The sequence below is a fragment of the Clupea harengus genome, chromosome 22 (assembly GCF_900700415.2).
Source record: "Clupea harengus chromosome 22, Ch_v2.0.2, whole genome shotgun sequence".
Classification (NCBI taxonomy): domain Eukaryota; kingdom Metazoa; phylum Chordata; class Actinopteri; order Clupeiformes; family Clupeidae; genus Clupea; species Clupea harengus.
The window spans coordinates 7,961,863-8,091,388 of record NC_045173.1 but is presented as its reverse complement, the minus strand read 5'-3'; the positions used below and the strand labels follow the sequence as shown (position 1 = coordinate 8,091,388).

At 42.0% G+C, this 129,526-nt stretch overlaps 14 protein-coding genes, 3 long non-coding RNA genes and 1 other non-coding gene across 33 annotated transcripts; 5 read left to right on the top strand and 13 right to left on the bottom strand.

Annotated features, from left to right (window-relative positions):
* Positions 1-3,114: 3,114 nt before the first annotated feature.
* Positions 3,115-8,934, bottom strand: tcea1 (transcription elongation factor A (SII), 1). 2 transcript variants are annotated; one of them, XM_012837050.3, is made up of 10 exons: positions 8,731-8,934; positions 7,723-7,785; positions 7,530-7,635; positions 7,326-7,425; positions 7,014-7,156; positions 6,020-6,076; positions 5,773-5,927; positions 4,042-4,188; positions 3,705-3,776; positions 3,115-3,500 (listed from the first exon to the last, which is right to left on the bottom strand). In XM_012837050.3, exons 1-10 carry the CDS (start codon positions 8,803-8,805, stop codon positions 3,492-3,494), a joined length of 927 nt encoding a protein of 308 aa, XP_012692504.1. In that variant the 5' UTR covers positions 8,806-8,934; the 3' UTR covers positions 3,115-3,491. The 2 variants fall into 2 exon arrangements, with proteins under 2 accessions (XP_012692504.1, XP_031416328.1); XM_031560468.2 differs by having other exon boundaries at positions 7,014-7,159; positions 8,731-8,931.
* A 5,454-nt stretch (positions 8,935-14,388) lies between these two features.
* On the top strand, positions 14,389-27,816 carry LOC105908399 (oxygen-regulated protein 1). Of its 2 annotated transcripts, none has more exons than XM_012836900.3 (4): positions 14,389-14,568; positions 15,152-15,875; positions 16,663-16,816; positions 17,317-27,816. In XM_012836900.3, the coding sequence occupies exons 2-4, from the start codon at positions 15,168-15,170 to the stop codon at positions 26,544-26,546; spliced, it is 10,092 nt and encodes a 3,363-aa protein (XP_012692354.2). In that variant the 5' UTR covers positions 14,389-14,568; positions 15,152-15,167; the 3' UTR covers positions 26,547-27,816. The 2 variants fall into 2 exon arrangements, with proteins under 2 accessions (XP_012692354.2, XP_031416315.1); XM_031560455.2 differs by having other exon boundaries at positions 14,389-14,578.
* A 4,661-nt stretch (positions 27,817-32,477) lies between these two features.
* LOC105908415 (protein transport protein Sec61 subunit gamma-like) lies at positions 32,478-34,647 on the bottom strand. The gene is made up of 4 exons (XM_012836915.3): positions 34,523-34,647; positions 33,133-33,235; positions 32,741-32,843; positions 32,478-32,626 (listed from the first exon to the last, which is right to left on the bottom strand). Exons 2-4 carry the CDS (start codon positions 33,224-33,226, stop codon positions 32,617-32,619), a joined length of 207 nt encoding a protein of 68 aa, XP_012692369.1. The 5' UTR covers positions 33,227-33,235; positions 34,523-34,647; the 3' UTR covers positions 32,478-32,616.
* Positions 33,699-37,827, top strand: LOC116218511. Of its 2 annotated transcripts, XR_004162902.1 has the most exons (4): positions 33,699-33,854; positions 35,556-35,664; positions 35,786-35,958; positions 36,832-37,827. It is a non-coding gene; the product is annotated as an uncharacterized LOC116218511 (long non-coding RNA). The 2 variants fall into 2 exon arrangements; XR_006151551.1 differs by lacking the exons at positions 33,699-33,854; positions 35,556-35,664; positions 35,786-35,958 and adding an exon at positions 36,214-36,315.
* On the bottom strand, positions 35,106-38,123 carry si:dkey-94e7.2 (uncharacterized protein LOC100141353 homolog). The gene is made up of 7 exons (XM_012836916.3): positions 37,842-38,123; positions 37,084-37,199; positions 36,726-36,881; positions 36,463-36,567; positions 36,122-36,331; positions 35,757-35,949; positions 35,106-35,648 (listed from the first exon to the last, which is right to left on the bottom strand). Exons 1-7 carry the CDS (start codon positions 37,862-37,864, stop codon positions 35,546-35,548), a joined length of 906 nt encoding a protein of 301 aa, XP_012692370.2. The 5' UTR covers positions 37,865-38,123; the 3' UTR covers positions 35,106-35,545.
* Positions 38,124-38,656: 533 nt separating this feature from the next.
* Positions 38,657-39,975, top strand: LOC116218510. Its single transcript, XR_004162900.2, has 4 exons — positions 38,657-38,841; positions 38,914-38,985; positions 39,075-39,153; positions 39,392-39,975. It is a non-coding gene; the product is annotated as an uncharacterized LOC116218510 (long non-coding RNA).
* Positions 39,976-41,652: 1,677 nt separating this feature from the next.
* On the top strand, positions 41,653-48,046 carry LOC105908400 (probable G-protein coupled receptor 141). The gene is made up of 3 exons (XM_012836901.2): positions 41,653-42,021; positions 45,785-45,844; positions 46,362-48,046. Exons 1-3 carry the CDS (start codon positions 41,858-41,860, stop codon positions 47,272-47,274), a joined length of 1,137 nt encoding a protein of 378 aa, XP_012692355.2. The 5' UTR covers positions 41,653-41,857; the 3' UTR covers positions 47,275-48,046.
* Positions 48,047-54,127: 6,081 nt separating this feature from the next.
* LOC116218512 lies at positions 54,128-56,972 on the bottom strand. Its single transcript, XR_006151552.1, has 3 exons — positions 56,757-56,972; positions 55,305-56,157; positions 54,128-55,218 (listed from the first exon to the last, which is right to left on the bottom strand). It is a non-coding gene; the product is annotated as an uncharacterized LOC116218512 (long non-coding RNA).
* Positions 56,973-57,057: 85 nt separating this feature from the next.
* On the bottom strand, positions 57,058-64,073 carry tmem132a (transmembrane protein 132A). The gene is made up of 11 exons (XM_042703110.1): positions 62,869-64,073; positions 62,530-62,744; positions 62,076-62,285; positions 61,295-61,803; positions 61,058-61,210; positions 60,589-60,784; positions 60,188-60,331; positions 59,845-60,047; positions 59,369-59,594; positions 59,048-59,239; positions 57,058-58,917 (listed from the first exon to the last, which is right to left on the bottom strand). Exons 1-11 carry the CDS (start codon positions 63,083-63,085, stop codon positions 58,048-58,050), a joined length of 3,135 nt encoding a protein of 1,044 aa, XP_042559044.1. The 5' UTR covers positions 63,086-64,073; the 3' UTR covers positions 57,058-58,047.
* trnae-cuc lies at positions 57,141-57,212 on the bottom strand. The gene has a single exon. It is a non-coding gene; the product is annotated as a tRNA-Glu (tRNA).
* A 1,647-nt stretch (positions 64,074-65,720) lies between the features above and the next one.
* Positions 65,721-71,909, bottom strand: LOC116218509. Of its 3 annotated transcripts, none has more exons than XM_031560469.2 (7): positions 68,413-71,909; positions 66,865-67,275; positions 66,718-66,753; positions 66,467-66,586; positions 66,290-66,340; positions 66,080-66,151; positions 65,721-65,988 (listed from the first exon to the last, which is right to left on the bottom strand). In XM_031560469.2, the coding sequence occupies exons 1-7, from the start codon at positions 68,465-68,467 to the stop codon at positions 65,912-65,914; spliced, it is 822 nt and encodes a 273-aa protein (XP_031416329.1). In that variant the 5' UTR covers positions 68,468-71,909; the 3' UTR covers positions 65,721-65,911. The 3 variants fall into 3 exon arrangements, with proteins under 3 accessions (XP_031416329.1, XP_031416331.1, XP_031416330.1); XM_031560471.2 differs by having other exon boundaries at positions 65,721-65,985; XM_031560470.2 differs by having other exon boundaries at positions 66,467-66,583.
* vps37c (VPS37C subunit of ESCRT-I) lies at positions 71,905-76,702 on the bottom strand. The gene is made up of 5 exons (XM_012837073.3): positions 75,924-76,702; positions 75,310-75,418; positions 74,289-74,460; positions 72,940-73,022; positions 71,905-72,756 (listed from the first exon to the last, which is right to left on the bottom strand). The coding sequence occupies exons 2-5, from the start codon at positions 75,400-75,402 to the stop codon at positions 72,070-72,072; spliced, it is 1,035 nt and encodes a 344-aa protein (XP_012692527.1). The 5' UTR covers positions 75,403-75,418; positions 75,924-76,702; the 3' UTR covers positions 71,905-72,069.
* Positions 76,703-76,947: 245 nt separating this feature from the next.
* si:dkey-9i23.16 (uncharacterized protein LOC571915 homolog) lies at positions 76,948-82,427 on the bottom strand. Of its 2 annotated transcripts, none has more exons than XM_042703111.1 (6): positions 82,345-82,427; positions 81,292-81,388; positions 80,628-80,735; positions 80,375-80,431; positions 80,051-80,224; positions 76,948-77,290 (listed from the first exon to the last, which is right to left on the bottom strand). In XM_042703111.1, exons 1-6 carry the CDS (start codon positions 82,383-82,385, stop codon positions 77,177-77,179), a joined length of 591 nt encoding a protein of 196 aa, XP_042559045.1. In that variant the 5' UTR covers positions 82,386-82,427; the 3' UTR covers positions 76,948-77,176. The 2 variants fall into 2 exon arrangements, with proteins under 2 accessions (XP_042559045.1, XP_042559046.1); XM_042703112.1 differs by lacking the exon at positions 82,345-82,427 and adding an exon at positions 82,186-82,260.
* Positions 82,316-85,423, top strand: tmem176 (transmembrane protein 176). 4 transcript variants are annotated; one of them, XM_031560475.2, is made up of 7 exons: positions 82,316-82,428; positions 82,639-82,796; positions 83,156-83,266; positions 83,464-83,523; positions 83,626-83,775; positions 84,064-84,180; positions 85,319-85,423. In XM_031560475.2, exons 2-7 carry the CDS (start codon positions 82,674-82,676, stop codon positions 85,331-85,333), a joined length of 576 nt encoding a protein of 191 aa, XP_031416335.1. In that variant the 5' UTR covers positions 82,316-82,428; positions 82,639-82,673; the 3' UTR covers positions 85,334-85,423. The 4 variants fall into 4 exon arrangements, with proteins under 4 accessions (XP_031416335.1, XP_031416334.1, XP_012692529.1 ...); XM_031560474.2 differs by having other exon boundaries at positions 82,317-82,428; positions 82,664-82,796; XM_012837075.3 differs by lacking the exon at positions 82,316-82,428 and having other exon boundaries at positions 82,569-82,796; positions 83,467-83,523.
* A 6,199-nt stretch (positions 85,424-91,622) lies between these two features.
* zgc:66472 (uncharacterized protein LOC327494 homolog) lies at positions 91,623-100,942 on the bottom strand. Of its 6 annotated transcripts, none has more exons than XM_031560460.2 (9): positions 100,100-100,942; positions 99,268-99,707; positions 95,756-96,106; positions 95,574-95,652; positions 94,735-95,178; positions 93,608-94,240; positions 93,327-93,397; positions 93,166-93,209; positions 91,623-92,199 (listed from the first exon to the last, which is right to left on the bottom strand). In XM_031560460.2, exons 1-9 carry the CDS (start codon positions 100,275-100,277, stop codon positions 92,163-92,165), a joined length of 2,277 nt encoding a protein of 758 aa, XP_031416320.1. In that variant the 5' UTR covers positions 100,278-100,942; the 3' UTR covers positions 91,623-92,162. The 6 variants fall into 6 exon arrangements, with proteins under 6 accessions (XP_031416320.1, XP_012692356.2, XP_031416323.2 ...); XM_012836902.3 differs by having other exon boundaries at positions 93,608-94,276; positions 100,100-100,941; XM_031560463.2 differs by lacking the exons at positions 99,268-99,707; positions 100,100-100,942 and adding an exon at positions 98,401-99,258 and having other exon boundaries at positions 93,608-94,276.
* A 12,495-nt stretch (positions 100,943-113,437) lies between these two features.
* On the bottom strand, positions 113,438-117,704 carry si:ch73-109d9.1 (zinc finger protein Gfi-1b). 2 transcript variants are annotated; one of them, XM_012837031.3, is made up of 7 exons: positions 117,544-117,695; positions 116,927-117,267; positions 116,190-116,782; positions 114,350-114,427; positions 114,124-114,213; positions 113,912-114,016; positions 113,438-113,697 (listed from the first exon to the last, which is right to left on the bottom strand). In XM_012837031.3, the coding sequence occupies exons 2-7, from the start codon at positions 117,204-117,206 to the stop codon at positions 113,623-113,625; spliced, it is 1,221 nt and encodes a 406-aa protein (XP_012692485.1). In that variant the 5' UTR covers positions 117,207-117,267; positions 117,544-117,695; the 3' UTR covers positions 113,438-113,622. The 2 variants fall into 2 exon arrangements, with proteins under 2 accessions (XP_012692485.1, XP_012692484.1); XM_012837030.3 differs by lacking the exons at positions 113,438-113,697; positions 113,912-114,016; positions 114,124-114,213; positions 114,350-114,427 and having other exon boundaries at positions 115,101-116,782; positions 117,544-117,704.
* Positions 117,705-118,018: 314 nt separating this feature from the next.
* On the bottom strand, positions 118,019-122,660 carry si:ch73-109d9.3 (histone-lysine N-methyltransferase PRDM9). The gene is made up of 3 exons (XM_012837032.3): positions 121,585-122,660; positions 121,179-121,303; positions 118,019-121,083 (listed from the first exon to the last, which is right to left on the bottom strand). Exons 1-3 carry the CDS (start codon positions 121,850-121,852, stop codon positions 120,004-120,006), a joined length of 1,473 nt encoding a protein of 490 aa, XP_012692486.2. The 5' UTR covers positions 121,853-122,660; the 3' UTR covers positions 118,019-120,003.
* Positions 122,661-123,348: 688 nt separating this feature from the next.
* Positions 123,349-128,992, bottom strand: si:ch73-109d9.2 (C2H2-type zinc finger protein). Its single transcript, XM_031560466.1, has 4 exons — positions 128,166-128,992; positions 127,959-128,083; positions 127,594-127,693; positions 123,349-127,184 (listed from the first exon to the last, which is right to left on the bottom strand). Exons 1-4 carry the CDS (start codon positions 128,443-128,445, stop codon positions 126,019-126,021), a joined length of 1,671 nt encoding a protein of 556 aa, XP_031416326.1. The 5' UTR covers positions 128,446-128,992; the 3' UTR covers positions 123,349-126,018.
* Between the last annotated feature and the right edge of the window lie 534 nt (positions 128,993-129,526).

The window sequence follows — 129,526 nt, the reverse complement described above, 5'->3', positions numbered from 1 at the left end:
ACACACTGATTTCACATGTAATTATAGCTGCAAACAGCATAATCTTAAACCTTTAAAATTTGAAAAGTTGGACAATGAGCTCCAGGTGTTCCAGGTACCTGGAAACATAATGCCTTGTAACAGCCCACAGTATGATGACAGCTTGTGGAATAGCGTGTATGATCTTTGAGATAGGGTCTGAATACAATATTGTATTGGCATTGTCGGACAGAGATGAGCCTTTATGACATTCTGCAAAAGGACAGAAACATTGGTTGGTTTGGCCAACTATGCACTGTATTGTATTGTGCATTGTATTGTATCTACGTCACTTTGGAGGTCTCAAGGCTGACCTGACAGCCATGGATTTCACATCTTTCAGTCGCTATTGCAAAGGGCTGTTTTTAAAAAGAGCTATTTCAGCTATTGCATTTCTGAAATGGCAAGGCTTATAGAGTACAGCAGTAGTGAATGTCTACTGATAGTGAACCAAGAGGGACGAATCCCAAACCAGCAACTGGCTCGTGAGAAACTCAAGGCTCATTTACAGGTGAGGTCTACGAAAGCTAGTCGGCCTGGTCCAGGTCAACGAAAGGGATACTGTGGCAATAGTTGTAGAACATTCGAATGATGGGATATGTCACAACACACAGTGAATCAAACCTTGATGCATACAAGGCTATACATAGACCCAGTGCGGTCTAACCATTCTGACCCTTGTGCACCATCAAAAATTGCCTGCAATGAGCAGTCAGGAATCAGAACTGGACCTCGGAGCTATGGAAGAAGGTTGCCTGGTCCAATGAGAACCTTTACACTTACACTCTAAAATGTGCTGGTTTGTTTTTTCAACTCAAACACTGGGTTGAGGCTGTTGGGTCATTTTGTTGGTTATTTGAACTCATTCTGGGTTGTTTTCTGTAACCCAGCTGGGTTAGTGGTTGAAGGCAGTGCCTCCTCTCCTCCACCACATGTACTCTACCCAGCGGCTGGGTCATTTTAACTCAGTTGTTTTTTTATTATTTGAGCTGTAACAATTAAAACAAAATAACAGTCGTTACCCTTCCAACCGTCGTGTCCAGCAGTTTCAACATGTACTGGAAAACGGGTTGAGCCTCTATATCTAGTCAATGGTCCAAATCACGAGAGCTTCTCTAACCATTCCTAATGTAAATAATGACTGATGCACGTCTATTTTGTTTGATTTACAGGTCTAACATTACACCAAAAACTGATGGAACAATGGAATTCCCCCTCATGGTGGAAAGTAACCTAACACTTGCCTTTTAAAACTGTATTGTCTGAAGTCTTTCTGCCTAATTTGTTTTATTTTACTGTAGGCTACCTGTCATTTTAATATTAGCCTAGATAATTGATATTAGGCTACATTGGCATAGAAATTGAGCTGTTAGGAGAAGAAATTACTTTCAACTTAGTGAAATCTTTAGTTTGCAAAGTATTTTTGTTTTAAATTTGACTAGCATCTGGGTTACCTAGGAAACCAACCATTCATTTGGGCATCAATTTCACGAATGCCACCTAACCATCGTTGCAGACCAACGACAACCCTTGATGGGCTACACCCTGTCAGGACCAGTTTTAACTGTATGCATGAGAAGATGAAAATAGTTGATGGTTGCATAAATGGTCACAAGTTGACAGTTCTTAACAAGAGGAACTAGACACAATTCCAGTATGTTGGTACTAGCACCACCTGGCAGTCTGCAGGCAGGGAAATACTACAAACATAATTCTGGAATAGTATGATCCCTATTGCTGTCAGACTGCATATCATTAGCATAACCTCATATCAAGCACAGAGAAATCTTGTGGTATGATCGTCACAGTTGATCTGTGACATATCCTTTATGGGGACACAGGGGCATCGCAGCTGCTGTGCAGTCTTTCTAAGCACGACTCCCATGTATCTCCAAACCACAGCAGAATGGCACTGCTTGTGTTTGGCAATGGCAATTGCTCTGTTTGTGTGCATCTACATTAGAGCAAACAGATACAAAACATGTATACGACAGCTCTTAAAGCAGGTGCTGAAAAGGGAGTATTGCATTCTCTGCTCATGTTCCCGACTTGAGGTTATCATACAATAAAACATCTCAGAATTGGAAATAAGGGTTCCCTTCTTTGGTTCTACAGCCCACTTGATGCAAAGTGATCTTTACACCTTTTATCAGCCTGTATCTCATTTGAACATCAAACGCAGTGTGGTCCTATTCATGTCAGCTTTATTCAGTCCTTGTCCACATGCAAATACTCCTGGGCAAAGCTTCTCACCATCTGCGAGAGGCCCGGCATCTTAAATCTAAACGCATGATTCTGCCATAGTGCTGACTATTAATAATACACATAATAGCTACGAGACCTGAACTTCTCAGTAAAATATGATGGCTGAGCACAGAACTCCATTAACTGTCGACATGGAGCTTTACTGCATGTTGCTTTTGTGTGGTCCACAGCTGCAGCCACTTCAACCGGGAAGTGGAGAGGCACATCCTCTTCGCATGCTCCTTCAGCCAAAACACAGCAGGGCTTCATCCCACTGTCTGCCCATGGCCATAACCAGCCAGGACCTTGAATTCTTTATTTCTTTTTTTTTCCGAAGAAAACCAATTGAAGCTACAGCTCCTTTGAGTGTATGCGTTCATAATGGTTTAAAACAGGTTTTCGTTGTATTTAGTGTCCGTTGTTTGTGAAAGAGGGCCTGGGGTGCAGCTCCGCTCAGCTTTTATTGAAGTAGAAATACAACATATGGCAAGTGATAAATCAGGCTCTTAAGAAAACAAATAAATAAAAGAAAAAAACTGCAGAAAGCATACACACAAGAGACAAAGATGATAGATGGATCTTATTCACAAGTACAGCAATGTCTGTCTCAATCAATCTCGGGTTCATATAGCGCATAAAAATGGGTTAAGTTTGTAGGTTCCATTTTGAGGAAATTCTTGACACCAGATCTTGCTAATATTCAAACCCTGATTATGGCCCGTCTCTGCCAGCCTCTTCTGATAGTACCACAACTCTGCCACTTCATGAAAAGAGCTTACACCCCTGGAATTTTGGAAGGCATGTTAATGGCAATTACTATACTGGCCGGACAAGAGAGACAGACACGACATGGAACGTTTATAATTTTTTATTTATTTCAAGGAACATTTCATTCCCATTTTAAATTAATGTGACGAGTCCTCATTAGAGCAACACAAAAAAAAAGGTAAATGTGATCAACGTTGTCAAAAAGTTAAAACTACATATAAAAAGTGATGGTAGATAAACGGAGAGACGCAACAACATTGAGTCTGAGAGCTGAGCCGATTTTCAGGTCAAGATAAAAACATGGGAAAGTTCTGTGACCAAAGGAAAAGAACATTCAGTGTTTTTGGGGCAATATTTGTGCACCAGGTACCACCGATGTAGTAGTTCCTATCTGTAACCGATTCAGACTCCTGGTCTGGGAATTAAGCTACCTCTGCAAGCTGAAGACATTCCTCCAATCTTCAGCAAAACTGCAGGAAAAATAAAGGAAGAAAAATAAACATTGAGAAGTTAGTTGGAGCTCAATGCCCTTTAAATTTCACAACAATTAGATGTTTACAAATTCTAACCGCAATATACATGAGATCATTGTATTTGGGTAAGAACAAATTGTAATCGGTAAAATGAGATCAGGCAACAGTCCATGCAATACGGTGCAAAAGACATATCCTTACCTTCCACCTATTTCCGCACGCATTGCAGAAGACAAATGTGGTCATTGGCTCATCAGCACTGCGAGTCTGAACCTGATGGATATTTAGGAGAACATATTAGTAGAGGAAAAATCTGGTGCTCGGTCTGTCACATTACACATTACACTGAACTAAAAAGTTCAGCTGGTTTTCCACTGTGAAGTCACACAGCCTTTACCAACTGTCTTTCCCATTCAAATTAGTAACTGGAACACCCATGTGACAAGTGATTTGCAAGTTTGAGTGACTATAACATGCAGTCCCCATGCCAATTTAGCATGAGTAAAATCAATGCAGTAGGAAACCACAGTAGACTTACCTGTGTGTAGGTGCAGCACTTCTTTTTGCACTTCCCACAGGTGAACAGGTCAGTTTCGGTGCCGCCAGTCTGGGCTATTTGGTGGTCCCTGATGGCCTCTTTGGTCAGGTTCTTGCGCATCTCCCTCAGCTCATCGCTTGCCATTTCCTGGACAAAGGAACATGAATAGACAGCCCATTAATATATAGCACTGAATTCCAAACCTACAGCAGCCAGTTGAGAGCCCTGTGCATCTATAGAGCTAAATCTAGATAAGAGAATTTCCGATATTTTTTTTACTCAAAACACTTAGTTATTGATTTGAATAAGATAAACACCCACATACTAAAAATTATATAAATAAAGATTAAGCAATTGTATTAGTACTTTAGTACAGAATATACTATAAATTATAGTATAATCTAAGCATAGTGAATAGTCAGAATCAGAATCAGAATCAGGTTTTATTGGCCAAGTAAGTTTGCACAAACAAGGAATTTGACTTGGTAAAGTGACTCTCAGTGTGCTTACACAAAATATACAACACAATACAATACAATACAAACAAACAAACAAACAAACAAACAGTGCAATGGACTAAGGAGTTTAAAAAAGTATGTACAAGGCGGAATGGCTATATACAGTAGCTGTGAAATGTTGCGCAACAGTAGTGCAAAGAAGAAGTGGAGAGTGCGAGAAGTGCAGGGATAAATATATAAATATAAATATATATGCTACAGTGGGTTAGTTGTTCAGTATTGAGACGGCGAGGGGGAAGAAACTGTTTTTGTGCCTGGAGGTTTTGGCGAACAGTGATCTGTAGCGTCTACCAGAGGGGAGGAGTTTGAATAATTTGTGTCCGGGGTGTGAGGGGTCTGCAGTGATTTTTCCTGCCCGTTTCCTGACTCTGGAGGTGTACAGGTCCTGGATGGTGGGCAGGTTGGCACCAATGATCTTTTCTGCAGACCTGACTGACCGTTGGAGTCTGTTCTTGTCCAGTTTGGTGGCCGATCCAAACCAGACAGTGATTGAAGTGCACAGAACAGACTCTATGACTGCGGTGTAGAACATGCTCAGCAGATCCTGAGGCAGGTTGTACTTCCTAAGCTGGCGCAGGAAGTACATCCTCTGCTGGGCCTTCTTGATGATGGTGTTCAATATTCTTGGCTTTGCAGTAACATTTAGTTGACTTAGCAAATAATAATAATAATAATAATAATAACAACCAGTCATTTTGTAGTATTTGAGTAGAGGCATTTCAGTTTTCATTGGTAGTTAATTTGCTGATGAAATTAATCCAAATTTCACACAAAACAACAACCACCACCTTCCCTCTAACCAATGCACCAAACTCTTTAGAGTTTAGACTTTAGAGTCCTCTGACCTGCACTCTAATCCTTACACAAAGAGTTCTGAACACAATGCAATACTGTATTTGCTGCTGCTGCAGATGTGCTGGTCAAACACACGTTTAGTAGTTCTTCCAGCATCTAACGACAGACATTTTTTGCCAGGATAGTGCCCTCTATTTTTGAAATTAAGAAAAGATGGCAAAAGGCATGTCCGTTACAGTTATTTCAAAAGCTAAAACCTGACCGGAACATTCAGACAGCTCCCCAAGGTAAAAAAGAAGGAAAACAAAAAACTGTCACACAGGATGACCCAAATTTAACCACAGGCCACCTCAATAGAGTGGTGCTCAGGTGACTTGGAGAGAAATGAAAAGTGAGCAGCGCTCTGCACTGTCCTTACCTCAGCAGTCATCTTTGCCATGCGCTCCGGTGACACGTTCCCACACAGCACATTCCTCCGCAGGTTGGGATTCTTGGTGTCCTTCAGGTTTGCAATTCGGCTCCGAATACGGTTCTTGTATTTCGGATCTGTGTGTTTAAACTCTAAAAAGATGCGTGCCAGCTTGTTAAGGAACACACTCGTTTTGCTAATTAAAAGCCATAAATGTAAAAACAACAGAACACCTCTATGTGCCTTCAAAGGATATTTTCCTCAATCTGGGCTCCAAGCTCATCACAGTCTGCGCCAATGGCAATGTGATCATCTGATGGGAGACATAAAACACACATGTAACCTCTAGCTAAAAGTGGTAACTGTTTCAGTATTTTCTGAATTGACAAATGTCAGCAATGAATAGCTATTCTCGTGGGTTGATAACTTTCAACAACTTTGTCATAACATATACTAAGGCTGGGCGGTATATAAATGTTTTGAGGTATATCAATGGCTGGTATGTTTCCATGAATGTAAAGAGTTGTAAACCATATTCAGGACTTATATTTACACACCTAAAGAAATAAATCTCTGGCACTTGCTGTGGTGTTTATTGTAGGCAACTAGCGATCGCATAATATCTTCAGAAATGTACTTAACTTACTGCCGATTGCAGTGCTGACCTTATAATTACCTTACAGCAAGTTTGCCGGTGGTAAGGTGAATAAAGGTTTTATGTGTTTGATGGCGCATTATAATCACACAGGTTTATAATTGCATAGCTTTTTAACGGTATACTATGTCACTTTTCTCTGCTCTCTCGTGACCACGTTCATAGCCTGGGCTTGCTTCTGATACTTCAAGAATAGTGTGGTAGATTGTTAATCATATTATGCATATAATGTCAATGCCGATAAAATTTCCATTGTTTTTTCAAATCAAAACATTAATGCACTATTCATGCAGTTAAATCACGCCAAACCGCTAAAAATTCCCAGGAATTAACAGCAGTGATCTAAAGCTTCACTTGGGTCTTGTGACACCTAATATGTGGCTTTGACTCACAACTGAACATTTAGCAAACTTAGTAGGAGATACCAATATATACATTGTGCATCGCCGTTCAGCCTAAAAAGACAGAGATATGATTTCCGCCCAGCCCGAATATATACCATGTACTTGGCCTGCATATTTGGGACTAAATTATAATCGCTTTACTGAGTTTGATCTATGTATGTCAAGTGCAGTGTAAGCGTTGAGAGGCTTGCCTCCTGTCTGCAGGGCAGTGGACATCAGCTCCCTGCACTTGAGGCGGACTGAGTCAGAGGTGACAGGCGCTCGTGGGAAGGTGGCAATAAGCGTGTTGGGGGTGGCCTCAGCAAGATCACTCTTGCTGGAATTACTGCTCGAGCTTCTGACACAGACAGAGAATAAAAGAAAAAAATATAGGGAAGAGCCATATTAGAATATATAAGGACACTGTATACAAACACATATACATCATGTACTGTATATGCAGGCACATAAGGAGAGAATAACAGCTAAAAGACAAAACAGGAAAGAAATCGTTGCTTTAATACCTCTCTTCGTGGGGCTCAGGGCTGCCCTGTGATGTGACTGTGGGTGTTGTGGGCTCCTTCCGTTTCTCATCAGATGACTTGTCACCACCACCGGGTTCATCTGTGGAATCACACCACCTTGATTAGTAGTTGAAATAACTTATGAGCATCCTGGGCGAGAGACTTGCCTGAAAACTCTTCAAATAGGACGTCACTGTAGCTTACCCAAGAGTTTCTTCCAGGATTTGATGAGGGATTTGGCGAGCGATGTCACTTCATCGTCGGTGCTCTGTTTGCGAATTGCATTAACGGACATTCCAATTCGGGTCGACTGCAGGAAAAAAACAGACGGCTGCTTACCGGTTGCCAGACCACAGACAACCAAATGTTGGAACATGATAACCAGGCCTAACATTACCTGAAGTAACTCCAGCGTCATGGCGATGCTTTTCAACTCCTTCAGGAGATCCAATGCACCAGACTGAAGAAAACAAAGCATTTTAAAAGTTAGGGTACGTTTTGTGATAAAAGCAAGCTTCAGTACACAACCTCGATCAATGGAGGATGCGTGTGATTGCACATTACCATTCAGTTAACGCTGCGAGAATTAAGACACGAGACAACTTCAGAACTTACTTTGATAGCCACATTGCTTGAACGAGGTAATTTTCATAGAGATCGGTCTACATTTCGTATGATCTTATAACCTTATTTGTTTTAATGTACACCAGCACTCGCTTGGCAGGTCTAGCACTTGTAGTAGGGTGCATGTCCAGCAATCTTCGCGTCTCTCGCCAGGTAACAAAACCTCTCGCGCCAGAAGACTATCCTAGCCATCTAACTGGATGGTGGTTGTAAACGGAGGCTATTCTAACAACACTGCTAACTAGCTAGCATGTGATGGCTAAGATTTGCTAACGGGGACAGCCTACTTGAGTGTTCTAAAAGTAGACGTGGAACACGGTTAACATTTGAAGACATTTACAAACGTGTAATGACCAACGGTATACTGCCCAAAACATGTGAATTCGCGGGAAAGGGCCATCTAACCCAGCCATCATAATGGCTTCAGTGACTGGCTAACGCAAGTGGCTAGCAATGTGGATTGTCCACACGTTTTCTCCAAGAACAGCTGGCTGCGAACATTCCCGCTAGTTTTTTTAGCAGCTTATTCCGTTTCTGTAATGCGACTGATTATAAGAGCCAAACAGACGATGGTATATTTTGCTCAGTTGCTAGATCTTTTGTCAACAATCCTGCATAGCTAGCATGTTAGCAATCTCTTTACGTGTAGTAGATACATGTTATGCTACACCCAACATCACAGGGTTAGCGTTCGATAACTATGCAACGATAGCCAATGTTAGCATTCTGCCTTGTCTGGGACAGAGTAGACACATTCATTCAATCATGTCAAAAACCTCACCACACTTTTCTTCTGCGCCATTTTATCAATCTTCTTCGCAATCCTAACTATGTCATCTTCTTCCTTTTTACCCATTGTGTATGTTAATCAGGGCGCAAATTAAAACAGAGTAAACGACGATGGTGTCGCGCTCCCACACAACAAACCACCGGCGGGCTGCCGAAAGCTAAGCTGCAGCGCATGACGTACACTAATTTATCAGACCAGTCTAATCGCTTACCGAACAGAATAATACATCGATGTAGTAGCTCTACCACTCACTGCCTGGCTAGTCAACAAACAGATACCTTCTTAAAATATGTTTAAGATGTGGTGTGTCTCCGAATGGAGTGTGCTGTGCCCTTGACAAAATGAAATGCAATGGACTTATAATGCATTTTATAATGCAATTATAAACGTATAATGCTATTATTTCCGCTGATGGTGGCCACATTAGCTAGCCACGCCTCATTCTGCCAAGGTCACGTGATGATTGATTTGTCATTTCAGGCCATTTGGTCATGGCTGCAGACCAGGTGTTGGGTTGACAATCAGGCAACTTTTTCAAAAAGAGGGGAATCGGTTGTGTGCAACAATTTGCCGCTTTCCCACTAGCTGCTAGACTATGCACTATAGTTTTGTGATAGCTCTGGCAACACCCTGCGAGAATGTAAGCAGAGCTTTCACAGCTCGACAACTCGGCTGTTGGTGGTGTTTGCAAGGTTTTTGCTTTAAGAACTTTTATTCAAGACACATTATTAAGAAGCATAAAATAGTTTATGATGAATGTTCAGGTGATGAGAGGGCCTGGATACAAGCATTTAAACCATGCAGCACTAACTTCAGTACACCAACTGGTTTTATTTATTTATTTATTTAGTTAGTTGTTGTTTCTATTCTCTTTCTTTCTTTTATTCTTTCTCTTCTTATAACTGTTGAACGATTTTAGTAACTTTGGTAATTTGTTATTGTCCAGTCCGGTTCCCTGTGCCTAAGCATAACCTACCAAGGTACTGCTTGCACTAGCTACTAGCTTCCACTAGAGGGAGCAGGAGTATTCTTGTTCATTTAGACTATGCAAGAGGCCTTGTTTTAAAGTGGCATTATGCAGTAATTGTACATCAGGATTAGGGTTAGGATAAGCATTTTTCCCTTAAAATAACAGCTTTAAAAAAATTGGGGCGCTACAATGACTTTTAATATGGATAATCGCCTCCGTGCCATTGCCATACGAGGGTCCGTAGGCATATTACTGCTATGTAATTGCCTGAAGCCGCCCGTTTTCTACTGTCTGCCGAACTAGTAAGTAGCTTATTTGCCGTCTTGCTTTGTCTTGTGTGTTGCACTTGCTTGATGTTTGACTGTGTTAGGACAGTTGTTGACTAACTAGTTTGTCATAATGTCAAAGTCAGCACATTTCTAGAGATTTCGTTAGTTTTAGCCGCTAGCATATCGTTAGCGATTAGCAATTGTTCCGTTATGCTACTTTAACGTACTAAACCTAAATACTAGCCTGACGATGTCATACTCATAATTCTAGTCAGAATATGAGTCTGATACTGTGTCGCTACACGATGGTAGTCCTTTGGGGGATAGTAGTCCCTCACATTGCGCATGCTCAGACACAAACGGTTTACGGCATAAGGCTCAACATAATCGCGCATGCTCAGTCAACAAAACGGTTTACAGCATAAGGCTCAACATCAACATCAACATATCTGGCTTGTCTTAACGCATAATGTAGGTTTATTTAACGTAATATTTAATAATGTTGTAAACGGTTTAAACGTCAACATATGGGGCTTGTCTTAACGCATAATGTGGGTATATTTAATGTTATATTTAATTATGTTGTAAACGGCTAACAGCATAAGGCTCTTTGTCAACATATGAAACAAAACTGGGGAGAGACTTTTTGATCCTCCACCTCATCTGTTTTGTCCACTGTGACAACATCTTCTTTGTTTTTAAATAAATGGGCATGTTTTTAAAAAAACTGGCTTTCGTCGCTTTTCTCCATGATTGAAAACGGATCTGTCGTTGTGACGCATGCGCGGCTTCGCTGTCGACAGCAGTCGACAGTGTCGCAAAATGACGCATGCGCAATGTGAGGGACTACTATCCCCCAAAGGACTACCATCGTGTAGCGACATACTGCTCCATTTGGGCTGTGGCGTGTTTCAACCGAACCAGGAAAAAAATGCCTCTTCGCTCAATTGGATAGACCTACAACCAATCAGAGCAACGTAGTCGTCATCAGGGCCAGCTGATAAATTAAACTTTTACCGAATCCCGTAGGAAGGACGGCAAAAACATATTTTCGATCGACAAATGCCTTGATTGCCTTTCTCTGTTCCTCTTTCAAAATTAATGCGCTGTCGATATCTTCTAAAACATCTCTATCTACACATCTACATCTCAGCTCTCCAGCGGCAGCCCTGTTTGTTGAAAACGAATTCAACCCAAATGCTCTTTGGTGACGTGGTTGATTACGTTACAGTTGATCATCTGTCCATCATCGTATAAAGCCCGCCCTGACAATTTGGTAACGTTTTTGGTCGGGCATATTTTCTCCCCAACGGAGCAATGCCAGACCGAACTTCCAGACCTCAAATGTTGTGGGCGGGGCTAAGTTCGTCTGTTACCCAGGCTACCAAAATACAGGGCCTGGACAAAAACAACTCTGGGAAATTGTCAAAATATGAAATATTTCATCCTATTCATTTGTATTTGATTAGCAGCATATGTCTGTTTAAAAGAGGGTTAGGTATCCCAAGCAAGATGAGGTACAAACAGAGTGCCAAAGGGACCAAATGGTTGCCTAAATTTCCGTTATTTTAGTGACAAAAATGTCAAGGGGAACAGTGTCAAAAATATGACTGAATAAGACCAACACCAAAATACAGCAACCACAAAAATGAAGAAAAGCCAGAGTTATTACAGATGGACACTTGGTTGAATGGTTGTTAATAACCAATGGACTAGAGGTCTAAGAATCAGTCCATATCTTACTCAAAACAACCTTGGGATCTTCACAAAGCTTGTATTTCTCTCGGGGCCACCAGTTAGAAACTAGTTTACCAGGTCCAGGACACCCTACGGTGCAAATGTTAGTCCCCCATGAAGTCTCCATATTCCAATGTAATAATGCCCCAGACACATTGCTAAAACAATGGTAATGACTCCTTGAACACAAAGATCAAAATCAAATGCCTTTTTTAATCACCAGGTCTAAATATAACTGAACCTTTATGGGGAGTTCTGGACCACCTCCTTTATCCTTTAAAGAACTGCTAAGAAAATGCTTCAACATTTATACAAATATTTGGGGCCTATTTGTAATCAGATATACCAGCTATTTATTTTCTATAGATGCTTCCAATGTTTTGTCTTCCCCATATATGATATAGTAGATGCAGAGACATTTAGGGACAGACACAGCTGTCTAATATTTAGTATAGTGTAAGTAGAATTATATTATATTGTATTGTGTATATACAGTGTAAATTCTGTTTATATGTGTACGTACAGAAATGTATCAAGTAGTATGAATACTAAAAGCACCAAAGTACTGTGCTCAGTATAGTCATTGATGTTGTTGTGAGATAGCGTGGAAGATTGTGCAGCAAGACAGAGCTCTGAGTTTTCTAGGCAGCTTCTGTTGTTCAAACACTGCACGACTCCAGAAGTACGCCGTTTACCAGCTGAACTAATATCACAAGTAGTAGTAGTCTCACACACAAAACGGGAGGACAGGAGAGCAGGTCTTACTTTGCATAACGATTACAATAACAGTGGACCACTACATTAAACTAACACAGGGATAAATTGACACAAGATAAAACCAAATTATGGACATCCTGAACACTAATGCCAAAACAACAACAACAACAACAACAACACATCAGTCCAACACCCAAGGCATGCTGGGACACATCCACAGTAAAGGCGCAGAGTGACGTCATTATCTGTATCTGTATCTGATCTGTATTTGGGTAGAAAACAGGAAGTCACATTCAATTATTATAATTGTAATAATTATTACATTATCCATTGCTACTGTGCTTTCACAGTATTTAGCCTTTAATTAATAGTGAAATATATTTCCACATCCTCAGACTGTACTTTTCATTTAATTTAATTTCGGGGGGGGGGGGGGGGTCAAATTACACACACAAACATAAATGAAAAATGTTTTATACAATTCCCTTTACTCCAGATGCTGTACCAGGTTACTGTTTTGAAAGTTTGTTACTGATAATGGCATGATGATCATTGTTTTCTCTTGCCGAAGTGGATGGTGCCAGTTTACACACAAGTCACCAGCTGCTGCCATCTGATAATGTAAGGGGCTGCGCTCGCGCCCTTTCTAAAAACTCTACCGCAGACACTGAATAACTAAATAATAAGTGTAAACTGAATTAAGCATGTACTCGTCTGACACATGCACACGACTGAGAGGAACTAAACGTATTTCTTTCTGTTTAAATAACCATGAAATACTTGGTAGCGTGTTAGTTGACGCTAAGTCAACATTCTATAAAGCCTATAGTTGACATCTTAAACGGATGAATACTGACTGAAAAAGCCTACACGGTAAAACTTTTTTTTTTTTAATGGAGGAAATGAACAGACATCATATTATCTGTGCTTTCCCCTTGAGCACGGTACAATATTTTATCTGCAAATCTATTTAGTCTTAAAATGCAGAAGCTGTTAAAGGAATACTCTCTTGCCTCTCTCTTTCAGTGCCCTTTCTGTGAACTGTGCCCTTGTCTCACACCTAAATGCTTCCATGAACGATAATCCTTTTACAACCATAAAAGGACAACCTCATTACAGCTGCATTACTTTCAGACACATCATGGGAAGAAGCAGGTCAACATTTCTGCATACCACCAAACATGAGTTTTTTTTTTTAATAATAACCTTCTGTCCTCTTACAAATAAAGAAATAAAATCAAATGTAATACTGCTGAGCGTATCTTTTGCATGCCTCTAGGAATCCAGTAGCATTCTTTCCAGACATCTAAGCTGTGACTGGGAGCCAATAGGAGGCAGCACCACATCTTACTGAGAGATGATTGGCTTTATATGTGTGCTATCACACAGCCTTCATCCCCTGTTCTGTGCTCAGAGGAACTGTGATGTCTGTACTGTGACTCTGTGGCCACCAACATGTACTGGCACTGACCCAGGGATGTGTCTCTGTTCCCTCCTGCCGAGAAGCAGATGCTTCCCCCCCAGTAAACTTCCCTTTCCCTCACTGTCAGTCATGGGGTAAAACCTCTCATCTAATCCCTATTAGCCAAAGACTCTTTAAACCTACTTACATCTCTGCTAGAAAATTAGAATCTGTTTTAACCACCGTGATGTCACACGGTTGCACGAAAGCAGGAAGAAAAGCCAGCCTTTAGGTTTGAGAAAACAATAAATGTATCTGATTCACTAAGTGAGTTTCGAAAATATACAACATGCCATGGAGGTGCTGATAACAGAATAATCCCTCTCTGCTCCACCCCCCACCCACACACACACACACTTGGCTCCACCTTCTCTCTTCTCAAAGACAGTTTATTTCCTGTAAAAGATTAGAATAATGGTTATGTCATATGTCTGAGTGAAGACAAACTGGTCCAAAATATAGTCTGTTTTGTCTGTTAATTTCTCTATACAATAACACACTATGAAATGCTGATTAACCACGACCATAGATTATGCAAATTGACTCTGACGCTGTCCATCCCAAAATAGCCCTGCATTCATTGTTGATCAGCTTTTCACTAGCTTGGCTATGGGAATCAGCCGTGCTATTTAACCTTATTCGAAGAAACTGCCCTCTTCATAATGTGAAATCAGGTATGATAAGGTATTTATTTTAGACATTTGGTTTAAACATCTGTTTTTATTTACTGTTAAACTGAGCTGTATTCAACAAGAATAGCTGTTACTTCAAGACTGCTATGTATGAAGTTGCTACATGGCAACATGAAATACAGTGGCTAAACTAAATGCTGGACTGACTTAAAACAGACGAGCCATTTTTAGGACTTGAGTTTCGGAAGTGTAAAGTTCTGCTCTTTTTCTGAAATGGTGATGTGACAGTGATTGTCTTGAGACGACAGTTACAGTTGCTCATGGCATTGTTTAATAGGGATTCTCTTCAGGGGTTTGAATGCATGGTGTCATTTTTTAAACATTAAAACACCTTTGAAAGTAGACTATTTGTATCATACTTTCTGTCTTTCAGTTAAGCTGTCAAAAAATGTATGATAGGTGACACATTTTTTTAGAGTGGTAAAAACAAACAAACTTTTAACCTTATGTCCTCAACAAGTGATCAAATCTCTGTTTAGGAGGACTGATACCGTGAGCTTCCATAGCTGTCGGTTTCAGACATGTTCCTTATCTTCTCAGTAAACTCTACCTTTCTGCCTCCTAGCAAACCACCAGGCACCATGAGCACCACTCCCCACCCAGACCTGCTGCAGGCGGGGGTGTCCCCGGGGAGTGTGCCCCACCCAGACCTACTGCAGGCGGGGGTGTCCCCGGGGAGTGTGCAGACGCTGGCCTCCCGGCTATGGCCACCCCCCACCTCCAACCCCTTGACTTCTAAACGGGTCTGCTTCTACAAGAGCGGAGACCCACAGTTCGGTGGCCTGCGCATGGTAATCAATGGACGCACATTTAAAACCTTTGATGCCCTGCTGGATGGCCTCTCCAAGAAAGTGCCTCTGCCATTTGGGGTGCGCACTATCACCACACCAAGGGGGACCAACTCTATTCGTGCCTTGGAGGAACTTCAGGATGGGGGCTCCTATGTGTGCACAGACCAGAAGCGAGTCAAACCTCTGAACCTCGAGAAGGCCAACCAGAGACAGGTCCCCTGGAATACCACCAGACCCATCAGTGCTAAACGTAGAGGAAACATGAGACAAATACCCAGGAGGACTGATTTTGGCATCAGGGCAGAAAGAATGATTAATAGAACAGTTGCAGTGCGGACACCAAAAAGACTAGTAGTTTACAAGAATAAGGATCCGACTGTGAAACGCATAGTGGTGTTGCAAAGGAGAACTGCCCCATCTTTTGATGCACTTTTGGATTATCTTTCTCAGGTTATGCAGTTTCCAGTTGTGAAGCTGTTCAGTGCAGATGGGAGACGGGTAAAAAATTGAAACAATTTCTAAATCAAAGAGTTCATCATATTAACATCAAAACTTCTTTATTAACATTGTCATTACATCTGTTTGCAAAAACGTACATTAGACTTAAAAAGTTGAACACTAGTAATGTTCGTAATGTCATATGTTATCATAATGTGCATGCCCAATATTTGTAGTCTTGTCAGTAGAAGTTTGTGTCATATCTTTAGCAGCCAGCAGTATGCAGGACATCAGAATAGTGCTGTTCACATTTCTGATGTTGAGCTCTTTCCTTTCTGTCATACAGTCACGCACACCTATGTGGCACTAAGTACACTGAGATTAATATAGTCACCATCTGCCTTGCTTTGGCACAGGACTGTGGGCACAGGATCCATGCACGTGTCAGGGTTTAATACTGGATTTGAAATCAAATGAATCAAACTTCAAACTTAAAAATCAATCATCATTTTCAGTGCATTTCCCATTTCCAGTAGTTTTGTTAAAAAAATATATATATACAGTATATATATGTATGTTTCTGGACTACAAAATAATTGGCATGGTAACAACACACTTGTCAGAATATTCCTGTGTGTTATCTGAAACCTGACCACATTTCTCTCTCCCTAACAACTTACATTAATACATATAAATACCCTAAAGAAAGATTGCACACAATACTGGTAAATATTGTAAAATGCTATTGTTCCTATTCCTATGTTTTCCCTTCAAAACTAAAGTTTTGTGTTCGTGTTCAATGTTCATTACCATAAGGAGACACTTCTGTCCTTTTTTCATCCAACAGGTTGAGGGCCTTGCTGGCCTCATACTGTGCTCTGGTGTTGTTGTAGCTGCTGGTAACGAACCCTTCAAGCTATCAAGCTTCAACTTCCAAGGAGGTCCACCACCGACTCAGTCAGGCTTGCCAACGGAGCGGACCAGAACCCCACCTCAAATATGTAAGGATGCAGTCTATAAGGATGCAGTCCATCTTACCATTTAAAGATAAGGATCTTTAAGAATCCTTTATCTTACCATTTAAAGATACCAATATGTAAGGATGCAGTCTATCTTACCATTTAAAGATACTAAATATTTTTTACTGTGTTGTCACATACTCAGCCGAATCATATTTTGCATATTTGCAATAGAATCACAGTTCTAGTGCAAATAATGAATACAATGCTAATGTCAATATACATAGCATAATCAGCCAATATATAATACATTCATTCATCTTGCACATGCTATTGAAAATCAGCAATACCAAATACTATATTGTAGACTTTATTGATCCTGCAAAACAAATTTGCACATAGGATCCATCAATTGATTTGTAATTTGTGTTGGATTCATATTTTTATTTTAAAACATCTTTGCTTCTATTCTCTTGCCTTTTTGCCGTCCTCTATGTCCGGGCATTGGGCTGCATGGGCCAACATTCAACTAATACATCAAGATAAACACAAATCTCCCAGCAGCAGCACAGGATCAAGGAAATTCTCACTGTCATCAGAAAGATACTTTGTGAGTCAGATAAAGAAGTCCCTCAGTGAAAGTTTGTCTGAGCATGAAAGTCACCACTCCGGATCTTTAGAGACTGAGCTAAACCCACCTTCAGAATCTGTTGACATGGAGCCCTGTGACAACCTGGCAGGTGTTGCTGGAAGGCATTGTCCAACAATGCCAACAGAGGATGACATAGAAAAATCCTTTCGTGTAAACCAGGATGGCAGCATGACAGTTGAAATGAAAGTACGGCTCACATTAAAACAGGAGGAGATGATACACTGGACTACTACACTAAGCCGCTCAAGTGTCACCGGCCAACACATGGAAGTGTGTGCCTCGCAGCCCATGTCAGGTCCTAACTCTCCATATGTCAACGACGATTCATCCAAAAATGCTGGAGGCCGCAGCGCAGAAAGGGCACCCGAAAGGAGACACCATCGCACCTCAGCTGAGAGGACAGTTGCTTTCAAGGAGCGGGGAGGGGGTAACTGCAGCAGCACCATGGCTGAGACCAGTCGACGGACCCCAACACCAGGACCGACACATGTGAAAAGCAAGAGCGCGTCGGTGGAGAGCGCAACTACAGTAACTGAGACAGAGGTTCAGGAGAGCACTGTTGGTACATACTCCTACATGGAGCGCACATCAGAGGGAGAAGTTACTGAAGGGTACTGTGTCGTCAGTCGGAGCAGTTCCAGCAACATCAGACCTGTACCAAAACCCAGAAAAACGGGATCTGCAGAAGGCAAGAAAAGCACATTACATTCTTCACTCAAAGCTTCAGGAGTTGCAGAGGTCCTCCAGATCGAGAATAGCGGTCTTGAGGTCACAGAGACTGTCATGCATATATATGAGTCCCAACCACAGGGTAGCTACGACAACTATCTTGCAAGTCCTCAGCATGTCTCACAAAACACACCCAGTCGTATTAATTCACCACGGACACATAGTAAAATAGGTTCCACAGATTCAGGGCCTTGTTCGTCAAATAATGACTGTGATGTAGATTTTACTCGAATATCGACAGCATCAGAATCTCTCAATGGGAAGAAAGATGAGATGTTCTCACTGTCATCAGAAAGCACGTCTCCTCAAAGAAAATCTAGTTCCAAACTAGCAACAGGCAGTAGTGGGAACACTGCACATGAATCCTCATCTGCAAACGAGAACACTAGGAATAAAAGTCCTGGCAGAAAGAAAAAGAGAACAGTCATGTCTAGAACAAAGCAAAATGCATCTCTTCTGTCTTCTGGGTCAGACAAAGGACAAAGGACTATATTGACAGAATCCTCAAAGACCATCAAAATAATGAATTCATCTGACAATCAGGAAAAAACGGGGAGTTCAGCAGAAAGTGCTCTAAGTAAAAAAATGGGCAGAGTAAAAAAGAGTGATGAGGATAATGGAAGGAAAGTATCTGCCAGTAAAACCAGCATCTCAGCATTATCCGCAGAGCACGAGCTAAATTCAGATGAGAGTGCAGTCAGAGACTTATCTCATAATCTGAACAATCCTGAATCTGAGAAGCCAAAGAAAATACACAGAAAAAATGTCCAGAATGTCTTAGCGTCTCTCTCTCCAGGTCGCACCAAAAACACAATTCTAAAGCAAAAGTCCATGAGTGATGAGGGTCTTAAATTACCTAAAGAAAATAGGGAACTGAGTGAGAGTATTTCAATGCCTTTGCTTTGCTCCCCTCCTTCTGTTGAACAGTACGTGGAGACCTGGCTTCAACAAATATCAGACTCAGCTCCCTACATGGAGGAGTTGAACCTTACAGAGACTGAGGAGGCTATGTTGCAAGTGGGTAATGATTTATCAAAAGGGTCTGAGGAAAAGAGTACTTCAGAAATACTTAGTGAGGAAGAGGAGAATTTGCCTGAAGAAGATACATCTGTGGAAAGGTTAGTGCAACAACAACCTATTCAGGTCCGATGTGAGGGGGAGCTGATTGATGACGAACCACAAGAAAGACGAGGCTTTTGTAGATCGATGCCAAGTGTTCGTATCAACCCTGCTGATCAAGATTGGCAAACCAGAATGCATAAATCAACTGAAGTTCTTTTCCCACTTGACAGTCAGCCATCACAGGATATTGAGACAAACTCCAAGGGAGGCATGAGGCCAGTTTTAGAGCAGCTATGTTTATCCCTGCGGTCCATAAGACGGGTGGTTATCCCGACACATACTGAGACATTGGAGAGAGCCCAGAGCCTCCCTGACTTCTCTGACCAGGTGGCCTCTGTTTTTGGTGCTTCTTCTACCAAACTCCTCTCCTTCCTGTCTGTCATGACACTGAAGGATGGCTCATCCAGCCAAGGATCACAGCTTTCACTAATGGGTGGGAGAAGCAGCTCCCCAGAGGCCCTAAAGGTGATGCAATCTCTTGAAAAGCTTACTAACACAGAGGATGAGAAAGAGCTCAAGGCCAGTCTTTCAGATCTACGTAACTCTACATCTCCTACATTCCAGGAGAATTGGAGAGATTTCCAAGAGAAGTATGACATCGATGATAATCCCCTACCATCACCAAAGACTTCAGAGCAAGAATTTATACTGGATGTATATTCAGAGGCAGGTGACCAAAGCAAAGATCATCCATTTGGGATTGAACAGCTGATGGAGGAGCTGAGCATGTCTGAAGAGTTGAGACAGGAGCTATCATCTCTAGCTGAGGGAGAGATGATGTATCATGATGCAACAGACTTACTGAAAGGTGGCACTGAGGAAGCTTCAAGCCCAGAGACTGCAGACGCAAGCACAATTATTAGGGCCAATGTTATAGAGGACAGTGAGGTAGTGGAAATTATGTCTATAGCTAATATGAAAGAAGGAGATAACGTGAATTATCAGGGCAAGGAGCACCCATTAGAGGAGGAGAACAAAGGAAGCCATCCAGGGGAGGAGTGCAGCTTAGCTGGTGATTATGATTCTACAGAGATCCAAGAGACAACTAGAGAAATTAGTTATTGTGAAACCACAGAAGTAAAGTCAGAGCATTCCAAAGAAAGTATTAAGTCTCCTAGAGGAAGCCCTGCGGAGGAAGGTTCACAACTAAAAGAAGACGAGTCTGTGACTACACAAGCTGCGTCACCTTCTGCAAACTCACCTGATCTTAAGACCAGTGATGTGGCAAATGATGACTCTGTGTGCAGCGTTCCCAATTCAGAACAGGAGAGGGTGGCTACCACACATGAAGATGGAAGCCCCACAAACGATCCACACAGTTCATCTGCTGATGAGGAATGCAACAGTGGGGGGGAGCTCCCAAGCCACGACACAGAGAGAGAAGAACGGCTTAGTTTAGCTGATCGGGAGGATCGCAATTGTGCAGAGGGCCTGCCAAGCCGAAGTGAAGAGGGAGATGGAGAAGTTGTTCCTCATGACACAGATTCTTCATGTCATCAGAGTCTAGTTTCAGAATCTAAGATTAAGGAGTCAGTGCAGGAAGAATCTGAGTTTTGCAATTGCCAGGACCTCGACCTGGAAAGTGGGGCTCAGACAAAGGAAGCAGCTAGCTCTTGTGGTGTTATTTCTGAAAAAATTAGTTCGGCAGAGAGTGCTAAGAGTCAGAAGACAAACAAATCAAAGACTGAAAGAAAGGGCAACAGAAGTAAAAAGTCTTCTATTAAAAGCAGCACATCTTCAAACACTGGGATAAGGAAAGTTTCATCATCTATTGAGGCACTCCATTTGGGAGTGGCCACATCCAGAAACTCATCGCCTAAAGTAAAAACTACAGATTCACAGGGATCTATGCCTCAAGTGAGGAAGCCACTGACACCAATGACTCCAGGTGGAATCAAAAAAGTTACGACAAAGTCAAAGTCTGTGAGTGGGGACAGACTTAAATCCCCCGAACAAAACCTAAATGAAAGTGCTTCAACGCCTTTCCTCTGTGCTCCTCCCTCTAATATCCATCAGTATGTAGGTAGTTGGCTTGAAAATACGCACCCTGAGTCAGATCCCTATATGGAGGAGATAACCCATCTTGACCCACCAGAGACAAGGGCAGTGTTTCAAATAGGCACTTCCTCATCAGAGGGGTCTGAGGAAATGAGGGCTTTGGGAAATGTTTATCCTGAGGAAGAGGATTTGTCTGTTGAGGAAAATGCTGATGAAAGACAACGACCTGCACCACTCATACGGATAAAATGTGATAGAGAGCTGGTTGAAGACAGAACACAAAGAATGAGAAACTTTTGTAGATCAATGCCAACTGTTCGGATCCAACCTGCTGATCAGGACTGGCACACAAAAACGCACAAGTCAACTGAAGCCCTTTTTCCTCTTGATAGTCGGCCATCACAGGATATTGACTCAAACTCTAAGGGAGGTATGAAGCCAATTTTACACCAGCTATGTTTATCTCTGAAATCCATCAGGCAGGCTGTTAGCCCTACACGGCCCGTCCCCTTGGAGAAAACCCGCAGCCTCCCTGACTTCTCTGACCAGGTGGCCTCTGTTTTTGGTGCTTCTTCTACTAAACTCCTCTCCTTCCTGTCTGTCATGACACTGAAGGATGGCTCATCAGGCCAAGGATCACAGCTTTCAATAATGGGTGGGAGAAGCAGCTCCCCAGAGGCCCTAAAGGTGATGCAGTCTCTTGAAAAGCTTACTAACACAGAGGATGAGAAAGAGCTCAAGGCCAGTCTTTCAGATCTACGTAACTCTACATCTCCCACATTCCAGGAGAGTTGGAGAGATTTCCAAGAGAAGTATGACATCGATGATAATCCCCTACCATCACCAAAGACTTCAGAGCAGGAATTTTTATTGGATGTATATTCAGAGGCAGGTGACCAAAGCAAATATCATCCATTTGGGATTGAACAGCTGATGGAGGAGCTGAGCATGTCTGAAGAGTTGAGACAGGAGCTATCATCTCTAGCTGAGGGAGAGATGATGTATCATGATGCAACAGACTTACTGAAAGGTGGCACTGAGGAAGCTTCAAGCCCAGAGACTGCAGACGCAAGCACAATTATTAGGGCCAATGTTATAGAGGACAGTGAGGTAGTGGAAATTATGTCTATAGCTAATATGAAAGAAGGAGATAACGTGAATTATCAGGGCAAGGAGCACCCATTAGAGGAGGAGAACAAAGGAAGCCATCCAGGGGAGGAGTGCAGCTTAGCTGGTGATTATGATTCTACAGAGATCCAAAAGACAACTAGAGAAATTAGTTATTGTGAAACCACAGAAGTAAAGTCAGAGCATTCCGAAGAAAATATTAAGTCTCCTAGAGGAAGCCCTGCGGAGGAAGGTTCACAACTAAAAGAAGACGAGTCTGTGACTACACAAGCTGCGTCACCTTCTGCAAACTCACCTGATCTTAAGACCAGTGATGTGGCAAATGATGACTCTGTGTGCAGCGTTCCCAATTCAGAACAAGAGGGAGTGGCTACCACACATGAAGATGGAAGCCCCACAAACGATCCACACAGTTCATCTGCTGATGAGGAATGCAACAGTGGGGGGGAACTCCCAAGCCACGACACAGAGAGAGAAGAACGGCTTAGTTTAGCTGATCGGGAGGATCGCAATTGTGCAGAGGGCCTGCCAAGCCGAAGTGAAGAGGGAGATGGAGAAGTTGTTCCTCATGACACAGATTCTTCATGTCATCAGAGTCTAGTTTCAGAATCTAAGATTAAGGAGTCAGTGCAGGAAGAATCTGAGTTTTGCAATTGCCAGGACCTCGACCTGGAAAGTGGGGCTCAGACAAAGGAAGCAGCTAGCTCTTGTGGTGTTATTTCTGAAAAAATTAGTTCGGCAGAGAGTGCTAAGAGTCAGAAGACAAACAAATCAAAGACTGAAAGAAAGGGCAACAGAAGTAAAAAGTCTTCTATTAAAAGCAGCACATCTTCAAACACTGGGATAAGGAAAGTTTTATCATCTATTGAGGCACTCCATTTGGGAGTGGCCACATCCAGAAACTCATCGCCTAAAGTAAAAACTACAGATTCACAGGGATCTATGCCTCAAGTGAGGAAGCCACTGACACCAATAACTCCAGGTGGAATAAAAAAAGTTACGACAAAGTCAAAGTCTGTGAATGGGGACAGACTTAAATCCCCCGAACAAAACCTAATTGAAAGTGCTTCAATGCCTTTCCTCTGTGCTCCTCCTTCAGATGTCCATCAGTATGTAGGTAGTTGGCTTGAAAATACGCACCCTGAGTCAGATCCCTATATGGAGGAGATAACCCATCTTGACCCACCAGCGACAAGGGCAGTGTTTCAAATAGGCACTTCATCATCAGAGGGGTCTGAGGAAATGAGGGCTTTGGGAAATGTTTATCCTGAGGAAGAGGATTTGTCTGTCGAGGAAGATGCTGATGAAAGACAACGACCTGCACCACCCATACTGATCAAATGTGATAGAGAGCTGGTTGAAGACAGAACACAAAGAATGAGAAGCTTTTGTAGATCTATGCCAACTGTTCGGATCCAACCTGCTGATCAGGAGTGGCACACAAAAACGCACAAGTCAACTGAAGCCCTTTTTCCTCTTGATAGTCGGCCATCACAGGATATTGACTCAAACTCTAAGGGAGGTATGAAGCCAATTTTACACCAGCTATGTTTATCTCTGAAATCCATCAGACAGGCTGTTAGCCCTACACGGCCCGTCCCCTTGGAGAAAACCCGCAGCCTTACTGACTTCTCTGGCCAGGTGGCCTCTGTTTTTGGTGCTTCTTCTACTAAACTCCTCTCCTTCCTGTCGGTCATGACACTGAAGGATGGCTCATCAGGCCAAGGATCACAGCTTTCAATAATGGGTGGGAGAAGCAGCTCCCCAGAGGCCCTAAAGGTGATGCAGTCTCTTGAAAAGCTTACTAACACAGAGGATGAGAAAGAGCTCAAGGCCAGTCTTTCAGATCTACGTAACTCTACATCTCCCACATTCCAGGAGAGTTGGAGAGATTTCCAAGAGAAATATGACATCGATGATGATCCCCTACCATCACCAAAGAATTTGGAGCAGGAGTACGGACTAGATGTACATTCAGAGGCAGGTGACCAAAACAAAGATCATCCATTTGGGATTGAACAGCTGATGGAGGAGCTGAGCATGTCTGAAGAATTGCGACAGGAGATAGCATCTCTTGTTGAGGAGGAGATTACCTATCATGATGCAGCAGAACTACCCACAAGGACCACTGAAGAAGCTTCACGTCTAGAGACTACAGACACAAGCACTATTATTAGGGCTGATGATGTGGAGGACAGTGAAGAGGTGGAAATGATGCCTGAAGCGTACACTGAAGATGAAGAAAAGGCAAATGCCATGGATGAAGATAACTTACAGGAGCTTAACAATATTCAGGGGGGAAAAGAGACTATCAATTCAATAGAAGAAGAAATAAGTCTTGCTGGTAGTAATGAAGCAGGAAGTATTAAATGTGAAGAAACAGGATCCCGAACAGCAGAATCAGAAGATATGGATTCTGAACGGTTTCTCACACCTGTGACAGAGTCTGAGCCGAAAGACATGGACAGGGACTCAGAGTCTTGGAAAAGTCACGACACAGACCATCAGTTAGAGTCCTGGAAAGGTCATGACACAGACCATCAGTCAGAGTCCTGGAAAGGTCACGACACAGACCATCAGTCCGACTCTGGGAAAGGTCACGACACAGACCATCAGTCAGAGTCTTGTAAAGATCACGACACAGACCATCAGTCAGAAGAAGCCAAATGTGAAAGTATTCATGAAGACGTTGCCACAGAGGAGGAAGGTAACCATGTGGATAGTCATGCTGGAGAGGAAGGTGGATATGCGCAACAGTCGGATGACCTTGGTAAAGCAGAAGATGTCCATGGAAACGGCCTTGCAGAAGAAGAAATCTGTCATGAAGAGCAGGCTGATATCCTTGCACACGTGGTTGCCTTTGTGGAAGGACAGAAAGACTCACTTAAGGGTTCTGGTTCATGTGAGGGTCAGGATACTCATAGTGAAAATAGCATCCATCCTGATGAGATGGAGGACGAACAACCAGATACACAAGGCTACCGTAGTCTGCACCAACCTGTGGAGTTATCTCAGGAGCTGCTGGACTTTGTCAACAACGCTCTGCTCTCATCCTCTTTGACATTCACGTATGACTCCAATGGTAATTTGAAAATACAGCCAATAGATGAAGCAAATTCTGTTAGAGAAATATTTCCAGGTAAAACAATCATAGAGAGTCAGTATGGTCTAAAACGCCTGCCAAGCCCAAACACCTCAGACGTGACTGACTACAGACCTGACACAGCAGACAGTGGGGAACGTAGGTCACAGGTGTCTTTTAACATTTCTACAGATGTGGGAGAGGAAGAGGCAGACAGGGTGTCAACCTCACAAAGTCATGTAGATCAAAAAAGTGAAATGTCATATGGCAAAAACAGTGCCATTACTGAGAATGGATCTGTAACATCTCCCTATGGTAAAAAATCTAATTTTTCCCCAAAGTCTGATTTTAAGAGCATGTGTAGCCTTTACTCTAATCAAGACACTATATCTAGAGCCTCACCCCAGGATAGTGCACACTTAAACACGTCAGGTTCATTTAACGGAGATTCGGAATCTGTGCAGTGCTTATCTTTTTATTCTCAAGCGGATCTCCGTGAAGGTGTGCTAATTGACAAAGGCAGGTGGCTGCTGAAGGAAAACCACCTAATTCGAAAATCGCCTCCATTGTCCATGGGGATGTATGGTCAAATGGACACGTCCTCTGCAGACTCAGGTCAGGACATCATAAGTGAATATGCATCTTCCTCACAATATCTGAACCATCAGCCCTCGCTCGCTGTCATCTCTTCATCAGAGCTCGAGGAGATGGCAAAACCACCAACACCCAAATGCACATATTTCACCATACCACACAGTAGTGACTCAGACCCCTTCCGAGACGACCAGAGCAGCAATGGAAATAGGCAAGGAGACATCATGAGGGGGAACAGGGTCTCTCCACAAGAAGAACCTTCAAAAACATGGGCACGAAAGCACAGCAGTTTCTCCTCATTTGCCTCAGTGGAGTTCAAGCTTCCAGATGGAAAGATTCATCCAGAAGGGGGCGGTGCAGTGGAGCGACCAGCTCGGTCTCGGAGCATTGGAGGTAGAACCCTGCGGGAAGAGGACTCCACAGAGTCACTGCAGCTTAGGTGTGGGCAGAATTGCCCCATACTGTGAGCTGCATGAGGTGATCAAACTTGTGCATTATTCGCCACTTCCTTCTGCAGAACTAATAGAATTCTACCCTTAAGAAACCCATTTGGAATTTTGGAGGTTGTGATACAATACAATACTATACAAATGAATTCAGGTCAAGGTGAAAGTATTGCATAAGTTGCATTGGAAAGGATACTCTCATGTAACATGTCATCATGGGAATATGTTGTTTAAAATGTTGGTGCCTGTGCTGGGATTTGGATTAAGAATCCTTCAAAAATATATCTTGAGTGCTTTTAAGCATATTTTTCTGCACAGCAAGGGAGCTTGATACATCCCATGTTAAAGTACTTGAACATACCAAACGTCCTAAGTGGTATTTGTTGTAAAATATTAAGTAAGTCAACTGTAGTAAGTTTTTGCTACAAATATGTATTTCATACAGAGGCTTATATTAGGACTTAAAGTGATTAAAAAGGAACTTAAAGGTAATTATGGCAATGTTAAATGATCCAAGATACTAAACAGCTACACTTCCAAGTCGTCAAGCTTACATCAGGCTGTGGCAGTCACAAGGACAAACACATTGTGTTATTCACTGATTACTCATGTCTGGGAAAAGCAGCTCCATGTAAGGGGATAGGCCTATAACAACTGGATAGTTCTCTGTTATTACTATGTACCTCACACCATTAGTGTCTATTGTTCAATATCCGTAATAGTAAGATGATGTATAAATACCCAGATATCAACAAGTGTTTTATACATTTAATTACATTTTATGCCCATTATAAAGCACTGACTGATAACATCTTGAGATTTGGGATAACAGATGTGTCCTGCTACACCGTGGAGATGTTGAAAGATGTTTTGATTTGCAATGTTATAGTGCCATCTTTTTGACTGAATGCACGTTACGCATCTATAAAGCTAGATGTGTGAGATCATGGCGGGAACACTGACTAATATTGTAAAATATTTTTTATCTGTGTTTCTGTCACTGTCAGTCTGTGCTCTGAGCTCAAATACAGTACAGTTGCACAACCTTAAAAGGTATAACATGCTATCCTGCTTCTTTTCAAACAAGTACAAATAGAACACATATCTGTCTGGTTATACATGAGATACAGTGTTTAATTTCAATATATTGTGTATTACATTCTTTTGGATTGTGACATCTCAATCAGAGTGCAGTGAGATATAGAAAAAGGCAGCTAGTACCATACTGTTTTTAAAAGTGGGTTGATACATTGTATTTTTCTGTGTATAATAAAATCACATTTTAAAACTTGTTTGTCTTGAAATGTTGTTATCATACAGGATGTTCATGGAGGTCACCATGTATCAACTGTCACATGTTAAGAGGTGACATTTTGAGACTACTAAAGGCATTCAATGGATCAAAACAGAAACTCTGATAAAAATGCATACTGGAATGTAGCTTAAGTGTTCTCCATAAAGGGAATGCATTTTATTATAGATACCTAATGAACTACGTCCACAGTGTATTAGCAATATAGCAGTAATAGCAATGTTCACTTAAAGTTTTGATTCCTGCTGTTTCAGTTGATAACCCCAAAGTAAATACACAGAGAGATTATAAACAACAAATCTATGTTTTAATTGCACGATAATGTAGAAGTTGCGTTTTGTTGCACATACATGTTTCATGAGAGGAGTTCCCTAAAGAAGTTGACGATTCATAACATTTTTATAGAACTTCTTCCACTCCTCAAACAACAACATCAATAACAGAAACAGGCAGGAGTGCCATGACGTCCAGAATGAAAAAAAGACAAGTGAATACAAATTAATTCATCATCCAACACAACCGTCTATATGTAGTACAACAGTACCAGAACAGCTCATACAAAAGCATTTTTCACAGAAATTGACATACTGTACTTGCTGCCACATGTATGACTATCAACACATGAAACAACATTTGTTGATAATAACATTACCTCATTGAACGACACTGTGTTCTCCTAATCTAACTATATTTCTCAATCGGTTCAGTATCAGCAACTTAAATTCCAGCCATTTGTCTTACCAATGTTTTCTACTAGTTGTTTTGTCCTCCCTCTGTTAGACTAGGGTGTCCCTTGGCTCCTCTGTTAGACTAGGGTTTGGCTCCTCTGTTAGACTAGGGTGTCACACAACAATGACCTCTCACATTCACATCCCTTCTGATGAAAATGTACAAGAAGGGATCCATCATGGGATTCAGCTGAACAAGAAGACTTGCAAAATACATGGGAATAAAGAAAAAACGTTTAACAATGTAAATGTAAAAACTTAGGATGCACAGTGGTAAGAAAAGCACTCCATATGTTCCCACAACCATTCCCAACAAGTTTAAAATCCGTTTCTTCTCCTCGTCAGGTAGAGATTGAACAGACCTTACTGCTCTCTGTGTTCTTAAATAGCAAATAACAAGACACACAAACAGCAGGAGGGAGAAGACAGCATTCATAAAATACACTCTGATATTCAACTGTTGTGGAAACATGAGAAATTCATTCAGCAAAGTTATAGTCAGCGTCAAAATCCATACAACAAGACAGATCAGGATAGAGCATTTGATTGTGTGTCTTTGCTGGTACCAAAGAGGACGTGCCACTGCCACATATCTCTCTACTGTGATGCACAGCATGAATCCAATGCTTCCAAACACTCCCAAGAGAAACACAAAATGTCTGGCACTGAGATTATTGTCTTTTCTCTCCAGGACACGTTTTATGAGCAGGGGTCTGATCAAGAGCTGAAGAAAGTCTGATACAAGGAGGTTGATGACATAGACAGGGGTGGTATGATCAACCCTGACTAATCGTATTATGGTGTAACATGCCAAGCTCACCGCAGGCATACCTATGGAAAATATGAGACTTTGCACAATAATGTCTGCCTTTCTTAGAGCTTCCATTGTAGTGTTAGAGACCGCATCAGACATGTTGGAAGTCATGGTGGTGGGAGTCAAAGGCTTTGTATTCGGCAGGTCCCCAGATGGGTCACTTAAAGATTAGAGTGGCCCGTCAAAGGCATGGAGATGTTGTTTGCATTCGGCTGAACCTAAAAAAGGACACAGGAGTAACACAACTTCCTCAGCACACCCTGACACTATATAGAGTATTTACCTCCATCACTGCCAGTGTGATCATTATCACTACTGTAAACTAATATTTAAATGTAGAATTGCATGCATTCAGCATTGTTGCTGGACCACAGGTTAAGAAGAGAGAAGAGTTTGTCTTACCTTCATTGACTCACAGACTCAAAAGTGATTCTAGCACAGATCGGCAGTTCAGTATCGCAGCACAAAGGTATCACTTTCAGGAAATCAGACATGAAGTAGGCAGTCACCGCTTACTCTCAGACATTTCCAGTCAATATAGACACACTCAGTGAGGTGTGACTTAACAGTAGAAGGTGTCAGTGATAAAACATCAACTCTCTCAGTTCTTTCCCGGAAAAGGTTGAGGTTCTTAGTACGAAAGAGATAAAGTTATGTAAAGTAACAAATGCTGTAAGTGTGCTTGGAACTCATTGATATGTCTGTTTCACCAAATATATTTCTGCATTTTACATTCAGATCTGCATATATTTTGTGTTAGGCGCCAGCTGGCACACACCAGTCAGCTGGTGAATAGGTATTATACAGGATGGTTGGGGTGCTGACCACATGATATATAATGAGATACAAACATATTCTACTTACAGTGGTCAAAATGTAAATCAGTGTAGAGGTCATAGCAGAACCATTGCAGTTCCTCGTTTTTTGGCAGCAATCCACAGGAAAAGGGTGTGCAATAACTGCTAGCGCACAACTGCTACTCATACCTTACGGCTGTGATAATAGACTCTGATCAGGGGGGTGGGGGGGTTCAGTGGTTTCAGCCTGGGTTCCCATGGTCTCACATGTGTGTGCGTATCAGTGACATGATAATGATAATAATAACAAAAATAATATGAAAGCCTAGGTATGAATGACTCAAACACACATTTTACAAATTATTATGAGTTTCACTTCTGTAGTGCTTCTACACATAGATTTGGAACGGTGTTGTAGATCAAACTAGTCACTAGTACCTCTGTCCCTGTTTTTCAGGCAGCCATTATCAGGGTGTAATTTAAATTATTCTATTTTTTCTAGAGCCAAAGAAAAGCCTGGGGTTGAGCAAACACTACAATATTTTACTTCCACACCCTTCCCCTTTTTTTAACAGTGCAATGTATGTAGTATCTGTGCTTTTAAAAAATATATTGCATTGGCTTTCTAAAGTCTTTTCACAGCATTTAGTGTTCTGAAAATGTTTCAACAGACCAACTTCATGGGCCCCCAGCAGTTAGTGCATGGCATTGATCCTTCACAGAACACATTGACTGGTTACGAAACAGTCTCTGGAGCTCCCCCTACTGGAACTGGCCAATATTAGCATATAGCCTCAAGACTGTCCAGTCTGAGCTACAACTACTTCTGTAGATTTGGGGATCTGGCATGCATAACCACCCAAAAACAATTCAGGGAGCAATTCAGAAGCAATCCACCGCTGTAAAATACAATATAACAGTTCTGCTGCAGCGTGTCTAGCCCAGGTGATTAGCCAGGTACCTCAAGACTTACATGACTGCTTTTTGGATTGAAACTAATCCTAGCCAGTAGTTGCGGAAACACTGTTAACTATTAAAACTTCAGTGGATCAAAGCATCACAATTTATTTGTCAAGTACAAGTTACTAATACAGTTACATATTCAAACGGGTCTAAAGTGAATAATCTAAGGTTGCAAATATAAAAGAAACATATTAACCTTCCAACCATTCAGAGAGTATGAACAAACCTGGCTACACACATAGGGTGTGGGAGGCTCTGGCTACACACATAAGGTGCAGGAGGCCCTGGCTACAGAATACTCCAAGTCCTTTCACTATCTTCCCCTTAAATACCCATTTAATTTAGCCCTACATCTTGTATAATAATTAATCACATAGACAGTGGTGTTTATGATAGGGATCAGAGTCAAACAGACAAATAGAGGAGGTTGTCACCTAAAGAGGGGGGTTATCTACAACCCACAGAGACCAGAATTCTCATGTTTCTGAGATCCAGGTTAAGACTATTCTGCTGCAGGACTAAGACATCTGTACCACTCAGTCTGAGACCATTCAAATGAAAACATGACAAACACAACAAATAAATCATCTTCTAATGCAATATCACTTAGTCAACCAAATTGAACAATGCAGTTCTGGTATGTTGTTAGGGGCATAATCTAACTACCACTGACCCACACCTAATGAGAAATTACAACTAGGCCATCTGTGCTTTTACAAGGCAAAGATTCCCATCCTGCCTTGCATTACTGTACATAATTGTTCATATCTGTATGTCTGTTATTTATATCAGTATAGAAACCACGGCTACCAAGACTATCACGGTCATCATGGCTTTCGAATGTGATGATCATGTCGCTACTCTTAAGCTTGGCAAAATTTGTAAAACTCTCCATTCCCTAAGAATGAGACACAAAACACCATAGGCTACACGCCACATATCCATGCCTAAATGCCCACACACAACTTTATATCACTAGCCATGTACCTGGATATTTTTGTGACAAGGTTTCAAGACCAGCCCAACAGAGGGAACAAAAGGAGTGGCCTCTCTAGCATTTATCAGAATTGCCAAATTACCTTAGCATTCAACATTTCAGCTCAATTCTTAAAGGGTGCTCTCAAATGACCATTATTTCCCAATTGCCTACTTTCAGAATCAACTTCAAAGTTTAAACAGTTCTGCAGAAACGCATCAACATGAGCCCTGAAAAGTGTCAGTTTGTCTGTACAGGCTGCCAATCCCATTGAAGGTGAAGCTATAGACTATGCAGGGAAGAAGTAGGCTACTTTAAAAAGAAGTCTTGAAGCAGGTGACAGAAAAGACAAGACCAGCATGTGCAAAGAATGAAACAGTTTTATTAATAAAATACAAATGTTCCTGGCATGTTTAAATTAAGACATACATCAGAACACATCATCTCCCATCACGATTCATTGTCCAGTCATGAATCTGGTCAGTTTAGAAGGGATTCTGGTTAGCCACCTCTGTAACACAAATAATTTAAAGAATAAGGCCATTTGTTTCACACAAATCCTATAATTTTACCACAGATTATGACTGTTTTTTTTACAGAAAAATGAAAAGGACAGTTTACTTACACAATGATGTTATTAATGGGGATGTGGATGAGTTTGACGAAAAATCCAATAAAACCCATGATTGCAAAACCAATTGCTGTTGCGATGGCGATCTTCTGGAATTCTGTAATTGGATAATTTAACATTAATGTGAATAGGTCAAGATCCAGGTCACTAAAAAAACAGGCTTGTCTTCATATGCTTCACAAAACAAAAAATTATTATAATGAAGTGACAGCAGGACAACATGCATTCGGTTATTTGAAACACAACCATATGTTTCCCAGAACAGTTTTTATTTTCATGGAATGTATGTAAGGACTTTGACTCTGTGGGTCTATTTAGTTTGGCAAGTTATACATCATTAACATACAGGCAAGAATTCTAGTCAGTTATTTAGTCATTTTAGTTACCTTTTCTGTCAGGTTTTGTGCATCTCTTCACAAGCCTTAAGGAGTCTTTGCAAAACTGCCTACCCGGCTCCACAAATTGCAACACTTGATCCATTGGAGCAGGCTAGGGTAAAAAAAATACAAAATACAAAAAAATAAGTAAAGCATTCATATAATATAATTAATTCTTATAATAATAGTTCATACATTATATCTATCCATTACCAAATTATATCTGGCACTGTTCACTTTGGTCCCCACTCTTCACGTGCTTACGTGTCCATTGACTTCCACATTGACTTGATTTGCAGGTATTCGCTCAAATGCTGCTACTCACGCCATTGGAATAATCTCTGCACCGTTTCACGTTTATAATACACAAAGAATGGAAAAACCGGGTTTGAGTTTTAGATTAAAACTTCTCTAAAAGTTGCTACTGTAGTTCTTGACCATTATTTGTGGATGTCTTTCAGGTATAGTAGAGTATTATAAAAGTGCAGATTATTCCAACCGTGTGAGTAATTTGCACACCAGAGGCCATCAAAATTCGCCCTGGCAACCGGAAGTCATTCATGTTCTATGTGAAGTGACGGGCGTTTTCTCAAAGCTGGTTAGGACGTGTCCATCTGAGTTCTTCCCAGTCGGGTCCTTCAGAGGCTAGGCAAGACAACGTCCTAGCATTCGGAGATAAACAGCCAGCGTCTCTCGGAAGCGAACAGCGGCATGGATTGGGCAACTTTATGGTAATGAGCTTTGACGCAGTTCGGCAGCAACCAATCGGAATTTAGAAGTCCTCCACTTGAGAGAATTGTAGAGAACACAACTGTATAAACTCTGGCTCCCATCATGCATTAGTTCCAAGCAAAATGGAGGAGAGGTTGATAATTGCCGTAGCGGGTTCCGTGATAATATATAACATTTTATAAGGCACAAAGATACCGGTCTAGATGTTCGCTAGCTTGCTTTGCGGTCCCTTTAAATAAAGTTAGCAAGACCAAGCATTCCGAACGAATGTTGCCGCCTAGTTCAATACGTCTGAATGTCCACGTATCTTTGGCAGGGTTGATGGCAGGAGAGCCAGAACGAATGTTCGTGCTTCTGTTGTGCACGCACACGCAAGAGCAGTTGCTCGAACAACAACAAAAAAATGAATACAAGTCAATCGGCACCGTAAACATAAGAGCGGGAACCAAATAACAAACTGTCTGATAGCCAGTATTAGCAAGTCGACGAATGGGATGACCAAATGGTAGCCTATGTCGAGATTTGACGATGCTAGGCAGTCACACACCCTTACGGAAAAACAGTATAAAAAAATAAACGTCGAGATTTGACATCACTAGGCAGTCATACACCCTTAGGGAAAAAAAATATAACAAATACACTTTAACGTGTAATTTATCAAACTCACCTTAGGTTCAGGATATCAGAGCACGAATGACACAGACAAAAACCCAGTAGCTCACTTGATGAAAATAAAGCCACGTAAGTTTAGGAACGACGATGACGTTTTGAACTCACACATGCGCACATCGTTGTCATTCTTCATTTCTGTTATTCGGTTGATAGAGTCATCGGCTTCTACAATCAGTATCGCCATCTAGTGATCCAGTCCGGTCGAGGTCCACAGTCCTTTGTCAAAATTCTCACTCGTGACTGTTGCTGATTACCAAAAGCAACCTTGAAAGCAAGCTTGACACCCCATTTGATTAGATATATCAAACACGGGAGAAACCTGAAGTAGGAAGCAGTGGAGTGGAATCAAACGAGCGAGAAACTCCTTAAGACAACTGCCTTTTTGATGCAAGAGAGCTCCTGCTACCATTAAGTGAGCCAACACTTGGCAGAACTGTATTGGCATGTGGGCCTCATTACAGCGTGCAGTTCTGTACACCCATTAGCCTACTGTAAAGTTAAGTGGAGGATGCAAGGTGAAGGCAGAATGAATCAGTCTTGAGGGCTTTAGAGTGAGAGGTTTGGAGAAAAAGTTGTTCTAGATATGATTTTGAATTTAATTGAATTACACTTCAGAAAATAACACCAAATCAGCAAAAATGCACAACACAGAACTGAAAAAATTGGCACAAATTAATGGGAGCAACAACATAGTCAGCAGTAGCAATCTAGGTGGGTGAATTCTGTAGTGTGTCAGTGTGTAATGAATGCATCCAAGAGTCACTAAGGACATATTTCTCCTTCTTGTCTACATCACTACATCACTGTAGTTTGTCCTCATCCCCATATTTGTCCTTGAGATTAAAAACAGAATCACAGAGTGTGGGTGGTACACCCAAAGTGTGCGAGCGCCACAGATATGTAAGTAGTTGTGGAGGTGGTAGGATCACAGCATTTTAATCGCCCCTCTCATAACATGTTGATTTCACACCTAATTGAAATTCTATACTTTAGGCATGCTTTCCATAAAATCAGTGCGCTATTCCCAGATAATTCCCAACATCTGGCAGCTGAGTTCCCACAGTTTCTCTGCCATGTCATCGTCTCTCGCTGCCCTGGAACAGCCTGCAGGGCCACAGTTGCTGTGGGAGTTGAAAGGTAAAGTATGAGTTTTCCCAATGCATCATCCAAGTAAATGAAATGACAGAAGACTATATATATAAATTGTGAGTGTGCTGTGTGCTGCTCACCTGTAATATCCACCACTTTCTGTGTCCAGCTCTGGTTCCACAGCACAGTAGATGGATGTCTGAGCTCCCTGCACCTTGGTCTTGGTGAAAGGCCTGACAATCTTCCACATCACCAGCAGGGGGATGTTCATGTGTCTCTTCAGCTCTGTGCGCACCACTCCCGGGTGGATGACATACACATTTACTCCTGTATCTAAAAAGGGTAAGGGCACAGCTTCCAATACACAGAGTTATCGCTAAATAATGGTTTATTAATGTGTTATGTGCCCCTGTCTAGTAAGACTCGATAATCAGTTGTGTGTGTTATGTGCCCCTGTTTAGTATATTAAATATGTGAAAAATGGAGAATTCTGTATAACACGAACCCTTGAGCCTCTTTGCCAGGGAGTGGGTGCTGAGTATGTTTGCCAGTTTGCTCTGTCCGTATGCTCGTCTGCTGTGGTAGTGCCTCTCACTGTTAATGTCATCCAGCTGGATGGACCCCCAACTGTGTGCCATTGAGGAGATATTGATGATCCTTGCAGGAGCAGACCTTTTCATTAAGTCCAGCAATAGGAAGGTCAGCAAGAAATGACCTAAAACACACCAGTCGTCAGCCATTTTTCTGTTTAATTCCCCATGTACCCACCCTCATGACCAGGCTCATACTTAAGTATTTCATAAGTATTTAAATACTTAAGTATGTATGAATATTCTGATTTCTCACCCAAATGGTTTACACCAAATTGCATCTCAAATCCATCTGCTGTCTTTGAATAAGGGCACATCATGATTCCAGCATTGTTGATGAGAATGTTCACTTGCCTCTCGTCTGTCATGCAATGTAAAAATATACAGTATTGATAACCAATAGATATTGTCACAGTGTCTGTGTATTTGTTATATATTTTAGATGTGCTATGGTTACATTTTTGTGCCCAAAAAAAATTGTATATTCAACATAACACCCACTCCCAAGTGTAAGCTTACCTCTGTTGATTACCTCTGCAAATTCTTTGATGGACTTTGTGTCAGACAGATCTAGTTTTCTGATCACAACATTTTGATTTCCTGATTCCTCTGTGATCTCTTTCAGGGTGGTCTCAGCTTTTGCAACATCTCTACATGCCATGATAATCCTTGCACCTATGGAGCCAGCGTCACAGGAAAGCAGACAGCCTATAGTTATTACATTACAAAGGCCAGCAAACAATTAAACAAATCAATGATGAGCATACAAAAAACTCTTTGATTATCTGTGGCCTTACTATTAACATGGGGATAGACACCTTTCACTGAGAGTGTATTTGTGTATGAGTGAAAGTTCTAGAACATTGGAAAAATGTACCTCTTTTGGCGAGGTCCCTGGTTGTTTCTTTGCCAATCCCTGTGTTGGCACCTGTGATGATCACTGTTTTGCCATCAAGTCTTGCTGAGGAAGACCACTGACCACAAAAAAATGCTCTGTGATGGGAAGTTTGAGAGAAATTTAACCATTTTAGGGCTGTGCAATTAATCTAATTTCGATTATGATCATGGCTTACAACGATTTTAAAACCAACATATTTGAAATAGAACGATTAAAGTGCTGTATTCCTTTTCTCAGCGATGTTCTCCTTTTGTCTTGTGTTCAGCGTACTCATTTCCTTTACAGCGGTGTGCTTTCACCCCTCCCTAAAAGGCCAAACTCAACCGAGTAAGTAGTGCCACTGCTGAAATTTCACAGTTTAATATTCATGATGAACCATAATGTTACATTTGTTAGCAAGCAAAATATATATTACTTGGATGCTACAGGCCTAATCTACACGGCAAATTACTAAAGTCAGCCAGAAGTTAAGTAGCCTAAGGGTGTACCTTATTGTAAAAGACTAGTGGTGGAGGTGGAATAATTTTTTTTTTGCACCAATTCATTATTTTTGCAGCTATTCTGTTTTTCATTCATTTATTTTTGCACCTATTTCTGTCAGAAATGTTAGTACTTCCAGATATTTTATCATCTTCCTTTATGTGTGAGAAGCATTGTTTCATGTACATTACACATACCAAACCCTGTTACTATGTGGCACTAATAAACAGGCTTAAGCATTAAGAGTAAAGTCTTACCTTAATGTGTATATGTTAGCCATGTCCACGAGCGACTTCCAAAATTAGAGCATAGCTGAACTCAGATGTGCATAAAACATAACAGTAAATGGTCTGTGTGCTGTTTTGGCACCATCAGAAATTAAGTCCTATGAAAGTTCGGTGCTTTCTTCAGTGCTGTTGCTGGGTTTTCTGTGCCGTGGTTTGGATTAGACACAGGATGCAGTAGGCTAATCCTAGATAATCAGTTGGGCCCTAGTTCACAATTTGCTCCACTATATGTGTATATTTAAATACTTTTGCAATAATATGACCGTTTATAAAGCATCATAGATTGTTCTGGTTGCTTGTATTTACTGAAAGGATGACAGAGAAGACCAACTGAGTTTTCTTTCAGGGATGTGTTGTTGTATAATGTAATCAAAAGGTTGTCCCTTTAACATAAGTAAAATACTGAATATTGATGCTGGTGAACATTCTGCACAATAATAATAATGTAAAGTATACAGTGTAAAGCCAGCGTCACTGCATTTACTCACTTTCTGAATGTGTGCAAGAGGATTAATTTAATCTCATTGCAGAACTGAAAAAAAGAGTTTTACTGCATTTTGTGAGTTCCAATAGTTATTTTGTTTTCCTCAATCATGGGACAGAACTCAAAGAGTAACCACAGCTGGTAGCAATAGTTTTAAGGAAAGCTTGATTGATTCAGCAACTAATGAATTACCTGTTTCTGTCAAAACTGATTCTAAATGCCCACACTGTAATCATCGTGTAGCCTGGGCACCAGGTTAGGACTAGGCTCCATTAGTCTCTCCCTCCTTTGTGCGCTCTCTTCCCAGTGCCAATCACGTCACTAATTGGGGGGTGGAGTGGGCATCTGGTAGGCCACCTAAATGCCGTAGAGGTAGGCGTGTATATATATATAGACACCTGGGGTCCTTATGCCGGTATGTTATCACTCTGCTGCTGGCACTGGTGTGAGGAAGCAATGATGTGGGTGCTGTCTCGAACTACGAAGGTATGTCAAAGCGGTTTTCCTTGATTCTGATTCACTGCGGGTTAGCATGCTAAGAAATGTTTGTTTCAATAGTGTGTATGGGGAAGCAGACGCTGATTGAACCGCGGTGTACCAGTGTTTTGCGTGATCATTTCCATGGACAAGGTACGATAATGTAACGGCAAGCATAACCGTTGTTGTACACTGTTTTTAACTGACAGATTGTAATATGATGTGTATTTGTTTTCACCCAGCACCCGCTGGGTATTGTGGCTGTCGTGGGGTACCTGCGATAAACGTAGCGTTCCTTGCATCCGGTAACGTGAGCGGCAGGTACGTCTCTGAGTTATGCTCTGCCGTAGTGGTGTAGCTCATTTGCCCGGAGGAATGTGCATAGATGCTATTTCCCTGGTCGCTTTATAGCGATTTAATAGTAGGCATGCCTTTTATATTGACCACTTTGTCATGTGGCATCTTTATCCTGTTTGTTGTGATGAATAAATCTAGATCATGAATTGTATTGCCAATGGAATGTGATCAACCGGTATTAATTGTCTGTTTATGTTTTTAGACTGTTTAACTGCAACCAGCATTTGGAGTGTTGCTGTTCTCTACACGTATGATTGTGGTGGTGATTATTGTTTAACTAGATTTTGGTTTGTTTTTCCTCTAGCCTGTTGATTGTAACGAGTATTGTAGTGTGAGTGCAGTTATTGTACATCACAGGCTAGAGTGGTTTCTTTATTCCTTTGTTTTGTCCCCCCTCCCTCTCGTGTAGCCAGCCTCGGTGGTGGTGGAGCCAGGGTAGCATACAGGGCCCTTTTGAGAAGGCAATCTCCCTAGTTCCCCCTCTTGCACTTAATGTGTAGCTTAGACGTGTGACAGGAAGTTGCTGTGAAGCATGAAGTCTTAAGTCCTTAAATTAAGTTTATCAGAGTTACATTTAGTTGCAGTGTGTCTATAGACAGTGATCACGTGTGATTGGGACCCTAACCCTTCTAGTTGTGGTTCTCATTGTCTTCTCTGGCTCCTGTGCCGTTAGCTTGGCGATTCCCCACTGTGTTCCCTTGTTATTTATTTTACTGTCGACCAACCAAACCAGCACTTTAATACCATGTATTAATAAAAAAGACTATTTTTATACTTTTCCAAGAACCTGTGTCTGTATGGATTATTGAGACAGAGTTCCCCTTGCTCTGGCCTTAGCACAGACAAATTGAGATCAAGGGGTGGCGTAGTCAGCTGTACACTAGGGGGCGCTACAATCGTAATCAGTTCTCGGAGCTGGGATAGTTGGATCATTTAGTTTCAAAATGTATGCCCTGACAGGAAGTGTATGCCCTGACAGGAATGTCTCTGAGTCAGCTGTATCAGATTAACACTAGAATACTGGCTGACCCAGTAATAATGACCTAGTCTGCCTTTGGTCAAGTCCGTTTGTAAGAAGGGTACCAATGAAGACACGGCAGCACAGTAGCATCTAAGTAAGGGGGGACTAAATAAATTCTGTAACTTGTGTGGAAGGAAGTAAGTCTTCTTATCAGGATTTGGTGGGGATTACTCTATTTTTATGAAAATGAAAACCACAACAACACACATAGATGAATTTGAAATGTTATGGACAAGGTTATCACCAGACACTTTGGTAAAGGAGACAACATTAAAAAGTGTAAAGTTATGCACTTCTTTAGCTATACCAGCCACATGTTCAGTAATACCTGACACATGATATGAATTATGTTCAAGACATGGCATGTCACAAGGTATAATTATGAATGTACAGGACAGCGACTTTTGCAAGTTGTTTTGCAGAACGTTTTTGCAGAACATGCATTGCACTAGTGATGGTGCAACACCAAGGCTACTGACTGGCTCAAGTTGTCTCCTTTGTTGATCGGCATGCAGCTTGTGCACAAGAGACTTCATAGTCATAAGGTGAGCATTAGCCCAGATCAGTCTGCAGAACAGCAATGTTCCCATCCCCATTGCTTATTCCTTCACCACAGGCAGGTGGCCCAAGCAGGAATAGCAGGCCTTCAGTCTACTCCTGACATCCACTCCAAATAGAGGCTGATGGCATCCAGCAAAAGAACACTCCCACTATGGTGTAGACCTGCTTGCACCCTGAATGCATATGAAGGAGTTAAACATGTTAAACTATCGATCCTTAATTTATTCACCAAACCAAGAAATATGAAAGGTGGGAAAGTAAAGTTTGAAAGGAAGCAATCACAGTTCATAATTCATTCTCAGTCTGTTTTAGACGGCAAAATCCGAAAGATAAGATAGATTCACTCCACAGTCAGTAAACTTCAAAATGTCGTGTAGCGTAGAATCAGTCCGTATACCGGTAGTTTGAGTCCCGAAATGTACTCATCGCGGTAACGACCCAAACCAAAGGAGAAATCTCACCCGTGCGTCTCCCGGTGGTATTCCAGAGGTCCGTAAATGATTTCACAACTGGTTTCTCCGTGTGCTCAAAAAAGAAAAGAAAACGGACTACAGTCCGCACTGGCTACAACACACACTGATCATATACTTTTCCTCTCCAAGAAGAACTCAATTGGCTTGAGGAAAGGAGGCAGGGAGGAACTATTATTGTATGTGCATGAGTTTCAAACCATTGCTGGACAAAGGAAGAGTAGAGGAATGATGCCACTCTAATGCCAACTCTGTAAGTCACCTGAATTTCATAGAAGTCTTCTGTTTCTGGTAATCGTCTTTCAGGCAGTTTACAGTAGGTTTCTGTTGTCTTCTAAAGAGACAAAGATGGACAGCTGTTTTGTTAAAACATCGTTCACAAAATCTGTGAAAGAAATACTAAGAAATGCCTGAGATATTTGTAAACATTGAGACTTTATTTCGCAGCTACATGAATTCAGAGAACAATCGTGTTGACATTTTCAGAACTGCTTCAAAGCAACCTGTTAGGCATAATGTTCATGCAGAGGAGAGAATAGATGCCAAATGAGTAAACAGTCATCTTTGTCAAGCAGAGGGGGAGTTGGAGAGATTTCCAACCTGACCTTATCACTGCATGGACCATTCACATGAAGCAATAATGAAGTTGCATAGAACACGCTACTTAAACGTCAGCCTACTTCATGTTCGTTTATCATACCCATGCTCACACAGTGTCTCGTACAAGGAAGCCACCACATCATTACAACCATTAATATCTCAACGCAGTTTAAACAAAAGGTGAGTCGATTATTTTATTAATCGTATGGTGCAAAACAGAGGCAGAGACAGAGACAGAAAGAGCATCGGTCTACATGTGTCATAGTGAATATTTACTATTTAGAGTTTTGTTTCATTGGTTGGAAGGATGGCTGCCATATGGTAAGGACAAACACAGTTTCTCTCGTTAGTATTTCAATCATGCTTTCTACATCTCTATTCGTGTTATTTACCATGGTAAATGTAAACTATTAGCCGTAATAAGTTGCTAAAAAGGTTTTGTTTTCTTTGAAACGGGATCATGATTCTTACAATAGTGTAATACTGGCAATTTGAAGATTTTCCTTCTTGTATGATTCTCCAGAAATGGTCAAGGGGCACACCAAGTGCTCACCACCTGAATTCTCAATGACATAATTCACTGCAGGAGGATATTATGAGGAATACATGTAAAATATATAGCTCGGGAAAAAAATAAGAGACCACTTCAAATGTATCAGTTTCTCTGGTTTAACTCTTTATTGATATGTGTTTGAGTAAAATGAACATTTTAGTTTTATTCTATAAACTACTAACAACATTTCTACCAATTAAAAAAAGAGAGCATTTTTAGAGCATTTATTTGCAGGAAAATGACAACTGGTCAAAATAACAACAAAGATGCAGTGTTTAAAATCTCGAATAATGCAAAGAAAACAAGTTCATATTCATTTTTAAACAACACAATACTAATGTTTTAACTTAGGAAGAGTTCAGAAATCAATATTTGGTGGAATAACCTTGTTTAACAATAACAGCTTTCATGCGTCTTGGCATTGCCCTGCTGTTTATTTTAATATTTTCTGATCAGAAAACTGTGTGAAAACATGGGTTTAGTATATAGTTTGAACTGCCCAATTTTTGGTTTAAAGAGATATTTTGAACAATAAACAGACTTAGATTAGATTAGATTAGATTAGATTTAACTTTATTGTCATTGCACAGAGTATAAGTACTGAGGCAACGAAATGCAGTTAGCATCTAACCAGAAGTGCAAAATCAGAAGAGTGCAGAGTATGTGCAAAGTGGTAATATAAAAATAGATAAATAGAATATATACAGTATGGTATAAGACATAAGTGATATGAACAGTAAGCAGCAATAATGGTGATTAGTGCAGATGTGATATAGATATATGATATAGATATATGTAAAGTGCAGGTGAAGTACAGGTGAAAGTGGCAGTAGAAGTTATAAATGAGGTAGGAGACATAAGATATAAGTACGGTGAGTATGGATATGGACAACAATTTTAAACAAATGAACAGTTTTAGTGCAAATGTTCAGTGGCTGGGGGAGGTGTGTGGCAGTCAGGCCAGGGTAGAGGGGGGAATACAGTCACTGTAGGAAGGAATGTGAGGGGATAGCCAGGGGGGGTCACCGTGATGCAGAGTTCAGCAGGGTGACAGCCGCAGGGAAGAAGCTGTTCCTGAGCCTGCTGGTCCGGGAACGGAGGACCCTGTAGCGCCTCCCTGAGGGGAGGAGGGCAAACAGTCTGTGGTTGGGATGGGAGCTGTCCTTCTCGATGCTGCGCGCTTTCCGCAGACATCTTTTGCGCTGGACAGCCTCGATGGAGGGGAGTGGGGAACCAGTGATGCGTTAGGCAGTTTTCACTACCCTCTGGAGAGTTTTGCGGTCTGCAACAGAGCAGCTGCCATACCAGACTGAGATGCAGTTGGTGAGGATGCTCTCAATGGTGCAGCGGTAGAAGATCACCAGAATCTGAGGAGACAGATTTGCCTTCTTCAATCTCCTCAGGAAGAAGAGACGTTGGTGAGCCTTCTTGATTAGAGTTGAGGTGTTGAGGGTCCAAGAGAGGTCCTCGGAGATGTGGACACCCAGGAATTTAAAGCTGGCGACACGCTCCACCTCCGTCCCGTTGATACAGATCGGGGTGTGTGCGCCACCTTTGGTCCTCCTGAAGTCCACAATTAGCTCCTTGGTTTTCATGGTGTTGAGAGCCAGGTTGTTATTGGCACACCACTCTGCCAGGTGCTGAACCTCTTCCCTGTAGGCCGACACATCGTTGTTGCTGATGAGGCCAATCACCGTTGTGTCGTCTGCAAACTTTACAATGGTATTAGAACGTCAGTCGTAGGTGAAGAGGGAGTAGAGGAGAGGGCTCAGCACGCAGCCCTGTGGGACACCAGTGTTCAGGATGAGGGTTGAGGAGGTGTTGTTGTCTAACCTGACAGACTGGGGTCTGTTGGTTAGGAAGTCCAGAATCCAGTTACTGAGGGAGGTGTTGATGCCCAGATCACTGAGTTTTGTGATCAGTTTGGAGGGGATTATGGTGTTAAATGCAGAGCTGAAGTCTATGAACAACAGTCTCGCGTATGTGTTACTGTTGTCCAGGTGGGAAAGGGCGGAGTGTAGGTCCGTGGAGATGGCATCCTCCGTGCTCCTATTCTGGCGGTAGGCGAATTGGAGGGGGTCCAGTGTGGGTGGTAGGCATGATTTGAGATGAGCCAGGACCAGCCTCTCGAAGCACTTCATTATGGTTGGGGTGAGTGCAACTGGGCGAAAGTCATTAAGGCTCGCTGCCTTGGAGTGCTTTGGCACCGGCACGATGGAGGTGGTTTTGAAGCACGTGGGGACAGCTGCTTGGGCCAGTGACATGTTGAATATGTCAGTCAAGACCTCAGTCAGCTGCCCAGCACAGGACCTGAGCACCCGTCCAGGGATGCCATCAGGGCCAGCAGCCTTTTGTGCATTAGTCCTGCTCAGTGCAGCACATTCGTCGGTGGAGGAGAGTGTGAGGGGTTGGTTGTCTGTAGTGAGCACAGCCTTGATGGCCGCCTCCTGGTTGTCCCTGTCGAAGCGTGCATAAAAGCTGTTAAGCTCATCAGGGAATGATTCTTCGCCGGTTTGGGGGGAGGTGTTGGTGGGTTTATAGTCCGTTATGGCCTGGATGCCTTGCCACATGCGTCGGGTAAGCTGAACAGACAGCAGTGTTGCATTGTGTTTGCTGCATCAATCTATAGCCTGAAGTCAACTTCTTTCAGTAACAGCGTCACTGCATCTTCATAATTCTGTAGTGCAATCCACAAATAGTGCACTTTTCATTTCAGTGTTAGAGATGTGGAGGCATAGGTGTAGATTCACTAATGTGGATTTTAATACCCCATTGAATTTCATAAGGTAACAAGTGACAGTTAGTGTATACCTCTAGAGGAACTAACAACACTGACTGGCAAAAATGAAAAACCGCTGACCTAAATGACAAGTCAAGTTTTGCAGAAGAATAACGGTTTCGACATGCATTGGTGCATGAATTGGCAGCTCCCCCATACTATATATAGAGTATTCAGCTGAATAAGGTCATTACCACCTACTGACATATATTCACTGAAAACCCACATGCGAGGCCAGAGAAGTCTTAACACTAACACCCTGATCACATCCAACTCACAGTTTGGGACTGGCAACAGCAATGCATAAGCATCTGTCATGCTTTCTTTAATGTAGGACCCAAACGCACGACAAAAACAAAAGCTTGCACTCTCAGTACAACCATGCAGGGAAAAACGAAACGTGTGAACATGAATGTTACACAAACAATGAGAGCACGAAGGTTCCATTTGCAACAACCACCTTAAACATGCGTTTTCCCCCCCAGTAATCTAGGTTCTAGATTTTTTCAGGAATTTGGCCTCATGTCTCTAAATTGTAAAAAAAAAAAAGAAAAAAAGGAACCATTTTCACAAACATACTCTAATTCATAATTGTTTTCCATCTTTGACAGTGCAATGAACTCCACAGATGCCAGTGCTTCCAACACCACTGTTCTGCCAAATGGGTACAGGTACACCTTGCTGGCCATGTACACTGTGGTCCTCCAACCTACTGACATACTGTATATCCACTAAAAACACACATGGAAGGCCATTTGAGGTGCAGAGGATTGTGCCAGGAATACAAGTCTTAACGCTAACTTCCTGACATCCAACTCCCAGTTTAGGACTGGCAACAGCAATGCATCTGTCATGCTTTCTTTAATGTAGGACCCAAACGCACGACAAATACAAAAGATTAGACTCTCAGAAGAATCTTTATCAGAAGAACACAGAGTACAACCATGCAGGGAAAAACGAAACGTGTGAACATGAATGTTACACAAACAATGAGAGCACGAAGGTTCCATTTGCAACAACCACCTTAAACATGCTTGTTTTTTCCCCCCAGTAATCTAGGTTCTAGATTTTTTCAGTAATTGGGCCTCATGTCCCCATTTAAATGGGTAAATTGTAAAAAAAAATAAAATAAAAAGAACCATTTTCACATACATACTCTAATTCATTAATTTTTTCCATCTTTGACAGCGCAATGAACTCCACTAATGCCAGTGCTTCCAAAACCACTGTTCTGCCAAATGAGTACAGTTACACCTTGCTGTCCATGTACACTGTGGTCCTTGTTGTCGGCATCTGTGGCATCGCACTCACGATTGACATCTTGAAGTCCAATGTGCGATCTGTCACGACCATGGCAGTGCTCAACTTGATCGCCGTGCACATATTGTTCCTGCTGACTGTTCCCTTTCGCATGTACTTCTACGCCTCAGGCCACTGGAATCTAGGACCCGACTTTTGCAAGTTCATCAGCATGATGATCCACGCCCACATGTATATTGCTTTCATATTCTACGTCGTCATCCTGGCCGTGCGGTTCATCTCCTTCTTCAAGAAAAGGGATAAACTGGAATTCTACAGGAGACTCCATGCTCTGATTGCCAGCCTGACTGTGTGGGTTGTCATCCTGGGGCTGATACCTGTGACTGTGATGAAGTACGGCACCGACAATACAGCCGACAGCAACCAGTGCTTTGTATTTGGAGACGCCTTGAAGACCCCAAGTGTAGCCATTATAAACTACCTGCTTTGTGCCGTGCTGCTGTTGGTGACTTTTGTCTTCCTGGCTATTGAGCTTTGGATACTAGGGATAGTATACAAGATACATGGCAAGACTGCACTAAATCACCAAGAGTTCTGGGCACAGGTGAAAAGCCTGTGCTTTGTGATGGTCATATTCATTTGCTTTGCCCCTTACCATGCATTCAGGATTTACTATGTGACAAGGTTTGTGCATGAGAAGGACGAGTCAAGTTTGAACCAACTGCAGTTTAAGAATGAGATTTTTTTGGCTGTGACAGCCTTCAGCTCTTCTGACATGCTAATTTTCATTAGCAAGAAATGTTGGGGCAGCCTTCTACCTCAGCGTTGTATTTGCTGGTAGTGTGACTGGGATACATATTTTGTGTCCATCAAAACAAATATACAAACAAACTCAAAACAAAAAAATGCAGGTCAATTGTGCTGATTTGGAATGTCAAAAAAGTCATGCTAAACTTTGGAAATATTATATTCATAAGAATCTCATCTACAACATCACACATCACAACTTTGACCAGACAAAATACTAATACTAAAGTAATACTTTAGCAATCGCTTGCAATTAGGGTGACCAGATGCAAACAGATCAAATAATGGGATGAGTAGTACGTTTGTGTGGGACCATGTGGGGCATCTTACATAATGTGTATCTAACTGAAGATTTGTATTTGTAGATTGTATCCTGCCTTTTGGCTCGTAAACACCTGTACTTTGTCTTTCTCGTCGATTCCACAGCAATCAGCTGTCAGTAATCAGCAATTAGGCCATAAAAAATAGGTGAGGTTTTGCTATTAAAACGTCTGGCGTCTCAGGTGTTGTTATCAAGTGGCTGAAATCATACTTACAAGACAGGAGCTTTTTTGTTGCAGTTGGCAACCTTCTTAACAAAAAAGGACTTAAAGCAAAGGACACTGTCAGAAATCTTGATGTCCTCTTAGACAGTGATCTAAATTTGAACAGCCACATGAACGCAATTACTAAATCTGCATTCTACCATCTCGTTCTACCATTGCCAAACTTAGGGGTTTTATGTCAAAAGATGACTTGGAAAAACTAATTCATGCCTTTATCTCCAGTAGGGTTGATTACTGCAATGGGCTGTTCACAGGCCTTCCTAAAAAAAAGCCTTAAACAGCTTCAAATGATACAAAATGCAGCAGCCAGAGTTCTTACAAAAACAAAAAGAACTGACCACATAAGGTGCCACTCAGAGCTCTCAGATCGCAGCATACATTTCTATTAGTAAAACCCACTGTCCAAACTAAACAGGGTGAAGCAGCACTCAGCCACTATGTGGTTCACCTCTGGAACCAACTTCCAGAAGACATTAAAAACGCTCCAACTATTTTCAGTTTTAAATCTAGACTAAAGACCAAACTTTTCTCAGATGCCTTCTGCTAACTGGCTATGAACAGTTCCTTTGAAGCATTTTTGCTTACTGTAGTAGACTAGTGATTTTTATTATTCTTTTTTATGCTTTTATTTCCTATCTTTTACTGTTTTTATGCCTTAATGTTCTCATGCTTTTATTTCCTAAAATGTACTGTTTTTATGATCATGTACTGACCTTTTGCTTTTATTTATGTGAAGCACATTGTATTGCCATTGTGTATTTATGTATGTGAAGCACATTGTTGTGTATTTATGTGAAGCACATTGAATTACCACGGTGTATGAATTGTGCTATATAAATAAACTTTCCTTGCCTTGCCTATAAAGATATGATGAGCACAGTGCTGTTTGTCCTGTTAGGCACACTCATTTTGCAACATAAAATGTCAGTTGCTGAAACTTTCTCGTAGCTAATACCCAAATATCATTGCTTCTAATTAACATTTTCCCTGCCCCACTGACCTCCACTGTAGTGAGCAACTGGTCATCCCACGCTAGATAACTCATACGACAGAAAACTATGACGACCCAGTTGAAGACACAGGTAAATTTCATTTCAACATTTCATGTTCATTTGGTAAACACCTCTCGCGTCTCACTGCACTCTACTCTGGAAACTCTGGAAACCTGTCAGGAATGTCAATGCATGCTGTCTTAAGAAGTTTGGAACTTTTGTTGCAGAACGTTTTTGCAGAATTTCTTTTGCAGAACATGCATTGTGAGAGCATGCATTGCACTAGTGATGGTGCAACACCAAGGCTACTGACTGGCTCAAGTTATCTCCTTTGTTGATCGCCATGCAGCTTGTGCACAAGAGACTTCATAGTCATACCGTGAACATTAGCCCAGATCACTCTGCAGAACAGCAAGGTTCCCATTCTCCATAGCTTATTCCTTCACCACCAGACAAACGGATAAATCCAGAGGTCCTACAGTATTATCACAACTGGTTTCTCTGTTTGCTCAAAAAAGAAAAGAAAACTGACTACATTCCGCCAACGGCACTAGCTACAACACACACTGATCATATGCTTTCCATCTCCAAGAAGAACTCAATTGGCTTGAGGAAAGGAGGCAGGGAGGAACTACTATTGTATGTGCACGAATTTCAAACCATTGCTGGACAAAGGAAGAGTAGAGGAATGATGACGTTCGAATGCCAACTCTGTAAGTCACCTGAATTGCTTTGAACTCTTCTGTTTCTGGCCATCATCTTCAGGCTTGCCATGTCTAAAAAAAAAAAAGTGTACAAAAATAAGTGAAAGTAATTTAAAAAGTGTTTACAAGGTAGATTTTTTTTGATTTTGTTTAAAAAACCATCCATCTTCCGTGTCTCTAGAGGGCAGGCAGAGGTCAGAAGCACGAGTAATCACTTTACCAAGGAGAAAAGCGCTAAACGCTAGGAACACGGGGAACAGCGGGAAAAACAAGGAACATACCACGAAACAACAATTTACGAAGACGCAACGAGAAACAAGAACTATATATACACACACACACAGGCAACAGATAACGAGGGACAGGTGAAAACAATCAAGGCGGGGCAGACAAAGACACAGGTGGACTAAACAAGGGGAATTAACAGGACACAGGTGCAACCAATGATACACACAAACCGGGAGATTGGGAACAGGTGAGGGGTGGAGACACGGACAACAACAAGAGGGCACATGGCATAGACAAACAAACATAGGGAAAGCACATGGCGGGAACAAGGAAGCACGAGGACTAGACATGGGAACAAACATGTGACCACACAAGGGAGACAAACACAGAAATTAGACACGGACAGAACACAGACCTTACAGTACCCCCCCTCTAAGGGCCGGATTCCAGACGGCCCAAAACACAAACAGATCAAATCCACCTAGGGTGGGTGGAGGGTGTCCAGAGCAAGGCAGGCGGGCAGACCGGACCAGACAGCCCAAAAACACACAAACAAACAGATCAAATCCACCTAGGGTGGGTGGAGGGGGTCCAGAGCAAGGCAGGCGGGCCAGACAGAAGGCTGGAAAGAAGGGTCTGGTGGCTGACCGGGTGGACAGCCAAGCAAGGGCAAAATGTCTGGTGGCTGGCCGTGTGGCTGGCCAAACAGGGGCAGAGTCTTTGGCGACCGGCCGGGTGGGTGGCCAAACAGGGGTAGAGTCTTTGGCGACCGGCCGGGTGGGTGGCCAAACAGACCAACAACAACAACACTAACAACAAATAGATGCCAGCGATATCGATTGGTGTTTGGGGTTGCAGGGCCAGTGGCTGGGGTAGACGTGGCACCTGGACTCGCTGGTTCATTAGGGCTGGCGGCACCGAACCCTGGGTCTGCTGCAGCTGGGACAGGGAACCCAGGAACACTGGAGACAGGGTCCGGAGCGCCTGGGGCCGGCGCATGGACGCCTGGAACCGGCGCAAGGACACCTTGGATGCTTTGGACAGGAACGCCGGAGACGCTCGGGACCGGGACGCCTGAGACGCTCGGGACAGGGGAGCCTGGGACGCTCGGGACAGGGGCGCCTGGGACGCTCGGGACCGGGGCGCCTGGGACGCTCGGGACAGGGGAGCCTGGGACGCTCGGGACAGGGGCGCCTGGGACGCTCAGGACCGGGGCGCCTGGGACGCTCGGGACCGGGGCGCCTGGGGCGCTCGGGACAGGGGCGCCTGGGGCGCTCGGGACAGGGGCGCTCAGGACAGGGGCGCTCCGGCCAGGGGCGCTTGGAACAGCAGAGCCCTCAGCAGCGACGCCATCAGAAGGTGCTGCTGGACCGGTCTCGGCAGAGGGTGCTGCTGGGCCTGCATCGGAAACGGATGCTGGAGGATCTTGTTTGGCAGCTGTGGCAGCAGGGTCCGGGTCAGCTGCGGGGTGTGGGTCGGCAGCGGTGGCTGCGGGGTCCGGGTCGGCAGCGCTGGCTGTAGGGTACGCACAAGCTGGGTGAGCGTCGGCTGGGTCTGCTGGGTCAGCGACGGCCGGGTCTGCAGGGTCAGCGACGGCCGGGTCTGCAGGGTCAGCGACGGCCGGGTCTGCAGGGTGAGCGACGGCTCGGTCTGCAGGGTGAGCGACGGCTCGGTCTGCAGAGAGAGCGGCGGCTTGATCTGCGGCGGCTGGTTCTGCTGTGGCGTAGGCCTCAGTGGCGTCACCATCAGCAATTTCTTCAGAGGCTGCTTCAGGGACAGCAGCGACAGAGGCTGCTTCTGGGGCGGTAGCGTCAGAGGCTGCTTCTGGGGTGGTAGCGATAGAGGCTATGTCGGGGGCGGCAGCGTCAGAGGCTGCTTCTGGGGCGGCAGCGTCAGAGGCTGCTTCCGGGGCGGCAGCGTCAGAGGATGCTTCTGGGGTGGTAGCGACAGAGGCTACGTCGGGGGCGGCAGCGTCAGAGGCTGCTTCTGGGGTGGTAGCGACAGAGGCTACGTCGGGGGCGGCAGCGTCAGAGGCTGCTTCTGGGGCGGCAGCGTCAGAGGCTGCTTCTGGGGCGGCAGCGTCAGAGGCTGCTTCCGGGGCGGCAGCGTCAGAGGATGCTTCTGGGGTGGTAGCGACAGAGGCTACGTCGGGGGCGGCAGCGTCAGAGGCTGCTTCTGGGGTGGTAGCGACAGAGGCTACGTCGGGGGCGGCAGCATTAGAAGCTGCTTCGGGAGAGGCAGAGGCTGCTTTGGGAGTGGTAGCGACGGAGGCTACCTCTGGGGCAGCAGAGACGACCTCGGAGGCGGCAGCATCAGAGGCTGCTTCGAGGGTGGCAGAGGCTGCATCGATGGCAGCAGAAGCTGCATCGAGCAAGGCAGCGCCAGAGGCTTCTTTGGGTGCGACAGAAAATCTTTCCAATGCTGCAAAGGCAGCTTCGAGGGCGGCGGAGATAGCTTCAAGGGTGGAAGCTCCAAAGGCTGCGTTGACGGCGTCAGAGACCGCTTTGATGGTGGCATTGGTAGAGGCTGCTTCGAGGTTGACAGCGTCAGAAGCTCTTCCTAGGGCGACTGAGGCTGTCCTGACGGCGGGAGGCAGGAGACGTGGAGTCGGAGCTGAAGCCAGAGCAGTATTGGTGAGTGAAGCTGAAACCCTGGAGCCGGAATCCAGGCGGCATGGAACCGGAGCTGGAGAGGGAGGTGCAGCGAGGGAATCCCAACGATCCAGGAGCTGCTCGAATTGTCCCAACAGCAGGTTCAGGAACTTCAGGGAACTTCTCCCTTGCTCCTCTATTCCCCTTGTCACGAGGCAGAGAGAGGAGGCTTGTTTGCTCAAACTGAGTCTGAGCACTGAGTCTGAGTCGGCTGAGTCCATCTTTGGCGTCTTCGTACTGTTACGAATGGTGGGTGTTGTGCAGGACTCAATCGCACGACTCAGCACAGGGGTAGATTCAAAGGGTGAAACATTTTACTATCCGAGTTCGGTACACAGGTAGGCAGTCCAACAATTGCAAACAAAACCAAACAGGGAATAAGCAGGAGAAAAGTTGTAGGGCAGGCAGAGGTCAGAAGCACGAGTAATCACTTTACCAAGGAGAAAAGCACTAAACGCTAGGAACACGGGGAACAGCGGGAAAAACAAGGAACATACCACGAAACAACAATTTACGAAGACGCAACAAGAAACAAGACAACAAGGACTATATATACACACACAGGCAACAGATAACGAGGGACAGGTGAAAACAATCAAGGCGGGGCAGACAAAGACACAGGTGGACTAAACAAGAGGAATTAACAGGACACAGGTGCAACCAATGATACACACAAACCGGGAGATTGGGAACAGGTGAGGGGTGGAGACACGGACAACAACAAGAGGGCACATGGCATAGACAAACAAACATAGGGAAAGCACATGGCGGGAACAAGGAAGCACGAGGACTAGACATGGGAACAAACATGTGACCACACAAGGGAGACAAACACAGAAATTAGACACGGACAGAACACAGACCTTACAATATATGCATTTATATGAGAGAAGAGTTAACCCCAAGGTTCCCGGTTCGAGTCCCACCGTGAGCAAAAATTGAGCTCTGCATTATTTACTGCAAAGTTAATTTTTATTATTGGAAATCACAATTTGTTTGCATATTACTTTGTATTAACCTTATATTAGTGAGATATTGATAATTCTACATTAAATATTTTAATGCAAGTTCACGTGCAGTAATGTGTGAGGTACTTTAATTGTTTCACAAAACATTTGTATTCCATGTAATACATCCTTCTATCCACAAAACACAACAAATCAAAGGAAAAACATTAATTTAGGTTGTAAACAAACTTTTATTTTCAATCACCCATTAGACAACAACAACAACAACAACTACAGACAATAACAGAAAACATATACAGAACTATATACAGAAATGAAAGTGTCCAGTGTCCATGCCTCTGGGAGGGGAAGGGGTTTAGGGGCAGTAGCCCAGTGTCCATGCCTCTGGGAGGGGGGAACAACAATATACATTATACAATTATATACTGCCTCTCCGCTGTCCTGAACTCCCCGCATTTCTTGCACGTGAAATGCAGTACATTGGTCCGTTTTCCGACTGGAGCAGGAGGCGCAGAGGAGAGGCTGGCACCCAGAGCCTGTGGAGCAGCACCCAGCACAGGCCCCTACGAGGTCACTGGGCCCAGCATGAACAGCTGAGGGCCCGAGGGTGGAGCATGGAAAAGCTCCCGCTGGGCGCCCTTCCTCACAGCCGCCGGTGTCGCGACTGCGAACGATACCTTCCTCATCACCTGTGCCTGGACCACAGTGCTTGCCAGCCGGGTGGTACTGGTGAACTGGGCCTGGTTAGGGAGGGGGGGGGCGGGTGCAAATGGTGGGCACACATTAGCAGGGAGGTGAGGAAGCTGGTGCACAATAGTCTGTTTTGGGGGGGGGAGAAAGGAAAAAGGGGGGAAGAAGAGGGGAAAAGAAAAGAGAGGAAAAAAGGAAAAGGAGAGAAATAAAGAAGGAAAGGTTTTTTGTATGGCCTAACCTTCACCTTCACCACAGTGCTTGCCAGCTGGGTGGTACTGGTGAACTGGGCCTGGTTGGGGGGGCAGATGGTGGGCACACATTAGCAGGGAGGCGAGGAAGCTGGTGTAAAATAGTCTGTTTTGGGGGGGAAGAAGAGGAAAAAGGGGGGAAGAAGAGGGGAAAAGAAAAGAGAGGAAAAAAGGAAAAGGAGAGAAATAAAGAAGGAAAGGTTTTTTGTATGGCCTAATCCTCCATGACTGACGTTTTTTAAATGTTGATGTATATCATAAATTATGTTTTAAACCTTAAGCTTCTGTTTTTATATGCAATTATATGAGAGAAGAGGTTCCCGGTTCGAATCCCACTGTTAGCAGAAATTGAGGTGTGCATTATTTACTGCAAAGTTCATTTTTATTATTGGAAATCACAATTTGTTTGCATATTACTTTTTATTAACCTTATTTTAGTGAGATATGGAAAATTCTACATTGGATATTTCAATGCATATATGCATTTATATGAGAGAAGAGTTGACCCCAAGGTTCCCGGTTCGAGTCCCACTGTTAGCTGAAATTGAGCCATGCATTATTTACTGCAAAGTTCATTTTTATTATTGGAAATCACAATTTGTTTGCATATTACTTTTCATTAACCATATATTAGTGAGATATTGATAATTCTACATTATATATTTCAATGCAAGTTCATGGTCAGATGGTTGGCACACATTAGCAGGGAGAAGAGGGTCAGTCGCCACAGACAAGCGGCTGGGCATGTCCAGTCCCTGCATCACCACCAAGTTGCCCTGCCTCTTCACCCTCTTGTTGTGCCACTGTACCAGGGTGGTGTGGCTCACGTCCACCAGCTGCAGGGTGGTCTGTTGCATAACAGCCCCATTGGCCAGAATGCGCCGCCTGATCCTTCTGTAGTCATTCAGGATGAGATCTCATCTGGACAGAGAGAGAGAACACACCAGCCCTGTGAGAAAGGACAAAAACATATGCGCGTGAATATGTATGACAGGGCACAGAGGGAATTTAGCATAGACAATAAATGTTCCTGACCTGCTGGTTGGTGAGGGCCAGAGAGGGCTGGTTCCTCATCTCCACCAGATACTCTGCCATGCTGTCAACTCTGTCCATGCCTGGCACGCCAGTCATCCACAGCCTGAAAAAATTAAATAAAAAAATAGATGAGCGACACATTTTGGAAACAGAGATGTGGGGCAAAATGCAGTTACAGTGATTTTATTACTTTTAACACAATTATGAATGTACATACCCCAGACTCACCAGGAGAGGCTGGGACACCTGGCTGCAGCATGGTGGAAGCTGTTAGGGAGGAGGCAGCAGCAGTCAGGGTTTGCCGCCCCCCAGTTCCTGCAGCAGCCGCTCAATAAGGCAGATGGCGGCCTCCACGCTGCATGTCCTCCTGCAGCAGTACTGGCTCAGCTCCTTCCTACTTATTCTCCTGTCCACCAGAAGATCAGAAGATCAGTAAGGGCTAGCACACCCTCCTGCTTGAGCTGCTCCCTCGTCATCTGCCGCAACAGAGCGAGGTCCCCTGCATCCCACTCAAAGGTGCATGCAGACAGGCAGCCCATGAAGGTGGGGTAGAGCATGGGTGGTGCCACCGACAGCCAGCCTCCTCATGAAGTGCCAGATGTCTAGCCGTTTGTGAAGGTCTGGCCACTCCACAAACCTGGTCTGCAGCTTGCTCGCCCCCTCACTCACGCAGCGGCCACAGTCCACGTATAGCAGGACTAGGGGTGGAACAGCTGCTTGGCGGTACCGCTCCATCTCGCCAGACACCATCCTATCCAGTCCCAGGCCCTCCTGCACTGGTCAGGATCTAGCCAACCTTGTTGCCAATGGAGGTCACCCAAAGAGCTGTCCCACTTCCATGGCAAGTCAGCTCCTTTGTGATTTGAAATTTTATAACAGTGATGTTTAATATTACGCACTTCTTTCATACATTATCTACAGCAGTAAGTGTATGTAGATTAAATACACATCACACATTTATAATAACTGCTTATACTTTAAATCAATGTTATTAGCTAACTAACTAGAACAATACAACAGGTACAATAAGCAAATAGGTACTGTAAGCAAACCACAGTAGTCAACCAGTAAACAATGAATGTGAGCATGCTTTGAACAATACACTGTGACACTGCAGCACATAACCATACACTCCTGTACCGTTATCAATAGCAATCATATATTACAATATTTCAACAACTACTTACTTGAATTACTGCGAATACTACGTGTGGCTGTTTTAACTCAGAGTAACATTATAGTAGTTACACATGGCTGTTTCCATTCATAGCAATGTTGTAGTTATTACACGTAACTTAGTTCATAATGTTTTGTTTGTTTACACGAACTATCTACGTAGCACGTAACTTCAGTGAAAGCGTTAAGGTTAGTTTGGCTTGTCCATCAAAACGATATGGAAATAAAACGTGTGTCTGTCTAAGAGAAAAATGAAAACATGTCGTGGTTACTTACTTTGACGACTTGTAGTAGCTTCAGCTATCTTCAGCAGAGTGATGAGGAACGTCGTTCTGCGTAACTTGGTAACGTAACACAAGTTCACGCTGGAGAGAAGGGCCGCGATTGGCCAACGTCCATTACTGACCACGTAACGGAAAAATGATATCCACAGATACTAACAGGAGAAAAATATTTAGCAGAGGATGGTTTCGATCCATCGACCTCTGGGTTATGGGCCCAGCACGCTTCCGCTGCGCGTTGCTCTTGAGGATAAATTATAGTTACAAAAAAAGTTAAATCCTGTGAATATGAGGTAAAAGTGGTTTTCCACCTTTATGTGCTACCCAGACGATATATGGACATGCAGATATAATTACGGTTATCCGGGTAAAAGTTATGTTCCCTGACCGGGAATCGAACCCGGGCCGCGGCGGTGAGAGCGCCGAATCCTAACCACTAGACTACCAGGGAGACATACGTAATCGTTGAGGTAATAAATATTTATTTACAAAATAAAAGTTCAGTCACCACACCACGCACCACCGTTCCACATTCAAAAGGTTTGCTAGCATTGTAGCGTGATAACAGAAGCTGGATCATTTCATCACACTTATGGCCCTTTATGAATGCAGCAAACTAATTTAAACAACAACAGCTTAATAATTAAATCAACAAACATTATTTCATTTTAATGTGTGTGTGTGAGTGTAGTTGTATATAAATGTAAATTGTTGGAATTGTTTGTAAATTGCTGTGTGTTAGCCTTTATCTTCATAAAGATTAGGCCTATTCGAGTCAAACGGCTCTGTAAATTAAATGGAAAAAAATGTCTCAGTTGAACTTTGCAGGTACCACAGTGAAAAAAAAAATCCATTTCAGGAATTGGGTTAGCTTGTTGATTTGGTGCACCGTGTCATACGAGTCGTCCAACCACTGAGAACAGTATACTGTGCAGTAGCCTAAACCAGAATGATTGCCAGATTGTCTGTAAATGAATGAATAATAAACGCATCTGATCAGAGCTGACCTGACAGCCTACACAACTATGTCCATTTTAATAACAACTAATGGTAAGACAACAAGATGCCAGACAAATTAGTCTACCTTCCTTCCTCTCACCTGCAATATGCTGAGGCAAGTGTATACTATGTATTGGCCATATACAGTGTACTGTGTTGTATATTATTATGCATTTATGTAAGTTGATAGACAATATGTATATGACAATATGTTTCATCTTGATAATATATGTAATTTTGCGGTGTTCTAAATTATTTATTTGTTCATTTTTCATGTATTCATTCATTCAGTCTCTGGATTTTATGTCTGTGTGTACTGTATGTATCTTATCTCCCTTACAAAATGTCACTTTTGTTTTCAGTCTTGCTACCTGCTCATCTAGCTTATTCTCTTCTTTTTCTTCACCTTCATCCTCTTCCACCTCTATTCCTCCCTTCATTTCCTGCAATCCTCGTCCCTCTTTTTCCCTCTGCTTCCTCTTCTTCCTCTCTCGAAGAGCACAGGGCAGACAGTTGGCCAGGAAGAGGAGAGCAGAAAGACAGAGAAGCGAGAGCACCGCTCCTAACCCCACTTCCAGATCCCTATCTCCCTGCACAGGCCGCTCTTTCTCTCTTCCCATGCCAGGAGAGAAGTAAACAGCACTCTCCTGATGGTTTGGGGTCAAAACTGCCCTTTCTAAATCATTCCTGGTTATTATACCATCACCAGTATTGGCAGTATAGTCACTGGTAATGTTCCCGATAACAGCTTTGTCACCAAAGTTGCCGTAAAGGTCCTTGTCAGATTCCAACAGCATGTCAGACACATCAAACATCTCAGTGTCTGAGTCGCTTCCTATTGGCCAAACTTCTGAGTCCAGGTTCACTCTTATCCAACCAGAACCTTTGGCTAGTCTTCTGGTTCCACCCCCATCTTTCACCACATTGGCTTGAATATTGTTGGACAGTGGCTCACAGGTTGAAACGAGGAGCTCTGCTTTGACCAGTGGTCCACCCCCCTCGCCTTGGGCCAGGATGCGCTGCAGTGGCTCGGGTGTCACAGCAACCACAGATTCGGCCAATGAGGAGAGACGCAAGGAGTACGGAACAGTGCTGAATGCGGAAACCAGTATGGCCGAGTCGTCGTTAAACTGGAGCCAAATACTAGTAGATGCTTCCTGAGAAAAATAATTGTGGATTAAGAGAGAAGAGAGAATTAAATATTGTGGCCAGAGAGTAAGCACTAAACATGGCCAGATTGAGAGAGTCTTGTGAAAGACGTCATTTCAGATTCATATTTCCACATACCTGTCCATAGTTGTAGAGAGTATTGTGTGCTGTTACAGCAGCAGTAACAACAGACTGGTGGGCTGGGTTAGAATTGATTGCCAAGTCCAGTCCACCAATCAGCTGCACTGAGAGATCACCTGGGGTCACTGTTTCAGAAGTCACCACCACTTCAGCACTGCCAAGCACACCATCCCACTGGCTTGAAATCACCTTATGATGACAAAGAGAAGGAAGAGAATAAACATGGAATAAAGAACGAAAGGAAGAAAGAGAATCAGGGATAGCAGGCAGGGAGGGGCACAGAGAATGGAGTGCAAGCTGCTTCTTTTGTTCACTAACATGCAGTGTAGTTATTCCAGGTTCCAAGCCAATGAGATATCCCTGCTTGTTGAGTGTTGCCACGCGTGGATTTCCCACTCGCAGCCAGTCCCGAACCAGCTCCGTCACATCCACAAACCAGTCAGGTGATCCCAGCATGTAGGTTGGTTGACCCTTCTTGGTAGAAGAATGAGCACTGAACTGTGCCAGGACCTGCACAGTGGACCTCTGAAAAACTTGAGTACATCTGAAAGAAACAGACATAACTGGAGTTTATAAGCTACTTAAAAATGTCCTCTGAATGAGTAAGAGAGGATGTTGCACAAAAAACACTAAATGAAAATTCAAACCTAGATAATGAATAAACGTCCCTACAGTCAGTGAAAGTAGGAAGGATGGTTTAATTTGTAGTGACATGAATCCTGTGCATTCCCATATATGATTATTCTTTTCTCCAGCAGAGGGCAGATTGGTGCTATGAACTGTGGGGAGCCTACCTGCCCTGGCTGATGTAGCTCCAGCCGTCGATGGCACTGAGGACATAGTCTGAGAGGGAGATGCGTAGAGGGACCACAGGGGCCCAGACTGACAGACAAACAGAACCGCTGAGCTTGCCAAGAGAGAACTCCACTTCAACACAAGTGCTACCCACCCCTGATTCACTCCCATCCACAAAGAGGGTGGAGCAGTCGCTTGATACCTGTCATTTGGGGGGTTGCAGTGAGACACTGATAATTATGATCGCATATCGCATTTCTTCTTGGGTTTGATATGTATGTTGTTGGTTTTAAGACACTTGAATTTTGACAGTTGTTTATGATGTATGAGCTGTCCTGTTACCTTGACAATGTCCTCGTTAGTGGATTGACACCTTACTGCAGAGGTAACATCAGATACCTTTCCATCATTTCCAACAGCCAACACAATTACAGGAAGGGTCATTGGCTGGCTTGTCAAGATGGCTGTGTTTATGATTGTACTGCTCTGTGGATAGAAAACTAAATTAAGAGCTAGCACATAGCAGCAAAATAGAAACAATTAAGACTGAGAGTGAATAATGATAATAATGATGATAACAACAAGAACAATACTACTCTTTGTTTACAGAACACCATTCATAGATTGCATGCAGCTCAAAGTGATTTAAAGACACAACTATGTGTTCAAATGGAAAGAAACATAGAATAAAAGAATCACTGAGATGGGAAGTAAAATAGTTTCAAACACATTGATGTGCTTACCTCTGTGATGGGAGCGATGCCCACAATATCTCTGTCAGTGAAAGACAGGAAACTTGTCACTGCTCCGTGTGGGGATACGTTGGTATTACGACTCGAATACTCCACCCACCAAGCCATGGTCACCGTCATGGCAACTCCAAAGCTTCTCTTCAAGCCATCAACCAAGAGACAAGCAACCTCCAGTAGGTCAGTTTGACTGAAGGGACAGCAGGGTTGGTGACAAAGGGAATCAGACAGTGAGGCTAATTTTGAATGTCACTACCCTCAGAGAAAGCATGCATGCTTTAATGTAGATACTCAATGACCACACTTTACAACAGAAGAATCTATTTAAATGCACCCTGATAAATGCATGTTGGAAGTTTTTCAACACACAGCTATTTTGTGACTCAGTGTTGAAAGAATACATCGGTTTATTTGACAAAAAAACACGACACAAGCAGAACAGTGTTGTGCAGTTCACCTGTACCTTAGATTAACCGATCGAGTCCCAACTTTGTGACAGATGATGGAGACGGTATCATGCTTGGAGCCTGTGGTTCTCTCTAAAGTGACGCTCCAGAGATCAGAGTTCATGGATGGTTGTTCCACCAAAGAGAGCAATCCTTTCTTTACCTTCAGCCTGCAGCATGAAATTGAATCAGAAATCAAAACAACTCTAAACCAGTCATGGCAGCATCAGAACTCACTTAACAAATTCACTCACCTAATAGTCACAGAGTCACCTGTGAAATTTGACCTCAAGTTGACAGAGATCCCAGCTGGCTGACCAGTGTGAACCGGTCCTCGGCGATAGCGAATGACAACATTGTAGTCCAGCCTGAGATCCTCCTCATCCCCCCCGTCTGAACACCCCACTGTCTTTCTGGCCATATCTCTATCTTTCTCCCTGTCTGGAAAAGCCACAGCCCCTACATAATACAGTCTCCTCTGTGGCTGCTGGCTGTCATCCTCTGCACACCCCAGGGGAGGCATTTTGAGGTTGGAGACGGTGCCGGAGGAGGAGTAGTAGAGCTGGAGGTGATCTGACTGAGGGCTGGAGTTGTCCCGCAGTGCACTGGGCATGTTGTGGCGCCGTCGCCCACGGCCATGTTGCCGGTGCCTGTGTTGGTATCTCAGCCTGGGGTTCTGTCCTGGGTTGGCCTGCGAGGACTGATCCAACTCAAACCAGTCCTTGGGTAAGGTTAGGGAAACCACGCACAGGCCAAGTGGGGGCTGTCAGAGAAGAGTGAGACAAGAGAGAATCATTTTTACTTTAGTCATTCAGTGATAAAACTGCACCACCAGAGCGGTGATACAATATCAGTATTATCATGCTGCTGTTTATGTAGTAATACAATTATAGAGTGATACAAATTAAATTATTGTGCTATTTAGCAAACATAGTTACACTAGAAGTTACCGTATAAAATTATGAAGTAGCATACATGATGTGAAGCCGAATGAAAAGGAAGGCAGCATGATGTGCATTAAACTGAAAACATTACCTGGGTTATACAGGATGCTTTTTGTTCCTCTGTCTCTTTGAAGGCATGGAGGGTGATGCAGGTTCCCTTGTTAGCATCTCCCCTCATGTGAAACAGCACTTTCACTTTAAACCTCTCTCCTTTATCCCCTTTCTCTTCCTTCAAGACTGTTTTTGTAAGGAGGTATGCTGAGAGAGGAGGAGAAAGAGGGAGGATAGGTGTGGAGACCAGCTGAAAAACAAACACACAAAAAGAGACTCAGAAAGTGGAACAGTTGGGGCAAAAACACAGATTTAGGACAGATTATGAAATGAAGCTATATCTTTAATAGAACAAAATATAAAACATGTATATAAACATGGATTTGTCATATTTACAGCTGCTTTTCATGATCCATCATGTGACCAAGAAAACAAGCAAAAAAATAGTACTCTGTAAAAAAAAAAAAAAGTGCATTGTGGTTGTCCAAGTGTACCTGTGTGACAGAGTAAGGCCCAAATGAAGCCTGGACCCCTGCCTTAGAGCTGGCCCCCGGTGGAGGCATGAGAAGCAGGGACTGGCTGTAGGAGAAGGGGCTGGAGTTGGAGAAGAGCACCCCTAAATCAGCCTGCGAGAGAGAGAGGGAACGCCATGGAGGGGGAACAGAGATCTGTGCAGGGAGAGAGACTGGAAGGGGCAGCTGGGCACCAGCTTTAGAGTGGAGGAGATGATGATGATGATCAAAGATGTAGAAAGCATTAGGATTCTGAAGTTTCTTGGAGGATAAAGCAGCAACACAGTCAATACTTTTAGATTTTTCATAGAACTCACTCACCAAGAGCGAAACAGGAGTAGAGGAGTATCGCCATGACGACCCCTCTTTTACAACGTGAACTGTGGGAGCCAGGTACACTCATCCCTGCATCTGTGCAGTGTAACACAAGCACGGTCACACACACCTTCACAAACACCATCATGCAGAATGGTGCTGTAGACCAACACAATTTGCACCTTAAGTTTTGCACAAAATGTGCAGTAGCAAAGTTGGTCATTTCCTGTGCTGCCTGGCAGTGCAGTGCAGCTTAAGAAACAATTCTAATCTGCAAATTTAAATGAGAAAAAAGTGCATCCACATGCTTTTGCCTAACATTTGGTATATGGTACAGTGCGTTTTAAATTAGATGTCTATCAAAAATGCGCTTCTATACACCTATATTTATGTTCTTCAAATAGGGATACATTTACTTACCTTATATGGAGTGGTCCTCTCTACTCTAGTCGGTGTGATGCTTCAGTGGCCTGTGCGATATTCAGTGCCATTGTGCTCCCCAAATGTACTCTTCTGACACGAGAGTGAGACCTAGCTGAGAAAAAAGTCACTTTTCTTATTGTCTCACTGTCAAGACTGGTCAGACATACTTCTTGGTGATGTTAAGAACTTGAGGTCCAGGATTTGCCGTGATAGCTATTCCTTTTCTTCGTTTCTCTTTTTAAAAAATGTCCTCCACAAATTGCTCTGTAGGATTTGCCAGTATTGCTGTTTGCCTGCTCACTCTTGTGTGTCTCTCTCTCTTTTTTACTCGCCGCCTCCCTCCCCCTCCACCTCTTTCCCCTCTGTGCCCGATTCACACAATACGGATTTATTCATTTAAAACAGTAAATAATCCCTATTCTTCCCTGTCCCTCCCCTCCCTTTTCCATCTTTCTTGTTTCGCTCTCTCTCACTCACTTTCTCTCACTCTCTCTCTGTCTCTCTCTCGATCAATTCCTTATTATTAAATCAGTGTATTTCTCTGTATATCCTCCACCAGTGTGTCCTTTAACCCTGAATTGCTCCAGGGAATTACCTCTAAGCATCCCATATTAAACACGCCTTTATCTGTCTCCTTCCCTTCTGTCAACACTATGGATTCTCATTATTTGTCATTATTCTTAAACGATAGATCTGTAAGTGACCTCACTCAACCACTCTTTCTTCACCCTTTGTCTCTCAAGCAGAGGGCCCATTTCAGTGGTGGCATGCTGTAAACACTCTACCATTTTGGGACAATGCCACCAGGCAAATTTAGGAGCAATACAAAGTTTTGATGGGGGGGGGGGTTGTATTTTAAATGGTGGGCTGCTTGTGAGCTATGTGACTGGGGGGTGGTGGGAGTCAGAACACACTTTAAATCACTCAGTTTCATCTGGCTCCCTGTGACACACTTCTGTGCACTGATACCCATAATAGGGCAACAGAAGGAGCTTAGGGACAATGTCCTCACCACAGGAGGCTTAGTGTAAACCTATAGCATTAAATTTCACAAAGCACCGCCGACACTCATATTACTATAATTCTCTCTCTCTTTCTCTCTCTCTCTCTCTCCCTCTCAGACGCACACAAACCCACACAATCTTTCCTCCAACTTTTCTTGTGGGCACAAAAAACAATATGCGTAATGTCCACCTTTTGATTAATTAGTTGTACCTGAGTGTTCTGTTATCATTTGATATCACTTGTCATTCGCAGACATCGTCAGTGTGTGCAATGTCATAAAATGTGGCACGGTCATAGTCACTCTTCTTGACTGTTTGTGAAAACAGGAATGTTCATCATCAAGTGCAACTAAGAGATTTGAGTGTGCATCACAAAAGTGCTTTATGATTTTCTTTTTGGCTTGACTTTTACGTGGCGACTTAATACCTTTGATATATGTGATAGAGTCACAGATAGTTGAATGTGGCTGGTATTCATTATTCTTCATCCTTTTGCTTTGCTCTCCCTCTCTCTCCTCGTTAATCTGTGCATGTAATCTGTTGTCATCTGTCATTGTTCCATGATGGAACCTTGTTCAAACCAGAGATTTAATCCCTCACCGTGGCCTGTTTAAGAGGCTGACACAGTGTTCACCCTTGCTCACCAATGCAGTAAATGTTCAGCACCAGCACACATATGCCACGCAGACCTAACACGTGTTGAGACACACACCAGTGCCACCTCACGCAAACTCACACATACACACATAACTGGGTGTTGCATTCGTCAGCATACAAACACTGATTTCGATCAGAGCTCCATTGGATACATAATGTGCATCATGCTGCTTGCACACACACACAAACACAAAAGCAGCAAAAACTCGAGACGATCACCTTAATTTCCATCTCTCTGTAATTTTCGCCCGACAACTATTATATACACTCCACATACACAGACTGACAGATGGATGCAACAGAAACACACACACACAGACCAAAGATTATTGGCTGGATACTATTCTGTTTGTCAGAATTTAAGGCAGGCACAGTTTTTCACTCAAAATAAATCTAAAAAAAAAAAAACCAGAGCAATAAAACCCCCCAATCCACTCCATGTAATGGTTTATAACCCACCATAATGAATGTCCTGAAAACTAAACAAATGCATTAGAGAGAAACAAAGGGGCGGGAAAGAGCAGGAGGATGCACATCTAAAATGAGGTTAGTTGGGGGGGCACAGTGCATAATGAAATAAATTTAGAGCTAGAAGCGTATGTGAATGACAGAAATAACACAAACAGGAAGACGACAGAAAACGCGGCAGGAAACCACACATCTGCAAGAGTCTGCATTCCTACACCCTCCTCCTCAAAGCCTCTCCCTGTCTTAGTTTCACAGCTTGGAAGTTTGTGATTCAATCTGTGTGAGAAACTGTTTTATGCAACGTGGTTCGTGTTGTCTCAAAAAGTTACTTTATTTGAGAAAATGCAATTCAAAGAAATATACTTTTATGTACCTGGCAGTCATTATCAAAAAGTAAAACAAAAAAAGCACAGTAAAAATGTGAAAGAAGGGCAATATGGGGGGCAGATGAATAACAGTTTGGTGGCGATGATGACAACAGACAAAAAGGTTTTAATTTAATTGTATGAATAGTCGCTATTCCGGTTAGACGAAGGCTCTCTGCTTGATGACACTGTGAGCTTTTCCAAGGCTGCTGGAAAAAATACAGAACCAAACAAAAATATCAACTGTGAGTAAATATATGTGTGGGCTAGTGTGAGAGAGGAAGAGATAGAAATACCCACCTGGATAGGAGTGTCTCTTGGACGTGTTGTTGTTGGGATGAAGTCCGGCCTGTTGTTCTCTATGATAGTGAACTGACGGCCAGATACACATATTGTCAGTACATTATTCCTTATTTCAACTCAATGTCATATTGTGTGTCTGTGTGTGTGTGTGTGTGTTCTTGTGTATTTGCATGTGTGTGCATTTTTGTATATGGTCACGCAACCTACCACTTTGACTCTGCGTAGGGCCAACCCATCGCGACTGCCTTTTCTGTGACACTGTAAAGCAGCACACACAAGTCACTCATTTAGTACATTTCACCAACACTGAAATTAATTTTTACTGAATGTATGCAAAAACTGTGGGCATGACAACAGTAACACAATGATTTTCTGTGGACTGACGTCTTTGGCGGATGGCGGCGTATGTAGGTCTCCCGTAGCGCTGGAGGAGAACAGCCAGCACCAGTACAAGAAGCAGACCTGTGATGGCCTTATATGCAGCCAGCTCCCCACTGTAGCCTGCTGCATCAGAGGGAGAAATATGAAAGGCAGGAGAAAGGAAGATTCATTGTGGTAATTAAATACATTTGGTGCCTTGATGAGGCCAATATGTGAAGGGACTTGATATGTCTGCTGCTCTTGCACAGACGCACCTTCAGATGGCTTGGATTTGCGTGTCTTCGTAACCCCTGTGAAAATATAACAATTAGTCAATTTAGTAAGTGCTTGACTTTCCCTCATTTATTTATTACCTTTACTTACTAAAAACACAGAGAACAGCTCTTCGCAATGTCACGCACCTGTACACTGAATTACGAGTGCAGTGCAATTCTCTCTGACTGTCACTGTACCATGGTCATCAACATACTGAAAGCTCCCAGACTCAGAGGCTTCCCATTTCTTGAACCCTCCACAATTCGTCTGTGGACAGAGGCCTTCAAAGTGTTCCTTGTAGGGGCTTTCGAAGCAGATTCTTCTTTTCGGTTCTTTTCGACCTCTAGGCAGGGTGAGGTGGACAGGCCCCTCGCATGGATTATTCTTCTCCCATGCCACTGTCACCAGGACCACCTCACGGAGTGGTGGAGAGGTTATGACCTCTGGGCTTGTCCTTGGTGATTGGGCTGCGGGATGATGGGTGGACACAGGTGTGGCGGACACATTTGATGGTTTGGATGTGGATGACACATCAGATGGTTTTTGGAGAGACACATCTGAAATAACAGAAGATGAGCAAGGTCGTGTGTGAGTCAAGATAAAGGTCTGAAAATGTACCCAAGTTGATGTTTAGTATGATCATAAAACTCATAAAAAGCTTTTGTTTATGGATTCAGTTTTTAAACTAAGGCACTTTCATGAAAACATATCTGCCAGTTGGTAAGAGGACATAATAGTTGCTAATCAGAAAATACAGTATGGATATGATAAATCATCTTCGCAATGTGTTAATCAAGAGCATTATATATTCTTTGCCCTTAATAACTATGATCAACAAGTGATATAAATGATGTACTTCAAAGCAACATGATTCCTTATTTTAATTTCCTGTCATTTCAGACTCTTACAGATATCAACCTTTCCATGTTGATTGTAAGTTTTATTTAATAGTATGTTTCAATTACGCACACTATACTTTCACGCGCGTATAAACCTAAAAGAACTCATGCACAATTATATGGGTGTGCCTATTTGCTTTTGAATATCTAATACTAATAATACTTCAGCTACAGTTATATTTAAACTGGTGTGCCACTGAAAAATGTACAGTGACACGCTCATTCACCCTGTAAATATTCTGTCCAAAGTCACACAGAGAGCTGTGTGTGAGACCTGTCACAAGCAGGGTTAGGTTTAAAAAGTCTATTAGACATTGCAGATTAGGACCCCAATAATGAGGATTACTGTAGATTACCCCCCCAACCGTGATGGTCAGTCAAGTCCTGGATTAAAATATACCCTGTAATCTTTGGGATTTAATCTAACAAATTAAGAGGGAACTGTCTGTAAGATACATAATCAGGATTTTTAAATGTATGGCATGCACAGAATTTTTTTGTATATACCCAACATGCAAGTCAGCTGTAAAATAAAGTACAGAAGAGATTTCTTGTGACAAAAGTTTGACATTTCTTTCCCCTACTTATGTTGATATCACTACTTGACTAATTACTAAGACGGGATCACTGAGATGTTTCAAAATGTAAACTTTTTCAACAAAGCAGTGATGCCTACTTCCTGTACCTTTGCTGTAAAGGCATTTTAGACTTTTTGACTTTGAACTGTGTATTTTAAATCAGTTTGTTATGATTTTACTCTAAAATGTGTTTTGCATTTTCAGCAAACAGGCTCACCTGTATTTAAAAGAAGGCCCAGAAAAAGCACCACCAGCTGCAGCGAGTGGTCCATGTCAAACTGCCAGAATGGAAGATCAGCAATCAGCTCAATTTATAAATTTAACCCATCAGACAATAACCCTGTTTATCATGAAAATAACAGTGCACTCCTCAACATTAAAGTCCAGCAGAGGAAATGAAATTCATTAAAATACAATCAAATGTCCTATTACCAGTGGCAAAGCATTGCAGGGACCAACACTTTCATTACAGGAACAACATTTTAGGAAAAGTAATTTAGACTTTTTCCAGGAGATTTGTCTTAGCATTGTCACAACGGTTTCATACACATGTCCTTTTAGTACAATATTATTATTCTACTATTTTTTAACAAAAACAAGACTTACCTTCAGCAATGCAATGACAGGAAGTGCACTGGATGACAGACAAACTGAAGTGAAAGGAAACATGCAGAGGTGTACACTTTTGTTCTTTTCTCCTTTTCCCCCCTCTCTCGTTCTCTCCAGTGAATCACTCCGGCTCAGTTTTTTGACTTGATGTCTTCTGCAAAATGCAGAACTTCCTCACATCAAAGCCAGGAAGAAATAGGCAGATAGAAAAAAACACTTGAGTGGGCTGAATTTTAAAAGTAAGTGCCAGAGAGAAAGATTTTTTTTTCTAGTTATAAGTGTTAATTAATGAGTAATGACACATGAAAGCGTTCTTTATTTGTGGAATCACAACTTTCTCCATCACCTTATTAAGTGATGAGAAATATGTCACAGCTCACAGGTGAGCGTATTAAACATGCCCTCTGGTTCAAGTCTGCAGTAGAGCTAATGTGACTGTCATCACACATCACTTCCCACAAAAGGGATCGAAAATTCAGGGCCGTGTGTGTTCACTTTCAGTTTGCCTTTACTCATTTCTTCCTCTCGCTCTACGCTCTAGTTTCTGCTGCTCAGCCCCCATCTTTCGCCTCTGGTTTACCAGAGCCGTAGACCCAAGAAAAAACACCTCTTCATACCTCTACCACCGAGTCATAAACACTCCCCGATTCCTGAAACATTAGGGCCGAGGTACTTTGTAACTTCAGATGGGACGTCATGTGACTCACCGGTCTTCACAAACTTCTAGCTTTAGCAACAGCAGTGACATGTGCAAGTAAGAAATTAGCACATTTTTTTATGCAAAACGAGATGCAAATACATTTTTCATACTGAATTTGTTATTCCTCTCATGGTGATGCATTAGTTCCCTGCCCACAGCTGACTGTGGCGTGACATATACTGTTGGGAGCGAGATGGGGAAAGAGTCAAAGCAACTTCAAAACAGATAAACAAGGTGGGAGGATGAGAAGGCCTTACTTGAGGAACACAAAACCAGTGTTGATTAGTGCAGTGTCAAGACTTGTGAAGGTATCTATGTGTGCATGTGTGTGTTAGCATGCGGATGTGGTGTAGGATGACAAAGAGAAAATGACAAACTGATCACATTTCTCATAAATCAGCTTCAGTGTTTATTATACACACTCAAAAAAAGAACACTTTGAAACAGGCTACAGTCATCACCACCAAACCAATATATTCTTCTGTTTTCTTTTTAAATTATTATTTCTCTTATTTTATCCCTAACGAGGCACAGCATTGTGCTTCTACGACAACCACCCCATCCCCCTCCCCACCCTCGATCAGGCCGTGGGCCTCTGCGCAGCTCCTTCCTGCCGGTGCCCAGGTGTCCAGGCCTCGCTCCACCTGAGTCTTAATTACTGAGTTTGTTGATTTGTTAAAGCCAGTGGCAAGGTGGGCTTGATTGAGATGCCCATCCCTCCTGCGTCGATATTTTTGTTTTGTTTTTGTCAAGGATTGCTTCAAAGTACAAAAATAAAAAGAGCCGAACACCTGCTCTGGGTCAGAGCGGACTGATGCGGGCCGCCTCAGCGGAGCTGGGTTGGGCTGAGGCGCGCTGGGTTGGCGGGCTGGTGGAGTGCTAGTGTGAGCTCAGTGGCCCGGCGATCGATCTGTCTGTCTGTCTGTCTGTCTGTCTATCTGCCTGCCTGCCTGCGATGGCGGTGAGTGAGTTGGTCCACTGCCATCGGGGGGGCCCTGGTGTCGAGGCTACGGAACACCCACTCAGAGTGATGCATAGTGCCCCCATGCCCCTTCACCGCGCACACCTGGAGGTGGCATTTTATTCACTTTTATTTCGTTTAGACCCCCCCCAGCTTATCCTGTAATTGCTGAATTTAACACAATAATATAAATCAGGTTCATGCCAGAACACCACCAGATAATACAGCCCGTACCAATCAGGAATGATTTTTCCCTTTAAAAAAAAAAAAAAAAAAACTTAAAATGGCTCAACTCTGATGCCTTGACCATTGACAGTAACACACATCTGCATAGAGGAGAAGTGGGGAAGTGCATCCGCTGACACTGGGGGCTCCCGGGTGCTGGTTGCATATTCGGAGGGGTGCTACGTAGCCTCTTTACCCAACACTTTGGCGCCCTTCCTCCGGGCCCCTTCTAACTTTCCCTTCAATGTGCTTTCGGTGCTAAAGCAGGATAAGATATGTCTATACTTCCCTTGTTTAATGATTCCTGTTAGTAGTATTTTCATTTATCATACAAATCACATATATTCTCAAATGGTAGTGAAATTACAGAAATAAACTATGTCTTCTCACCATTGTCAAGCATCAGTTAATGTTGTCAAGCAGTACATGGGAAAGGCAAGAGGAAGAGGTTTTTCAGAAGGATAGATGGAGGAAGAATCAGGGAGAAAGGAGAACAGGAAAAGTGAAAGTAGACGAGTGGAGAAGATAAAAGGAAAGAGAGTAATTGTGATTATGGGCAACGGGGGCATTAAATATGACAGTCTGAGACCAACACAACACAACCACTGCAGTCTCCCACGCCGAATTGATGTGAGACTTCTGAGGGGCACGTATGGTCTGGGTGTCACAATGTGAAATCAGGTGACGGGAGATGGCATGCGATGTGGGTCTGCCATTTCCACACAACTGATGGACAGACTGATGATTGGAATGGTGAGTTTGCACAGCAAGTCATATCATTAATGCTGAACTCTACCAGTGTAGTGTCATGGATTCCCAATGCTCAATTCTTAATGCACAATTACAGAGATAAAAAAAAAAAAAAGTCTGAACAGTTTAACACTTTCTGACAGAGAACAAATGAACATTTCAATTATGATCAAAAATAGTGCTTCCTAGTTGCATCCTGTGAAGAAGTCCGACTTGATGATGTGTGTGGTAGGAGTGCTTTGGAGCCTGCTGGAGGAAAAGGACTGTCCATCGCCTGACTGCACCCCCTTCAGACTCCTCTGGGGCCTCCATTCGAACGCAAGGGGAGGGTGGACAGCAAAGGGAGAGCAGGAGAAACAAAGGCTTGAGCACACTCAAGCTTCACACAGGAAGAGGAAGAAACACAGGTAGGGCAAACCACAAATCTGATGCCAGGAGTGTAGGCAGGGTGTGTGTGTGGGGGGGGGGGGGGGGGCTGGTGAAAGGAGAGAAAGAGAGTGGGGTGGTGGCAGGTGACAGATGAGAGAGAAAGAGATATGACAAAGGATGACAAAGACAGCATCATAGACTGGGGGAAGATGGTGAAAGAGAGGGCACGGCAGAGGAGCAAATGAGATGGAAAGAGGGACTCAGGAGTAGGACTGTGGTACCCTAAATCCAGACTGGTAGACAGGCCTGCCCGTGTTTGGCTGGGAGGGTGGCAAGCTGGGACCAGTGGGGTAGCTGTAGCCCGCCGGGTAAGGATATGCAGAAGGATAGGGGGCTGGGCTGGGGCCAAACTGCCCAAAGGGAGGCCCAGGGAGGCCAGAGAAAGCTGGCTGGGTGGGGTAAGGGCAGGGCCCAGGGCCAAAGGTAGGCTGGGAGGCAGCATAACCTGCCGCGGGGGTGAAGGAGGACCCTGGGCTGGGATAGTGTGGAAACTGACCTGGGGGATTGGTGGGGCCTGCTGCAGAGGCAGTTGAGGGCTGGGCAGAAGGAGCCACAGGGAAGGGGCTGTAGGGCAGGGCAGAGCTGGAGGCATTCTGGGGGGAGTTTGAGAAGCTGCTGCTGGGCTTGGACACACTCTGTGGCTGTGGGTGCGGGTGCGGCTGGCTGGGATGCCATGGGGAGGATGTCACTGCTGGATCCTGGTTGGCGCAGGACTGTGTCGTCATGACAGCTGCGTTGTCACCCACAGCTTGGCTCTTTTGGCGCAAAATCTCCTGTAGCTTCTCTATCCGTACTCGTCTTTTGTGAGCAAGGGAGCGGAGGGAGAGGAAGCGATCCAAGAAGGAGTCCAGAGACAAGGAACCTTCCAAAAAATCTTCTGCTAGTGTCTAAAAGATGTATAAATAGAAAACTAACTACATGTAATAGCCATATGTGCAATTCACATACACAAAGAAATGTAGTTCTTATTAATTGCCCATTTACCAAATATCCCCCCTCCCTCATTTTATCTCCATGGAATTTCTATGACAGTGTAGTTCAGTGTGTTATAGACATAGGCTCTCACTCACCTCTGACTCTGCCTCTGTGCTAGCGCCCTCTGCCTGAAGACGGGAGAACAGCACCTCAGGTGACACCTTCCCCATTTCATTGTCTGTGAAAAGAGGCAAATTGTCAGTATCCAAACCAAACCAGTCCAGAGCCGATGCACAGCCAATATAAAAGAAAATGTGAAGTACGCGAGGTAAACTGTGCCAGAACAGAGAAACCAAATCCAAATGTGCACATGATCACACCGGCAAGAAGGGAAGCAAGCTACTCTGTCACAGGAAAAACAGGATTATCTGATATATTGAATAGTTCTTGATAACGCCAGACCTTTGTTAAACACCACAAGTTAGAATGTTACTGTGTACAGTGAATGGTTGGGTTGGGCAGGGAGGGGTGACAGAAAGACAAGAGGCAGGGTGCTCCAATATCTTTCAACTGTTAGGCTGTAGCTTGAGGAGCTCAGCAAGATGCTCAGCTTACCACTGCTGAGTCATACACACAGTGTGAGCAGGGGCACAAATACCAATTACAAACTACACATTTTCCTGATGGTTGTTGCCTGATTTGAGTGTTTTTTTCCCTTTCTTGCTAGAACAGGAAGCAATGTCCACTGCAGAATGTCCACGCAGTACTGAGCATTAATTGTGGTGCCCTGAGGTACTATGTTCAGTTCTGAGAGGCCCGTAGCTGACATGGCCTGACATCTGGTCAAGCAAGAAATCCACGATACAGCCTGATAGACAATACAGATAACAGTTGGTTGACCAGGTATGAACCATTTGTGAGACTGACATATATTGACCAATAGAGAGAATGATTGTTTGGGGAAACGGTGTAGTTGTGTGATTTTGCAGGCACACTGTAACCCAGGTAATATTTACTGCAAATTATACTGTAGTAACCTCGATCTTGTCTCGATCTCAAAGTCTCGATCTTGCTCCTGGATCCTCCTATCTATTCCTGCTTGAAGCACACCTGATTGAAATAGTGTAATGTTCTTGAATAGCTAAATCAGTTGAGCTCAACTAATCAAGGTGCACTGAGTATGCAGAGCGGGAAAATATGGAAAACATACTGATCAGGGGAGGCTCAGGAGCAGAATGGAGAAACATCATGTTCTAGAGTCCCATTTTCCTTACTCACTTCACCAATAAATTCTACCTCATCTTGCAGTGTCTCGAGGTCAATTCAATTTCATTGTGGTAATGACTGACAGCCCATATCTAATTCTCTCCAGTGAGCTTCCACTTCAGACTGATGGCCAACTGAACAGAAAGGGGGCAGTTCTAAAGCCAGTCCTTTCCGATCTTCATTTGTTTCTCAACCATTTCCCATCATACTGTTCTTCCGTCTCTTATCACTTCCTTACCTCTCAGAGAGCACCGCTGCTTATATCTATCTCGCACTTCCTCCAGCTCGGAGTAGCGTTCCACTAGGCGCTCCCTCTCTTGTTCTAGCCTTGGCTTCATGTCCAGGTTTCTCTCGGCCAGGCTGCGGTTGGAGGCCAGGGCCATCTCTCGCTCCAGCTGGATGTTCTGGATCTGTAGAGAGGTAGAAATTGGTATGTTCCATATATACAGGGCTTTACAGGGTGTCCTTGAGGTCCTCACATGGGTTAGGGTTAGGACACGACCCAACGTGACCTTAAAATGTGACCTTATATTGGAAACCTCAGGACATAATTTATGTTTAATGTAAATTGTATGTAGGGATCTATGATCTATTAAGGGATCTACTGTAACTGAGCAAACAGTTGAGATGAGCCGAGTTGAGTTCTGTCCTCTCTGTGCAACCATAACCATAATTATGTGAATGTATTAGTGTAATCAATGTTAAGGAGAAAAGACTTAATCATCACCAACACTACAACGTGATTGTACATTCAAAGCTCAAAATACTTCAGTGAGACTATAATTACTATGACAAGTTGAATGTCAAAAAGGTGATGGCAGCTCATGTGTCTGTCATGTAAACAGAGAAAGGGACATCCATGCTCTGTGTATTCTCAGCTCAAAATCTAAATGTCATGCCTCTCTAAGAAGCCTCAGATCTTACACATGATGTGCCTTTGGTAACTTTTCTTTGATATTTAACAAAGGAAAAGTAAAATATTTGCTCTGGTCTAAACAGACTATTGCGTACAAGCATATCGGTCTCCTCCTCTCCTTCTGGTTCCAGTACACAGGCAGGAATGTTGTGTTTCTACCACCCTCATAATACTGTGAAACTAATAATAGGCCAATGCTTGACTAAGAAAAAAGAACCTGACTATGGCATCGCATCCAACTGGTTTATTCACATTTCACCTTAATCAGCTGATAACTAACATTCATGAAAAAATGCTGAGGTTTCCATCCACAAACAGGTGTGTAAAGAAATAAACGACCCACCTCGTCTGATTCCAGTGCCATTGACTCCACCCGTTCCGAGTTGTCCAGCAAATCCTGCAACTCAGATTGGTTGAGGTCCTGAAGCTTATCCATTGATTTGCCAGAAGAACTGTGGGAAGAAACGAAGAGTGAACAAGGATTGCATATAATCCGAAACACTGACACAGAAGCAAGACAGCATGTCGTGCCAAAAACAATTAGGCTGTTCAGGAATACCACTAATCTACAGATGCAAATATCATGTGACAGACCAGAGTTTTAGCCACTGACGTTTTAGTGATCATTACAACATACCAATGACTAGTCAAATTAACTGTCTACCATTCTAAAATGAACAAACTGGACAAGACAAACATCGCTTTCTGTGCATACAATAGTTCAAATAACTACATTACTGTTCCAGGTTTAAGCAGCTAAACGAATATGAGTTAGCAAGCCTACAGATAAAGCAAGTTTAGTTAGTGTCCTATTGCTATCGATATTCACTTATTACCCAACGTACTACGTCGATAATCGTACATTCAAGGGGTGGTATAGCTTTTGAGATCGAAACAGCAGGCTAGAATGGTATATGTCAATTTTTTAAATCAAAATAATAATGTAACGTTACTTACGTGCTGCTAGCAAATCAAATATATTGTGGCATGGAACACATTGACGGGTATCCAACTTAATTGGAGGTGGATGACGTAAAATAAACACGGAAGCACTGACCTCAATTTCAAAACAAAAGATATAAATCGGTATTGTTCCAAATGTCCGCCGTGAGCTGAATATTACTAAAGGTTGACAACTAAACTGCTATATTGTATCTAGATTTTGACGGGAGCTACCATGATAGCAAGCTAGCAAGCTAATAACATTCAGTAAGCTAACTAGCAAGCTTACTGGCTAAATCGAAAACGATATGCTTACAACGAAAGGCACTTGCTTGCGTGAGCGTTAGCTAACTTCAGAAAAGCCCACCGCTCGGGCTCAGTATTCCATTAGGGTCAACATCCGCCTGTCGTCCAATATAGTTTGAAATGGAAAACCAAGTTATATCCACATGACAATACAGAATGGGAACCCACAAAAATAATCCAAAAAATGTTGTTATGATTGAGTGATTTCCTTTTCATCAGGGAAAGTTTCACTTCGGACTGACACAAACCAGCGCCATTTTTGGTTTCAACCACGGAACCTCATCCAGGGAAAACGTAACCAGTTTATCTACTAGTTTACCCTATATATTTTTGTTTATATTGTGGGTCACATCTCATTCCCTACTCGTCTGAAAAAAAACGGTGTTACTTTAAACTGTAGCATGTAATACGTCTGTTCAATAAATACACTCATTGACATCCGAAATAACGCCACCCGTTTTGTGGTGAATGGTGTAGCCGTGTTATCAGCTGACTTGAAGGGAAACCCCGACGTGACGGGAATATTCCATCTGAGAGGTGCCAGCAGGGAGGCAACCAGTGACAAATTATTATGTCAGTGGCTAGTGTGATGTTTTCCTGTGATAAACTGTAGTGGTACCATTGTCCTGACTATCGTGCTAAATAGGAGTTTGCTACATCAATAATAATAATAAAAGAGTTATTTAAAACAAAACAAACAAACAAAAATAGTAATAGGCTACTGGACAGGCTGTTCCACACATTTACCTTTATTTAGGCTGTGTGTGCGTGCAAGAATACAATTACAACATAGTATTTCTGTGAAGTGTGTGTGTGTGAGAGATAGAGAGAGAGAGAGAGAGAGAGAGAGAGAGAGAGAGAGAGAGAGAGAGAAAGAAGTCTTCGGACCCATGCAAGAATACAGTAACAGCATAGTATTCAGTTCAAGTGTGTGTGTGCGAGAGAGTAGTTTTGGTCATTTTTCAGGCTACTTTAAGACGTTTCACTGCAGAGTATGACAGAAGTGAGTGAAGAACCATGGCTGCAATGTCGTATACCAAGAGTGAACCAACAAGGCCGTGGTAGAATTGATGCAGCTAAAGGAGAAACAGATAAGGGACAAATTCAGATGGAGAAAAAACTGAAGATTATTACATTATAACTAGGGGTGTCACAAGAACCGATATTTCAGTGCCAAGTCGAGCCACCTTTTTCTACAGTACTGTAGGTACCAGGGATGCAATTCCAGTTAGCTTATACGAGTAGCTTATACTCCTACAAGTGTTCTAGTCTGTTGTAAAATGCCAAAGGAAGAAGAACAACTCCTTCCAGCAGGAACACTGAACAAAAAAAAAAAGATGTTTTTGAAATCAGTGGGGCGAAAGCTCCGCCTCCACTCGTCGAAAAATAACACCAGTAGGACTTGTGTATGGAAGATGGGTACTTTGCCTTGGAGGTGGATCATCAGGGAATAATGAATTCACAAAAACCAGTATGCAAACGTGCCATCGAACTTTACCAACGAAAGGAAGAAAAACTTCACAGACAGACATTCAGATGTATTCAAAGAATTAAAAGGGAGTTTCATGTTGACGTTACAATAATAACGTGTCCAAAATGTTATTTCCAGACTAATGGTCTGTCACCATTAAACTGCTTGCACTTTGAGTATAGAGTTTAGGAGTGACTTGTCATTTTGTATGTGGCAGATTAGGATTTTTGCAAATTAAAAAGAAAATCCCTATGAGAGAATAAACAGGTTTGTGGAAAATCGAAAAAGATTACACAAAAGATAACACCCATGACAGTGAAATAAATGCTTGAGGGACCCTGCATGTCTGTTGCTATCCCTGTTCTACCAGCGAAAAAGAACAGAATACAAGGTAAGTCACTTAGCCTAATGAGTCACCAATTTCACAAGGTGAGCAGAAGCTAACCATAGCTAGCTTTACCGATCAGGGATTGCAAGTGTTCTCACAACAACCACAAAATCACCTTAAGTAAACAAATCGATTACCTAAGGATTTGAAAGCCACAATCTGATGAATAAAATAAATCAGAAGTTTCAGGCCCTAGAGCTGTAACGTTACGTTTCAGAAGAAACTGTGGGGTGTGAGTTAAGACACGATTCACAGTCCATTCTATTTTTGCTTTCGCATAACGGTTGCATATCTTTATTTTTATGAGACAAGACAGCAGTTTATTACACAAGACCAACTACATTTTAACTCACCAAACCATTTGCCCTAGGTTTTGTACTGGCATTGTTTTAATCACACCTTATTTAATCACACCTATATATCACATTTAGTTTTTTATAGGGATTTTTTTCATCTGAACCAGAAAGTGTTCAAATGCTAACACTAAAAACTTCAAACTTCCGGTCGACTCCCATACTCTATATAGAGGTGTGTGTGCAGCCTCTGCTGTTAGTAATTGAGTAGTAAATTAGTAACTGAGCTATACTTGATAACTGCAATCTCAATAATTAGTTAGTTAGTTAGTTAAGCCTTTGTATTCCTCTCGGAACATAGGCCATTGATGAATTGTTTCCACCCTCGTCTGTCCTGAGCCATCCTCTCCAGCTGTTTCCACGTCAGCCCCTTCTTCTTGAATTCCTGCTCTGTGCTCCTTATCAGGTGTTTTTGGGTCGTCCTCTACCCCGTTTGCCTTGTGGGTTCCATGTCAGTGCCTGTTTTGTTATTGCTGTTGTGTTTCTTCGTAGTGTGTGTCCAATCCAGCTCCATTTTCTCCTTAACAGCTGTATATCTACTGTTTCTTGTTTTGTGCATTCCCATAGGTTGATGTTGCTTATTGTGTTTGGCCAGAAGACTCCAAGGATGCGTCTTAGACAGTGGTTTATGAAGGTTTGTAGTTTGTTTGTGATGTTAGTGGTAGTTCTCCAGGTTTCGGAGCCATAGAGCAGCACGGTTTTGACGTTGGAGTTGAAGATTTGGAGCTTCGTCTTGAGGGAGATGTTTTTACTTTTCCAAATTTTGTTTAAGATGTTGAATGCTGTTCTTGCTTTCCCAATTCTTGTCTTCACGTCATCCTCTGTCCCACCATCAACAGCTATCACACTTCCCAGGTAGGTGAATTTGTCGACATCTTCCAGCGTCTGGTCCCCGATGGTTATTGGGTCCGTGTCAATAATTAGGCCTATTTATTATTTCCATATTTTTTTCATGTCTTGGCCGGGCAATTGACATGCTGTGCCATCATAAAAGGTTGATTGTAATTAACCCAAAAAGTTGATTGTAAACATGCTACTGTTTTTTTCTTTTTGTAATATTCAAATGTTTTTAACATTTTAGTTTTTTACTTTGGAATCAAATTGGGTAATGAGAACCGTGGAATTTCACTGGCATCGTGACATCCCTAATTATAACACACTAAGCAAGGTTTTGCTTGTTGTGTCTACAGTACTTGTATAATGATTACATAGGTCTATGGCACATCTAATGAGTTTCCAAATTGTCCAACTATTCCTTTAACAGTGTAAGAGGGTTGTTTTTCAGTTTAAAAAAAATTATGTTAGTAGATATTTTAACTATATGAATAGTTACATAGACCAATGAGGTTTTGCGGACTACTGTGCACTTCCGATGTTTAAAATTAACTTTTATGAAAAGCGTTATCATGCATAAGTATACATTATTATGATGTGACTGTGAATAGCCAAGCATCACATTCAATAACATATGTTTTTTCAGGTTTAGTATTACCCACCATCAACTAAAAATGACATCAGTTTCCCCTGGATGAGATTCTTTAAAAAGCAACTGTGAGATCATGCCCACAAGTGACAATGACATTACAATATCAGTCTTTTAACTAGAACATTTGAAATCACTCACTCTTGAAGTAAAATGGATACACATGTCGTAATCGGATCCCCAGAGAGTTTGATCGTTCTCAACAGTGGAACAGTCCATGTGAGGCAGTTCGGTGCTAAGGGCCATAATGTAGACACAGACAGCAACCAGTGCACCCAGCAGGCATGCCAGGTTACTGTAGGCACAGCTTTTAAGCTGAAAGCAAGAAGTAGCTTTACAGCTGTACTCAGATTGTTTCAATACATTACTTCAATATATAATATTTTTTTCTCTTCTACAACAACAATAATAATAATATTTACAATTTATAATAATAATAATATTTACTATGTATATATCACTTACCAATCGCCTGTCAGGATATTTACAGCAAGCAACAGCAAACGATCCTCCTGTTACAAACTAAAGACAACAAAAATATAGCTTGAGGGTTGCAAAAATGTTCATGTTTCATCAGGTAAAAGGACTTCGACCAAATATTACATATCAATCAATAGTATAAAATAATATTGTTAACCTTGCGTATGAAAATGTCTGCAGAAGGTCTGGCACTTAAATAGGACATAAGACATTGCCTCCAGTTAAGAAAATAACATACCAATACTCCAATAATCAAGGGAAGCACATAGAAGAAAGGCCTGAATTTAATGAAGTAAACAGGTGCTGCCAGGAGAACCTGAAATAGTCCCAGAAGGATTGACACAACCTAATGGAGAAAAGAAAAAAAAATAGATTACCATACTTTGGCTGGAAAACCTTTTGTATGCAGATAGGTTTTGTTTTGTTGTTTGGTGAGATATTGGATCATTTTTTTTTATTTTTTTTTAAATTAAACCAGGTGAGAAATTTAGAGGGGGAAAAAAATCATGATTTGGTGGAGCTGTTAACAACTGAAATGTGCCACTGACTACACACTGTTTTTAGTAATATGTCAGAAGCCCAAACTATTGGAACCACTGGTTTACTCTTTATTTGTTGTATTTTAAAAGCTTGTAATATTATCCAGTGTGTAAAATCTTAAAAGTAACGAGTAACTCAAGCTGTCAAATAAATGTATGCCTAGTGGAGTAGAAAGTTAAGTACAAGTAGGCTACCTCCAAATTGTACTTAAACAGTGCTTGAGTAAATTTACTTTTTACCACTGGTTTTCTCCTGATGAACTTCCGGTCACTGGAGAAACTAAAAGCAGACTGGCTGGTAGGTTTTCTAGAAATTCACATAATATCAGTGTCCAGTATCCAGTTGGCTATACTTTCACTTACTGCGGCAGCCTCTGGATCATACTGGCGAAAGATGCGAAGCTTTGAACTCTTCTCGAGGGAATCTGCTTGCGTTGATAACACCATGGCACTGAGACAGCTAGGTGACAGGTTTTATTGACATTAATAGACAATTGTATGAGACAACGTGAAAACACAACGCAGCTGTAATTGAGAGGAGACAGAAAGGAGGGAGCGCTGATTGAAACCACATGCTGTCCCTGTAGACATTGTGCAGTGGAATGGAATGTGAAACAAATGGGATAGGAGAAACAAGTAGGCCTGCAAAAGTAAACTGTAGATAGATAGATAGATACTTTATTAATCCCGTGGGGAAATTCTGGTGTCTTACATCTCTCTCATATTTACAATAATTACAAACAATATATACAGACAGTTATGTACAGTGTAGGATGTAGAGTGTATAGTGCAAAACAGTGTAGTGTTATAGTTTTATGGCAGCTGGGACAAAGGACCTCCTGTGTCGCTCAGTCCGTGAACGTAGCGTGTTGAGCCGCCCGCTACGGAGGCTGCTAAAAGCTGAAAAAGGCCACGGTCAAAGGATATTTTCCCGAAACCACCAGTGCGACTGAACATCTTCGTCTGAATTACTAATACGAGACCAAATACGATGTACAAATGCACTCCTGGTGTGATCATTTGGGAACTTTTAAATTCCAGGGAAAGAGACATATTTGCCATTTGATGCAAAAGTCTGCTGGATGCATCTTTGAACGTAGTCAAGTAAGAGGAATAGGTTAAGACACATGCCTGCACATTAATTGCTTAAAACCGAGACAATCTGTTCAAGACTAGCCTACTTCTAACTGGACGATGCAGAATATACAAATTAAGGCCACACCACAAGCAAGTAAAAACGACCTTACTGTGACTTACCCACTTGATCAGTGAACAGCGAGTTCTGGTTTCTTTGCTGGCGTTTTGTTCAATAAATGCGCAATTGAGACGTTAGACCCCTCAACTCATAAGGGGCGGGGTGAAAGTGGTCGACAAAAATAAAAAAAAGATTTCTTACCACTTCGTTGCGCAACTTACTTTTGTTCTTCATATCCAGAGCAGGGATTAAATAAGTGCATAACTGTAAACACTTTAAAAGTCGAACTTTCATCAACCCTCCAGGTAGGCTGCCTTTCACAGCTTGTCTTCGGTCATTTCTCTGTGAAATGGAGATTCTTGAAGTAGTCTTATAGTGATGCGTTAGCTTGTGATTTAACATTTAAGTCTATACTTTTAACAACAGATGTTCTATCAATCGTTTTCTACATTTACATAGCTTACACACATTGATATAATTGACAACATATGCATTTAATGTCTAAAAATGTATAGTTTTTGGACACTATTTTCCATTTAGACTTTTGAGCATGGCAGTATCAGTATCCAGCGATTTGTCCGTCACTGTGGGTGAGGACGTTGTTGCTGATAAACTACCGGATAAACAAACTCTGATGAAAAATTTCCAGAAAGTACAGTCCAAAGCTCTGGGGGTAAGTCAGTGTCACGACGATATTCACCCACACCCTATTCGATGATTTGGTGTAGTAATAAAAGTAGCCAGAAGGTTTTGTTTTCAACTAGTATCTGTGTTGGCGGCTTGAATAACATCTCAAAGGGGTCTTAATCATTCTTCCTCTGACGTTAAGAAACCTTTAGGTGTAGTATGCATGTATGTGTAGTTGGTCTGGTGTAGATCATCCATGATTCAAATCTTGACTGAAATATGAAACATACTTCCATAGAGTAATTTACATGACATGCATGTGTGTGTGATGGACTACACAGTATTCTAAGGTGCCCAGAGCTCAAGCTGAGAAGGACTGACTGGCCTGTTCTTTCTTGTGGTCAGGTTTCCCAGTTGATGTTGGGACTGCTGGTCATGATTAACTCCATCCCACTCTTGTGTACTGATTTTACTGAGGTTGTGACCTTTGGAGTGCCTTTATGGAGTGGTCTTGTGGTAATATTCTTATCATTGGGTTATTAAGTGTAAATAACTTTTTTATCCTTAAACTTGCAATTTAGTGCATTTTGTGTACTGAATATTTTAATACTATCTATATTAGTACGGTTTTAGGGCATAACAATTTTATCAGGCTGGCCTGATGTAGGCCCTCTTTTGTTAGGGACAAAATGTTTCATGTCTCACACGTTTAGCAGTTTGTCATTGCAGGGAGTCTTGCCACAATGATGGAAAAATACACCAACAAGAATTATGTGAGTTCAGCTCCTGATCAGACAGATCACTTCTGTCTCCTCAACCCCTCAGGCATCCATCTTAAAGTTTTTCCTTATGGTTTCTCTGTCTCGCCACTCCAGCTCTACTCCTGTATCGCCATGTCGGTGGCAGCCATGCTAGCTTCTACCACTGCCCTCATCATCTACTTCATTGACATCACCAGACACCAAGCGGCAGAGTGTGCTCGCACAGATATTCATACAACATGTGTGAATGAACATTATACTGTGGTCAGTTGTTTACCTGAATTATTGTGTGTGCATGGTTGACGGTGAAGTGCAGTAATACACTGCCTACTATTCACATAGGGTCTCAATGAGCAGATCAGAAATGTGTAGTTACAGTACAGTACTTAGTAGAGGATATTGGTGAATATGTATACACTGCCTTGACCTGCCTTTAGGTTTTAGGTTTTGGTATAAGCTTCAAGTGAGTAATGGACTGAACAGCTCTCTCTCTGTCTCTGTCCGTCTGTGTTTCTGTCTGTCCATCTCTCTCACACAAACACACATTCCTAGTTGTTCAGTATAGGTGTGAAGACATCCCTGGCATTATACACCCTGATCCATGCCATCATCTCTGCCATCCTGACACACTCTTTGAACAAAGCTAGGAAGAACCTTGGCGTCTACACGGTAAGGGCCTTTATCTCTCAGATGCCAAGTGTATCCGCTTAGTTCTGTTAAAATACTTGTGTGTGATGCACTAGCAACCTTATTCATCATTGATGATATGTAACATAGATCTTCTGCCTCTCAAGAATGTAAGGTGGCAGTTCTAAATTTCTGGGATTAGTTTATAGTTGATGTATTGAGGCTTTTGTTATTTTTGCTGTACCATATGGATTCAGAAAGCTGCCATAAGGTGACAAACAAACCCTATATTTTACAAACACCCCACGATTTGCAAACAAACAATGCGATTTAGAAATGCCTTATGCAGTATGCACACCATGTTTTACAGATACAAAACACACTCTATTTGACAGCAGTGGAGATTAGAGAGCGCCCTTGAGAAACAGTGAAGAGACGAGGAATCAATCTAAATCTAAAATGATTGGTCACAAATTATTGGTCACATTTCGATGGCATAGGGCCTCAACTAATAATTATATATACATAAATAGTTTGTTAACAAATACAAAAAAGTTGGAAACGTTGCATCTCGAGGTCATTCCCAATTGTAATCGGTGCACACTTTTTCAATCAAGGCAATCGCGTCATTAGCTTTTATGCTAGTGCATCAATGCAATTCTGTGAATTTTTCCATCCCTACTAAACACACTAAATGTATTCAACAGAATCTTCTAAAAAAAGGGTTAATAGAGATACCTTGTACTTCCTAGAATAGGCCCTCCTCCCTTCCGGTTTTCTCCCCAAGCATGTAGAATATAGTCTTGAATGTAGGCCCAAAAGTTTTAAACACAAATTATATTTTTTCAATGCTAATCATTTCTATCCTATGTTTCAAACAGCAGAAGACCTTAACACACATGTGTATGAGCAGCATAACAGAAGCCATAAAGAATTACATTTAAGGCAAATATTTCAAATAGAGACCATTACTTGGGTACCATTACCTGTTCTTTGGTACTTACCACAGGAAAAAGTTAATGTGTGAATTCTTTCAAAAGATTTCAGGACAGGAAATAGTAGACAGCATAGTAATCCTATTTATGGTTGAGCTCATATATTATGACATAATAACATTTCGCTTTTGGAAGCAGCCATGAAGCTACTAAACACACTCTCTTATTTGTCTCTCTTATTCCAGATAATGTGCAGTTAAGGAGTCACAGAACAACTGAAGCGGTTACATCCAGAAATCGGCTGGTTCTTACCACAGTGTTATGCTCTTTCAGTATTTCCTATAGTTATGTAAATACTTTTTACAATATTTTATATAGCTCTACCATACATATGTTAAAGGTAAATCATGTGTAAAGTACTTTACTGGTGTGTATATTATTTTGCTGTTCAGCTGTGCTCTCATTGGAAGCTCAGATTCATGGTGTTGTTTGCAGCTGGTGACATTTTATCTCCCATGGTTCACACTGTTGCATAATAAGCTCCCCTTGGTACTTGGCACTCTGCTCTCACTGATGATGACTAGTCCCTCCCCTTAGGCACTCCCTGTGAAGTCCCTCCCCTTACTGTACGTGCACACAGGGCATATGACCAGGCGTAATTCGTCAGGTGAAATTTCGTCTTGGGAGTGTGGTCAGAAAAATCAGGTTTGGCTGTCAAGTAGCAAGTTCAGTTGCAGTTCAACCCTGGCTCCCAGCGCTGGCGGCTAGGAAGCTAAAGAGCTAAATAGCTAGTTAGTATTATTTGCCGCAAATATGTTCATGAGCAAAGTAAACAACAATCAATTGTTTATGTAGACAACAACTCCTGTTCTACAGAAACACCATATAATTCACAACAGCATGCTAACGTTATATGTAACTTATTAGCAGCTAGCTAGCTACTGTATGTTATAATAGTGGCATATACACAACAAACCGAGTTGATGTAGACATATAAAAAGTCATGTAGAAACCTTTATTCACATAAAATATTTCCCAGTAACAGACCCCTGAGACTCCGCCATCTTGGTTCGATTTTTCTGATTACTCCCGCCCCTCTGAACAACGTAGGCTTCCAAATCACACACACCCCAAACTGATTAGCTCTTGGAGGATTTTCATTTGCATAAAGTTAAAGAATCCCTACTTTGAATCGGATGCAGAGGCGTATTCTTCGCTGTGACGGGCCACCAGCCGGAATTTCGTCTCTCATTCAATCCCAATGAGAGGGACACGAATTACGCTTGGTCATATGCCCTATGTGCAGGTACAGTTAGGCACTCCTGTTAAGTCCCTCCCCTTAGTTTTTTTTTTTCATGTTTGCAACCGCTGCCGCCGCCACGCCCCCTCCCCCCGCGCACATATTCTGCCTTTAACACTTGAAACTGTGAGATTGTCAGGGGATATCACTAACCGCCACCGCCACGCCCCCTCCCCTGGCGCACATATTCTGCCTATAATACTTGCAACTGTCATGGTAGGTCACTAACCTACCTGTAGCTATTTTTGCCAGTATAATTATTTAGCTGAATATGGGTATACATCTATGGGGCGCCGTTTGTAAAATGTTGCACGTTCGAAAATCCTGCTCAGTTTTGCTACATTTAGCATTTTCATATGGAACAAAAAGCACGACAATATTCGAATGTCACTTTTTCAAGCATTTAGAGAGAAATTCATGTAAATTCATGCAATAACTTTTCCAAGGATATTTTTTGGCAGTAACACAAAGTTGTTGAATAATATAAATGTTTCATCTAAATGTAAATGTTAAATATAAATGTAAATGTTAAATATAAATGTAAATGTTAAATGTAAATGTAAATGTTAAATATAAACGTAAATGTTCAATGTTATACATAAATGTTAAATGTAAATGTTAAATGTAAATGCTAAATGTAAATGTTAAATGTAAATGTTAAATGTAAATGTAAATGTTAAATGTAAATGTAAATGTTAAATGTTCAGTCTACATGTCAGATTTGAAGACTGAACCTTACAATATTTACGGTAATTGGCTTTCATAGTTTTCACGTCACGTCAGAATTACCAGCTTGCGGGCAAGAAAATACACTCCACAGCTGTCTACCACTGGAATTTATACTGGAACTGACCATCTTTCATTCAAGATTATTTAATATATCCGCTTTAAAATTGTCTGACATAGGTAGTAAAATGCCAGACAGTTGTTGCTCGGTTGGCTGTTCAAATCGGCGAGGAGACAAGCCCGGCTGTTTCCAGCTGATTGTAGACGTCTTCTGGGTCAACTTTTCTCAGGCGGGCAGTAAGCTAGCCTTCTTTTTGGAGCTTGCAATAAAAGCATGAACCCTGTTTTGGTCGCCTCATTCATCAGAATAACTACCTAAAACGGGAATAGATCAAGAAATAAAGTCAAGAAACAAAGCATCAACACGATTAAAATTGGATTACCCGGTTTCTGCTCTGAGATTGCGACAAGTACCTAAGCAACTAGGCTAGGCTACTGTATTTTGTCATCCAACTGGTAATACTACAATGCCAGTAGAAAATACTTGGGAAGATAATTTCAGTTGTCATTCGCCAGACCAGGTGGTTGTACTTGTGTTAACCAGGAAATTGTGTAAAATGATAAAGAACAGTGTTGGGTAGGCTAAAGGTTGCTAGCTAACAGCATGTAGCTCGCTAGCTATTACATGGCAATCATCTTTGCTCTGATAATGAAGATGTTTGTTAGTTTTCACCTTCCAGACGACATCGTTATTAACCCATCCCCTTCTGAAAATTAAATTACTATCTGTGTGGTAGGCTTTCAGTTTTTGAGGTGTGTAGGGGGACGGATTTTCTATTAGATATATGTAAATATCTCCAAACTGGAGCTCAGGCAGGGACTTCTACGACGTTACAGAAATACAAATATCAGCGGGTGCAGTAAAGGGATCACAGGTTCCCAAAATGTAATTTTTTTCTAGATATCTCTGTCTGGCTATTGTGGTATGATCTGTGTTTGATGGCGATCGTAATTGAGTAGGTTGCACTGCTCGACGATGTCCACTGTTGGTCGACACATTTTGCCCGCAAGCTATCCCTGGTAGTGTTACTGAAAGCTATGAATTACCGTAAATATTCTAATGTTCTGTCGTCAAGTCTGACATGTAGACTGAACATTTACATTTAACATTTACATTTACATTTACATTTAACATTTACATTTAACATTTACATTTAGCATTTGATATTTGTATTTACATTTAACATTTACATTTAACACTTATATTTAACATTTATATATAACATCGAACATTTACGTTTATATTTAACATTTACATTTACATTTAACATTTACATTTATATTTAACATTTACATTTAACATTTAACATTAACATTTAGATGAAATATTTATATTATTTAACAACTTTGTGTTACTGCCAAAAAATATCCTTGGAAAAGTTATCGCATGAATTTACATGAATTTCTCTCTAAATGCTTGAAAAAGTGACATTCGAATATTGTTGTGCTTTTTGTTCCATATGAAAATGCTAAATGTAGCAAAACTGAGCAGGATTTTCGAACGTGCAACATTTTACAAACGGCGCCCCATATACATCAGTATTTTTGGCAATGCGACTTGGCTATTCAGACTATTTAGATTGACATAAATATGTCTATGGGCCCCGGCTACGGGCCCCCAAGACCCACGGGCCCAGGTGCGACCGCACCTGCTGCACCCCCTATAGTTACGCCCCTGGACAAGTGAGTAGATACCCTACTAGCAGGCTAGCTTGCTAACTAGCCCGGTCTGTTACGCTATTTCCACACGCCACGCCCACTCAAAGCGAAGCAAGCGTTTCGCATCGCTGCCATGTATCCCTACAGTCTTTTCCTGTAAAGACATTTAAATATATGTGTTTTCATGCGACCAATTTAAGTCTAAATGAAGTCTCATACAGAACTATGTCACAATTATTGCTGTGGTGCTCTGCATATTGTGGATTTTTACATACTATAAAGGTTTATTGTGGCTTTTTTTCCATTGACCTTTCTCATTATGTAGATAATTTCTTCATAATGAATAATGGCTTTTCAAAGTTAATGTTTTAATGTGAATATAAAAAATAAACACTATAGACTGAATGTAAAAGTGAGTGAGTGGGTATTATTTTATGTACAGGTGCATCTCAATAAATTAGAATATCATCAAAAAGTTGATTTATTTCAGTAATTCGATTAAAAAAGTGAAACTCATATATTATATAGATTCATTACACACAGACTGATGTATTTCAAGTGTTTATTTCTTTTAATTTTGATGGTTCTAACTGACAGCTAAAGAAAACTCAAAATTCAGTATCTCAGAAAATTAGAATATTACTTAAGACCAATAAAAAAAAGATTTTTAACGCAGAAATGTTGGACTACTGAAAAGTATGAACATGTACAGCACTTAATACTTGGTCTGGGCTCCTTTTACATGAATTACTGCAGCAATGCGGCGTGGCATGTAGGCGATCAGTCTGTGGCACTGCTGAGGTGTTATGGAAGCCCAGGTTGCTCTGATAGCGGCCTTCAGCTCTTCTGCGTTGTTGGGTCTGGTGTCTCGCATCTTCCTCTTCACAATACCCCATAGATTCTGTATGAGTTTTAGGTCAGGCGAGTTTGCTGGCCAATCAAGCACAGGGATACCATGGTCCTTAAACCAGGTACTGGTACCTTTGGCAGTGTGTGCAGGTGCCAAGTCCTGCTGGTAAATGAAATCCGCATCTCCATAAAGCTGGTCAGCAGAGGGAAGCATGAAGTGCTCTAAAACGTCCTGGTAGATGGCTGCGCTGACCTTGGACTTGAGAAAACACAGTTGACCAACACCAAGAGATGACATGGCACCCCAAACCATCACTCACTGTGGAAACTTTACACTGGACCTCAAGCAACTTGGATTTTGTGCCTCTCCTCTCTTCCTCCAGACTTTGGGACCTTGATTTTCAAAGGAAATGCAAAATGTACTTTCATCTGAGAAGAGAACTTTGGACCACTGAGCAACAGTCCAGTCCTTTTTGTCCTTATCACAGGTAAGATGCCTCTGATGTTGTCTCTGGTTCAACAGTGGCTTGACACAAGGAATGCGACAGTTGAAGCCTATGTCCTGGACACGTCTGTGTGTGGTGGCTCTTGAAGCACTGACTCCAGCTGCAGTCCACTCCTTGTGAATCTCCCCCAAATTCTTGAATGGGCTTCGTTTCACAATCCTCTCAAGGCTGCGGTTATCCCTGTTGCTTGTGCACCTTTTTCTACCACATTTTTTCCTTCCATTCAACTTTCCAAACGTTCTGCTTGGATACAGCACTCTGTGAACAGCCAGCTTCTTTAGCAATGACCTTTTGTATCTTTACATCCTTGTGCATGGTGTCAATGATCGTCTTCTGGACAACTGTCAAGTCAGCAGTCTTCCCCATGATTGTGTAGCCTACTGAACCAGACTGAGAGACCATTTAAAGGCTCAGGACACCTTTGAAGGTGTTTTGAGTTAATTAGCTGATTAGAGTGAGACACCATGAGTCTTCAATATTGAACTTTTTCACAATATTCTAATTTTCTGAGATACTGAATTTGGGGTTTTCATTAGCTGTCAGTTATAATCATCAAAATAAAAAAAATAAACAGTTGAAATATATCAGTCTGTGTGTAATGAATCTATATAATATGAGTTTCACTTTTTTAATCAAATTACTGAAATAAATCAACTTTTTGAAGATATTCTAATTTATTGATATGCACCTGTATGTCAGAGAAAGAGTGTTGAAAAACTGCTTGTTATATGAAAATAACTAGTTATTTCCAAGGCTTAGGTCTATAGCCTTATATAACATAAAACACTGGCTTGGATCAAGCTGTTGTGAACTCTATTCTATAAATCTAGTGGATTAGGAAAGTCTTTGGATAGAGACAGGATTGAGGGGAATATGGTACCATTTTTACAAGGGATGCAATGGTACATGTACATTTTACATAGATACATTTTAATTTCCAATCTGAAATAACACCTAAGTTATCATTGTGAGGATGTCATGTTACAGCTCATATTAAGGTGAGCCTGTTTGTCATTCTTACCAATTTTCGCACAAATTTGTATTTATTATTGGTTTTATCATCATCACTGACATGTTGATTGAAATCACATGTTCTTCTTCTGTGCTTTGTCATCGACCGCACTGGGAGCATGCATGATGACACAGCAGAGGTGCAAAGTGACCTCAAACATAGACCACAGGAGGGGAACCCCAGACGAGCCCCTGCCTACATTCTGGTGCCATTCAATGACCCCGGTTCATTCAGCAGAATTCAGTCAAGTTTCCATTTTAACAGCCATAGTCAGCAAATGTTCACTGAATCAACATTCAATGTTCAAAACAGAAACCAATTTTTGTCATGTTCAAGAACTTGTGGGTTTAATTTCATATATTGTACAACAGCTATAACATATCAAGAGGAATAATAATAATAATAATAATAATAAATGAAGAAGAGGTCTGTAGCAGTATGATACAAAATTAGGGTTTTATTGATTTTATATGAACAGGATGGCAAACCAGTCTTGTTAGTAGAAAACAAATTCAACTGTAAATTCAGAACTCGGCTGAAAGATGACAAGTCTCCACTGACTTATCACAAAAAAATGGGAGTGACAAAGTGTATCCATAAACATCCCAAAGCAATTAAATGTACAAGGATCGATGCCTGGCATTTGCACATACTTTCAAGTTGTCAATGGTGAAAAATAGAAAAGCTAAGTCTGTTCTAAAGACATCCACAAAAGCCATCTAAAATCTGCAAAAAGTGTTGCAAGGGATGGTTATCAAATTGAAGGAGTCCTGCTATTCTACACATTTACCTATAGTGTACCTAATGCGTTTTGGTCCTTTTTATGTTCTCCACAAAAGCAGAGACACAAAAGCATTCAAATGTGCCAGTATCCAAATCTACCTGATGATCTCAGCACTTTTTGAATACCTCTTAGCCAATCAAATGACTAGAACGTAAGAAGTTGAATAAGATCAGCGACACAGCCTCCTCCTCTTCTAGGCTGGCTCCCAGGAGTTGCTCCATTTTGCGCCACTGAAAAGTAAGAGTCACATAATTCATCTAAAAATTACATTACATAAACATTACGCTGTACATTTTTTAGGCCACATTACTTTGATCTACCTCTTTAGTTATAATGCCTCTTCATACAATCTCTGATATTTATGTGAGGGTAGCATCCAATGCACAAGGTTCCAACTTTTATTTTTTACAGTCTATTAGATGTCATTTTACTATGTGTTAGGGGCACTAGAGGTGATTTTTCACTGGCCTCATGATTTGATTCAAAGGTAAGGATTTGATTATAAGACAGTTCTCAATTGTATTAATAAATACAAGCACTCGGATTTGAACTCTACCCAGTAGATTACCTAGCAGTAGGCCTATGTACAAAATTAAATTGTTTTCACATTAAAACAAATAAGGCCTACAGGATAATTCAGTTTAGTGAATAACTGTACTGTAAAACTAATTAATATGAAAACTATATAATATAAAAACAGCCTAAAAATAGCCTCCCAGCATGCATTGGGTGTTGTGTTGTTTTTTGTTGTACCATTCAATGCATGTGTTAGTCACTTGTGTTAGTTTAATGTATCTGTGACCATTAGGATGATTGTCAGTGTAAATTATGTCCTTTTCTCTTCCTACCGTGTTACGATAAGAGTTCTCCCCTACGCATGTTGTTAATAAAGCAGCATACTCCTAGGGGCGTGTGGTGTATGGGGCACAGAAACTGATATAAAACTGAGATCTCTAACTCGCTGAGAATTCTTCCTGGCTAGACGCTACAATATTATTTAATTACGTTGTTTACATTTTTTTTTTATAATTTTTTTTTTTCTGCATCAATGCAGACTTTTTCACTTTCGCATCCCAATGCATTATAAAAGCGACAATTTTCCCCAGCATTATAGACACACAGTAACCAACCCTTTGATTGAAACCACTCTGCATTTACAATATTGCATGGTCCAGCACACGCAAAACTGCACTTACCACGAAGAACAAGGCCACCATTTCACTCTCACCTCCTCTTGACCCTGAAGAAATAAAAAAAATAAAAACATGATGTGGTCCATTGTGACATTTAAAGTTAAAAATACTGTATGTTTGTACAACATATTAATGAGCTGTATTAATCTTTCTTTTTTACTTACATCAGCTGCAGTTCTTTTCTGAAGAATCTTTTCAAAGGGATACAGAGCACCATTCACATCATGTTTGCACTCTGAAACAGGAAAGTTGTATGAAAATCTGCCCTTCAAGTAGAAGAAAATGACTAATCCCACAGAGAATTCCACAGAAATGCCAAACGCAGGACCCAGGCACAAATCCAAATCACCTTATCCTTTGGTACATATGAGGGAACTGACAACCACATTTTCAACTATACAGAAACTAATATACTGCTGGCCAAAGCCTTCATTTCAAAATTCACCTTGATCCATCATTCTTCGTTTTTTTCTTTGAATCTTCTCACTCTTCACTGCTGACCTTCTTTTTAATGATATGTCTTCTTCACTCCGTTGATACCCATCTCCTGAATTCTCAATGGCTTTACAGTTCTCAGTCTGCATCATGACAGCAGTGGATTTCACATCCATATCAGCGGGATTTTCAGTCTCGGGTTCAGAAGTCAAACAATCATCTGTAGCCTCCTCTGTAGATGCATCCACACGTGGAGAGCTATCCAGCCCCTCTAAATTCTCGTGAGGTCTGCTGTTGGTGCTCATTGCGGCCAAGCGGCTTCTGAGGTGAAAGGTTGTCCCTGGTGCTGACGAAGAAACTGAGCTCCAACCCGCAGACCGACCACGGCGTCGAGTAGCAGGAGGGTCTGACTCTGGAGCACCATTGAGTACCTGATTCTGCCTCACACTGGCAGAGTCATGTGCAGCCACGCTGGATCCTTGTCCTGCTGTGGCAGCAGAGCGTGTTGTTTCCTGCTCCATTTGGAGTGACTGCCCTACAGGAGGGGGCGGGCTCTCAGCTCCCTCTTCTTCTTCAAATGGAGCACCCAGCAGCTCCTCCTCAGCTCTGCTCAGGGGCTCCTGCTCAACGGAGGAGTGGTCATCTGGGGAAATATTTGAAGAGCTTGACACCAGGCACTCTGATGGTTTTCATGGTGAGAGAGAGAAATGAGAGAGAGAGAGAGAGAGCGAGATAGAGAGAGAGAGAGAGAGAGAGAGAGTGTTAAAAAAAACACAGAGGCAGCATGACTAAACATCCACTGCCACCTTAACTTGAAGCCAGTGGTTTCAGGATTGGTGCGGAGCTATGTGTCTGCAATTCACAGAACTGAATTTTTTTAAATGATCTCCTTCCCCTGATGTAACACATATATTCTTTATTCAACACCTAAACACTTTCAAATGTGGCATTCTAATCACTCAAATCCCATTAACTAGGAAAACGAATGGGTCAATTTGGTGATGCACATATATTTTTTCACTCCCTAAAATACAACACCTAATTTTTACAGAGGCAAACTCACAGAACTAATTTCAAAACATTCTACTTCTTCTTAGAGGATCTCCATAGAACATGTGTTACCAATGAGGTACTTACGCTTTTTGAACTCCTGCCAAGTAGGAAAGTCTCGAAGCCGCAATCTTTTTTTAGGTTTTTTAGTGAGCCCCATTGCATTTACATCATCTTCAGTTTGCAGGGCCTGAGAAGAACTTGTGTGCTGTGATGAAGAGGAGATGAAGTTCTTCCTACCAGGAGGCCGACCACGGCGTCGAACAGCAGGAGGGTCTGACTCTGGAGCACCATTGAGTACCTGATTCTGCCTCACACTGGCAGAGTCCTGTGCAGCCACGCTGGATCCTTGTCCTGCTGTGGCAGCAGAGCGTGTTGTTTCCTGCTCCATTTGGAGTGACTGCCCTACAGGAGGGGGCGGGCTCTCAGCTCCCTCTTCTTCTTCAACTGGAGCACCCAGCAGCTCCTCCTCAGCTCTGCTCAGGGGCTCCTGCTGATTGTCAGTTGCACTGCTTGAATCCAGCTGGTACTCTGATGATCCACACCAAAAGCATTTGAAAGGAAGATAAGAGAGTACAGGAAAAATGAAAGAAACTTCAGTAAATGGAATGACGACTAGCCTACGTCTGAACTCTGAAATGTGTGCGCACATATACAGTCTTACATTTTCTAGGCTGGAGATAAGACAGTTGAATCTGGTTCCAATTTTGACTGAAAAGTGACAGTTGAATTCAGGGTAATTCACACACACAAAACATGAATTAACCCCCCTTGGAGTAGGGTTAGAAACATGCTGGAAATCAGAATCTCTTTCACGACAAAGACTCACACACAACAAGCAAAGGTGTAATGTTCCACTGAACTGACCCTAACAAATGACAGTTAATCAAGTATGGTAACATGTGTAGTGTAGAAACAGTCCTTACCACATGGCAGCACCACTGGTTCTGGGGTCATTGATTCCTCTGCCTTCAGCACCACACACTCCAGGGAAACCTCCACAGTCTAAGAAGATGTTTAATTCAACACATCAAAGTTCTATTAACATGCAGACCTAATGATGGCACTAAAGCCAGATTACTACCGGTCTACGGTCTAATATCCTTACCTCTGTCTTTTCTGGGACGGATTGTCCATAGGACAGGACACTTTCCAAAAGCTCCTGTCCTCTCTCCACTTTGAGGTCTGGCAGGTTGTGACACACATTCTGAGCACACAATCGCTCGCTCTCCTTCAGTCTCTCTGTGAGGGCTTCCACTTCCTTTCTCTTCTGCATTAACTTAATTTCAGCTCCCATATAAATTTCGTCAAATAAGGAGACGATTTCTGATGTCGTCCTCACCATAAAAGACTCCATGAGAGACAGAATCTTTGTCCGGAATATGTTGGTCGCAGACACAAGCTCTGGCTGGATGGGGTCTTCATAGTCTTGGTATGTTGCTGATTTGTCCTGCTTGGACTAACACAACACACAATAAACACCTTCATTAGATTTCAGAACCGTGTTCATGGCAGTAATTTCAGAATTTTCCAGACATTGATTTAATAATTCTAACTATTAATTATACTTTTTTTCCTGAATGAAAACTTTCCAAACATTCAACTATAATGGAAAATAGATTCAACCTATTCCAACCTACATAGCATTCGGGAACCTCTTTCATGGCACACCTATCCATGGAGAACTGTTTGGTAGGCCTACTCTAACACTGTTATGAAGAGATGACGGATTTCAACATGATCGTGGTATTTCGGCTCACCTTCAACTGTCTATAAAGCTGTGCATGTTTGTCACGAAGATGGACCATTAAATTCGTTGTGTTACCTCCTTTCGCTGAAACTTTCCTTCTACACGTTTTGCAAACAGGCAAGTGATTCTCAATCAGTTGTCCGTTAGCATCTTTCATAAAACCAAAATAAGCCCAGACTTCAGACTTCTTCTTAGACGGACGAAAAATCTCCTGCTCAACCCCATTTTCCTCCATTGTTGTTATTGCAACGCTATACACTTCTAGCAACCGGACACCCACAGTCCACAGCCTCGAAACCCAATATTCACAGATTCGAAGTTCCCGGATCGTTGTTCAAACACAAACGACGCCTCTTTCCAATCGTAGTAACGGCTGACTCACGGCACTACACACACTATATGCGTTGGAATGCGTTAATCAACGGATGACGGGGGAGGAGTCTGGCGCATGGGGTTGTGTTGATAACGGAGACCTTATAGTGATTGACAGGTCAACAAACAAATCACGCTGTCGGTCAAGGATACGTATTTCCGCTGGGAACGGTATTACAACCGGAAGTGAGTATGTAATTCCGGTCTCTGGTTGCTTAAAACTTGTCATCTCGACAAATGATCACACCCGTTGTGTAAAATATGCGAATGTCAGTCCATTTAATTCTAGAAGAAAAGCCTGTGGTAACAGCAAGTAACGACCTAGTCAGTTGGCGAGCAACTAGATAGGTAACAAGTAGAGACGCTCCGATCAGCATTTTTGGGGTCGATCACCGATCACCAAAATCATGATCTGCCTATTGCCGATCACTGAATGGCAGGGGAATGGTAATCTTGTATCTATAATCTAGTAGAGTTTGCACCATTTGTAGAAATTAAACTAACTATGAATTAACTGTATTGAAAAAAAACCCAGTAGAAATAGGCTGCATTCAAGATATTGAAGAACCATCAAGTGTGTATTTGATGCAAAATGTAAAACTTACACCAAAACTGGTTACTGCCACAAAGGACAAAACTATGGCAAGTTTTTTTCTGTTATAGGAACCAACTACATCAGATCCAAAAAAAATAAATAATGTAAGGTACTGTAAGCCAATGCCATCCTTCATAGATAACAAGGCAGAGAAACATAAGGAGGCCAAGCAGATTTACCAACCCACATTAGATGAACTTGGGATGGGATGCGGTCACATTTAGGCCCAGGCTACTTGTAAAATTTAGCCTTTTTTAATATATTAAAATTAAACAATTGGCCACAAAATGTTTCAAACCGTCATATCGTGGATCAAAGCAGGTTAGCAGGCGACGGAACCCTTAATTCTCCACAACGGATATTGGTTGTTCGTCGAGGCAATTTAATTCCACAATTCTGAACGTGATGTCTTTCCACCTCTTACTATCCCTGCTGTATGGTTCACGTCGTTTAAATGTATCACTCACCGTCGGCTGATTGAGGGATGGGGATGAGCTCCACGTTGGCTTCGGCTGGTTTAGTTTCTCATACTCGGCATATTCAGTTGTATGGCGTGTTCTAAGATGCCTAATCATGTTAGTGGTGTTAAAATGCCGTTGGTGGCTTCCACCTCGAGGTATTTCAGCACGACACACATTGCAAATGGCAAATTTTACGTCTTTGTCGGACACTTTGGAAAACTTCCAGACGGGAGAACTCATGTTGCTTGCTCCGCTCTGCTGTTGCCCGTGCGCAGCGCATGCAGGAGGAAAAAAAGTCACGCAAGTAATTTACGTCACGTGATCGGCTTTTTTGATCGGCGCTTTTGGGGTTCGCAGATCAAGCTATTTTTAGCCAATATCGGCGATCAATCTGAGCATCACTAAAAGCTAGCTAGACCTAGAGTTTAGGGGTGATGTGCTCTGAGTGCAAAAACAAGATGCAGACTATCAAATTCATTTTTACACATGTAAATAATTATAAAGACTATGTATCAGTGCTACTCAGTACACCACATACCGCAGCAAATTACAAATGCATACATTAAAGTACTCACTTCCAGTTTTAATATCGATCCCAGCGGAAATACGGATCTTTGGCCGACAGCATCATCAGTCGTCTTGCAGACTCTAGCCACATGGCGCTGCATGGCGGAATTCCCCGTCCGCTTACTATCATATTTCATTACAACTTTACACTTCCTACATTGGACATAACCAACAGCCACATTAAAATCCGCATTGACTACTAAGCGGAAATATCTCCATACAGTAGATTTCCCTTCGTTTTGTATCGTTTTAAACTCTCCAGATGACAGTTTATTTTTAACTTCTTCCATGATGCCAGTTTTCCGCCTGTAATCGCGTTGTCACAGCTAGGACATGCACACAGGAAGAAGGCTGTTAACCTAAATGTGATTTATTTTTATTATCTATACGTTGACTTCCCTACTTATCAAGATATTTTAAATATGGAATGTTCAAAGCCTTATCACGCTGATGTGTCGGAGCCCGACCCGAGTACAATTTCAAAATGTTTGACCGAACCCGGCCCGTCGTGTCAGGGGCGGTCCTTCCTGTTCATGGCTACCAAAGACAACACTTCCGAAAAGCCTGAATTCGTTCTTGTGACCATAGACATATATACATATACATATATGTATATATGTCTATGCTTGTGACGCCCAAAGTATAAGTGGTGACAGTCTAACATACATTATATCTAATGTACTATTAAATATTCTGTCGACATTTGTCTTAGACATCTGAGATAAATAGACAAACAAATACAGAGGTAGCTTTAGCCTCATTCTCATCAGGGTTAAAAGAAAGCTATGAAAGGGAGTCAGTTTTAGAAATCCTGACAGGAAAGTAAAGACAACCATTAATTTAGCATAACTTGGAAGACCTGTGAGTTCCTGTACCATGTCATAATTTCCTTTGGAAGCCTCTTCGCTCAAAGACAGCTCATCAGCGTTGTCCTTTAGACGATGAATCTCAGCTGTAAATTGTGCACATTCATCTGTCAATGCCTTGACTGTAGCTCGGCAGGCTGCTTTCGAGCATGGTCCCACGATGCATGGGCTATGCATGGCTTGGGAGTAATTGTGCTCACCCTTCGTGCATTCTGCCCGTACTTCCATGTTGTCATCTTGCTCAGTGTCATCACTGGTGCTGGAAGCGGCCACAGTCTCATGGTAGGCGTAATAATTTATAGGGGCCAAAGTCTCAGTCCTTTTGCGTTTCATCTGCTGGGTATGCTCAAACCTTCTGTTGGCATAGGCGTTTTTCTGCCGCTGTCCAGCTGAAGTGTGTACAAACAGACTGGGTACATAATCAGGGCTCATGGGGTTCTCACTTTTCCCTAAGCAGATAGAAAAGAATGGTAGAATATTAAATATGTGCATACTATCAAGACATTGACCAACCTAAGGAAGGTAATTTCCCTTTCATCTTTTTCTCTCAGACATTCTCTTATTCACATACTGTACTAAGTGTGAGACTAACATCAGCTCCGTTAGCTAGCTTACTACACAATCTGAATAACATTAGCGACTAGCTAACGTTAGCATAACAATGTTATACCAAGCTCATCGTGTGTTTGGGTGACACTGCTAACTGCTTAATTATAACGTTAGCTATGGCAACTGAAGTTAACCAGTGTTTTGTATTGTTATAATTTTCCTGTAAAAAAAGAATTAGCTAGATAGCACTAGCTAGCTAAATTGAGGGCAAATGTAGCTAGTGCCAATTTACCGGATACAAAGTGTTGACTGCACAATCTGGAGTTAGATGTTGGCTGCCAGTTGTCTCTTCTAATTGCAGCCAACCATTTATTCCGCCGATCTAAATTTTTTGGAATAGAATGAAATTGTATATCTGGGTTTCTTTGGCGACTGTTGTCGCATCCAACAGCACAACATATCCCGGGCATTTTGAACTTTCTGTGGGTTGTGACCGACGCATAGGTGTCCGTGTCGTACACAAATATGGCGCTTAAACACAGTGATGTCACATCCCATGAAAAGGCGACATATGTGGTTGCCTAGAGCGCCACCCAGAGCGAGGCGCCAAAAACTGCGCCCAGCAAAAAAAAACACCAATAACAAAAATAATACGCTTTATTTATAGCTTTTTAGTATTCGGCCGCCTGACCATTACACCAACAGGGACTGTAATTACATTGTATTAAAATACATATACTTTAATATGGAGTTGGTCCCCCTTTTGCAGCTATAACAGCTTTCACTCTTCTTTCTGTGGAAATTGGTGCCCTTTCATGGAGCATTTATAAGGGCAGGCACTGATGTTGGACTCCGTTCCAGTTCATCCCAAAGGTGCTTGATGGGGTTAAGGTTAGGGCTCTGTGCGGGCCAGTCAAGTTTTTCCATACCAAACTCATCAAACCATGTCTTTATAGTCCTTGCTTTGTGCACTGGGGCACAGTCATGTTGGAATAGAAAAGGGCCTTCCCCAAACGGTTGCCACAAAGTTGGAAGCAAAACATGGTCCAAAATGTCTTGGTATGCTGAAGAATTAACCCTTACCGGACCATATCCCCGTAGAGAGAGACATAAAAAGGACACCCCAGAAAAATATAAAATATAGATAAGCACTTTGTAAGGAGAATATAACTAACCCTTGCACATTTCAGTCTCTGAGTGAGGTTTCAGCTCCTAACAACCCGCCCATTAGCAAATTACGGCTATTCATATGATAAGGGGGTGGTAATTCAGTGATCGCTATTGGGTGATGATGTGGCAAGAAAGGTTTTTCTAGGTTTTTCTAAGGGTATGTTTACATTTGATTTAAATAAAAAATTAGTATGGCCACACCTGGCACAACGCATGCTCGCCGACCAGATACAGTACCAGTCAAAAGTTTGGACACACCTTCTCATTTAAAAAAAAAAAATTTCTTTACTTTTATTATTTTCTACATGGTAGATAACACTTTTTTTGTTTAGTACATCATTCAATATGTGTTCTTTCATAGTTGAAATGTCTTCCGTATTAATCTACAATGTAGAAAATAATAAAAGTAAAGAAAAAACTTCTCAAAAAAATTAGAAGGTGTGTCCAAACTTTTGACTGGTACTGTACGTGTGTAGAACGGACTCACCCGGACTCCTTAGTTATTGTCCTCTGCGACTTTAACAAAGGAAATCTCACCCGCGAACTCCCCAAATACAAACAATTTATTAAATGCCCGACCACAGAGGAGAACATTCTGGATCACTGTTACACCACAGTAAGCAGTGCCTATCACGCCGTCCCCTGGGCTGCACTGGGACTCTTGGACTACGTCATGGTCCATTTGATTCCTGCATACAGGCAGAAACTAAAACTCTGCAAACCTGTTGTCAGGACTTTAAAGCAGTGTAGCTGTGGAGGATCTTCAGGCGTGCTTGGACTGTACAGATTGGGAGGTGTTCAGGAACAGTCTGGACGAGTACACAGAGGTTGTGACTTCTATCAGCTTCTGTGAGGACAGCTGTGTTCCATCACGCACCAGGGTGAGTTACAACAATGACAAACCCTGGTTCACAGCCAAACTCAAAAAGTTAAGGTTAGAGAAGGAAGAGGCATTCAGGAGTGGGGACAGAGACAGGTGTATAGAGTCGAAATACAGGTTTAGCAAGGAGGTGAGAGAAGCTAAACATCTGTACTCTGGGAAACTTCAACACCAGTTCTCAGCGACTCTGCCTCTGTCTGGAAAGGGTTGATTACAAATTGTAGAGCCCCCCACTCCACTAACGACTCACGCCTGGCCAACGACTTGAATGAGTTTTACTGTCGCTTTGAAAGGCAATGGCACAGCCCTGACACCATCCCCCATGACACCACTCTCCAGCTCCAGCCCATCAACTGCACCTCCCCCACCATAGCAAAGGCCTGCGCCTTTTCACAACTGCTCACATCAGAGCCCCCTCCCTCCTCCCCTACTACTGTGACGACTCTCTCCATCCTGGAGAGGGACATCAACAGACTCTTCAGGAGACAGAACCCCCGCAAAGCAGCCAGGCCAGACTCTTGTCTCTCCATCAATCCTGAAACACTGTGCTGATCAGCTGTCTCCAGTGTTCACAGCCATTTTTAACACCTCACTGGAGACATGCCACATACCAACCTGCTTCAAGATCTCCACCATCATCCCCGTCCCCAAAAAAACAGATCACTGGACTCAATGATTACAGACCCGTCGCCCCTTACCTCTGTGGTGATGAAGACATTTGAGCGCCTTGTGCTGCTCCACCTCAAAGCCATCACTGACCCTCTCCTGGACCCCCTGCAGTTTGCCTACAGAGCCAACAGGCCTGTAGACGATGCAGTAAACATGGCCCTTCACTTCATCCTCCAGCACCTGGACTCCTCAGGAACCTACGCCAGGATCCTGTTTGTGGACTTCAGCTCTGCCTTCAACACCATCATTCTGACCCTGCTACAGGACAAGCTCTCCCAGCTGAGTGTGCCTGACTCCACCTGCAGGTGGATCACCGACTTCCTGTCTGACAGGAGGCAACACGTGAGGCTGGGGAAGCATGTCTCTGATTCCAGGACCATAAGCACCGGTTCCCCTCAAGGCTGCGTTCTTTCCCCTCTACTCTTCTCCCTGAATACCAACAGCTGCACCTCCAGTCAGTAAGATTGTGGCCGATCCCTCCCACCCGGGTCACAAACTCTTCTAGGTACTTCCCTCCGGCAGGAGGCTGCGGTCCATCAGGACAAAAACCTCACGCCACAAGCTGCAGTTGGCCTTATCAACAAGGCCCGGGTCCCCCACCTGACTTGGACTCTTATCCCACCCCCACGCCTCAAGTCTGTGTTACATTAACACACATTACATTGCATATTGCAGTCCTGTTTTGCATTTGACTTTTTACTTTACTTTTATATATATATATATATATATATATATATATATATATATATATATATACATACTTATATCTTATATATTGTGTTGTTTTATTATGTGTAGTATTTATTGTGTTTTTATGTTACTGGATGCACCAAAGCAAATTCCAGGTAGGTGTAAACCTACTTGGTAATAAATACAATTCTGATTCTGATTCTTTACACCACTCCATCATTGGCATTGCGCCTTTGTAGTCATTGACCCTGCTCTGTGATTCTAATAATATCACTTAAAGTTGACCGTGGAATATCCAGCAGGGATGAAATTTCACGAACCGTCTTATTGCAAAGGAGGCATCCTATCACGGTACCAAGCTTGAAGTCACTGAGCTCTTTAGAACGACCCATTTCACATCACAAATGTTTGCAAATAGAGACTGCATGGCTAGTTGCATACACCTGTGGCAATGGGTCAGATTGAAACACCTGAATTCAATAATTAACAGGTGTGGCCAAATACCTTTGTGCATATAGTGTATTTAAAGCCCCATTCTGCGAGAATTTTTCTTTCTTCTGAGCTTGGAGTAGCCTATAGCTCACTTTTACACCACTGTCGTAAATACAAATCGCGCTTCGAGACTCCCAAATGGACAGTGAACACGTGTATTTGTTGACAAGCTGAAGGATTTGGAATCGGCAGAAGCCAAAGAAGCATGTAGACTGACAAGGTAGAGTAATATCACAAGGTTTTACACAATATATATATATATTTAGTTTTGCATTGTGACATCGGAGATAAACACTTGCATAACCAAAGAATCACAAATTTAAATTTAGCCGAAATACTGCTCTCATTTCAAGCACATGTGCATTGTTTTCTAAGCGTTTGAATTTGTAATGTAATAATATATTGTTGGCGACATACTTAACATACATTGGACAGTGTCATTTATTACAAGCTTGCCGAGTTAGGGCCGTTATATGGTACTCCGTACTTCACGATTTCGGACACATGGGAAGGGCCAACACATAGATGGAACGCCCTGGAACGCCCTCTATGATCACGAACATCGAAGAGCTCATTGCGGAAGAGGTCCGGAAATATCCTCACCTCTATAACACATCGCTAAAAGATTACAAAGATGCGCGAATGACTGCCAATTCTGCAGCGGTAGAGCTGGACACTAAAGACTGCGACTGTTTCCTGTTTCATTCCCTATATATCACAATGCCGCCATATTTAAAACCCACATGAGCACCAGCATCTGACAGAGTAGGTGCCAGAGCCCGGCAGGAGCAGAGCAATTAAAATATTTTGTCCAAACAACCTTTGGACATATTCATTCATATCATATCATGAGACATATCCAACAGCCTCACTAGAATCTGCATCGACAATGATGCCATCTGACAGAAATAGCCTATCTCCATACAGTTCATTTCTTTTAAACTTGCTTTATGATGCATTTGCCGCCTGTAATCACGTTGTGACAGCTAGGATACAAACAAATTCCCGCAACAGGAAGAAGGCTGTTATCCTAAATGTGAAGTTATTTTATTCTCAAAAAACGCCCGACAGCAAGTAAAATATTTAGTCGCTCACACAAACAAGCCCCGTTAAACTCACAAGCGCGCACAAGAGGGAGATAAGCATATTGAAATACAATTATTCACATTGCAAGATCGGAATGAAATGGCCTACACATTACACACGCTAGGCATCTGTATATGCCTAAATAAAACTCACGTTATATGCTACACCAGAAGAGGCACGAATAAAACAAGTCTTACCATTGAAGATCAGTTTTTTAAGTACATGGCCACATTCGTTATAAAACTATCTACATAGTCCAACCATCGAGGTTTAATCCATGTTGTTGTGGAGAAAGAAGATGGCATCAATCATATTTCATTAAAGCTTCACACTTCTTACATTGGACATATCAAACAGCCTCATTAGAATCCACATCGACTATGAAATCTTCCGACAGAAATATCTCCATACAGTATATTTCCCCTCATTAAGTGTCGTTTTAAACTCTCCAGATGACGGTTTCTTTAAAAAAAAAAAAAAAACGTTAAGTGCACAAAGTGATTTAATTTACTCTCAAAAACGAACTTCTGCATTATATGAAGCAAACATGTTCCAGTGTTGGGAAAGTTCACTTTCTACATGAACTAGTTCAGTTCATAGTTCACAAATTTTAGAATGAACTAGTTCAGTTCATAGTTTATAATTCAAAATTTAGAACTAAGTTCCCAGCTCCAAAAAATGGAGTTCTTTTTTTCAATATGCTGCGAGTTATAATTTTTCTGCAATACCGCTCTCGGCCTCTACGCAACTCGGCGCACACACATTGTACTTGCTTAAAACACACAGCTGTCACGCAGCTATTACCGGACCAATACCTTTCAAACTCGGTGATATTATTCACAACTCATTTGTCCTTCATTCTATCAAATATGATTAAACGGCATATGGTATTGCACCCGTGAGGCAAGGGAGTAGAGTTTTGTTCAGTTATCTCTCTAGACTGATTACTGAGCAACCTTCCACCTTTGAATAATGTAACTTATAAACACTTCGTTTTAAAGCGCTGTGGCCGTCCTTAAAATATGTGTCAATAAACGAACTTCTCCATCATATGAAGCAGACAAGTTGACTTTACTACTTATTAAGATGTTTTAAATATGGAATGCTTTATGTCTCTCAATTTGCCAAGATGCTGATTATGGATTATCCGTGTGCTCTGCCCTGCTATTGTTTCTAACAATACAACATTTCTTTGTTTGAGTGTGGTTGTTTAGTGCGATGGGGGTATATTATCGTTACTGTCTATAAAGGAAGACATTGCAACAGGAAAATCTCCTGCTCATTTCCATTTGCCCCCACCTGTCACGTCTCTGCGACCCACCAGTTGGGCTCTCCCCACACTTCGAGAAACGCTGTGGTAGGGGGAAATTGACAGGGTGGTTGCAATAATAATAAAAAAAATATTATTATTTTAGTAATTGATACACATGAAGTTTAGTTTAAGGCAAAGGGTAGTGATGGATAAAGTTTTCTATAAAAAACAAGTGAAGTCTTTCATTCTCACTTTCCACTCTAAAACTATGAACTGAACTGAACTATAAACTGGTTCAGAATTTAAATGGTGAACTATGAACGTGAACTATTCATGTTTACTTGTTTGAACTGAGCTTTGAACTGGTTCATGAGAGGTGTGAACTTGTACAACACTGTCAGCTTGTCGGTCTTGACGTTCAGATGCTGTGCCTAAACTAGCTATAGCCTACCATCGTCTCGTCACATGATAAAATAGAGACTTGACATTGGACCACAACATACATATTACCCAGCAATCATCATTGCAAATCTGAATATGACAAAAATACCAAAGAAAATAAGAACGTATTCATTTCAGGGAATCGTTTTTTAATAGTTTTAATATTGTATATAAGAAAAGCATATAATTTTGTTATAGAGTGCTACTATTTTCCCCACAAATAATACCTACCATGATAGAGATAAGTTTGCCCTTTCAGGTGATTATATAGCATTAGACACACTCTTCAATTTAATATCATGTAACTACACCTGCTGCACTTATCGTCTGACTAGTGACAGCTGGTAGGGGGGGCACACGTGGGGTGGGAGATAATCAATGACGATTTCTAACTTACAAAGACGTAACAAAGCAACGGTTAACATGTTTTCGACAAAAAACCGCTTCTCCACCTACTGTTCTGGCGGTGAATTGTGTTCAGCACCTCCAGCCTTTGGAGAACCATAAAGTCAACAGAAATGCTAATTAATCCGTCCTATCCGGCGGCACGCCCATCCGTAACGGAGTCTAAAGCCCGAATTATAGATCTGCGTCGGTGTCCGTCCGTTTTACGGATGGGCGGGGAAACAGATTCGGACGGATTCGGACGTACTGTTTTTGATTTATACTTCTTCCACGGCTGTGGGTATTGAAAACAATTCACCGCCAGAACAGTGGGTGGAGCAGCGTTTTTTTGGTCACAGACGAGCTACTACGCGACCTCTTTGAGTGATAGAATTCGTCGATTGTTTTACTCCCTCCTCCCATCATCAAGAGCAACAGATGTAGTCACATGGGTCTTTGAGACACACTACATTACAATGAATAGTCTGTCTAATGCTATATATTCACTTGAAAAGGCAAACTTATCTCCCTCACGGTAGGTATTATTTGTGTGAAAAATAGTAGCAATCTATAACAAAATGATATGCTTATCTTACATACACTATAGAAACTATTAAAAACGATTCAATGAAATGAATACTATCTCATTTTCTTTGGTATTTTTTGTCATATTCAGATTTGTAATGATGATTGCTGGGTAATATGTATGCTGTTGTCCAATGTCAAGTCTCTATTTGATCATGTGACGAGACGATATGATAGTTTAGGCGCAACATCTGAACGTCAAGACCAACAAGCTGACTGGGCAAAGAAATATCTGTGACAACGTGATTACAGGAGGCAAACTGGTATCAGGGAAGAAGTTAAAAATAAACTGTCATCTGGAGAGTTTAAAAGAATACAAAACGAGGGGGAATCTACTGTATGGAGATATTTCTGCTTAGTAGTCAACGCGGATTTATTAAACCTGGATGGTTGGGGGAGAGAGATGAACGTCAAAACCGACAAACTGGGCCAGAGGCAAAAGCACCTGCAAGCTGAAAACAATGGCTTTCAAACATAAGCGTGATAAGGCATTGAACATTCCATATTTAAATATCTTAATAAGTAGTCAAGTCAACGTGTCTGCCTCACGTGATGGAGAAGTTCGTTTTTGAGACTAAAATAAATCACATTTAGGATAATAGCCTTCTTGTGTGCGGGGATTTTTTTATGTCCTAGCTGTGACAACGCGATTACAGGAGGCAAACTGGTATCAGGGAATAAGTTAAAAAATAAACTGTCATCTGGAGAGTTTAAAACAATACAAAACGAGGGGGAATCTACTGTATGGAGATATTTCTGCTTAGTAGTCAAGGCATTGAATATTCCATATTTAAATATCTTAATAAGTAGTCAAGTAAACGTGTTTGCTTCACATGCTTCTCCCCTGTACAAAAGCGTCGGCTAAATGACAATGTAAATGGATTAGACCTCGATTGTTGGACTATGTAGATCGTTTAATAACGAACTTTGTGCACTTAAAGTTTTTTAAAAAAAGAAACTGTCATCTGGAGAGTTTAAAACGACACTCGAGGGGAAATTTACTGTAGGCCTATGGAGATATTTCTGTCGGATGGCATCATATTCTATGCGGATTCTAATGAGGCTGTTTGATATGTCCAATGTAAGAAGTGTGAAGCTTTAATGAAATATGATTGATGCCATCCTCTTTCTCCACAACATGGATTAAACATCGATGGTTGGACTATGTAGATACTTTTATAAGGAATGTGTCCGTGTACTTACATTTTTCAAGAAAAAAGATAATCTTCAATGGTAAGACTTGTTTTATTCGCGCCTCTTCTGGTGTAGCATATAACGTGAGTTTTATTTAGGCATATCAGATGCATAGCGTGTGTAATGTGTAGGCCATTTCATTCCGTTCTTGCAATGTGAATAATTCATTTCAATATGCTTATATCCCTTTTGTGCGCGCTTGTGCGTTTAACGGGGCTTGTTTGTGTGAGCCAGTGCATTTATCATTCATCTGTTGATGCTCGAGTTTAATAAAGGCAGGCTATTCTTAAGAAACGCATGTAAATGTGTCAGTAGTATGAACAGTTGAGACATTGACTCATTGGGGTTCGGACTAAATATTTTACTTGCTGTCGGGCTGGGGTAGGGCTGGGACAAGTCAGCGCGATAAGGCATTGAACATTCCATATTTAACTTGGCATAGTCGCCCCATAATGCCGTGCGGCGGGCACATACTTTTCTCGATGTGATGCAGCGCATAGACATATATACATGTCTATGATGCAGCGCCCAACAATGTTCTTTAACAATGTTCCTTACTGTTCTAATTGCATGTCGTTGTTCTGTGTTGGGACGGAGTTTATACAGGTGTGTGACGGTAGCACAGTCTGTTCGTGATAACTTGTAGCAGGGCATAAAGCCCGTGCCATTTTGACATTGTATTGTGTTTAGTGTTTAATTAAAAGCCATAACAAATATTCCACACTTCCGTGATTTGTTACAATATCTTAATAAGTAGTGAAGTCAACGTGGATTCTATGGATTAAATTCATTTATTGACACATCTTTTCAGGACGGCCACAGCGCTTTAAAACAACGTGTTTATAAGTTACATTATTCAAAGATGGTAGATAAAAGGCGAGATAATCGCCAGGTGTAATAAGCCTACTTTCTCATTATGTGTGTGTGTTAGGGTTTGTAATGCAATGGTGTTGGCTGCAAGTTAACTCCACTTCACGTTAAGGTTAGCTTTTGTATATGAGCATTCATTTCAACTGTTCCATCATCTGAAATATCACGGTGTCGAAAAACAAACCTTTGATCTAAACAGAATATTCAGTATGGAATGGGAATATTTCAGAGCAGGGCTATCTTTTATCGCGTTTGACAAATATGCTCCGATTGCTGTGATGTCTCCTGTGAGAATGGGATAGTATTCTCTCCTATGAATTCGCGGTCATTTGAGCGTCCTTATAAGTGTTTCAGAAATATCTTCAGACCTCTTCTGTTATGTTTGTTCATAATCAACTAGAAGAAGCTTGTGAGACGGTCTACAGGCTATTCATAAAAAACATACGTAAATGTGTCATTAGTATGAACAGTTGAGACATTGACTATGTCTGGTTGGATTCCGACAATATATTTGAATGGCTGTCTGGCTCGGGCACTACTCTGTCGGACGCAGGCCGGGCTCGGACAGAAATATTCGGCTGATTCACACTCTATAACAGAATAGGAACAGATAGGGAATGAAACAGGAAATGTTAGATTCCGGAAATGATATCGTTAGGAAATGATTTCGTTAGCGGACCAATCACAGCCAAGGGGGTATCCGTCGCTATCCGTTCGTATCCGAAAAAGTTACAAAAATCGAGAGGTGCACGTCGGTGTCCGTCCAGCTCTCCGAAGGGCTCGGATGGGCTCGGATGGGCGTTCCACCACGGGGAAGGGTGTTGCCAAGGCGTGGCTATGTGTCCGGACGGACACCGACGCAGATCTATAATTCGGGCTTGAGTACCATACTGGCACCTTTAGGTTTAAGGATGCAAACTCCCAAGGCTTATTGCGTCAGATCGACGAAGACTAATCAAACTTTGTGACGAATTCATTTTAATGCTAGCCTGAAACAGGACAGATTGATGACTTTGGGCATCTGGGAAAACTACAAATCTCTGCGAGACAGGATATGACCCCAATAAGGTTACAGCCTAAGTCGAATTCTTTCATAAATAACATCGGCAGGGTTGTTTATGATGAAAACTAGCGAGTCGACAACTTTCCTAACACAGCAAAGCAAGCGCAACACAAGACACAGCATAGGATGTTTGTGATGGAAACTAGTGAGTCCCCAACTTTCCAGTCTAACATTAAGCAAGCGCAACACAAGACATAGCAAGACAGCTTATACGTCTTGACTAGTACAACAGAAAGAAGGCCAGCTCGGCATCTGACTTGCTCTGGTACTTGCTCGGTTACTCTCTCTCTTCTCCTCCGACAACATCGTCCTTGGTTTCTTTGTTGTCTCTGCCATGATGTCCATACAGAAAATACTGTGTTAGCTTCCTCTTATAGCTAGCGCATGGGTCTAGTTGTTGTTGTGTGAGGTGGTGCCATAAAGCATTATGTAGCTAGTTCTCCGAGAGGTCTCATGCCCTGTACCCCAAAGTTACATACCAGGCGCACCAGGCGTGCTGTGGCAGTGGCCACTCCTTATTTCACTTATTCACTTTCATATTTGTCCTAATAAACATTCCTCCAAATTATCCAAAAGACGTTTTTCCCCAATATAAGTGTGAGACCATTGCTGTGTGAAGTGATTTTGGTGACACTACACCAGCGTTTCCAGTGTGAAAAGGGCGCAGATACGTGACAGGTGGGGCGCGAACGGACGCGATGAACGGGAGATTTTCCGTTTCAATTCCTTCCTTTATAGACAATAACGATCATACACCCCCATTGCACTAAACAACCACACTCAAACAAATAAATATTGTATTGTTAGCCTATTAAGTATTGTATTGTATTAATTAGCCTGTTGTTAACCTTTCCTGCTAGTCGTAGTCTGCGAAAAAGACAGCTGATTGACCAAAAAATCTACCTAAAAGAAAATTGAAAATTTCAATAAATTTGACAATTGTACATTACATTTAGTCATTTAGCAGACGCTTTTATCCAAAGCGACATACAAGGGAGATATTAAGATTGGCCTACCATTAACACAATTGCATAGGCCCGTTTTCTTTATTTTTGAAACTCAGCCCATTTGAGGCAAGGATTGACACCATTGCACTTTTATTTTCTCTTTCTGAACTGATGTTATTTGTTATTGATTTTCTCTATTTTTGAACTGATGTTATTTGTTATGATTAAGATTTAACGTATCGTTATTTCAATAAATCTGACAATTTTAAGCTTGGCCTACCATTTTTTTGGAGCGATGAGGCTTGAAAAGGCCCCCTTGTTCAAAGTGGGGAATGACAGAAAAAGTTTGAGAACCACTGCACTACACTGTATAACAGTACATTTAGGGCCTATTGGTTTTTTTCAATACAAAATAAATACAATTATGCAAAGCCTTTTTTCCAAACTGTATGAGTGAAGTTATTGAATACTTTCCCCCAATACAATTCCTCAAAATTATGCACGTTTTAGAGTTAAGTTGTTGAATATATTTGTAGATTTTCTTTTCGGTGTTTCTTTTACTTTGTAGACGGTACCTGCGCACTCATCTCACAGGCGACTGCACAGTGTGGGAGTGTCCGTCTTCATTTTGTATGTGGTGTTTTTGCAAATTCCGGTTTTAATCCCTATTAGAGATGGAATGGGGTTTTGGAAAATCGTAAAAATAACACCCGTGGTGGTTAAATACTTGCGTGAGACCTCGCATTTGATTCTGCTCAATTAAATGCATGTTTAGGTCGTATGGACAGTAGATCCATTGCTATCCCTCTGCTAACGGAAGATAACGGACTACAAAGCAAGTCACTTTCACACAGTCCCTGGTAAATTACAGGGATAACCTTTGGGCACTGCTAATGATTTTTCACTATTCAGACATTGTGCTACATTCAGGAACATTTCCCTCTTGCGCCTTTTCACAGGTCATGGCAATGACCATATAGATGGGGCAAGGGACAGTCCAGCAGATGCATTTAAGTGCCTGTCCCTGTGATTTTACGGCTTTCATTCACAACACAGCCATACAGGCACTTCCCCTGAAATGTTACTAGGTTGAGGTGGGAAATGAAGGGTACTTATTCCCCATGAATATCGATCCCTGCGCCTATTCATACACCACCCCATGAAGGAAACGTTCAGGAACATTTCAGACTGCATGTGTGAAACACTTCATACATACTGGTGGTTAAGAGGTTTTGTTTGAGCTGCTCTACTGGTGTTTCTGTATATGAAGTAACCACACCACAATTGCCATTGAATCCACACACCTTCCAGGGTATTTCTTTCAATTGGAAACCACACATGTACTTGCACCGCATCATACCGTATAGGTCAGTGGGAAAGTGGCTTGATCCCGAGTCGAGTAGCCCATCCGTCTCCATCTGGGAGACAGATTGTTTTCATTGCAAACTAATTTAGCACACATGTGAAATCATTCAAATTCTGAGAATCTTCCACGGTGAGCATCTCATAATTTCCTTTTTTTCGACTGAAGTGGGCCACCCATGGGGTACCTGCATGGTTATACCTGAGTTTCAGAACGCCACACTTCTTTTGGATGTCACGGCCAAAATCCATCTCTGTGAAGTCATACCCCAATCTCCTGGACCCCGAAACGGTGACCTGGTAAATTACTGTCTTACTTAAAAATTTGCAAGAGAATAATGGGCTGATTAAGCCAGACTATATTTGTAACATTTGTAACACTGATTTCAGGAAACAAGTAGAAATGTATACATTACACTTTCCCATCCTTTTGTCTTCGGTAAAACCGTACTGTTGGATCTATTTCTATGGGATGGGTAAACTGTTGGACACTTGTGGAAAAAGTTAATAGTAGGTTCCAAAGTAAAAACTAACACTTCATCAGCTTAGTGGGGGAGGAAGACATTTATTAATGAATTAATGAGCCCAACAATAGACATATATTAATTGTGGAAGAAGTTATAAAGTTGAAATAAATTCACTTATTATTCCCTGCAGACTGCTACAAGACTACTTCGGCCACATATACTTTTAATAATTGATTTCCCAGTACACCTAAAATGTCCTTTTCTTACAATAAATGTTGGCAAACGTCTGCACCATAGCCACTGTTTGCTGATAACTGACTTCTTTCCATCGACAAATCCTGCAAAAAAGGAAGTAATACATTGTAAGGTGATGGTCATGGAAATTCAAATACAACTGAGGCAGTAATGTAATATTCATATGCAAAGGCATTGATATATGCAGTGTCTGTGTAGTAAGCATCATTATTTTTTTTGTTTTATAAGTAGTCATTATTATTATTATTACTATTATTATTATTACTATTGCATAGGACAATAATAGGAGTAATGCACCTTTGATCTTCTCCTTAGATAGTCCCTTCTGTTATGGAGCATTTTAGTGCAGCGCACAATCACCTCCATTTCCCTGCCAGAAAGCTGTGGCATTGCTGATATGATCTGTGTGCACATCATATAACACTTTTTTTCTGCGATATTCCACAGCCGCCCAATTTCTTTGACCCATAAGTAATTGTGATGAATGGATGTTGTGTGTTTCGACAAACCTTGGCAGTTATAGGGCCCCATTCAATATTTCTGCTATAGCAGGCCTTCTGCCAAACCTGGGACTGTATAAGAATTTGCCTGGCTACAGTCTGCAGTCAGAAAGGGTAACCATTAGATTTAAATTAAATTAAATTAAATTAAATTAAATTAAATTAAATTAAATTAAAATCATTCATAAATGACAAATGCAATTTAGGACAGTCAGACATGAAGGAGGGTACTTACACTAAATGTCTTCTGTCTGTTTTTTGGCCTCCTTCTGGCCTCTTGAGCATTTGCCCATCTAGTAACATTTTGAATAACCTGTAAAAAAGAATAAATAGAGCAAACAATTAACCAGTATTATCAGCACTTTAACTTGGGTGGATTATTTCCATGCTAGTTAAGAAATAAAGCTTTTTGGACCATTTCACATAGGCAGAATCTCTGTATGTGTGCCACACATTGTGACCGCGAAGACAAAGCCCAGTCAAAGTCTGTTGGTATGGAGGTGGTCAGGTAACTCCCACTATGACACGGCAAATAGATTTAATTAAGGACTGAAAAGTCCCAAACTGGGGAGATAAGTGGCAACTTGTATCGATTTCCTAGATCTCTGAGGGAGACCTCAGAAAATGTTAAGGAGGGGCTTTGCATGAGCGTACTTGTTTACAATCCCTCAATGTTTGCAGGAAAGTGTGACTATGGTAAATCATTTTATGGTGCTATAGACAAAACAAAAGCAATGAAGAGAAACATATCTGAACGTAGGAATGCATGTTTTCTGCAACAGCAGTTGAAAACCCACACATTTTACACAACTTATTATTAAGGCAAGGTAGGTGTGGATTCACTTCACTAGAAGGTCCTACTACATGTCTCTTGTGTAATTCCCTTTATGCATGTGACAAAACCTGCCTTAATGTCATTTCAAACAACCAGAAAATTCCAACCCTATTTTAACCATGAAGACTGATACCAATACAATGTTGAGACATATTTTTGAATTGGTTTAATGAATATCAACCTCAGAATTAGGCTACCTGTGTAAGAGTATCCTTTCAAAATGTTAACACGTGCTCATCACACGAAAATAATAACTTTGAATTTATCATTACAATTCTCTTAGGACATTTAAGTATCAGTTTCTTTAAAATCATATTTGATTAGGATTTAACCATCACGATGACTGATCTACATCACATGCATATAAAAGCAGTTGTCCACGTTCCATTATGCCATTCCAGAACCTGACCAAATGGAACTTGAAAGTGTCCTTGTTAATGTTAGTTTGTTTTGTTTGTTTTTGTTTTTATGTGTTTACGTCTGACAGTCTCTGCTTTCTCAAAAGGTTTTAAGAAGGTGATCCTTCAGATAAGCCACATCACAGATAAGCGTCGCTCGGACCGCTGTGTCGCCGCAGGTGAACCCTCAGGTTGCTGGAACGTGTGAACCTCATGCCACAGAAGACACAGCCGTACACCTTCTCTCGCGTATGGATGTTCTGGTGCTGCTTGAAGTTGCTCAGCCGTGCAAAGCCTTTCCCACAGTGTGAGCAGGTGTAGGGCTTCTCACCCGAGTGCTGTCTAAGGTGGATCTTGAGCTCAAAGTTATACACAAAACTTTTGTCACAGTGGGGGCAATTAAGTGGCTTCTTTCCCGTATGAGTGAGCATGTGGGCCTTCAGATGACACAGGTGCTGAAACCCTCTCCCGCACTGGGTGCAGGGGTGGCGCTTGTCTGTGTGGAGCTTCTGATGTGCTTTGAGGTACTTATATGACGAGAATCTCTTTGAGCATATAAAGCACCTAAAGGCCTTCTCTCCATGGAAGCCCTGTTGTTGGGACACAGGTGAGTTTTCACTCAACACCAAGCTGTCGTTAGGCATGGTGTATCCAACAACGCCCTGCACTTGTAAATCAGATCCAACTGACTTGTCAGTCAAATCTGCCATTGCTGGACTTAACAGCAGGGGCTGAACCTGCCTGGTTTGTGACGCCAATGTGTCCAGCTTAACAGAATATGACATGACGTACGTGTCTGTCTCCTGTGAGGCAAGAGGGGAGATATTGTTAATGGTCTCTACCTGCATCTCCTCTCGATTCCAGGGTCCTCTGGAGTGTGTGTCAGATGGATTGACCATGTCCTGACAAAACTCTGCATCCTCACGACTGGGGTTCCACACAGGCAAGGCTTCTTCCTCCTCTTTAATAACAGGTGGGATTCCCTCACTCTCTGACTTCAGATCAGGGAAAGCCGAGGTAGGAATGAAATCATTGCTGGTGCTGCTGTGGCGGCTGCTGCCTGGTAGAGCTAACGTGGCAAGCAGGCTTGGCAGTGCTGCCTGCGACTCCTGAACACTCTCTCTTGTGTGAGAGGAAAGTACCCCACCAGGCTCTGTGTCTCTATTTTTGTGTTTGTCACCAGAGAGGGAGTCATACTCCTGGTTTATGGCAGATCCAGTTGAAATAGGGCTCTGCAAAGTCCACTGCTTGTCTGGTGTTGAGGATGGAGATGCCAAACTCAGGTTTTGACTGTCCCCCCTATCCTTCACATGGGCAGTTGTTACGTGAGGCTTGCGATCATGTGTCTCTGTGGAGATCCACTCCTCTTCTTGAAGCATCTGTCCACACTGGCGCTGCTCACTGACACTCAGGCTCAAGCAAAGGGTGTCAGCCTCTAAACAGAAAATGAATTTTAAGTAGTTAGCATTAAACTAGTGTTTCCTGGGCCATTAGGTATTTGTTCAAAGGGAACATGTTCAGTCTGTATTTCAGTAAAATACTACCACCAATACAGAAATAGAGAAATAGACACACTTACCAGCTGGTGGCTCATCGTGGGTTCCGTCAGTGGTGGCGCTAGCCCTTCCACAGTTTCCACACCTCATCCCTTTCACTTTTTCACGCTCTTTTTCCCTTAATTTGAGCTCAGATAGCTGTAGTTTTAACCGCAGCATCTCGACTTCCTGCTTGCCACGGCCTACTTCCTCTAAGAAGCTGTCTTCCACCAGCCTAGTGACCTCGTACATAGCTGATTTGAGGACAGTCTCCATCAGACTGGAGAGCTGGGACTGAAAGGTGAGGATGAGGGCCTCTGACATCTTTTAAAGAGAATTGGAGTTGGCGCTTCAATGCGAACGTGTGTAGCCTTTTTGCATCAACCTACAGTGAAATAAAACAAACACCTAATTTTCAGTCAAAAGAAAGCAGCAATTCGTTATGTTAATATGGTGGGTTATTCGTGCTATATTAACCACGACATTAGATGCAGATTCAATAACATAAGGCAACATGCTTCTTCCTCTCGACGTAGCTAAGTACACAGGCTAAGATCAACAAAATGTCTGCATATCGGTGGTTATGAATCGCTGATCGTCGCTAAAACATTTCCCCAGTTCGCTATGACCTATTTATTCTTCCGAAATGCAGTCTACTCACCAGTAGTGGTCAATTGTTTATATATCGGCAATTAGCCCAGTATCATTTTGACCGTTTTCCTTGCAGTCCGACGATGGGTTCGGTATGGGTACAAACACACAGAAATATCTTCACTGCCACCTATATGTATGGGTGACTCAAACAAGCAGGGATTGATGTCTGGTATAATATATTGCCCTCCGTCCACAGGGTGGCGTGTGTCGCACATAGTGTCTTACATGAGGTGTTCAGGCTGTGGCAGTCCTGAGCGCGCTGTGGGCGATTTTTAAGAGAGAAATCTCTACAAAATATAATTTTTCTGTGGAAAAAATATATTTTTCTGCGTTCAAAGTTTCCCACTGTGCTCTCAGAAATGAGGTACAAAAATAACGCCATAGTTCAGAAGGCTAGGCCAGTGAGTAGGCTAGATATGACTAATACTTGCAGGTCTCATTAGCCTTATATAAAATTTAAATAACAACTCAGCACGACGTCAAAGAAAGAAAACCATTTCAGCACATTTAATGAGAAATATTGCACCTTGTTTTGTCATGGGATATCCAAATATGTAGCATTTTGTTTAAAATAAAAACTAGCTCATTACTATTACACAAATGGGTATGAATAGTGTGGAGTCATGTAATGGAGGTGAGGACAACAATGAAAGCTAAGACATGTCTTCAAAAAGAGAAAATGGTCCTTTGCTATTGGTATAAGAGAAGTGATGCTAAATACTAGGTACTGTTTCGACCTAGGGCATTAATGTCAATGAACAAGACATTATAATACAACTACTGTAATAATGTTACTATTGTTTGAAAATACTCCCGGCTACCATTTTTAAAAATGCAAATGAATTAAATCTATTACATACATTTTCCCTTACTGCTTCATCAGACGGTGAATGATAATGTCCAAAAAAGTAAGTTAAGTTGTACGGTCTACAACTGGCTAAATTGTTAAGTGCAGAAGTCTTGTTGATCAAAATGGATTGTGATGGTTCTTTGTTTGTTCTGTTTGTACATGTATTGTATTGCATTTACATGGTGCCTTTTGTGATGTGTGTTTGACTGTTTATCAGGACAACCAATGATTTCAGTTACCAAGGGGAGTTTCACAGTTTTGATACAGTATAGCTTTTCTGGGTTTTCCATCTACTGTACTTTGCTGTGCGACCACAGTATGGATGTTTCTAAACGAGTTGCATATAATTGAAAGTGCTGTCCAATCTCTTGCAAGCAGTTCTGTTTCTAACTTACTCCGAAGTATGTGATTGTTCAAAATTCTGCATCTACTAGTATACAGCTAATGATACAATAATTGTGCCTGGGGAAAAGATCATAACACAACAACTGAGGAATGAAGAACACATTCAGCCATACTGCCAATATCTGTCTAACCATGCTGAAAGGACAATGCAGTGTAGTGTCACTCTGCTGGTGAACTATTGTGCTGGGCTGTGTCATACACTCTTTGGAGAAATGCATATGCAGTTTTATAGAGTAAATACTGTTTCAGAGGGTAACAAAACAATTGAGGAAAAACAAATACAATGTGAAAATACTGCTCATGTAACATAACATAAACAAACATAAAATATACTATAAATACTTAAAAATCAATATTAATATTTATTGCTTCAACACTCACTATTCATCCATCCATCCATCATCCACTACCACCGTGATTGAATAGTTAACATCAAAATCAAATATCTGAACAAAAGTGCATAACAACACTTCATGTGGAGTCATCCCCAAGACATAGAGGTAGAGGTAATGAGAGAAACCTGCTTTCGTAGTAAATAATGTTGGGGTAATTCCATGTCAAATCAACAGATTTTAGAAGAAAATTCCAGACTGACCATATCTGATTTGCTTCATACTTTATGTAAATTATGTCATTATACCCAACAACTAATGTCCAACAATTTTGGATTCTTTTGGTATCTTTAGTTTCTGAGATATGGAGGCTTTAAAAAACAACTTTTGAATTAAATTACATTTCCACCATTAGAGGTCTTTTAACCTCTAGAATAGCTGGTTCACAGCTGCATATTTGCCAGGTTATGGCCTGCTGAAAATTGTATACAAAAATATTTCTTGCTTTGGAGCAACTTTTGCCCGTTATCTCTTCACACTGACCCACATTATATCTTTCAAATTTTGATATATTATACTTTCTTAGCAACTTTCTTAGCAACTATGTGCATGTCTGAAAATAATTTAAATGTATTATAATTTCATAACTATATTTCAAAGTCCATATTGCCCAATGTATGACAAAGTCTGCCATAAAAACAATCATACCACTGGAAAGAGCAGTTTTAATTAGAAAATGCACAAAATATGAAGTCGGTAGCTGAGTTGTAGTCAGGAGGCCTCTGTTGATTTCACATGGAATGACCCGTATGGGAGATATGACATATATGACATTTACTTTCTGAGTCTAAACTTTCCACCTCTGCTAAAGCCCAAACTGTCATAGATGAGCAGTGTGGATTCTCTGATGCCTCTTCAGATTGCACTTCTGGGTGAAGCGTTTCCCACAGTCTGAGCAAATGTAAGGCCTTTCCCCTGTGTGCACCCTACAGTGCGCCTTCAGGTTGCTCAGTTTGGTGAAGCTCCTGCCGCACAGAGCACAACAGAAGGGCCTCTCGCCCGTATGGGTCTGCTGGTGCGCTCTCAGGTGGCTCAGGTGAGAGAAGCCTTTCCCACACTGGTTGCAGCTATGAGGTGCTTTGGCAGCATGGTGGCTCAGGTGTGTTTTGATGCCCGCCATCTGTGCGTAACCCCTGCCCAAGTGGATGGAGCCAATTCTTCTCCCACCAGTGTAAACTCTCTGATGGTGATGAAGCTGGGTGGGCCTTGTGGCAGAGCTCTTGTAAAAAGAAGCATTTCTGTCCACGTCCCCAGAGGCCAGGTTTGAGGATGTCACACCAATGGGCTGCGCTAGAGCTGGGTTGTGTTTTCTGACTGGCTCATGGCGTTCCATGGGTTGAGGCTGAGGAATCTTCATCACCCCCTCTGCCTGGGGGCAGCTTGGGGAGGTCTGGGGTGCAATGTCCACCCTTGACCTATTTACTTTAGAAGGACTTAGCACCACATTCTCCCTGGGTGTGTCCTCCTCTCTCCATTGTGGATAAACAACTACTACCTCCTGCTTTACTAATACAGAGTCTGTAGCCCCAGTATGATGCCTGGTATTGAGGGAATCTGTGGAGGACTGTGGGCTGCTGGCTGATTGGTGCTGAGAAGAAGAAGGTTTTGTATGGTCTGATTTGAAATCTGGTCCAGTTTGTGTTCTAATGGGGTGATTCCTGGAGGGTCCTTCATCCTGATTACTTTGTCCACTCTTACGGTTTTTCATATCTAGCTGCTTGGTTACTGGCTCAGAGAGCAGACAGTCACTCAAAACACCGAAACTCTCCCTCTGAGCTTTTTGATGGTCTCCTGAGAAGCTGTGGACTATGCGCGGCTCAGTATCCTGTGACGTTGATGGATCTGTGATAACTTCTTTCTTCACAAGGTCAGCAGGTTGGACGACATCCAATTCTATGACCTAGAACAGATTTTTAAAAAATCATATAAATAAAAACTCAAGCAACAACCTTGTATGTTAAAAATGAGAAACTAAATGTGAGCAGCAACATGCACCTTGAATTCCCTGTCAGAGCCAGATGAAAGGATTTCATGTTCTGCCTCTGAGGCTTCCCTTCCACAGCTGCTCCATTTTCCAGGTGGACCATCCTCCTGCTTCATAACATGGCCTTCCTCTCCACCTTTGATGAAGATGAAGATGGTTGGTCAAATGCAGAAGACAATGCAGGCTGGGAATCTCTATAGAACCCTATGGATCATTACTGTACATAAGCTGAAACAATTCTATTGCATTTTTTTTAAAGGTTTGTGATATACAATTCCAAGTCTAACAAGATGCACTGTTGACACAGTATCTGCAAATACAACTCTTGGCAAATATGCTGAAATACTAGGTATTGATCACCGTTTCTACAATCCTTTTCGAACACACCTAATGCTTTAGGCTACTACTAAAACTCACCATGTTGTGATTCATCATTAGGCATGACGCTCCTTCCACAGTCTGTACATTTCCCTCTCCTGCTCTTTTCACATTCTCTCTCCTTGAGTTTGAGCTCAGACAGCTGCAGTCTTCTCCGCAACACCTCCACCTCTTGCTTTCCGTGGCCCACTTCCTCTAGTAGGCTGTCCTCTACCAGCCTGGTGATCTCGTACATAGCAGATTTAAGGATGGTCTCCAAGACATTGGACAACTGAGTCTGAAAAGTGATTATGACTGCTTCCGACATGTTTTATCTTTCTGTGCAAGAGAACACTTTAACTTTTACACGGAGTGACTAATTTCACCCGTAACTCCGCTGAAGGTGTAGTCTGAATACGTAGGTATTAATATCCAGAAGGAAACAAACAGGACTCGTCAAACCAGTCCATTCCTTAAATACCCCGTCATCACATAACCTTACCTAACGTCAAATCTTCAGAAACGAATTGTACGGCCTAAGTCACTCTGCACAGGTCTCAGTGACCGCTTAAGCACTGGACTCGCATCAATACAAGCACTAGAGAAAATTAACGTTAAATAAGTTCACAAAAAGAGAAAAACACTGTACATGTACCGGCAAAGCTCAATCTACCTAGATAATGGGCTAACAGTAGATAAGGTTATTCATTCTTCATGGTCAATAGTATGATAGCTAACCAACCTCTAGCTACGTTAGTTACCTGGCAAGCTCGCCTTAACGTAGAGGTTAATGTCTTAAAGGTTAATGTTCCACATCAAATCAAGGAAACAGGGAATATAATTCGGAGAGTCGTTTCATTTGTCGCTCATAACGGCATACATCATATTCTGTTAAGATAACGGGAAGCTAGCAAGTTAGCTATTGCACCAAGAATTACCTCGACACAGAAAATGAAAGCCTTGTTGTAAACAGTGATGTCATCCACAGTACGGTGGCCTTTAAGGTCGCCCCAACTCTGCGAAGACACATTTAATAAATCTCTAGAGCGCCGGCCAAACGTACATGAACGATACCTGTTCGCTTCGTGGGGCAATACATTTTCTCTTGAGTAGGTCATTTCAAATAAAGCGGAATGCCTTCCTGGCTGGCAACCTGCCAAACTTGTCATTGCTGTTATTTTACAGACGTCCCATTTTGTTTGTGCTCATGTTCAAAAAACACACCACCAGATAGTAGGGTTCATAATGCTCTTTGAGCAAGATTTATTTCCCCTGCTTTTAGCCTTTATTTAAAGGTCACCTTAGAAAAAAACTGAACACCCACTGTAGTGTTAGATGTGGAACACGATGGTTCCAACGGGTGTGTTTGCAAATTTGAACTGTGCTTCTGTACCAATATTCTTGGGTCAGATTTATTTCAAGGCAAGAGGTTTTGTTGTTTTAATCAGTCCCTCAGTCTCGCTTCAAAAAAAAGAGGAACGCTCCCTATTGAGGACAACACTACACATTTATATCCATGTATTTCATAGGTGTTTCATCCCCAGCTACTTCAAACCTACTGGTGATTGCCTTGCCACATAATGGAGGGAAGCAGACAATGTTCTCAGTTTAACGTCTTTTCAACTCATAATTGCTTTATCTGTTTATTCTGTTTAATGTCACTGATGTTTACATGTGATAACTAAACCAGTCTTTATACCTGACTCACGTGGTTAAAAATCAGCTGGCCTGTAGTAACAACCACCCTACACTGTTTTCAAACAACAACAGCAATACACAAACCAGGTATAACACCCAGTAACCCAGTGATGGAAATTATACAAATGAGAATAACATTGGTTTTATTCCAAGAAAGACTTCAGTGTCCACATTAACAAAAGTAAAATAAGTACAATCTCATTTATCTTACACACCGTTATGTAACATCACAGATTTTAAATTACAAAGTAAAAACATATCCTTACAAGATTTATATCATGTATATTCAAAAGTTACAAACACTGGTAGTAACACTGGTGGTAAAAATAAACAATAATAAACAAAATATAGTAAGACCACAAAAACGTTGATGCGCAATAATAAAATTGAAAGAGAGAATAATAAACAGGCAACACCAGTAAATAACTAGAATAATGGCACCGCTATATCAATGAGGCCTCTGATACAGTGGAGGCCAGAAGTTTACACACCTTGGCTAAATACATCCAAACTCTTCACAATTCCAAACATTTCACTTCAATACATATTCCCTCGTTGAGTTCAATCAGTCCAACTACTTAATCTTGATGATGATGATGATGATTTCAGAATAATAGAAGGATATTAACTTTCAGTTTGTATTTTATCACATTCTCAGAGGGTCAAAAGTTTACATATAATTTGGTAATATTTAGTGACACTGCCTTAAAATTGTGTAATTTGAATCAAACGCTTGGAATCGCTTCCACAAGCTTCACACAACACTTCTTCTAGGCAGAACTCATACAACTGAATCAGGTTTGTGGGCCTCCTTGCATGAGCTCCTCTTGGACCTTTTCTTGCTTCAGCCCACCACCTCTATCTGAGAGGTTAATGGCCGACAATATTTTAGATAGCACGACACATTTCGCATTACGTACCCTCTTTTTCAGTTCAGCCAACACATTTTCTACTAGATTAATGACAGGCCTTTATGATGGCCACTCCAAAACTTTTACTTTGTTGTCCATAATCCATTTTGTTTTACGATTTGAGGTATGTTTACGAGCATTGTTTCACTGAAAGATCCATCTGTGTCCAAGCTTTAGCCTCCTTGCTGATGTCTTCAAGATGAAGTTATCAAAGTTATCAAAATATCCACATAGCTCTCCTTCTAGACAATACACTAGTACCTCTTGCAGCAAACCCCCACAACATGATGCAGCCTACCCCCCCGTGCTTTATGGTTGGGATGGTGTTCTTTAGGTTACACGCCTCACCCCTTCCTCCTCCAATGCATCATTATGGCCAAACAGTTGTATTTTTGTCTCATCTGACCAGAATAAATTGTCACAGTTTTTGTCACAGTGCTCATCTGCCACATTAGTCTTTCTTTTTCATGCTGGTTTTCGAGGAGTGGCTTCCTCCTCGGGGAGCAGCCTATTGAGGTTATGACGATACAGCACTGTCGATGTAGATACTTTCGTACCCGTTACCTCCGACAACTTCACCAGTTCCTTGACTGTCCTCGGGTGCTTTTGAACCTTTCGCATCAAAATAAGTTCATCTCTACGATTCAGTACACTTCTACTTCTTGAACGATGGCTGTGTGTTCCCGTGGTGTTTATTTTTGTGTAATAGTGTTTGTCCAGATGTGCGTGGTATCTTCAAACTTTTGGAAATCACTCTCAAGGAAAAACCAGACTTTTGGAAGTCAATTATTTTTTTCTTCTAAGATCTTGGCTGATTTCTTTAGGATTTTCCAAAAGGTTCTAGGCTGTTTAAAGATGCAGTAAACATGGTGTATGTAAACTTTTGACCCACTGGAATTCTGTCATTGTGAAAGCAATGGGAAATTACTTTTGTTCTGGACAAAAGTAGCGTAGCTGCATCAGTTATCGGACAGTTTGTTAAAAAATCGATATGCTAAGTCTATTTATAGATTAACGTTATGTATAAGCTTACCCAAACTAACGGTTTTCGAGAGATATGTCCTTTTTAACTTGTACGACTCGTTTAACACCGCAAGAAAATGTATTTCTAAATATTTCTATTAATGTTTACGGTGACACGTTACATGAGTACGTTTTCGCCTGCGTCAATTATCGGACACTCCTATTTCGTTCCACTTACCAAGTTGGTTTTCGAGATAATATGCTTTCCTCCTGCTTTTACATATACCAGTCTAATTTCTGTACAAATGACTGTCACAATATGTTTTGACAAGCAAACGTTAATCTAAACGACCAGAGTAATCGGATTTGGTCTCTGTGAGCATCCGTACTTACATTACATCATGCTAGCTGTGTTAGCATTTGAAATGACGGTTTGAAATTACAGTTAAACTTGTTCTTGGAGAGAACAAATCTGACAGTACAACTTTAAGACCAAATTAAATATTCCACATATTTAAGTGTTCCACACTATAAGGTACACGCAAAAGTACAACACTATTTCACAAGTTTAAATTAGGTCTAAAGAGTAAAACATAAAGCTTAAATGCCATATTTTTGCGGGAGCTTATGTTTCTTTCCATAGTTGCCCAAAGTTGATCACGAGAGTGAATGTAAACATGACAACGCCAAATGTGTCCGATAATTGACGCGTGCCGGTAATTGACGCAGTTAAGATAGATATCTTAACTGACTTGCCAAAAGACATTTATGGTAACATGGCATTTCTGAAGTGGTGATTTTTTAAGGTTTAATGTCTTAAGTGTATGTAAACTTCTGACCTCAACTGTGTGTAACTTTCTTATCTGGTCCCATCACATATGCCCTCTACTGATATTTCAAACACCAGCTCATGTTTTAACTCTTAGTTCCTGAGGTCAGGCCTGTGTTTGCGCTGATGGGATTTTAGATGGTCCAGGCGTTTGAAGCTGAGGCCACACACCGTACAACAATACGGCCTCTCTCCTGTGTGCGTCCGGTAGTGGACCTTCAGTATGTCTGCTCGGGTGAAACTTTTGTCACACAGTGTGCAGCAGTGTGGCTTCTCTTGGGTGTGGATACGCCGGTGCAACTTTAGGTTCCACAGGCGGCTGAACTTGTTGCCACAGAGTGAGCAGCAGTATGGCTTATCCACAGCATGGCTACAGTTGTGTTTCTGGAGATCGCTGAATGAGGAGAAGCCTTTCCCGCAGTGGCTACACAGATGGAGGCCTTCCCCCTGATGGATGCGCTGATGGACTTTAAGATTGCAGGCTTGTGTGAAAGACTTTCCACACTGATTGCAGGAGAAACGGCCAGAGGACCCAGCACGGTGGGACTGCATGTGGGCCTTGAGGGATCTACCATCAGGAAAGCTGATCAGACACTGACTGCAAGTGTGTAGTCTCTCCTCCCCACTACTGCGTTCAACCAGGCCATCTGTCGATGTCAGTGGTGTGTGACTGAATGGGTTTCCTGCATACATCTGTTCAGGATTGTCCAGAGATGAACTGCTAGGGAGGAGTCCATGCTCCCGCTGTCCTGCTTCCCCACTGTTTTGGTATATGGCACTGGTATTCTCCAGGTATCCATCCTCGTTGATAAGTAAGCAGTTGAGGTCTGCTGAGCCGGTGTTTCCACTTGAAACCTCAGCAGGTGATCGTCCATGGCCCCTGACAGTACCCCTTCTCCCCCTCAGGGAGCCAGATGTATGTGTACGCCGACTGACCTCTACCATTACACCCAAGTCAGCAGGCAGGTGAGTCTGGACTGTGCTGTAGCTGAGAGCATCATCCTCTCTCACAGGAGAGTTTGCCAAACCATCCAGATCACTCATGTCTAGGACCTGGCTGCTGTAAGATGTCTCAAAACCACCAAGCTCATCCATACTGTACCGGGATCTGTAGGGCAATCCTTGCAGGTCCTTTCCTTCCCCATCTGGGCCAGGTTCTTGGGACCGGTTCACTGGTTCAGAGCCCCATTCCTCCTGGCACTGTTGGAGCTGCTCCTCGCTGACACATTTTCTGTCAGATGAATGCAAAATCTCTTCTTCTGGTAAACAGAATGAAAATTTAGCAAATCATGTTAGACCGCTCTTGCATTTCTAACCAGATCTTGTTAAAGATGCAGTCCGCGATTCAGTTTTACGAAAGGTTGTTGATGTTTCAGCTCAACAGCCAATCAAATTACACCCCTCCCTTCCATGCTCCTGAGGCACTGTGTTGATCGGCTGGGATTGTTTATGGCTCGGTCTAAGATGCTATGTGCGTTTCCCATTTTATTTTATTTTTTTGTTTTACTTTTTTTTGTGTGCAAACATTGAATGGACAGCTAAAGGACTGTGGAGAGCAGTTAGCTGAATTTGACAAAAAAAGTGTCCGGGATTAGAATTGCAGACTGCACCTTTTAAGATACTACATTTCTTGTGACTAACTCAGCTTATTCTCAGTAGAACACTCACCTTCCATACACAAACTCCACTTTTCAGGATGCTCCTGCACATTGCGCAAAGTCTCCTGTTTGAGTTGTGAATATACCTTTACCCTGCCAGTGGCAATATCCTGTGAACAGCATGAATAAATTGAACAATTTGTAGAGTGATTCAATTCAATTGTAAAAATGAATATACCAGTGTCAAAAAGTAGACACAATTTAAACGAATAGCCTACAATAAGGTGACTAGATTTCTAAAATGAAAACCAGGGATGTTCCCAGTTTGGCGGTCAATATATACGCACAAAAATACTAATGTAAGATTAACTAACTTCAGAAGTCATGTAAGTGAGACGACATATACCAGTGTTACAACTGAGGAGTTTTACATACCACAGTCGAACGACTGGAACCGGTTGTTTCTTGATCTGCATTGGTGGAACCATCTGCTGTGTGGCCACCACAGCTGTTCCACTCATCCTCTTGGACCTTTTCTTGCTTCAGCCCACCACCTCTATCTGAGACAAGGTTAACGCAGGTTAATGGCCGACAATATTTTAGATAGTATGACACATTTCGTGTTACGTATCGAGAACTTACTAGTTTGTGTCCCCAAGTTACTCTCTGGAGCGTTCTCGGTAGAAACTCCTGTCTTCCCGCAGTTTACACACTGCACCCGGCGCACGTTCTCACGGTCTTTATGTTTGCTCTCAGACAGCTGTAGTCTCTTCTTCAGGGACTCGACCTGCTCTCTGCTTCGGGACACTTCTTCTAGGAAGCTGTCCTCTACAAGCCTTGTGATCTCAAACATCGCTGCTTTAAAAACAGTCTCCATTACGCCGGACAACTGGGACTGAAATGTCAATATCACCTCAGACATTTTGGCTCGTAAACGAAGCCTTCCTTTCAGCTTTCCAACTGTACAGCTGTACACAACCAAAATACGTTATCACTTAGCGGTGGATTACAAACTAACTGTTTACATTACATGTACCCACATCTTAAATTCGATTCAGGAAGGGTACAGGTGGAACATCGCCCCAGCCGAGACCGGTCCTAACAAGCTACTCTGTTTAACTGCCTTAAATGCAATATTTAGTTGAGGACGCTATGGAACCATTTTGCAATCAAAGAAACGTTAAGGAAATAGCCAGCTAGCTAATAACGTTACGCTAGGAGGTAAAGTTTTCCAAATATAGTGACGTTAAATTCAACTCGCTATTCCACAAAATGTATACATTGCGTTCAGCTTTGGAAGACGATGCTGAAAAGACAACTCTAAGCTGTCCGGTAAAATAGACAAATTCCGATATCCAGCCAGCTGTGTAAGACTAGTTACATCAACAACAAAATCACAAGTTCAACTTCACCCACAAAGCACGTTGAATTTCCGGAAACATACGTACGGGTCGGGCGACAGGACAAATTGCACCAATCACTTTGCGCGTGCGTGCCTATTACCTCTTTCAATGTGAGCGAGCGGGTGTACTCTGGTTGGCAAGGCTCTTGATTGGTAGGCTGTTTACTTCATCATAGCCTTCTATTACAGCCGCCTAGAATAGTACAGAATAGTTTTGAGAAAATGAACAAAGTAGGCCTAGCTACAACATAGCCACATATGCATGCTGCTGAATGGGCCTATTCTTTTTTTGAATGATCATTCTTTCAGTTTTCGGTTTGCCTAAGCTAGAGTAGGCTACATTTCTTTGAATCACACTATTATTATGTTCCTGTAGATAATGATAAACTTTCAGGGTGGCATGACTGGACATTAACGAGAAAAAAAGACACTAGTGTACACGTTCTAAGCAAGATCATCGGTGGCCTTTCGTCACTCCACAGGTTAGTCTGTGTTGTCCAAGCTGTTGCCTCTGTTGCCACAGCTAGGTTGTTTTCTATATGTTGCCAAAGCTACTGTGCAGATGATTTGTGACATTACAATATAGCTGTATTTCAGAATA

Excerpts from the sequence above, each read along its gene's own strand:
- si:ch73-109d9.1 (XM_012837030.3), bottom strand. The coding sequence starts at position 117,206 with ATGTCAGAGGCCCTCATCCTCACCTTTCAGTCCCAGCTCTCCAGTCTG. Across the intron at positions 116,783-116,926 it reads CCACGATGAGCCACCAGCTG|AGGCTGACACCCTTTGCTTG; the intron begins GTAAGTGTGTCT and ends TTTTCTGTTTAG.
- tmem176 (XM_031560475.2), top strand. The coding sequence starts at position 82,674 with ATGGCAGTATCAGTATCCAGCGATTTGTCCGTCACTGTGGGTGAGGAC. Across the intron at positions 83,524-83,625 it reads AATACACCAACAAGAATTAT|CTCTACTCCTGTATCGCCAT; the intron begins GTGAGTTCAGCT and ends TCGCCACTCCAG. Across the intron at positions 83,776-84,063 it reads TGAATGAACATTATACTGTG|TTGTTCAGTATAGGTGTGAA; the intron begins GTCAGTTGTTTA and ends ACACATTCCTAG.
- si:ch73-109d9.3 (XM_012837032.3), bottom strand. The coding sequence starts at position 121,852 with ATGTCGGAAGCAGTCATAATCACTTTTCAGACTCAGTTGTCCAATGTC. Across the intron at positions 121,304-121,584 it reads TAATGATGAATCACAACATG|GTGGAGAGGAAGGCCATGTT; the intron begins GTGAGTTTTAGT and ends TCTTCATCAAAG. Across the intron at positions 121,084-121,178 it reads GCTCTGACAGGGAATTCAAG|GTCATAGAATTGGATGTCGT; the intron begins GTGCATGTTGCT and ends AATCTGTTCTAG.
- si:dkey-9i23.16 (XM_042703111.1), bottom strand. The coding sequence starts at position 82,385 with ATGCACTTATTTAATCCCTGCTCTGGATATGAAGAACAAAA. Across the intron at positions 80,736-81,291 it reads ATGATCCAGAGGCTGCCGCA|GTTGTGTCAATCCTTCTGGG; the intron begins GTAAGTGAAAGT and ends TTTCTCCATTAG. Across the intron at positions 80,225-80,374 it reads AATATCCTGACAGGCGATTG|CTTAAAAGCTGTGCCTACAG; the intron begins GTAAGTGATATA and ends TCTTGCTTTCAG.
- LOC116218509 (XM_031560469.2), bottom strand. The coding sequence starts at position 68,467 with ATGGACCACTCGCTGCAGCTGGTGGTGCTTTTTCTGGGCCTTCTTTTA. Across the intron at positions 66,587-66,717 it reads CAAATCCAAGCCATCTGAAG|CAGGCTACAGTGGGGAGCTG; the intron begins GTGCGTCTGTGC and ends CCTCTGATGCAG. Across the intron at positions 65,989-66,079 it reads CAAGAGACACTCCTATCCAG|CAGCCTTGGAAAAGCTCACA; the intron begins GTGGGTATTTCT and ends TATTTTTTCCAG.
- zgc:66472 (XM_012836902.3), bottom strand. The coding sequence starts at position 100,277 with ATGCCCGGGATATGTTGTGCTGTTGGATGCGACAACAGTCGCCAAAGA. Across the intron at positions 94,277-94,734 it reads TTGGCAGGAGTTCAAAAAGC|AGTGCCTGGTGTCAAGCTCT; the intron begins GTAAGTACCTCA and ends GAAAACCATCAG. Across the intron at positions 92,200-93,165 it reads TGGTGGCCTTGTTCTTCGTG|TGGCGCAAAATGGAGCAACT; the intron begins GTAAGTGCAGTT and ends CTTACTTTTCAG.
- vps37c (XM_012837073.3), bottom strand. The coding sequence starts at position 75,402 with ATGGATAAGCTTCAGGACCTCAACCAATCTGAGTTGCAGGATTTGCTG. Across the intron at positions 74,461-75,309 it reads TGGCACTGGAATCAGACGAG|ATCCAGAACATCCAGCTGGA; the intron begins GTGGGTCGTTTA and ends ACCTCTCTACAG. Across the intron at positions 72,757-72,939 it reads GCACAGAGGCAGAGTCAGAG|ACACTAGCAGAAGATTTTTT; the intron begins GTGAGTGAGAGC and ends TACATCTTTTAG.
- LOC105908399 (XM_031560455.2), top strand. The coding sequence starts at position 14,427 with ATGCAAATTGACTCTGACGCTGTCCATCCCAAAATAGCCCTGCATTCA. Across the intron at positions 14,579-15,151 it reads GTGAAATCAGGTATGATAAG|CAAACCACCAGGCACCATGA; the intron begins GTATTTATTTTA and ends TCTGCCTCCTAG. Across the intron at positions 15,876-16,662 it reads TCAGTGCAGATGGGAGACGG|GTTGAGGGCCTTGCTGGCCT; the intron begins GTAAAAAATTGA and ends TTCATCCAACAG.
- LOC105908400 (XM_012836901.2), top strand. The coding sequence starts at position 41,858 with ATGGACCATTCACATGAAGCAATAATGAAGTTGCATAGAACACGCTAC. Across the intron at positions 42,022-45,784 it reads CAACGCAGTTTAAACAAAAG|TGCAATGAACTCCACAGATG; the intron begins GTGAGTCGATTA and ends CATCTTTGACAG. Across the intron at positions 45,845-46,361 it reads GTTCTGCCAAATGGGTACAG|CGCAATGAACTCCACTAATG; the intron begins GTACACCTTGCT and ends CATCTTTGACAG.
- tcea1 (XM_031560468.2), bottom strand. The coding sequence starts at position 8,805 with ATGGGTAAAAAGGAAGAAGATGACATAGTTAGGATTGCGAAGAAGATT. Across the intron at positions 7,786-8,730 it reads TGGCGCAGAAGAAAAGTGTG|TCTGGTGCATTGGATCTCCT; the intron begins GTGAGGTTTTTG and ends TGTTTTCTTCAG. Across the intron at positions 4,189-5,772 it reads TGGCAAAGATGACTGCTGAG|GAAATGGCAAGCGATGAGCT; the intron begins GTAAGGACAGTG and ends TCCTTTGTCCAG.
- si:dkey-94e7.2 (XM_012836916.3), bottom strand. The coding sequence starts at position 37,864 with ATGGCTAACATATACACATTAAG. Across the intron at positions 36,568-36,725 it reads TGCAGAGGTAATCAACAGAG|ACGAGAGGCAAGTGAACATT; the intron begins GTAAGCTTACAC and ends ATTGCATGACAG. Across the intron at positions 35,950-36,121 it reads CCTGGCAAAGAGGCTCAAGG|ATACAGGAGTAAATGTGTAT; the intron begins GTTCGTGTTATA and ends TACCCTTTTTAG.
- si:ch73-109d9.2 (XM_031560466.1), bottom strand. The coding sequence starts at position 128,445 with ATGTCTGAGGTGATATTGACATTTCAGTCCCAGTTGTCCGGCGTAATG. Across the intron at positions 127,694-127,958 it reads GTTCCAGTCGTTCGACTGTG|GATATTGCCACTGGCAGGGT; the intron begins GTATGTAAAACT and ends TGCTGTTCACAG. Across the intron at positions 127,185-127,593 it reads GTGGAGTTTGTGTATGGAAG|AAGAAGAGATTTTGCATTCA; the intron begins GTGAGTGTTCTA and ends TCTGTTTACCAG.
- tmem132a (XM_042703110.1), bottom strand. The coding sequence starts at position 63,085 with ATGACCAACTTTGCTACTGCACATTTTGTGCAAAACTTAAGGTGCAAA. Across the intron at positions 60,332-60,588 it reads GCATCGCTCCCATCACAGAG|AGCAGTACAATCATAAACAC; the intron begins GTAAGCACATCA and ends TTCTATCCACAG. Across the intron at positions 58,918-59,047 it reads CTCTCTACAACTATGGACAG|GAAGCATCTACTAGTATTTG; the intron begins GTATGTGGAAAT and ends TATTTTTCTCAG.
- LOC105908415 (XM_012836915.3), bottom strand. The coding sequence starts at position 33,226 with ATGGATCAAGTGTTGCAATTTGTGGAGCCGGGTAGGCAGTTTTGCAAA. Across the intron at positions 32,844-33,132 it reads CACAAAACCTGACAGAAAAG|AATTCCAGAAGATCGCCATC; the intron begins GTAACTAAAATG and ends ATCCAATTACAG.